The sequence below is a fragment of the Perognathus longimembris genome, chromosome 10 (genome assembly GCF_023159225.1).
Source record: "Perognathus longimembris pacificus isolate PPM17 chromosome 10, ASM2315922v1, whole genome shotgun sequence".
In the NCBI taxonomy this organism is placed as follows: Eukaryota; Metazoa; Chordata; class Mammalia; order Rodentia; family Heteromyidae; genus Perognathus; species Perognathus longimembris.
Window position 1 is genome coordinate 27,755,572 of NC_063170.1, and position 144,179 is coordinate 27,899,750.

Below are 144,179 nucleotides of genomic sequence, written 5' to 3' on the forward strand. Positions count from 1 at the left end.
TTCTGGCATTTTTTTTTCTTTTGATGTGCAGAAGCTTCTTAATTTGAGGCAATTAATCCCATTTGTAAATTCTTTTTTTTTTGTAAATTCTTGCTTTTATTTCCTGATGAAAACCCTACTCAGAGAGTCATTGCTTGTGTATACTATCCTAAAGTGTTTTGTCTTTTTTTTCTTGTAGTACTTTCAAAGTTTTAGGCCTTACATTAAGATCTTTGATCCAGCCAGGCACTGGTGGCTTACGCCTGTAATCCTAGCTACTCAGGAGGCTGAGATCTGAGGATCAAGGTTCACAGCCATCCTGGGCAGGAAAGTCCATAATACTCTTATCTCCAATTAACCATCAGAAAACCGAAGTGGTGCTGCGGCTCAAGTGGTACAGCCCTAGCCTTCAGCTTTGATCCAAAGCCAGGCACTGGTGACTCACATCTGTAATCCCAGCTACTCAGGAGATTGATATATGAGGATCATGGTTTGTTTGAAGCTAGTCTGGGCAGAAAAATCCATAAGACTCTTACTCGAATAAAGTACTCTGAAAAAGCTGTAAGTTCAAGTTGTAGAGTGCTAGCTTTGAGCACAAAGAGGTTCAAGCCTCAGGACAGCTCCCTCCACCTCCCCAAAAAAGATTTTTGATCCATTTCTTTTTGATTTTTGTACAGGGTGAGAGATAGCTGTCTAGTTTTAGCCTTCTGCATATGGATATCCAATTTTACATGAACCATTTGTGGGAAAGGCTGTCTCTTCTCCAAGCTATGCTTCTGGTTCTTTTGTCAAAGATCTGTTGGTTATAACTATGTGGTTTTATTTCATTCCATTAGTATACCTGTCTATTTTTGTTCTGGTGTCATGTTACTTTTGTTACTATGACTCTGTAATACAATTTAAAGTCAATAAGTTTGAGAGAAAAAATGCTAATAGAGGCAGAGAAGAATTTGTGAGGAAGATGGAAAGAAGTTGTAAAGTTTGTGCCCACTCTGTATTTGACTGCTAGAGCAGGCAGGATCTCTCTGGCTTGTTAGTCTGTTGCAATACATTGAGCCATGCTTCTGGCTCTGTTTTTTGCTGGCTATTTTTAGGATAAAATCTGCTTCCCACCTGGGTGAGAGCGTCTTGCCTCTCAGCTAATTCAACATGGGAATGGAAGAGGAAACATATCTTCTCATTAAGAAGAAGGTCTTAGAGTGGAGAGGAGGGGTACAGTGGGTCCCTGGTCACACTCTCTCATAAATGTGGAAGGCTGTTTGGTGAAACCAGATGTGAGGGATGAAGCAAGGAAGCAGGTCTGGGGGTGATGGGGGCTGTGTGTTTTCTACTTCAGATGTCCCCATTTCTCAGTCACTTTTCCCTATCTCTCTGCTAGAGTGAAAGTGTCTCAAGGCCAGGAGCTCAGGCCTCCAGACTATCATCAGGATGGTGGGTGAAGGTCCTTACCTCATCTCGGATCTGGACCGGAGAGGCCAGAGGAGATCCTTTGCAGACAGATATGACCCCAGCCTGAAGACCATGATTCCAGTGCGACCCTATGCAAGGTGAGTCAGGAGGACGAAGTGGGGAACTGAGGGCAGGACTTACAGGGATACTTTCCAGCCCATGAGCAAAGTGAGCACGGTCTCTGCTTCTTATGTGCTGTCCCAGATGTTTGTCCTCGAGTCCCAGGTTCTGCCTGTGGCTGCTGGGGGTCAGGAAAATAACCCCAGCACCCATCCTCCACAGACTGGCATCCAACCCAGTGGATGACGCAGGCTTGCTCTCCTTTGCTACATATTCCTGGCTCACACCGGTGATGCAGAGAAGCTACAAGCACACGCTCACTGTGGACACCCTGCCCCCACTGTCACCCTATGACTCATCTGACACCAATGCCAAAAGGTAGCGGGCTTCCCGTGGGTTACTTGGAGAGGTAAGCCCGCGGGGTGTTAGTGATTCACAGTGGTTGCTACCCGAGTGTCAGTGGGGCTAATTGCCTTCTCAGTTCCACTCTGGGGAGGCGAGGTCTGGGAGGAGATGGTGGAGAGAGGGCCCGGGCCTGAGGCGTGGGCCTAGTCACCTTGTTTGTAAGAGCATTACTTGCTTTGCTTAGTGACTGTGGACCCCCACCTGAACTGCTGCATGCAGCTCTAGGTGTCTTTTCTTGTTCTATTTAAGAATGGTTACTGCTGGGCAGTGGTGACTCAGGTCTGAAATCCTAGCTACTTAAAATCTAAGGAGTATAGTTAGCAAAAAGCCACAAGTGGGGCTGTGGCTTATGTGGTAGAGTTCCAACCTTGAGTAAAAAAGCCAAAACAAGAATGAGCAATCCTGAGTTCAAGCCCTCAGTGCCACACACACACACACACACACACACACACACACACACACACACACACACACACACAGAATGGTTACTGGACTTCTGTACTACACAATGTATTTAGGTTGAACCAAATGAAAGTGACCATGTTTGTCAATTTTAATTAGTTAAAATGCAAATGTCATTGGTTCTATCGGATCCACATCTGTCATAATAATATCAAAGCAACAGAATTTGAACAGTGAAAGTATTTGTACCATATTTCTGTTCTTCTTACCCAGAGTTAGACTGTTAACACATTGATGCAGTCTTGTTTGGAATTTTCCTACTTTGGTTAAATACACCCAGCCCTGCTGTCTTTTGTGGGAAAGGCTCCCTTTTCTGCCTACCTGTACTTTTCACATTTAAAGACAAAAAGTGGAGCCCACTCTACAGTTGTCAATCACTTCGCTCTTTTCAGTTAAATCTTATAAAGACTTGTCCATGTCTGCACAAAGATATCAACTCCTTCCATTCTAATAGCAGCACTAAGCACTGTGCTATTGATGATCCAGGATGTCTAAACAAGGGGCAAGTTCTCAAAGCCCCTGTGTTCATTTCTCTTGGAGGTTGCCCTACCTTGGCCACATGGGGTAAGTTCATGGAACAGCCTAAAGTTAAATACTGAAGGGCTGGGAGTAATAGTTATAGCTTTCCAATTACTTCTGGATCCTATAGAACATAGAATCAAAATTATTTAGCATCTTCTTAGGTGATAAAATAGAGATTCTAGACTCTGCTTTTTTTCCCTTTAAATTATTAACTAGGGATTTTAGAATCTCTAAAGAAATCACAGCTAGTGTCAGTGCTATGATCTATAGTCTGGAGAGAGTTGCCAGAAAACATGAAGAGTCAGGGGCTGGAGCAGCACCTGGGAGTACCAGATCTTCCTTCTAACTCTGGCGATTAGTATCCATCTCTTCTCTTTCAGCTACCCAACACAAACTTATGTCCTCTTCTCTCTCTTGTTATCCTCTGTTCCTAGGTGATCCCACCCACTCCAAGGACTTACACAGCAAACATGTGCTGCTCAATGGCCTGCCATTTCCAGTCTAGTCTCTCTTTCACATTCTGAATCTGTGTGCCCTGCAACATCTGGAGAGGAACACCTGGATGCCTCACATATATTTATGGCTAGAGCTGCTCTGTGTGTGCATGTGCTGGGGATCAAACCCAGGGCCTCGGCATGCTAGGCAAACACTGAGAATTGCAGTCTCTGCCTAACAATCCTATCCTTTCTCTCTCCTCTGTCTCTGCAAGTTCCATTTGCATAGTTGATCAAGCCAAAATACTTGAATTCCTCCAATTCCTCCTCCTCCTTCTTTCCATTGGCAAGTCATGGTTCCTGTCAACCTGTATTTGAAACCTTATCTGCCACTGCTACCTCTCACCTGGAGGCTGACAATCTCTCACTCTTGCCCCTTGTCCTCTCAAAACCTACCATGCTCCCAAGGCAATGTGAAATGTTCTTGTCCTTGTCATATGGGCTTAAAAACCCATAGTGGCTTTCTTCGTACTCAGAATGAAATCCTTCTTCCTAAGGCCCTAAAGGGCCCTTAAGATTTTGCTCAGCCTGGTCTTTTAATGTCTTTTCATATCCTCTTTGCACACACAATGTTCCTTTTAGATTTTTTAAATGGAACTTCTTTCTTTTTTTTTTTTTTTGGAAGTCTGGCACTCTATCACATGAGCCACACCTTCCAGCTTTTTACTGGTTAGTTGGAGTTAAGACTCTTAGATTTGTCTGCCTGTGCTGGCTTTGAGCCCTGATCCTCATATCTTAGCCTCCTGAGTAGCTAGAATTTCAGGCATAAGCCAGCAGCCCCTGGTATGGACAACCTTTTATGGAAAAGATCTGTTAGAGCTGATGTTAAGGCTAATAGGCAGAGGAAAGAAAGGCCTGGAAAGAGTCTCAGCACCATATATTCAGATTCTTACCAGCTTGTGCCTTGGCAATGCTGCCTCAGCTCCTGGACAGGGACTGTGTCATATACTTTTGCAAGCTTCAAACAGTAGGTCTACTCCTTGTTCCCTTCCCTTTCTTTTGCTTCAGATTCCGAGTCCTTTGGGATGAGGAGGTAGAAAAAGTGGGTGCTGAGAAGGCCTCTCTGGGCCGAGTGGCCTGGAAATTCCAGAGGACCCGTGTGCTGATGGATGTCATAGCTAATATCCTCTGCATCGTCATGGCAGCCCTCGGGCCTGTGAGTAGGGATGGCCCCCTCTCCTGCCTTTCTCTAGCTCCCCAGCTGTGCAGTGTGCCATTCTTTACTTTCTCTACGAGCTATTGGGTTTAGTGCATTGTCATTATATTTGTGCTCCTGGGGGTGTAAGTGTGGGTGAATTTCCATAAAATGAATCCTTGTCAGGCACAGCAGCAGCTACTGAAATTAATTAAAAAGTTGGTCTCAGTAAAGTAGCTTGCTGACATTATTCAAGGCCTCTTACGCCCACTTTCCCTTCAGTGGCCCTCTTATCTCTGTGTTGTGCTATTTTACAGACGGTTCTCATTCACCAAATCCTCAAGTACACGGAGAGTACCTCTGGGAGAGTCTGGGTTGGCATCAGCCTATGCCTGGCTCTTTTTGCCACTGAGTTTACCAAGGTCCTCTTTTGGGCCCTTGCCTGGGCCATAAATTACCGCACAGCCATCCGGTTGAAGGTGGCCCTTTCCACTCTGGTTTTTGAAAACCTGGTGTCCTTCAAGACATTGACACACATCTCTGCTGGAGAGGTAAGCTGGGACAGAAGGAATTCCATGTTGGAAACTCAATCCTGATGTTCTCAATATGTGAGGTGTATTTCCTGGGAGTAGTACCTGCCTTCTTTGCTTGTCTACATCCTGTCCATCCTGCCCCATCTCTGCCAAGTGAGGTAGGTGGCGGGGACTTAAAATAAGAAAGACATTCAGAGACCTGGAGACTTTGGAACTGCTTCCTGATGCTGGCTGGAATGGAGCTCAGGGATGATTTAATCCCAATCCCTTTGTCAGTGCAGACAGTGGGGCAGCACAGAACACACTATAAAACCGACTGACTATATAAAACCAACTGACTAGCTGGGCATGGTGGCACTTGCCTGCAATCCTGGCATTTAGAAGGCTGAGGAAGAAGGATGATAAGTTTGGGGCTAGCCTGGGCTACATTGTGCAACCATGTTTATTTGTTTTTTAAAGTTGATTGATGAATCCAATAATTCCAGCTGCCAATTGTGCTTCAGAACTGGCATTTTCTGTGCCCATAGTCCCTAGCAATAAAATCCTTGTCACTTAAGAGGGTTTCCTAATTAAGGGAACCCCAGGTGGTGTGAGGCAAGAAAAAGGACTTGTTTTTCTCTGGTAGTTTCTCTTTCATGTGTTCAAAGTATCCTGTATCAATTGTGATTGGTTTCTGCCTATGCCAGAGAGCCCCAGATAACAGTGGGATTAAACCATGGATTAAGGATGGATTTCTTTTCATTCTACTTAACAGGAGGCTGGAGGTGGATACACAGGGCTGGTGGGGGGCTTTGAGGTCCTCCTCTTTCTTTGTCACTGTCCTAGCATATGGCTCTCCTACAGGCTCAAGATGGGTGCTAGAGATTCCAACCATGTTTCAAAGAGTAAGTAGGAAGAAATAGAGAAAAGCAAAAGAGATCTGTCTTCTACATCGAACTGACTCCTTTTAAGAATGTCTTCCTTCATCCCCTTCCATATTCTGGCCACACTCCTTCCACAGTGGCAGCTAGGAGATGGAGTCTTTTAGTTGCAGAGTTGTGTAAATACAAAAGAGCAGGATTGACAAAGCATATTCCTAGATAGACTTATTACTTTAAGTCTTCCTTCTTTGGGATTCTTAGTCCTAAGTAACTGGTCTCCCTCAAGCCATGCTGGAGTGCGATACTTACTATGTAGGGGCTGGGGGCATAGCTAGCTTAGGTGGCAAAGAACCTGCTAAGTTAAGTGCAAGGCCCTAAGTTCAAACCCTAGTACCACTACCACCCAAAACAAACAAAACAAAACAAACTCACTTTGGTCCCTTGATTGACCCTTCCTCTCAGTCATTTGGAAAACCTCTGGTTGAGGAAATGTCTGAGTAATTCCTCTCACTGGAACCTGTGTGCTTTCTTTCCAGGTGCTCAACGTACTATCAAGTGATAGCTATTCCTTGTTTGAAGCTGCTTTATTTTGTCCCTTGCCAGCCACCATTCCCATCCTAATGGTCGTTTGTGCAGTGTATGCCTTTTTCATTCTGGGGCCCACAGCTTTCATTGGGATATCAGTATATCTCATATTCATCCCAATCCAGGTAAGGACAGCCTTGTCTGTTTGTATTGAATAGGATGGAAGGCTGCCCTCATAGAGTGTGTACCTGGCATTTACAAGTGTGCTTCCTTCTGCCAGCACAGTGTGTGTGTGTGTGTGTGTGTGTGTGTGTGTGTGTGTGTGTGTGTGTGTGTGTAGGGGGGGGGATTAGAGCTGGAACTCAGGGATAGCTTTTTCACTCAAGGCTGGCATTCTACTACTTGAGCCATAGTGCCACTCATGGATTTTTGTAGTTTGGAGATAAGACACTTTTGGGTTTGTCTGCTCAGGCTGGTTTTGATCCATGATCCTCAGATCTCAGCCTTCTCAGTAGCTGCCATTGTTTTATTTTGTTTTTAGAACTTGAACACTCTAGGGAGAGAGGCATGCTTCCTCAGTTAGCTGAAGTTCCAGATACCTCCTCGCATCCTGGCTCTTTGTCATATCACCTGCCTGATTACCAGCAGGTTCCCTCAGGCCGAGGGCACGCTCACCTGATGACCTCAGTCAACTTCCTTTAGAGCTTTTCCTGGCACTTACACTCTAATTCCTGGATTTTTAGGCCAGCTGCAACTCAGCAGTTCTCTCTGAACACAGTGTTTGTACCTTGATTTCAGATGTTTATGGCTAAACTCAATTCAACTTTCCGAAGATCAGCAATTTCTGTGACAGACAAGCGAGTTCAGACAATGAATGAGTTTCTAACCTGCATCAAACTGATTAAAATGTACGCTTGGGAGAAATCATTTACAAACACCATTCAAGGTAGGAGGAGAAGCTGCTTAGAGAATCACTTCTCTGTAGAACATGCTTTTGTGAGAGGCCCTTAGGGTTCCAGGAAGAAGTGCTGCCAAGGGAGCTGTTGGGGTCCCTTTAGGTTGTTCTGTAAGTCAAAGGTTCTTTCAAGGATAGTGGAGAGTTTATAACAGACCCAGGCATCTGATGTCCCCCAAAGTGAGGAATATATGGCTTGTCTTCACTGGACGTGCTAGTGCTGGCTGGTTGCCTTTTACAAAATGAATCTGCTAACACATTCGAGCAGTAAAGGAGCAATCTCAAGCTATTTCTTTGACTTAGGGAAGGCCTTTCCTCCTTCCTTGTCTGTCTGTATCTATCTCTCTGTCACTCTCTGTCTTTGTTTCTCTCTCTCTCTCTTTCAAACACACACACACACACACACACTTCTTTCTTGCCTGCAATGGCTTAATAGTGTTTGACCCACTGTCTATTCCTTGGGAGGTTTACAAGTATGTACATGAAGTTTTAAAAAGATGATATGAAAACTGTCACAATGAAATGGAAATCCAAATCTTTATTGCAGAAACATTGCCATGATTACTGGCATGGGTCCAGGTTGACGGATTACTGATCTGAATCACAGGTTATAGTTGACTCTGGATTTACAATTACATGTTTGCACCAGCATGTAATTGGGAATGAAACTATGAGTCTATACTTCAGTAAGTGGCCTTAGAAAGCTTACTAGTGCTGTGCATGGTGGTGTACTTTCTGGCATCTCAGCCCTCAGGTGGCGGAGGTAGGAGGATCATGAGTTTGAGGCCAGCCTGAGCTACATAGTGAGACCTTGTCCCCCAAACAGAAAAAGAAAGATACCTTTCTAAGCTTGCTGAAGGAAATGACCTGGCTGGCACACCAAAAGTCCCAGAGGACTTTCTTAAGGATTCAGAAACACTTCTGCACATTGTAAACATACTTCATTACAATTTAACTTAATGTACTTCAAGTTGACTTAATTCATATCAACCAACTCCATGTAACTCCAATCAGTTTAAATCATTAAGTATATGCCAAATTCTTCTGTGCAAGACCATGGGAGCTGTGATTAGAACAAATTTTATGCTTTTAAGATAAAAGGAAGATAATTAAGTTAAAAAAAGAGGCCTAGGTGTCTTTTCTCCAGCTCCAGACTGCAGCCAGAATCTACCTGCCACTCTCTGTTCCATGCATACCCCAACCGAAGCCTATCTCCTCTCATGGATTACTCAAGAATCAACATACTCATTTCCCCCCTCTTCTTTATAATTCATTATTTAAAACAAAGTTGAAGATAGATCAACAAAAGATACCTCAGAAAAGGAGTCTCCTTGAAGTCTGGCTGTCTGTCCTTTATATCCCACATCATCTGCTCACTTCTGTCATTCCCTGTCTTTGCCTGGCTCCTGGAGGCCTCTGGACTTATGGGTAGAGGGACCTTGGAAGCCATGCACTTGAGTCTGTGCTGAGTTTGTGCCCAGGGACTTCTGAATTTTACCATTTCAATGTCACTACAGGAGCCATTAACCATCCTTTGGAGAAGGACCAGGAGCTGGTAATACATTTCCTAATACTAATGCTTGATATGCAAAGTAAAACCACATCTGAACTGTTTTCTATTTCACAGATATAAGAAAGAGGGAAAGAAAAATCCTGGAAAAAGCTGGCTATGTCCAAAGTGGAAACTCGGCCCTGGCCCCCATTGTATCCACCATTGCCATTGTGTCCACTTTCACCTGCCACGTTCTCCTGAAGCGCAAGCTCACCGCCCCTGTGGTAAGGCTCAGTTCCAGACATGGCTGTGTTGGCACCCTGTCCCCAGCTGGGCCCAGGGGGACATCTGAACTTCCCACCTCTGTCCACTCTGGTATCAGAACTCCCAGCCAAACAGTGCCAGAACCAGCCCAACTTTAAATTAGTCCTTGGAATGACATGGAGTGCGGGAGAACCTACCCACGATTCTTCCTGGGGCCATGGTTGAGTCCAAGTGGCACTGAGTACTGGACTACTATTTTACATTTACAGAAGAACAATGAAATTAACAGACTATTTGGCTCTTTTTTATGTATACTGTATACTACAAGCCAGAGAGTTTGAAGTCATTCTTTTAGTTCCCACTGAGGGAATTGGAGATCAAAGAGGCATGAATGGGGTCAGAATTCTCCCCTTCCCATATTGAGAGCCATGTTTGCTTTGTTTAAATCCCAACTTGTGGGCCATGACTGGTGGCAAATCATTGATCATGTGTGATGTTGGTTTAATATCTGCAATGTCAGTGTAGTTGTGAGGAAGCAAGAATTGTTTCAGGAAAAGCACATGGGCATCCTGGCCTTTAACTGCTGTGTCAGCGGTCTTTCCCAGGCCAGGAAAAGGAATAATGGGAGTTCAGGGGGGACTTGGGAGGAATGTGCAAAGTAGGATGCTTTTACAAGGAATCTGAGACAAAGAAATGATGAACTGAAGCAAATGGACATTGACTTCAATAAATAAAGTAAAACCTCAGCTAAGATATTAAACTAAATGTCTTCAGGACAAATAGCTGAAGTAAAGTCAACAAAGGAGGGAGGGAGAAAGAGAGAGACAGAGAGAGACAGAGAGAAAGAGACAGAGATACACACAGACAGAGAGACAGAGAGACAGAGAGAGACAGAGGCAGGCAGGCAGGCAGAGACAGACAGACAAACAGACAGACAGAGACAGAGAGAAGCACTAAACTCCGTCTTTCAGTCCCCCAGATCACAAGTATCAAGAGAAGGAGACAATATCTAAGAAAGTGGGGTGCTTTCATTGAGCCATCCCCAGTAAAAATTTTAGTTCTGTTACTTTTGTGTGTGTGTGTGTGTGTGTGTGTGTGTGTGTGTGTGTGTGTGTCTTTTTCGGGTTCTCCAGCATGTCATAATTTCTGACTAGGCTACACTCATATACCCTAGGACTGTGACCCCCAGCTCTGAATACAAAGCTCCATGAGTGACAGTGACATACTATAGGCTGAATGGAATACTGCCCAATTATTGGTAATATTTTTCTTTTGAACAATAGCACATTAGACACATCAAGTTGAGCCCAAATTAAGTGCATGTACTTAATATTTTCCAACATAATACTTCAGAAAAAAGCTACCCCCAAACCCAGTCCCTTGACCACAAAGCTCTTCTTTGGATTCAGAATTGCACACAGCAGTGTGGCATTGGCCCCAGGGAGTTTGGTTATGTCAGGTAGTCTGGGTACTCGGTCCACCAAGGCCTGGGCTTCCTGAGCCAAAGGTGGTCATTTGGGACACAAGAGAGCTCAGTTTTCTTTTTTTTTTTTTTTTTTTTTTTGCCAGTCCTGGGCCTTGGACTCAGGGCCTGAGCACTGTCCCTGGCTTCTTCCCGCTCAAGGCTAGCACTCTGCCACTTGAGCCACAGCGCCGCTTCTGGCCGTTTTCTGTATATGTGGTGCTGGGGAATCGAACCTAGGGCCTCGTGTATCCGAGGCAGGCACTCTTGCCACTAGGCTATATCCCCAGCCCCGAGAGCTCAGTTTTCTTCAGGGATGTATTCAGGCTCAGATAATATAGGAGGATCCTTCAGTATCCTTTGGGTGAGTGTGTCGGTAATGGTGTATGAACTGAGGGCCAAGGCAGTGACCTTTAGCTTTTTCTCTCAACGTTGGGGAAAAAAAGCTTGAGCGAGCATTTTCCATTATTGGAGATGAGAGTCTCACAGACTTTCCTTCCTGGCCTGGCTTTGAATTACGATCCTTAGATCTCAGCCTCTTGAGTAGTAGCTAGAATTAGAGGCATGATTTACTAGAGCCCAATTTACCATCACCTTAATAAAGTATCTAGAATTAATGAAAGCCTGAGATCCTGTCCTGGAGATCTGTTCAACAGGAGGCAAGGCCGCTCAGCTGAAGGAAGCTGTGTGACTGATTTCTTAGATGAGAGAGGAAAGAAGCTGCTAGCCATGAGTTGGATGCCTGAGGAGATGGAGTCTGATGTGAGGTCATCTGCCAAAGGGGAACCAGAACAAGGAAAGTAGAGTGCTCGCCTCATATACATGAAGTCCCCTGCCTTTGATTCCTCAGCACCACATAAACAGAAGAAGCTGGAAGTGGCACTGTGGCTCAAGTGGTAGATGACTAGCCTTGAGCAAAAAGAAGCCAAGGATAGTGCTCAGGCCCTGAGTTAAAGCCCCAGGACAGGCAGAAAAAAAAAAGCAAAATAGATTAAGATGCCACTGTTGTGAATTTGCCAACCAATGGTTTCTGAGCCATGAAATGAAAGCATGTTCCTCTGTGAATTCCAACTGTGCCTCTGTTTCTTATGTCACAGAATGGTTTAGCGGGGAAGCTGCTCACCATGCTAACCCCTCACATTGCTCTTTTGTCCTTCAGGCATTTAGTGTGATTGCCATGTTTAATGTAATGAAGTTTTCGATTGCAATTTTGCCTTTCTCGGTCAAAGCAGCGGCCGAAGCCAGAGTCTCTCTAAAGAGAATGAAGGTATAACTAACATTGGGTGAGTAGGGAAGAGAGATCTTGTTGTGGGTGGGAAAATGCCCAGAAATAGGGGTGCTGTACCAATCCAGTGGAGGGTTGGGTCATTTGTGGGGCTGACATTGGGACAAGGATGTCTGTTGAGAGTTGGAACAGTAAGTGTGTACCAAGACAGAATAGTGAGAGCTTTGCAGGCAGCCTGCTGTGTCTCTCTGGCCAATGAATCTTTTGTTTTTATTTTTATCTTCAAATGGTTGCACAGGGGGTTAAATTATCTCCATTTACATACATAGTTTATCTTTTGTAGCTATACTAGGGCTTGATCTCAGGGCCTGAAGTTCTCACTTGAGGTTTTCCACTCAAATTTGAGACTCTACCACTTGAGCCACACCTCCAATTCTGGCGTTTTACTGATTAACTGGAGATAAAAATTAGTCTGATTTGTCTGTCCAGGCTAGCTTTGAACCTTGATCCTCAGATCTCAGCCTCCTGAGTAGTTAAGATTACAGGCACGAGATCAGATATACCTTCTATCATCCTCTCCCCTTGCCCTTTCCTCCATCAGTCATATCAAGTTTGCAACTTCATTTTCACTCACGCACATCTGAGCATTATGACTGTATTCTTGTACCATTCCATTTTCCATTTCTTCTGGATTATCATTTTGTCAAAGTGGCTGTTAATTGTTCCAAGTGTTTATATCTTGGAGTTTCAAGGCATATACTATACTTCAGTCTGCTTGATTGTGAATATATGCATACGATACACTGTGTGTTTACAGGAAAGAGTCTATTTTAGGTCTAAGATTCACATATGAGAAGAACCAGGAACCCTTTGTATTTGGGGACCTGCCAACCCATGAATCCAGCTGTGGCGGTACCCCTCTTCACCTCCTGGTAACCCGTGTCATCAATTTTAACAGGCACTGTTTATAAGATTGGATTGGAAAGTGCTCTGTTATCACTTTTGGAACCAAACACATCAATACTGTCACATTCATTGTATATGTTGTGATTGCAGAAAAAAAATAGAAATGGCTCTCAGATTATAAGAAGGATATTTTTTTCTTTAATTCTGCTCTCTCCTGACTGCTGCCACCTCTATTCAGAGCCTCCGTCATTTTGCATCTGAACTATCACAGTGACTTACACACCAGTCCTCCTTTACTAACACTGCTGTACTCAAATCCACATTGCATTCAGCCCACAGAGAACTCTTAGAATATTGCTCTGGCCACTAATACTCACCAGCTCCAAATCCTGAACCCTTGTCCTCTTCTCTTCCTGTAGACTGAACACATTGATTGAACTCATTGATTTCTGCAATTTAGTAATCTTGAATCACTTTTTTTTTTTTTTTTACTGCCCTCACCCATACTCCCAAGTCCTGTGTTATGCAAGGCTTTTTGTCTGCCTGTGATGTGCCCTCTGCTTAAATGTTGTCAACCTCTCACCCCTCCCTCATCTTTGCTTGTATAGCAACTGTACTCATCCACCTCAGGCAACAACTGCATGAACCAAGCTAGGGAGTCAGGATTCCCTTCTCTGGCAGTCACTGAGCCACAATGTATGGACACAATGGGTCCTTGTCACATTCACTGAAACATTCTGAGCAGGTTCCAGCTCCTTCCAGACCCACCTCTTCAGGGACGGGAGTTATTTTGTGCTGCAATTTTGTGCTTCAATGCCCGCATCCCAGGGTGGAAGAGCTTCTGAGTTATCCTGGATGTCCTAGTTAGCATTGTCAAGATTTTGATGTGGATTCATTGGAAGATAGATTGAGGGATCTGTTTTTTTTTTAAAAATTAAATTTAATTATTTAATTTAAATATTGTCAAGGTGATATACAGAGGGGTTACAGTTACATACGTAAGGTCGTGAGTACATTTTGTGTCAAACTTATTACCCCCTCCCTTATTTTCCCCACTTTCCTTCCCCTCCAAGTTGTACAGTTAATTTCCAACATATTGTCTTGTGAGTATCTCTGTTGCATTGGTTCACCCGTTATCCTTTGTCTCATCATTTTGATGTTACCCTTCTCTAATTCTGATAAACATATATGCAATACCCAGAGTAGCAAAATCAAATAAAGGGCTGAAAATATGGCCTACTGGTAAAGTGCTCACTTCGTATACATGAAGACCTGGGTTCGATTCCTCAGCACCACATATAAAAAAAGTCGGAAGTGGCGCTGTGGCTCAAGTAGTAGAGTGCTAGCCTTGAGCAAAAAGAAAGCCAGGGACAGTGGTCAGGCCCTGAGTTCAAGCCCCAGGACTGGCAAAAAAAAACCCCAAAATAAAACAAAATCAAATAAAGTAATTACAGGGGATAAAACATAGGAAAGAGAAAAGAAATAATTTCATATAGTACATTAAAAATAACAACAATAAAAAACCTCATGTTTCTTTATCTTGGAATTTATTTTGCTTAGCATCATCTTATATGATCATATGTACATAGCTATTGAGCTATTCTGATCCTCTGCTAGGACTATCCTACATATATTAATTATTACAAATGAGGGAAACCATGGAATCTATGTTTTTATTTTGGGGAGGGGGGTCTGGCTCATTTCACTTAGCATAATTTTTTTCCAAGTCTTTTCATTTCCTTACAAATGGGAGATATCATTCTTGCTGATGGGAACATAGAACTCTATTGTGTATATACTACATCTTCTTGATCCGTTCATCTACTGAGGGGTATCTGGGTTGGTTCTAGATTTTAGCTATGGCAAATAATACTGCAATGAACATGGTTGTGCTGGTAACTTTAGTATGACCTTGTTTGTAGACATTTGGGTAAATGCCCAGAAGTGGGGTTGCTGGGTCATAGGGGAGCTCTATGTTTAGGCTCTTGAAGAACCTCCATACTGCTTTCCAGAATGGTTGAACAAGTTTATACTCCCACCGACAGTATAATAGCATTCCCTTTTGGCCACATCCCTGCCAACATCTGTTGTTATTAGATTTCTTGATAATGGCCATTCTAACTGTGGTGAGGTGGAATCTCAATGTTGTTTTGATTTGCATTTTTTATGGCCAGTGGTGTTGAGCATTTTTTCATGTGCCTCTTGGCCATTCTCATTTCTTTCCTCTTCAGAGAAGACTCTCTTTAAGTCTCTAGCCCACTTACTAATGGGGCAGTTGTTTCTTTGAGAATTTGTTTTGGGGGAACTTAACTTTTTGAGTTCCTATGTATATTTTAGATAGGAGGTCCTTGTCTGTTGTATGGCTAGTGAAGATCTTCTCCCAATCTGCGGGCTTTCTATGTATCTTGCCAGCTATATCCTTTGCCATGCAGAAACTCTGCAGTTCGATGCATTCCCATTTTTCCAACCTTCCTTTGATTGCTGTGTTTCTGGGTCTTTATTAGGAAAGTTTCGACCTGTGCCAAGGAGCCCAAGTATTTCTCTTATTCCTTCCTGCAATGTTTTCAGAGTATCTGCTTTTACCTCGAGGTCTTTGATCCATTTGGAATTGATCCTGGTGCAGGGTGATAAATAAGGATCTAGCTTTTGTTTTCTACATGTCTTTATCCAATTGTGCCAGCAGTATTTGTTGAAGAGGCTGTCTTTCTTCCATCCTATTTTTTTGTCTCCCTTATCAAAGATTAGGTGGTCATAGGTCTGTGGGTTCATTTCTGGGTCTTTGATTCTATTTCATTGGTCCTCTGGCCTGTTCTTGTGCTAGTACCAAGCTTTTAAAAAATTATTATTACTATAGTTTTGTAACAGTTTGAACTTTGTTATTGATATTCTTCCAGCACTGCTCTTCCTGCTAAGGATTTTTTTTTTTAATATTTGGGGTCTTTATTATTCCACATGAAATTTTGTATTGCTTCTCTTATTTTATTAAAGAATGATTTGGGGATATTGATGAATATTGCATTGAGTTTGTAGATAGCCTTTGGAAGTATTGCCATTTTCACAATGTTAATCTTCCCAATCCAGGAGTATGGGAGGTTTTTCAACTTCCTTAGTTCTGTCTTAATTTCCCTTTTCAGGTTTTTAAAATTTTCATAATAGAGGTAGTATGGGGGGATTCTTGAAAGTGGATGATGTCTGCCTGTTTAATTTTGTGTCTTTAATCTTAGAAAATTCTCATAGCTAAAAGCCCCCCATCTTACATCACTCAACCAGAAGATCCAGACATTATGTTGTTTTTGGCAAATGCCACTTTGACATGGGAACAAGAAGCCTGCCTGAAAGATGATCCAAAGAAAATGAAAAACCGGAAAAAGCAATTGTTCAAGAAACAGAGGCCAGACATATACAGTGAGCCGAGTCCATCTGCCCAGGAAGTTGCTAGCACAGAGGAGCAAAGTGGCAGCCCCAAATCAGTTCTGCACAACATAAACTTTGTGGTGAGAAAGGTGGGTGTAGTTGTTAGCTTCATAGGACTGTAATAAAATACCTGAGACAACTTATAAAGAGAATACCTTTGTTTTGACACAGTTCTGAAAATGGTAGTCCAGAGGGTTTCTCCATAACAAAAACATCTACTGAGAGTTGCACAGTATGGTGGGAGGTGTGTAGTAGAGAAGGTCACTTAGTCTGTGTGCTAGGAAGCAGAGAAAGAAGAGATCGTGGTCCATAAGGACTCATAAGAGCTTGCTTCCTGAAAGTCATCTTTACTTCCCAATGGATCCCTGAGGATCTAACAACACAGGGATATTCATCATCTAAACTATAGTGGTGGTTGTGGATATGAAGGCATGGCCTCTATGTTTCTCCTTGTACTATATAGTCATGGCCTTCTTATGTCTCATAAAATTTAGTTTGAGCTGGATGGAAGCCACAGTGGACTGTCTGTAACCAGGTTCTCTTTCTCTCTCTACTCAATTTGAAAATTATGTATGTGAACCTTGGAAGTGTTTACCTCAAACTTTGAGAACACAATTCCATATTAGTACTGCTTTTCCAATGACATCCTTGCAAGGAGTTTGTTTAATTTTTTTTTATCTTTATTGATAAGGTGATGAGCAGGGGGTTACAGTTATATAAGTGAAATAATGCTTGTATTTGTTTTTAAAGTGTTACTCACTCCCTCATTTTCTCCTGCTTACCCCTCCTTACTTCCCTCCTTGCCCCCCAAGTTGTAAGGGTGATATCTAATCTAGTTTCAAATGAGTGCCATTGTTGCATTTGTTCATCTTTGACCTGCTGTTTCTGTGATTTCCTTTCCCTTCCCCAGGTTGAATAATCTTATATACAAGACACAAGGTACAAAAAATTAAGAGAGATTAAAGAAAAATAAAAATAGAAATAAAAGAAATGGGGCTGGGAATATGACCTAGTGGCAAGAGTGCTTGCCTCCTATACATGAAGCCCTGGGTTCGATTCCTCAGCACCACATATATTGAAAATGGCCAGAAGTGGTGCTATGGTTCAAGTGGCAGAGTGCTAGCCTTGAGCAAAAAGAAGCCAGGGACAGTGTTCAGGCCCTGAGTCCAAGGCCCAGGACTGGCAAAAAAAAAAAAAAAGAAAGAAAGAAAGAAAGAAAGAAAGAAAAACACTTAAACACTTAAAGGACATAATTAGCACTTCTTCTTTCCATATCTTGGAGTTCATGTTGATATACTTTATTATATCTGATCCTATGTACTAAGCAATTGGGTTGTTGAGATCCTGTGTTAAGAATATCATAGACATAGTCTAGTTTTTTTTTTTTCAAATTTTTATTATCAAACTGATGTACAGAGAGGTTACAGTTTCATACATTAGGCATTGGATACATTACTTGTACTGTTTGTTACCTCCTCCTTCATACGCCCCCTTCCTCCTCCCCCTTTCCCTTTCCCCCCATGAGGTGTTCAGTTCACTTACACCAAACAGCTATGCAAGTATTGCTTTTGTAGTTGTTTGTCTTTTTTTACCCTGTGTCTCTCAATTTTGGTATTCCCTTTCAATTTCCTAGTTCTAATACCAGTATACATAGTCTAGTTTTTACAAATGAGGGAAACCATGCAAACAACTTTTCTTTGGGTTTGGCTTACTGCACTTAATATAATTTTTTCCAGGTCTTTCCATTTCCTTACAAATGGAGCAATATTATTCTTTCTGATGGAAGCATAGAACTCCATTATGCATTATATACCACATCTTGTTGATCCATTCATCTACTGAGAGGCATCTGGGTTGATTCCATATCTTAGGTGTAGTAAATAATGCTGCAGTGAACATAGTTGTGCTGGTAACTTTAGCATGGCTTTGTTTGTGGTCATTTGGGTAAATGCCCAGAAGTGGGGTTGCTGGGTCATAGGGGAGCTCTATGTTTAGGCTCTTGAAGAACCTCCATACTGCTTCCCAGAGTGGTTGAACAAGTTTACACTCCCACCAACAGTATAATAGCATTCCCTTTTGGCCACATCCCTGCCAGCATCTGTTGTTATTAGATTTCTTGATAATGGCCATTCTAACTGTGGTGAGGTGGAATCTCAATGTTGTTTTGATTTGCATTTTTTATGGCCAGTGATGTTGAGCATTTCTTCATGTGCCTCTTGGCCATTCTCATTTCCTCTTCAGAGAAGTCTCTCTTTAAGTCTTTAGCCCACTTACTAATGGGGCAGTTGTTTGAGGATTTGTTGTTTTTTTGCGGCGGGGCGGGGGAGGGGGGGCTTAAGTTCTTGAGTTCCTATGTATACTTTAGATAGGAGGTCCTTGTCTGTTGTATGGCTAGTGAAGATCTTCTCCCAATCTGTGGGCTTTCTATTTATCTTGTAAGCTATGTTCTTTGCCATGCAGAAAATCTGCAGCTTTATGCAATCCCATTTATCCAGCCTTTCTTTGATTGTTGTGTTTTTGGGTCTTTATGAGAAAAGTTTCGACCTGTGCCAAGGAGCCCAAGTGTTTCTCCTATTCCTTCTTGTAATGTTTTCAGGGTATCTGCTTTTACCTCAAAGTCTTTGATCCATTTGGAATTGATTCTGGTGCAGGGTGATATATAAGTAGTTTTAGTTTTCTGCATGTCTTTATCCAATTGTGCCAGCACTATTTGTTGAAGAGGCTCTTTCTTCCATCCTATTTTTTTGTCTCTCTTATTAAAGATTAGGTGGTCATAGGTCTGTGGTCTTTGATTCTATTTCATTGGTCCTCTGGCCTGTTTTTGTGCCAGTACCAACCTTTTTTTTTTTTTTTTTTTTTTTCAATACTATGGCTTTGTGGTGGGGTTTGAACTTTGGTATTGATATTCCTGCAGCACTGCCCTTCCTGCTAAGGATTGTTTGTGCCATCTGGAGTCTTTTATTATTCCACATGAATTTTTGTATTGCTTCTTCTATTTCATTAAAGAATAATTTTGGGATATTGATGGGTATTGCATTGAGTTTGTATTGAGCCTTTGGCAGCATTGCTGTTTTCATGATTGATCCTCCTGATTCAGGAGCATGGGAGGTTTTTCCATTTCCTTAGATCTGCTTCAGTTTCCTTTTTGAAATTTTTGAAGTATTCATTGTAGAGGTCCTTCACTTCTTTGGTTAAGTGGGTTCCTACGTATTTTTTTTTTTTTAGGCTATTGCAAAAGGAGTTGTTTTCTTAATTTCAGCTTTTTCCTTCTCATTGTTGCCATATAGAAAAGCTACCTATGTTTGTGGATTAATTTTGTACCCTGCTACTTTGCTGAAGTTTTATATCAGCTCAAGTAACTTGGGAGTGGAGTCTCTCAACACAGGACCACGTCATCTGCAAAGAGGGAGAGTTTTATTTCTTCTTTCCCTATTTGGATTCCCTTTGTGTTTTCCTCTTGTAAGGCTCTAGCTAGGAATTCTAGTACTATATTGAAGAGGAGTGGAGAGAGTGGACATCCTTGTTATGTTCTTGATTTTAGAATAAATGGCTTTAACTTTTTACCATTAAGTATAACATTTTTCTTTTTCTTAATTTTAATTATTTTCAATTACACAAAGTGTTTTCTATTTACATGTCCGTTTATGTGTATATTGCATCTTTTATAACTTTATTGTAAAGGTGATGTATAGAGAGAGGTTACAGTTACATGAGTCAAGTAATGAGGAATGCATTTCCTTTTTAACAGTGCCACCCTCTCCCTCATTCTCTCCCAGGTTTTTCCCTCCCAACGTCTCTTACCCCAAAATTGTATAATCCATTTCCAATATCTAATGTCTAATGGGTTTCACTGCTGAATTGGTTCACCCTTTGTCCCATCATTTCTGTGCTTCCCGTTTCCCTCACCAAATCAGGTAAACTTATATACAAGACAAAGGTACAGAAATCTAAAACTGTGACAGAAGGGAATAAGCCAAAGAAAAAAGGAAAGAAGAAGAAAAAAGAATTGAAAACAGTATAATTAAAAAAACCCTCTTCCATTTCCTGGAGTTCATTTTAATAAGCATCACTGAGCCCTTCTGATCATCTCCTAAGAATACCCTCCTTTGTTCTCACTGTGTGAATGTTTAGATTGCTATTTAATTAATCATGTCTGGGTGTAATTATTTGTCTTTTACTATCCATAAGTTTACTTGTAGATACGATGAATCTTAATTAGTGTTACTCTTTCCATCATTCTCCTTCACCTTCCATCCTGTCTCATCCATCTCCTAAAGTTTTCTAGTTTTATTTCCATGTGTATACATTGTATTTTCCCACCAGGTCTCTCTCCACTTGTCCATTTCCCTCCCCTTAGCTCTTCTTCAAATGAAGCATGTTTCAGCTTTTGGATAATCATTTTGTTAAAATATCTGTAAATTGTTCAAAAGTGTTACATGATGGAAATCCACCTGCAGATACTATCATCATATTTAGTCAGTTTGATTGTCTATGTTTGCATATGGCACATTATGTGTTTTCATGTATGTTTGTGTTTTAAGTTTAATATCCACATGTAACAGAAAACACACTTTGTCTGATTGAGTCTAACTCACTTCATTCAACATGCTGTTTTCCAAGTCTATTTTTTTCCCTGAAAATGACATATTAAACTTTCTGATAGATGAGTAAAATTTCATTATACATATATCACATTTTCTTGAGCCATTTGCTGTTGGAGGGCACCTGAGCTATTTCCATAATTTGGCTATTATGAATAGTGCTATAAAAAACATGAGTATGCAAGTGCCTTTACTGTATCTTGTCTTGGTATCTTTTGGATAAATGCTCGAGTGATATCTCTGGATAGTAGGGTTATTCTAGTTTTAATGTTTTCAGGAATCACCCTACCAACTTCTGTAGTGGTTGAGCTAACTTACATTTCTACCCACAATTCATTGGTCTTCCTTTTCTCCTACATCCTTGTCAGCATTTGTTTTTCATATTCTTGATGGCCATTCTGGTTGGACTGAGGTGGAATCTCAATGGTGTTTTAATTTACCAGGGATGCTGAATCTTTCTTTATGTAGTTATTGGCCATTTGTACTTCTCTTGAGAAGTTTCTACTTAGCTCCTTTGCTTGTTTTATTAATCGCGTTATTGATTCTTTGGAGGTCTAGTGTTTTAGAACTCTCTGTGTTTTATAAGTAGACCCTTATCAGACATATAGCTGGCAAAGATTTGCTCTCATTCTTTAGGGCATCTTTTACACTTAGTAAATTTATCTTTCACTGTACAGAAGGATTTTAGCTTGATGGAACCCCATTTGTCATTGGCCAACATTGGGCCCATCTTTCCTTCATTATTACAAAACAGATTTTTGAGCACTGGACATCTCCTCAGCAGTGCTCCCAAGGTGGCAACAGTGATTTTTGCTGTAGTGCTCAGCACTAATGATGTTCCTAGTGTTGTAATCTCCCATCTTGTTGACTAACTCTTTTCCTGTGCAAATACTGCAATAGGAAAGAGGCTTATTGTCATGCAATAGTTTACCATGGGGATTGGTCCCTCTGGCAGCTAACAAGGCTGCCTGCCATGTAACAAGGCTGCCTGCTATGTATTCATTGGGAATGATGTCTGATATTCAGTGGGCGGAGTGAAGTCACGCTAAGTTCTGCTGAAAGAAGCCACTTTGCCTTCTTCCTGCATCCCAGTGCATCTGGTGTGCAGTGTCTGATTGCTTCAACCATGCCTGCTCAGATGGTCCCAGAAAACTGCTATCATCTGAAGAAACTTCTGTATATCCCTTCAGTTGTTTTAATCCAAATGCAGTTCTCAGAATGTTGTAATGTCTGGATTTGCTCATCAAGGCCAAGGTCAGCACGTTGTAAATAAAGTACGTGGAAGATTTGTAGTTGAAGCCATGCAGTCACATGAATGAGTAGTCCTTTGCCACCGGATAGACTTCTGTTGTAGTTTCTGACATTTAGCAGCTCCGTGGCTTTGTGTATCCTGCCTAAGCTCTTAATATCTGTTTCTTGATCTCTTCTGTGAAAAAAAAATTTTTTTTTTGGCCAGTCCTGGGCCGTGAACTCAGGGCCTGAGCACTGTCCCTGGCTTCTTTTTGCTCAAGGCTAGCACTCTGCCACTTGAGCCACAGCGCCACTTCTGGCCATTTTCTGTATATGTGGTGCTGAGTAATCGAACCCAGGGCCTCATGTATACGAGGCAAGCACTCTTGCCACTAGGCCATATTCCCAGCCCCTCTTCTGTGACTTTTGTAATAATTGTGCTTATTTCAGAAAATGCTTGTGATAAATTATGATAAACCGATAGTTAACTTCAACTGCTATTAGCAATTGTTACACTTTTTCTAGTAATTATCCAGATTAAGCATTGCCCTTAGATATCTTAAATTCAGGTCTTACATGTTTTTCCCAATGCAGCTCCATCATTCCTTTAGACATTGTCCTCCAGGATGTCAGGGGGTGTTATTCAGAGATATGCCTAGAACCTGGCCAGAAGTTCCCAGTAATATCTGCTGAGTGAATAAATGAACTATCAGAATCCTGGAGAATACAAGCCTTGAGGGTTTTCTGCTGGAGACATGACAAGGCTGGATAGGACTCAAGGAGTTTTAAGGAAATGTATTTTTTTTTCTGTTTATATGATACTGAGGAATTGAACCCAGAGCTTTGTGCATGCTTGGCAAAGCACTCTACCACTAAGCCACATTCCCAGACCCAGGAAATGTATTTTTATTACCACATATTAACTATACAAAGGTATTTAACTGTGATGTTTCTGTATATGTATACAATGTACTTTGATCAAATTCAACCTTGTATTACATTTTCTTATCTCTTCCTTCCCCTTTTAAAACAATTTCTATTTTTTTTGTGACAATACTGGGTCATTTGCTCTTGCTTGGCTTTTTCAGTTAAAGCTGACACTCTAGCATTTGAGGCTACACTTCTACTTCCAGCTTCTTACTAGTTAACTGGAGATAAGAGTCTCAGATTTATCAGCTTGAGCTGACTTTGAACTTTTTTTTTTTTTTTTTTTTTTTGGCCAGTCCTGGGCCTTGGACTCAGGGCCTGAGCACTGTCCCTGGCTTCTTCCCGCTCAAGGCTAGCACTCTGCCACTTGAGCCACAGCGCCACTTCTGGCCGTTTTCTGTATATGTGGTGCTGGGGAATCGAACCTAGGGCCTCGTGCATCCGAGGCAGGCACTCTTGCCACTAGGCTATATCCCCAGCCCTGACTTTGAACTTTGATCCTCAGATCTCTGCTTCCTGAGTAGCTAGGATTACCTGTGTGAGCCATCATCATCTGGTGGGCCTCATTATTCTGTTTTCATACATGTGTATGGAAGGTGATGATCACTTCTGGCCCAGCTCAGGATTGAAAAAAGCTATACCTGTTTCCATGTTGGGCATCTCTGCTCTAAGCAATTGCAGGGAGCAGGCTTACAAGAGAATGTTCTCCAGTGGTCCACATGCAATATGTGTTCAAACACAGCAGTAGAAACATGCTCGCCTCAATCTCCACATGGGCTGTTCTTCTTCCTGTAGAGGTCTACCTGCTCCCTCCCTCAGTCTCCTTCATGTCTTACTTAAATGTCACCTATAGCAAATGCTGTCTGTGGCTCTTGTGCCTTGGTGTGCTCTGGCCATTTTCCAACAGAAGAGTGCATTTGTGCCTGAGAGTTCCTGTCCCTACTCCCAGAGTGCTAAGATTTTGGCAGACAAGGAAACAGGCCTCAGGCAATAACTTCTGGGCTATTTATATAAAGCTGTGCTCAGTTTCTAAGAGCTTCCTTATGCCATGGAGCTTTATTTGCCTCCTGTGAGAGCTGACTTCAAAGTCTACATTTACGGCTACTTTTCCTTTTCTGTACCACTTCCTCTCTTGTTTGGGATGTGTTCATTATCCTGAAAACAGAATAATGCATTCTTATACACCCTGAGCCAGCATTTGTTCTTGGCAGGACTTAGCTTTCTCAGGGGGTTTTCTGTGTCCCCGCCTCACCACACTTACTCCAGGTTTTGCCTGCTTCTCTTGCTTCTTGTCTGCCTTCCCCAGGGCAGATGAAGAACTCACCTGCATTCCTTGCTCTTGTGTCACCATTGATGTTCAGCTTACTACCTGGCACCTACCAGGTGCTCAGTAATGACTTGATGATGAATGAACTGATCTGCAGCTGTAGTGAAATCCAGAGCCCAACATGTTTAAATAGAATAGCTTCCCAGTGTTTTTAAGTTGAGTTGCGATGGTGGAGGAATTAATATAAAGACTCTTGAAAAGGTCATCTGTGTTCCTGTAGACTCTCTCACCTTTTTGCCTCCTGTTCGACTTGCTTTCCTGGAGTCTGGACACAGGACAAGCCTAAGTCCAGAGCCTGTTTCTCCCCAGACCAGCACAAGGCTGTTTTACATCAGTGCCTGTACACAGTTTTTAGAAGGCCTCTGGGCACTCTGCTGTGCTGTGCAAAGGGGAACATTTAATTAAGATTTATGTCCTGGCATCTTCCCTGGTTGTGTGCATTGGAGTGGGGGAAGAGGCGGCAGCTGCCACCTCACAGGGCGTGCCGGAGCATTTGTCCCCATTGAGAACTTAGGAGTGTGACTGAGTCTTTTGTGTACTTCTCTGGCAGGGGAAGGTCCTGGGAATCTGTGGGAATGTCGGAAGTGGGAAGAGCTCCCTCATCTCAGCTCTCCTAGGACAGGTAAGCAGTGAGTGAGTTCTGCAAGGTGGCATATAAATATGACAATGAAGTAGCTCCCTTCCTGCCTGGCTTTGGGATTTGAGGGCCCTGCGGAAGAGTGGACAGGCGGTGTGTTTGGACACCTTTGGGCACCGCGCACATGTTTGGTAGACAATTGAGAGGTTCATGCATTTGGCAGCTCCATGCCCATTGGCTAGACAAGGGCCACTCACCCTTTCATACACCTTAGGGTTTGCACCCTGAGGCCATGTGTGAAATGGGGATTCCTTCTGCCTGGATTCCTTAAGTAAGGAGAAATGTGAAACTCATTGTTTCCCCATGACTTGGGCTGTTCTGATTTAGCAAAGTTAGCAGGGCAATGTGGTGAAGAACAAAGGAACCTGGGTCTCATGGTGATTTTCTATGTATTTTCCCTAGTTTGTCTCCATGTCCCTAGTACCCACCTCAGTGTCTACCCAGAGCAGTTGTTTCACTGCACCTGATCCAGGGGAGGGTAGGTGGTTCAGTGAACTGGGTTTTGTCTCTTCTCTGCTCCCTCTATCTGGAGGGGACCTCTAGCACTAGGGGGCATGGTGAGGCCATTTACTATGCTCATGTTGTCATAGTTTCTAAGTTGTATTTAAATTAATGAGAAATTTTCTGGGGAAAATATTATGTTCTCTTCCATTTTACTATTCCTAAAGAGAAGAACAAGTGGTTGGGATTGTCTCTAGCAAAAGAATGTGGGGTATCTGAAGAAGTAAGCTTCAGTAGAACCCCACTGCAATGGTGTGTGTGTGTGTGTGTGTGTGTGTGTGTGTGTGTGTGTTACTCCAATGTGAGTGACTTCTTGGGCCTCCTTTGACTGTAGAGGTGTGGGTGGGAGGAGGGGCTGGACTGGGTCAAGTGCACCCCTGAGATTTATTGTGTGCACCTCTAAGTTGATGCTGGGGCTGCCAGATGTGTTCCAGGTGACCCAGCTCAATTCTCTACCTAAGAACATGGACCCTCGGGACATCATAAGAAACAATGTGTACTGGGCTTAGATATCTCCAGTGTTCATCTGGAAGACAGGATGGCATAATGTAGTTGTGCTGCTGAATCAAGGCTGCCCCTGCAGGCAGGACACACTCCACACTGCACAGGCTTCACCCTGAATGGAGGCCGCCCCTGCAAGCAGGACACACTCTGTACTCTGCACAGGCCTTGCCCTGAATGGAGGCTGCCCCTGCAAGCAGGACACACTCCACACTGCACAGGCTGAGCCCGGAGTGGAGGCTGCCCCTGCAGGCAGGACACACTCTGCACTCTGCACAGGCCATGCCCTGCTCCCAGTGACCTGGGAAGGGAGGTTTGAACCCAGCCAATGCGCCTGGAGGAAAGGAGTGTCTCACAATTAGTGTCTCCAGGATGTCTCACTGTAATTGCACGGGGATAAAATGTGCAACAGCAAGCCCGTGGCTGAAGCTCTTGAAGGGCAGGAGAACCCCAACTATTTGTTCCCTGATGTTTACTTCCTAACCCATCTGAGGTGATTGACCTTGAGAGCTTCAGTTGGGCTTTGCAGTGTGTGCATATGACACCTTTCTGAGCCTCTGGTACCTTTGTAACCAATACCCACGGAATAAGTGGTTGGCAGGGGACCACAGGCACTGCCAAGGGGCCTTAAGTACGGCATCTGAGCCCTTTTCTGGGGGGTATTGCTGTTCCAGATGCAGTTACAGAGAGGAGTTGTGGCGGTCAATGGATCTCTGGCTTATGTTTCACAGCAAGCATGGATCTTTCATGGAAATGTGAGAGAAAACATATTATTTGGAGAAAAGTACAATCACCAAAGGTAACACTAACTCTTAAAATCATGAGGCACGCTGGTATTTGGCATGTCCCACCACAGATGCTGATGCCATTGGTAATGATTGCTAAGTCGATTTCTCTAATGAGCTCCGATGAAGCATTGGCACTGGCATCTCTCTTCCTGACCGGAGAATTCAGGTTCACCTTCTGCAGACTTGAGGCCACACACTGAGAGGAGGATGCAACCAATGCTCCCTCCCCAGAGCCCAGAACCATATGTTATGCGGTTCTCTGTCACAGGGCTTATGTTGTCTGATTGGGGGAAAAAATGAACCTGGCAATTTTTGCTTTAGGCTGAGTAACCAAAACTTTGCTTGAAATCATGAGCAGCAGGCCTGCAATTAATCACCCCTGACATTGTTACTTCACATCAGCATTATCGGGATGTCTTGTGGTTAGTGTCCTCAAAATGATCAAATGCAATCAAAGCAAAGTTCCAGTTATAATTATCTGATATGCTGTGAGCCATTTATCTCGAAGCTATGGAAATAGTGGCTTCCTAGGGTTTATGGTCAAGTTTGATGTGTTTTCTCGGGCATCCTCTCCTTTGAGGATGAAGCCACTTGTTTAGGAAGGATCTGGGATTCAAGTCCATTTTGTGGATGGGGAAACTGGAGCACACAGAGCTGAGCTGACTGGCTCAAGGTCAATGATATTAAATGGTTGACTCAGGCCCTCCCCAAGTACCACAGTGCTCACAGTAAAAAGAGACGGTTGGTCTTAGGGTTCTAGCCACAGTTTGAACTTTCTAATTTTACTGTCTGAATCCACACACTCGGCCCTTCCTGGCTGGCATTAACCAACATGTGCATGCCCAGTAGGAGGTCTGTTAGCTCACCTCCTCTTTTCCTGGCTGTGACATCCCATCACCAAGGGGTGATGGCAAGATCACTATGGCCCTAGCCAAACTTCTCTGCTCATCCTTTCAAGGCCCTTGTGCCTGTACCTTCCCCATGTCCGCCCATAGAAGCAGGATGGAAGGACAGTTTCTGAATTTGTCAGAGAGGAAGTTCAGAGGGCGAGTGTTTGCCCAATGCCTGCAATGTGCAGGGCACTGTGGGGACGCAGAGATGGTCCAGTGAATCTTTGTTGCCTAGATGCTCAAGTCCAGAATGGGCCGTAGAAGAGAAACAGAAGTGGCAGTGTCTCAAGGAAGGACATGCCCAGTGACAGGCGACTGTGGCAGACTGTTCAGAGGCAGCAGCTGTCATGAGAAGCTGGGGCATCAGGGAAGAGAGATGGCATCCCTCTTGAAGGGCCTTTAAGGATGAACACGGTTCATATGTACAACATCCACAGAACTTTGGCTCCCAGGGTAGAAAATCACAGCTCTCAGAGCTGTAGGAAGTAGGAGCAGGAGGAAAGTTAAAATGGGGTGCTGAGAGGGTGAGGATGTACAGAGCAGTCTGAGTCTTGTAGTCAAAGACTGGCTCCTGTGATAGAGAATGTGAAGTGCACCTGACACTGCAATCATGGTTTGTGGGTTTCCCCCTCCATTCTCACAGATCAGTGAGTGGAGAGTGAAGATCAGGGAAATGCTGTTACTCATCCAAGGATGCCCAGGTGGATTTAAACCCATATTCTGATTCCAAAGCATCTGGTCTTAACCAACCATGTTGTCATGTGAGCATCGTGCTCAGGGCCACACTTGAGTTCTGTTCTTGCCAGGTACCCGTGTGTCAACTGAAGCATCCTTGCAGCGCCTGCCTGCTTTCTCTGTCTCTCCTCATTGGCCCCACATAGTCCATATTGTGAGGCCTGCTTTTGGTCATACATTGAGGAAAGAGGATGAGTATGATGATAATGATGATATTATCCATCAATCAATCACCAACCAACCAACTCCTGTAGAATGGGATATAAATTTAGAGCCTAGTTGTGGGGTCTGATAGCTGCTTGTATGGGGCACAAACCTGAAAGCCTGTAGGCACAGCCAGCTATTGATAAGAGATGCCAGTACCTGTGGTGACTGTGGTGCCCTGGGGACAATGCCATTCATGGTGAGGCTGAGTGGGGTTGAGATGAAAAGAAACCAAAAGGAGAGGAATATGAGCCTATCTCTCACCATAGGGCCTGTACATTCCACCAACTACTGACTTTTCTAGATTATTGGGTGCCAGAATCTCCAAGGGGGTAGGCTTTTTCCTGGGGCTGAATAAGGTCAGGCCCAATGGGCTAAGGTACTTGGCTGTGCAGAGCCAATTGGCCTCCTATGTCACACTTTTCAAAGTCTGAGCTTCAGGACTTGAGAGTGGATGATGCTGAGAACATACAGAGATGAGGGACCCAGTAGCTAGGGCCTACCCTCTTTTAGTCTCTGTTCCCATTAGGCAGCCTGCTCTGCCGAACTATCCTCAGTTGGCCTGATGGGGAAGAGCCTATTTTTAACAACGTGGTAGAAGGAATGGGTAGACAGGGGCTTTCTAGAGCAGAAGGGCTCAGTTAGCATCTATGGTCACCCCAAGCCTATGCTGCTAGGCTCCACCCCTTTATCTTCACAAGAACTGTCCCCTTGACTTTAGCCCACGTGATCAACTTATGCCCTGGCTCAAGAACCTGTGACAGCAGTTGGAAGCCCTTTCAGGGTTGATTTGTACTGATGCCATTTTCAAGAACCTGCGAGAGGAGAGGTGAACATTGAGTGGCCTCTGTGTCAGGTCAAGGAGAGATCCCAGAGGTCAAGTGTCATTGCCTTTGGGACTTCAAAGGCAGGGGAACTTGCCAGAAATCCTGAGTCTCATACCTACTGGTTCCTGTGACCTTGCCTCAGAGATGACAGTGAGGCCTTCATGGGCAATCCAGGGTGGCCGTGCTGGGCCACCTCCATGCTGTCTTCTGACCTCTGTGCCCACAGGTATCAGCACACAGTCCGTGTCTGTGGCCTCCAGAAGGATCTCAGCAACCTCCCTTATGGAGACCTGACTGAGGTGAGCAGAACTGGGACCCAAGCTCACCCCAGCTGCCACATTGCCTGCTTGCTTAACCACTCCTGGCCCATATGTGAATTCCTTGAAGTCTGAAAGACCAGGAGAAAGCAGGCCACATGCAGATGCTACCCATCTTCAATTCTCCATCTGGCTCTACTCTAGTGAACATTACAATGGCTGTCCACCCAACCCTTTGGCATTTGGTTCGGTGTGAACACATCCAGGGACCACAGCCAGTCTTCTTATTGTCCCAGAAGAGGTTCTGGGGGGAAAAAGGCTTCCACACTTCAAGGGCAATCTTTGCTCTCTAGAGCTGGGGTACAGGATGCTACATGAAGCTGAGTCTCAGGACCCTTTCTTACCTCAGCACAGGAGTGTGGAGTCATCTCCAAACCTTGCCCTCAAGTGCGTGTTCCTGTGTCCTGGCTGAGCATGCTCACGTAGGTGGCCTAGGAGAGTCCTTGTGACATCCTCCTCTCTCCCCAGACTGTGTGGGCCCCATGTACAGCCTTCTCCACTTCCCCAAGAAGCTTGAGAGAAGCTCAGAAAGCCAAATTCTCTGAAGAAATGATCATTTCCAAGCACACGCTATTTCTCTACTAGTGCCCTCAGTTTGCCTGTCAGGGGAGCAGCCAGCCTTCCTGGTCATCAGCCCTGGCCTTCCTTCCATCTGTGCCTCTACCTCCCCTTACCTGCCTGCTAAATTGTTTACCTACCTCCCAGTTTCTTCATCTCTTCTCACCCTCTATGCTCCACCCCAAGCTCCCCTCTTTGGGGAGAACTTTCCCAAGCCCACAGTGGGAGCAATTTACCTCACAGTACTCCAGTATGTACTTCTGGATTGGCACTCAGTGAATTCTTCTTGGTGCTGTTTCTGTGTTCCAACCCCCTGCCACAGTGTGACCTCCAAATCAATGCCTAGGTAGGGTGCCTTGCATATCCATTCTCATTTTCTCTGCCCCAAGCACCCAGTGAACATCTGAGCAGCTGACCATGGTGAGTTCACCTTGGGCTCCATAGGAGAGAATCCTCCTATTGATAAGGATTTACTGAGCATCTATTGTGTGCCCTTCCTGGTGCTGGGCTTAGGCATGTGACAGTGAGCAGGCAGGGGAGTGTGCCTTGTCTCTTCACAGAGCGGCTACCTGCTGAAGGAGAACTGGCCTTGTCCAGCAGCTCCCAGCCGTCTCCTGTTCACTCATCTCTCAGAGCTTCTGTGCAAACAATTTCCTTTGGTGTTACTGGTCAAGATATAGTCCTTTTCTATAGCTAGGATGGGGTGTTATGAGGCAGGCACCCCACACTCAGTGTTAGGGAGAGCTGCTCCCTTTGGGGCACTGGGCACTGAGCTTTCTGGGAAGGTACTGGAAGGGGAGCTTTTCCACTCCCCTGTGTGCTTGGATGAGGATATGCTCGTGTGTGTCTTTGTCCTGAATCTTGAGAAGCTTCAGGAACTTGTGTTTTTTAAGAACTGCAGAGTGGCATGTGGCCATTATTCCTGACAGTGCCATTATTCCTGTCCACAGATCGGGGAGCGGGGTCTCAACCTCTCTGGGGGGCAGAGGCAGAGGATCAGCCTGGCCCGTGCTGTCTACTCCGACCGTCAGCTCTACCTGCTGGATGATCCCCTGTCAGCTGTGGATGCCCACGTGGGGAAGCATGTCTTTGAGGAGTGCATTAAGAAGACACTCAAGGGGAAGACGGTTGTCCTTGTGACCCATCAGCTGCAGGTGACTGGGGCCTGCAGGACCCATGGGGTCTAGGGATGGGGTGTTCTGTTTAAGCCTGGCTTTCCTCTCCAGCCTGCCCTCACCTGAATAAGGTGCAGAGGCCACAGAGGATGTGGGAGACATTGAGAAGACCCCACAACCCTCTTGGCACCCAGACATGGAGGCCTGCTCCTCTCTTTGTGTGACCCCCATGGCTCTGCTTTTAGGTGCACTGAGGCCATTGCCTTTGGGTTTATTGAGGACAAGACCTTTTCTTCACCAGGGGGTTGCTTGTCCAGGAGCAACTGACTGTGGCCTGTGGGTGGACATGAGGCATTCCTGAGCGCTGGGCCATTGTGGTGAGAAGGTGGGGAGATAGATGAAGAATCAATGTACACCCCACCCTTCCTCCAACAAGGGCGGAGGCCAGGGGCAGCTTGACTGGGAGTGAAGGGGGATGGTGGACCTTTGAATAAAGTGTTCCTATGTTCCAATCTTCATCTCCAGGGGAAAGGGGCTGGAGGTCAGGATTTAGGGCTAAGACTGATGTTTAGGGGGGGCTTCCCTTTGCCTGGCACCTGCTCTCTGTGGGGAGAGTAGTCTCTTTCAGTCTTAGAAACAGGAATTTTGCTGTGCTGAGTTACTTTGAGAATTTGATAGGATGGGGACAGTCCTTGCTGTATCCATCCTATATGAGGGTCCCACATGTCTGGTGGGAATTAAGGACCTTTCTTCACATGTTATCTTCCTCTTTTCTTCTCAGGGTGAGTGTCTAGAGATGTACAGCATACGTGTGTAGAAGGCTCTCCAGCAGGAGAGATAGCATGGGGGAGTGGCCTGCACTAGGAGCTGGCCCATGGCGGGGTGGGGGTGGGAGCCCAGTCCCCTCCCTCCTGCAGGAACATGTTGTACAAAGACCTTGGTCTAAGGAAGGGATAGGTGTCAGAGGAGTGGTGGGATATCAGGAGATGTCACAGAACCAGTATTTGAAGATATTCTGAGGGGCACCCAGGAGAGGGTGGAGGTTCTCAAAGACCCAGGAAATGATGGCTTTCCCATAACAGTGACCTTTGCCCAAGGCTAGAATTCTGGCCCGAGGAGATGCTCCCAGCAGTCTAAATTTTGCCTGTGTGTGGGCTGCCAGGTTTCCTGGGAGTAAGATCACCCCCCCCCCCAATCCCCGCCAAACAGAAGCAATACACAAGACTGGGTCAGGGTGAAAGGGGGGGTGGGTTTCTTTATGGTCTCCCATATGGTGGCTGGCAACAGGCTCTGGCCCAGCCAAGGTGCTAAACATGCTAACCACAGCACTGGCCCACAAATGTTTTAATGTTTGCTCTCTGGAGATAAACCGTATAAGACAGCTGTTCTGAGGGATACTGGGACTCTGGAGGAGGATTCCTCATGTTTGACAAATGGAGGTCAGAGCCATTCCCCCAGGAATCCTTATATGAGAGAAAACCATAGCATCAGCCCTAGTCCATGTTTGAAACTAACTAGCAGTGTGACCCTAGGCAAGTAAGTGCTCACTGCATTTCCCCTAGCCTAGATCTTTGGAATGTGTTTCCCCAAGGTCATATTTTAGCTCAGCCTTTCACATACAGCACTGGGAAATGCTAATGGCCACCAGGTGGTGCCAGAATCCTGGCCCAGCCATCCCTGTCCATAGTCTGGGAGGAGGGGAAAGAGCCTCAGAACGGAAGCCCAGGGCCTTTTCCAGAACGTGTCTTCCTCTTTTATTCCAGAGGCTCCTGAGTGGCTGGGCTGGACAATCACTCTTCCATTTACTTGAGGAAATAAATTAAATGAGGCTAGTCACTGCTGAAAACTAACTTAGGTTTGATTCCTGAGAGGATGCCCAATAGCTGGAGTGCACTGGGGCCTCTGGTCTAGGAGAAGGCTTCTCCAGAAGCTTTTACTAAAATGTATGCCCTGGCTCAGGGAGAAAAGCGTGTTGGACAGTAACGGTTTTGATGGTGGAAAATCAGCTGGTAATGAACCTGCCTGCCTTCTTGAAATACTGGACTGGGGCAGGTTGAAAGACACAGATGAGATCAAACTTTGAAAAAGGTATAAAACACTGTGCAAAGGGGGTGCCTTCTGGGAAAAAGATTTTGGCAAAAAAATATCTCAAGTGGACATTAAGAGCCAGACTGTTCCTGATTGGGCTATCTGGAGAAACGGATAGACACTGGACTGACTGAGGTAGGCATAGAGGCCAGAGCTGTCCAGGCAGTCAGAGCTGCTATAATTTGACCTTTTGGGCAACTCATCTCCACCCCCACAAGTGTATCATGATCAGATACAGTCACCTCTTTCAGGCTTCAAGTCAAGAGCATCCAAGGTTGATTTGATCCTGATTGGGCCCTGCATCCCCTATGACAAAGGCTTCTTTATGTTTAACCATCTTCACCTCACAGAATCTTGTCCTATATTAAGAGGGGGCTTCTTCCCCTTGGATGGCTTCATCTTACAGAAAGAGCTTTGTCTTCCAAAAGGAAGCCTTTCTTAGTAGAGCTTTGATAATAGGAGTGATGTGGAAATGAAGGGAGTTCAAATTAGAAAAGCAGAGGTGCCTTGGGCAAGATGGGGTATATTTATATTGTTGTAGCCATATTTCTTACTACTACTACTACTGCTACTGTTACTACTAGTAGTACTAGTACTGTATTGGGGCTTGATCTCAGGGCATTTTACTCTCTTTTGGCTTTTTTGTTTAAAGGTGGCACTCTACCACTTGAGCTACACTTCCATTTCTGGACTTTTGTTGGTTAATAGGAGGCAAGAGTCTCATGGACTGCCTGGGATGGCTTTAAAACCTCAATTCTCAGAGCTCAGCTTCCTGAGTAGCTAGGATTACAGGCATGAGACACTGGTATCTGGTGGGAGCCCCCCCCCCCCCAAGTTGTCTCATACCATTAAGGCTAATTGATATACACTTACACCTGGGAGTGTAGCCTGTGTATATGGTCTGTTTCCCTTGGGTTCAGTGGGGATGGACAAGACTTGTAATGAAGTAATGGAGGAAGACCATGGCTGAGGTCATCTTTCTTCACTCTGCTACATCTCGGGTACAGTGAATGTGAATTTCATTTTCCAAACCTCCACTAATAATCAAGTTAGAAGGGAGGATCATTTAGGGAACAGAAAGGCATTGTGCTTCATTGACAGGTGAAGACTGACTTTTGTGTCTATTAGCTCTCAACTGGTGTTCTTGTGGGTGAGGAGAAGGATCTGGCAATGTTTGGGAGACAGTGTTGCTTGTCACATCTGGGAAAACATGCTCCTGGCTTTCTACCAGTTAGTAGACACCAGAGAGACTATTACATAGCCTTCAATGCACAGGACAGTCACTCATGAGAAGGAATTATTTGGCCACTAATGTCAACAGTGTCAAGATGGAGAACCCTGTTCTGGGTGAGCCCAGGACACTGTGGTGCGAATCTGGCTTTGGGCATGGTTCTCGCTAACAAAGAAGTTCAGAGTATGTTATTTACTCTCTCTATAGTTCTTAGAGTACTGTGATGAAGTCATTTTGTTAGAAGATGGAGAGATCTGTGAGAAGGGGACCCACAAGGAGTTGATGGAGGAGAGAGGGAATTATGCGAAACTGATTTACAACCTCCGAGGGTTGCAGTTCCAGGTAACAGCTTCGCTACCTTGGCAGGGGTAGAATAGGGATGGGATGGAGGTGGGGGGTGGTGGTGATGGGAGCCTTTCCTTGTAATTTCTTGGGAAAAATGATGGCATTTTGTTTTCAGAAGGAATTTTAAGCTCTTTTATTTTTGGTGCCAGTACTGAGACTGAACTCACCCAGGCTTGGGTGCTGCCCCTGAGATTTTCCACTCAAGGCTGGTATTCTACTGCTTGAGCCACAGTTATACTTTTTGCTGGTTAATTTTGCTTGTTAATTGGAAGTAAGAGTCAAACCATGACCCTCAGACCTCAGCCTCTTGAGTAGTTAGGAATACAGATGTGAGCCATTGACATTTAGCTTTATGAATTTCACTTTATCTCCAGGATCCTGAGCACATTTACAACACAGCCATGGTAGAAGCCCGGAAGGAGAGCTCTGCCCGGAAAGATGAAGATGCTGGTATAGTCAGACTAATAATCCCACTCTGCCTACTGCCCTTGATCATGAATGGACATAGACTTCTATTTCTCATCTTAGTTTCAGCTCCAGGAGATGAGAAAGTTGATGGAAAAGAACATGAAACTGAATCAGAGCTTGCAGACATGAAAGGTATTTACAATGCTTTCCATTGGTCATAGAACCATAGAGATACGATGGGCAGCTAGGGGTGGGAAAGAAGTATGAGCACAGTGACTGTCATTCTGGGAAGCTAAAGTTGGCTGGTAGCATGACCCTGTAATGGTGAATCTTCATTGTTGATTCAATTGGATTAAGAGAGGCCTATGTCAGGAAAGCACACTTGCGAGCATATATGAAGGGTTTTCAGAAAGGGTTGACCAAGGAGGAAGCCCTACCCCTGGATGTGGGCAGCACTGCTTCATAGACTGGGGGCCCAGAGGTGAAAGAGGAGGAAGCTTGCTAGTGTGGGCATGCTCCTTCTCCCTGCTTCCTGGATGCAGTGAGGTGAGCTGCTCTGCTATGCAACTTATGGACTGAAACCGAGCTGAAGAGCATCCTTCTCCCTTGAGTTGTTCTCACAGGTATTATTAACCCCAACATTAACAGGTCTGTCAGAGCCTCAGTCTAATTTTTAGCTCCATCATGGACTAGTTTTGTGACCTTGAGCAAGTTGCCTCACCAATCAGAACCTTAGTTTCTCAATCATAAAATGAAGACATGACAGAGCAACCTCCTGGATCCCTGCACACTACAGGGCCTGTCCTCAGGGATCTTCAGTAGTTATTAGCTGGGAAGCTCAAAGCAACACATGGGAACTAAGCAGAGAAGAAAACAAGCACAAGAAGTGTGGAAAGGAAGGGATCCAGGTGAAAGAAGGTGATGAATTCTTTCAACAACTTAGTTCTCAATATTGTACTAGTGCTGGGCACTAAACTAGGCCAGGGTAAAATGCCTGTGTCTGCAGGATCTTGGCATCTAGATGGTGTCCTGTGCAAATGGAAAGCTGTGGGAAACTGTGGTAAGAGGGGAATGAGATGGGAGTAATAAGCCAGTCATAGGGGCTTCACTGTATAGGAATTTTCCAAGGACAGTGTGGTGTGAAGAGAGGAGAGGGTGGGGGGCTCCAGGTTGAAAGCACAGGAATTTCCAGAAAGGCAAGGAGTTGAGATGAGCCTGGTGAGGGCCAATATGCTGAGGTCACCTCTCTTCCTCTCTCAGCCTGCTGCCTTCCATCCCTCTGTCTATTCCCATCCCTAAGGACTGACTCTACCTTTTGATAGGCTAGATACTGATAGGATGTGGTCACATTTTATCAAAATACTCATACAAAGTGAGGTTTTTTTGTTTGTATTTAGACTTCTGATCCCCATTAATGAGTAGTTGGAAAAAATCCTCAAAACTTAATACATTCTGGTCACACGTGGTTTCAAATATATATAATCCAGTGCTCAGGAAGCTGAGGCAGTACGATAGAAACTTTGAAGCAAGCCTGGGCTACATAGTAAGACCCTATCTCAAAATCCAAGATAAAGAGAAGAAAAAAATCTCAGTACAGTTCATCAAATTTAAAATGTCATGTATTCTTTTTGACTCAGTAATTTCATGTAACACTTAGGGAAAAATATCTTTCTACCAATTAAATGATATCACCTACCTTGGAATGGAAAGAACATCCAGATTTGGGGAATGTTAAAATATGAAGGGAAAAACGTCCTTGAATTGATTAAATTTGGCACCACTCATTTGCTGTGACATATGCCTGCACGTTTGGAGAGACAAACTTATTTTTACTACTCCGAAGTCTTCCTGGACTGAATGGAAGTACTCGAGCTCTGAAACATGCCTGGGAAAACTTTTCCCTTCCCTTTGACACAGCCACAAAAAGTCCATGCAGCAGTGGGTCCAGTAGGACATCCCGGACTTCCTTCTGGCATGCACTCTGGGAAGACGGGAACAGTTCCCCAACTCATGCTGGAGAAGACCATGTGGGTGCCCTTGTTACCGTAGGGCATGTACTTGGACTCCCAGCTGCCACCTCTGTACCCCTTGGCCTGGGGCTTTCTCTAGTAGACACAGGTCAAAATGGGAAACTCCCCAAATATTAGCCTTCCCCAGTGGCCAAGAGGAGCTGAGATAGGAAAATCATCCCTTAACATGCATGGGAAGAAGCTCTCAGGCTAGGTCTCCACAGACTGAGAGAATCAGCTGGGCTCCAGTTGTACACTGGGCTTGCTGGTTTAGTGATAGTCCTCTTCCTGTTGCTTTCCCTCCTCTACTTCCCAATCAACTATAGTTATCCCTCAGCCTCAGGGGTTTGGTCCCAGAACTCCCTGGGGATTTTTAGTTCCTCCGGTGCTCAGGACTTTCACTTTTATGAAGTGGTGTAGTATTTTCTATCACTGATGCACACCTACTTGTATACTTTCTGTCATCTCTATTTGATTTCTTTTTTAAATATAGATTCCTTTAATTTTTTATTAAAATTTTATTATTTTTAAGTAGTTACACAAAGAAGTCTCAATTCAACATGTTTGTGAGTACAATGCATCTTGATTTAGTGTCTCCCCATCTCTCCTAACCCTACCCATACCCTCAATTTACCTGGCTCCATTTTCACATATGAACTAACAAGAAAAAAGTCTGTATGTTTATATAGAGGCCATGCTTTGCAAATGTTTTCAATCCAAGATTGGCTGAGTCTGCAGATGAATAACCTATGAACACTAAGTAGTCTTCTTCTGAGAGAGAGATTAAGATGGCTCGTCCATCTCTATGGCCAAGCACATAGTAGGAGCTTAATAAATACTTCTCAGAAGACTGGAAGCTGCCTCCTCAGGGTATAATAAGAATCAAATCAAATCAGATAGTTTAAGCCTGGAAGGTTGAAAGCCCTGGGCAAGTGGAAGGAGGTGAGGAGAGGTGTGTAGAGGGGGGTATTGGGGGCACCTTGTCCACAGGGCCGTGGGCTTATGTTGGTCTCCACAGCTCCTGAGCACCAGCTCATCCAGTCTGAGTCCCCCCAGGAAGGAATCGTGACCTGGAGGACATATCACGCATACATTAAGGCTTCTGGAGGTTTAGTATAAACCATCAAGTTTCTTGGTTTGCTTTGCATTAGAAAATCTGTTCTTAACCTGTTGGGTTCACATTTTTATGATTGCTTTAACAATTACTCTCTTTTTCTAGTGCTGTTTATCAGAGCTTTGTTTTTCCCCCTTTAAAAACTCAAGTGGGATAATACAGCCTTTTAAATGGGATCATTCTTTAATCTCCATTAAAGCCTCCTGGCTTGGTTTTATTGGAGCTGAGTGGGCCGTGATAGCTCCTCCACATGGCTCACACTCTGATGGCTAAGTACAGCAGTTGCCAGCTCAGCCCTGTCCTCCATACGAGGTGCCTGTCTCTCTCCAACAAGACGGGATTTTTACTGGTTTGGTTTTTTTTTTAGAGAATATGGAGCCACCTCTGTTGAAGTGTCCATTGGAGAGCTTTTCTGCTATGTCAGACAATGTGAACCCATTTTCTAAGCAGGTGGAATACATGTCCTTATTAGGGCACAGGGGGCCAACATCCAGCCGGCTTTAGTTAGCTGTGATGTCTGTTCCTAGGGTGGAAGCCCCTTTCCTGTAGGCTTTGGGGTTCTCAGACTCCAAGGGTTGAACTCTGGGAGGTAGTCTGAGCCATCCCCAGGCATCCGTAACCACCATGGACCTTCCCTTTCCGCTTGCAGGGTATCTCCTCTCTTTCGTTGTGGTGTCCCTCTTCTTCCTGATGATGGGCAGCTCTGCCTTCAGTGCCTGGTGGCTGGGTCTTTGGTTAGACAAGGGCTCACAGGTGAGTTGCCCTTTAGCAATACTAAGTCTCTATGTCAGAGCACAGAGGAATGGAGGCCTGGTTGTGTCCGGCAGTATGTGATGAGCTCATTGTCTCCCTTTGATTCTTCTCATGAAGAGGAGGTCAATCACTTATGCTGCATGATTTAAATGTCTCTGGCCCCCTGCACTTTTTGTTTTCTCTGAAGCAGGGCATCTGGATGCTCACCTGCCATCCACAGATTTCCCCCCCACCACATACTGGGGTTTGAACTCAGGGCCTCATGCTCACTCGGTTTGCTCACTCCACTGGTGTTCTACCACTTGAGACATGCCTCCAGCCCAGCATTTTGCTGCCTGGCTGGCTTTGAATTGAGATCTTCCAGGTCTTAGCCTCCTGAATAGCTAGGATTACAGATGTGAGACATTGCTGCCTGACTCCATCTACATATCTTAAATCATCAGCTAAAAAAAACAATGCAGTGAAGTGCAGCACAAGGGGGTCAGCAAGTACAGGGCATTTAGCTCTGCAGCCTCAGTCCTGTTTGTCCCCATCAGGGGCAGAATAGGGCTGGGAAAGCCTAACTCAGATTGGTTTCTTTCTTCCTGTCATTTGTCATGAACATTGGCAAATGCCTGAAGGTTCTACACTGTTTAATCTCCCAGATCACCACCCCTGAAGGAATGGGACATGGAAAACGCAGCCCCTGTCCATGAAAATGTACAGATCCACTGGGACCATTCCTTTTACCTCCCAAGGCTTCCACCTCAGCCAGAGCCCTCAGGGCAGGACTGATGAGTTTACTTCCCCGGAGCTTGCTGTAATCTCTCCCAGCTGCTGGCCAATGATTTCAAAGCTTTTTCTGGAGCCCTGAGGGAATGCTGTGGGGGTTCCTGCCCATTCTCCAAGAATACATTTTGGTACAATTTTGTTGCTATGACAACCAAACTGAGGATATATAAAGGAGGCTTGGGGAAGGGAGAGGCTGCTGGGCGCAGCTTTCTGAGGTCATTCCCCAAGGAAGAGGCTACTACGTGGCATGTTCTGAGTAGTTGTCTCTGGATTCTCATTCAGTCTGAAGAACCCTCTTCTTGGAAAATTCCAGTAGGGGGCTTCTCCAGCAAGCCACTGAATATGCTGTAATGGTGGCAGAGCCACATCTTTGTCTCCATTGCCTGACACAGTGGGTGCCACCTACACTCCAGGGAAGGGTCTTTGAGGAGCTGAGCCTTTTTTCTGTGAACCCTCCGGGGTGGATTTGCCTTTGCAAATGCTAATCTATCTGCCACCTCTGGTTTATATTTCCTCTATTACTGTAATCAGCAGAATGGCATTTAGAAGAAAGATGTTTGTTTACTCCCCAAAGGCCCACTTGACTTTTAGCACACAGCCTTGAGAAAAATGAAACTGCCATTTTTCTCAGAAGGAAGAAAGATGGTCTCTCCCCAGAAATGCCAGCAAAGTTGTGACTTCTCCCTGGGCATGATGAAGCCACAACGTCTTCAAAACATTCAAAAATCCTCTGTATTCACTAGATTCTCTCTTCCCAACCAGGGACCCCAGGGTACTGTGTACCAGCACCCTCACAGTTGGCCCCTGGAAAGGACAGGGAGGAGCTATAGAGCTGGCCCATCCTGCAGAAAAGCCCATCCATCCATCCTCCCCCATCTCACTGAGGGATGGATGCTGCAGGACACTGGTCCCTAATATCCTGTCTTGCATAAGGGTGGCTCAGCCAGTCTCTTGGAGTTCAGATTCCCTGTGTGCTTCTTGATTTTCTACACTCAGCATCACTACTTTTCTCCTGAGGCGCAGGTGGCTTCTGGAATAGCTGCCCCATACTTGTTTGTTTTTATTTTCCCCATTGACTATTCTGTGCTTCTAAATCAGGTTTCCCTGGAAAGGAATTATGCAAAGTTCAGAGGATCTCCGAGGGAGCTGGTTTGATGTTTATCAACCTGACTGATCCTTTACAAACATGCACGTGTTCTTAGTTCCTATTCTTTGGAATATTCTCTTTCTTCAGACAGTTTCTCCTGATGTCAGATCCTAAGACTTATCTTGTTTTACTCCAAAGATCATGTGTGGGCCCCATGGCAATAGGAGCACATGTGAGGTTGGTGCGATCATGGCAGGCACGGGGCATCACATGTACCAGCGAGTGTATGCAGCAAGCATGGTATCTGTGGTGGTGTTTGGCATCATCAAGGGTATCACCTTCACCAAGACGGCTCTGAAGGCATCCTCCTCACTGCATGACAGAGTGTTCCACAAGGTAACTCTAGGGGGCGCTGCAGGCTCATCTCATTGTCCAATCAGCAGGGCTTCTGGTGCCAGACACTGTGCTGGGCCTTGGGGACAAAAGAGTGTCTTGGAATCTCTCAGATGGAAAGGACAATTGTGGGGAATGGCAAGGCTACAATTATGGAGCCTTAGGCTAGTCTAGGGATGCTGCCATGAAACAAAGATGTGCAGGCCAAGAAAGAAAGGATCTTTGCTCTAAGGGGCCTGATGAGGCAGGCTGCTCAGAAGTACTTGTGGCCCCAACTGCCTTCCATTGCTATAGCTATCAGCCATTGGCTTCCAGGGCCCTCATCAAAGTGTACAAAGAGCTTCACTCTTTGGGGGTTCAGAGAAAAAGTAGAACTTAGGTTTCATTGCCTTGGAATACAGGAGCAACCCCTTCCCTTTACCTCAGGTTACCTCCTAGATCTGGAAAGGAAGCCTGACCTGCAGGAAATCCCCTTCAGAGACAATCTCCCCCATGAGCCTACAAGAGTTGAGGAGACTCCAGGCTCAATTCCTTCCCTTCCCTTCCCTTGCTCCCTTCCTCCCTCTCCCTTTTTTTTCTTTTCTTCTTTTCTTTCTGCCAGTACTGGGGTTTTAATTGAGGGCCAGGGTGCTGTCCCTTATGTTTTTCACTCAAAGGTGGTGTTCTACCACTTGAGCCTCAGCTCCAATTCTGACTTTTTGGTGATTAATTGGGCATAAAAGTCTCATGGACTTTCTCCTACCTGGACTGGTTTCAAACCATACCCTTTATGTCTCAGTTTCCAGAGTAGCTAGGATTACAGGCATGAACCACCAGTACTTGGCTATCCTGTCTCTTTAGATTGCCTGGTGCACTGGGCTATGTTATATTCTTGAAAACATAGGCAAGACTGTTGAGGCTTACTAAACACATAGCTGGCCTCCATTTGACTCTTTGCTTTCATCCACAGATCTTAAAGAGCCCAATGAGCTTCTTTGACACCACACCTACTGGCAGGCTAATGAACCGCTTTTCCAAAGATATGGACGAGCTGGATGTCAGGCTGCCGTTTCACGCGGAGAACTTTCTGCAGCAGTTTTTTATGGTGGTGTTTATTCTGGTGATATTGGCTGCTGTGTTTCCTGTTGTCCTTTTGGTCCTGGTTATCCTTGCTATAGTCTTCTCCCTTCTCTTACGGTAATCCTGTACACTGTTCTAAAAGGAGAAATTAACCACATATACATGCAGGCACATTCATGTGTGTGCACACTTACATGTGCACAGTTAATATGTATAATGGGCAGGAATCAGGTGATACTGAACACTTTTGCTGTAGAGCCTATTGATTTTTTTGTACATACTAAATTCTAGGCACTATGCTAAGAATAACCTGCATTTTTGCCCCAGAGAAACCCTGAGAGATGGATATTATTGAGAGGTGAAATCACTGGCCTCAGGCCACAGAACTAGTAACAGAGGTTGCTGACTTTCTGCTGGTTGTTTTTTCTTTTCTTTTGCACTGGAGCTTAAACTCAGAGCTTGTCCCTGAACTTGACCTCAGCTCTGTCTCTGAGCTTTTTGCTCAAAGTGAGTGCTCTACCATTTGAACTACAGCTCCACTTTGGCTTTTTGGTAGTTAACTGGAGAGGAGAGCCTCACAAACTTTCCTGCCCAGGTTGACTTCCAACTGCAATTGGCTTCACTGATATAGTCTTTTATTTTTTCTTCTTTATTGTCAAAGTGAAGTGCTGATATAGTCTTAATAGTCTTAATCATTGAGTTCTGCTATTCTTGTCCTGTTGAAGAAGGAGGAGCTTCCATTCTACATGACATTTAGTTGATGAAGCTAGAGAAAGCCTGCTTGATTGAGGGGGTCTTGCAAAGGCAGTTCACTCCCCTCTGGAGGAAGTAGGAGGGTTTCCTGCTTCCCAGGTTACCCAACTCTTACATCCCCTTCATACATGGCAGGAAGTGAGAGTTCTCAGCAGGTAGCATGGGGGCTTTAGGTAAAGGCAAAGGGTTACAAATCAGAGCTCCAGCTCTGCCACCCAGCTTGCTGGAGGGCATTGGGACAATAAGATAATGACTGCAGATCCTAATTTGTCATCACTAAGATATAAGCCTCACTGTTTCAGAGGGTATGGTGAGGGGATCAAACAGGACTAGATGATCCATTTTTTGAAAACTTGAATACCATGTTATGGAAACTCAAGAGCTAGGTGAGAGCTGACAGGACCAGATATAGGTAGCAGCAGTGGGAACAGAAGAGAGTGATAGGTTCCTGGCCATCTACAAGGTGGAGTCATAATTGGTGGGCGTTTGGCAGCTGGGGCAATGGGAGGAGCTGGGGATGTCTCCAGGTCTCAAGGTGGGAACCAAGGTACAGAGAGATACAGATGGTATGAGAGGATGATTTAAATAGGAGAATGGAGCCCGTTGATGATGGCAATATGGTAGGGATGCAGAGGGGTTGGAGAGCTGGGTTTGGTACCAGTAAGGCATCCGATGTAGCCATGGGAACAGTGCCTAGCTTGGGAGTCAGGAGAGCTGGGTTCTCATGGCAGTACTTGGGTGACTTTGAGGAAGGACATTTGGCTTCAGTTTTCAAACCCAACTTTATTGTAACTAACAAGAAAAATAATTTCTGAAAGACCTTTACAAAGAGAAGGCACATGGAGGATTACAGTGTGTCAGGCATTTGTTTGAATCTGGTTTTTTTTTTTTTAACGCTGTTCATTGATTTAGTGAAAGCTTTTATTTTTCTGCCCTGCACACTGGCTTTTTCCTATAAAGATAGGAAAAGCCAGATTTGGCTGTAACTGAATTATCCAAATCTTTCCAACTAATATACTTAAGCTCTGAGATAATAAGGTCTCTCTCTGTCTTCCCTCACTCTTTTGGGTTAGTTTTAGCCTAGAATCTGGAAGTGACATTAGATTGTCTTCTGGTAGCTAATGTGCCTGTTGAGACCACTGGACTCATGCTTATCAGGGATCCTGGGGCTTCCACATGGGAGGAGCCCATCTTGGGGGAATTTTGTTATGTTTTTATGCCAGTCCTGGGGCTTCAACTCAGGGTCTAGGTGATGTCTCTGAACTTTTTTTGTTTTCTTTTGCTCAAGGCTAGCACTTTACCACTTGAGCCACAGCTCCACTTCTGGCTTTTTTTTTGTGGCTAATTAGAGATAAGAGTCTCAGACTTTCCTGCCTGTCTGGCTTTGAACTGCAATAATCAGATTTCAGTTTTCTGAGTAGCTAGGATTATAGGTGTGATCCACTGATGCAAGGCTGAGGGGTTGGTTTTAAAGTCAGATCCTGGGGCTAATATGATATTTGCTCAAAATTACCTTTGAAAATAAAGGCCTTGCTGGCATTGGTGGCTCATGCCACCAATCAGGAGGCTGCGATCTGAGAATCTGTTCAAAACCTCTTATCTCAAATTAATCACGAAAAAGCAGAAGTGGAGCTGTGGCTCAAGTAGTAAAGTGATGATTTTGAGAGGGATAGAACCCAGGTCCTGAGTTCAAGCAGAAAGGGAAGGAAAGAGGGAAAGAAGGAAGGAGGGAAAGAAGGAAGGAAGGAAAGAAGGAAAGAAGGAAGGAAAGAAGGAAGAAAAGAAGGAAGGAAGGACTGGAGGGAAGGAAAAAGCAAAGAAGGAAGAAGGAAGGAAGGAAAAGAAGGAAAGAAGTAAGGAAGAAAAGAAAAGAAGGAAGGAATGATCTTTAGAAGGCTACAAGTTGACAAACAGGATTCCCTTTTGATTAGTATAAGTCTCTCTTTCCATGGTTGGGCAGCAAAAAGTATTAACACATACTCAGGAGCTGCTTTGTACAAGAGTTACTGATCTTCAAAGACTACAAATGCTACAGCATTTCTGTTATAAGCAACACCGGACGGAGTCTGAGAGCAGATTACCTGTGTCTACTTCTCAACCATAAGATGGGCAATCCATCCTGAGGAGGAGTGACACAGCCATACACTCCCCCTTAGATGACACCATCTTGGAGTTACCTATGGGGGAGTGGTCAGAGCTCTGTGTGGAGGGTGAATTTGCTGATATCTTACTCTAGTCCTCTTAACCCTCTGTGTCCCTTGCAGGATTTTCCACCGAGGAGTCCAGGAGCTGAAGCAGGTGGAGAACATCAGCCGGTCACCCTGGTTCTCCCACATCACCTCTTCCATGCAGGGCCTTGGGGTCATTCATGCCTACAACAAAACGGAGGACTGCATCAACAAGTGAGTCCCAGGCTGGTCTCTGCTCCAGGCTCTCCCTGACTCATGATGGCCCTGAGTGGGAGGTCTTGGCTTCTCTGGCTCTGAGTAGAGAGTTTGGGCTGCTGGGGTAGACCACAAGCTAAGGACTAGCAGGACTGGGTACAGCATGCTAAGACACTTGGCTCTATTCCCAGTATCTAGAGCCTTCGGGGATGCAAAATAGTAGAGAGTGCTCACTCAGTGATTGCATCAGTGACTTAATATGTTCTGTTTTTCACTACAAAAGAGAAAATTGTGCTCAATTCAGAAAAATAGGAGAGAATACAGAATGAAGAAAAATACTTACTCAGGCCTCAACTCTTAACACTGTTCATGTTTTCATACACATGTTGAATTCCTAAATCAATAATCTGGAATCTTACTGGGAGCTGGTAGCTCATACCTGTAATCCTAGTTACTTGAGAGACAGATCTGAGGATTGAGTTTCGAAGCCAGCTAGAGCAGGCAGGTTTCTGAGACTCTTTATCTCCAATTAATACTAAAAAGCCAGAAGTGGAGCTTGGGCTCAAGTGGTAGAACACTGATCTTTAAAAGTGAAAAAAACTAAAGGACAATGCCTAGGCCCTTAGTTCAAGCTCAGTACTGGAGTGGGTGAGTGTGCATATATGCACACATGCATACATGTACACACACACACACATAATCTGAAATCTGAATGACTCAAAAATCTAAAACTTTTTTACATGACGCCTAAGTGGACAACTACACATGATCTCATATGATGGGAGTCTAAACACATGAACAAATAATAATATACTGTATAAAAATCATCTACAGCATGTGTGGATATGGCATAGATGAGACATTATAGAACTTTGTGTTTAGACATGGACCTCATTCTCAAATGTCTCATTCTACATATGTAAAACTTCGACAGTCTGAAAATATATAAAATCTGAAACATTTGTGGTCTCAAGCAATCAGATAAGTCATGTTCAACCTATGTTTCTTTCCAACTTTTCCTGTTTTCTGGTTCATAAGACTTTCTTTTTTTTAAGGATTTATAATATTTTTTATTTTTGAAAATATTTACTTGTTATTTTAATTTTACTTTCATCTTTAATTGTACAAAGGAGTTGCCATTCAACAAAGTAGTATATGAATAAGATGAATCTCAATCAATATCATTTTACTTTAATCATTTTCCCCATCATCTCTTCCTTCAATTTTCTTAATTTTGTAGAATATGCATTGAATTTTATGACTGCATTCTTCTCCCCTCTTTATTTATTTTCCCCTCCTATCGACAACTCTCTTTTGAGTTTCCTGGTGAAGATTATTTATTTTTTATTTTTTTATTTTTGCCAGTCCTGGGGCTTGAACTCAGGGCCTGAGCACTGTCCCTGGCTTCTTTTTGCTCAAGGCTAGCACTCTACCACTTGAGCCATAGTGCCACTTCTGGCTTTTTCTATATATATGGTGCTGAGGAATCAAACTGGGGCTTCATGTATATGAGGCAAGCACTTTACCACTAGGCCATATTCCCAGCCCCTGATTTGCTTCTTTTAAAATAATTTTTTACATAATTTCCCTGGAAATGATGTAGTTTTTTCTGATGAGTAAAATTACATTGAAAAATTCTACATTAAAAAAATGGATCCAGTAGGGCACTTTTTAAAACAACTTGGCTATGGTAAATAGTGTAGTTATAATGAATGTCCTTACCGTATCATGACTTGTAATATTCTGGAAAAATGCTCAAGAGTATTATTGCTGGACTTCTATGTTTATTGCTGTACTTCTATGTTTAGCTTTTTGAGGAATGTCCAAACTTGCTTCCATAATGTTTATACTAGAAAACAGTAGTTTACACTAGTAAGCGACATGAGTTTACATTCCCACTAACAATGTAATGGGGCTGTTCACTGCCAACTTTCTGTTGATGTCTTCTTCTTGTACATCCAGGGATCTTAACACAAAAACTGTGTTACAATTTGTGTTTACAATCCAGTTACAGTCTGATGAGGGTCTCTGGAGCAAGGAAAGAGAACTCTCCAAATTCAGGCAGTCTCATTCCATTTGGGGCTTTTCCATCCCAAAGGATAATGAGAGAGAGGTGGAGAAAGAAATATAATGAACTCCTTGGGAAATTCATACTCATGGCTCAACTCCAGCCGTGAAAAGACACACATCATTTCTGTATGCTCACTGGCCAGACTTTAGAAACATAAACTCACCCAACTACATGAACACTGGAGAATAATGTAGTCCAGCTTTGTCTAAAGGAGAGAATGAAAATGGAGCTCGATGCACCTATGGCAAGTCTCTGCCACATCTACTTGCATTTCATTTCATTTTATTTTTGTTGTGATGGTACTGGGGCTTGAACCCTGGACCTTATGCTTTTGCTTGGCTTTTTCCCCACTCAAGGTTGGCACTCTACCACCTGAGCTATAGTTCCATGTCCAGTTTTTTGCTGGTTAACTAAAGATGAGTCTCATGGTTTTTGCTGCCCAGACTGTCTAAGGACCGCAATTTTAAGATCTCAGCCTCTTGAATAGCTAGGATTATAGGACCAGCCACCTGATAAATAGAGCAGTGCTGTTCTACTTTTTAAATGAGCTTGCATTAGTTATACAGAGGAGGGTTTCATCATTACATTTCTACACATGTTTACAGTATGTTCTGATCAATTGTGCTCACACTATCATTCTGCCTTTTGTGTTCTTTCTTTTTTGTTTCTTTTTCTTTTTTTTTTTCTGCCAGTCCTAGGCCTTGGACTCAGGGCCTGAGCACTGTCTCTGGCTTCTTTTTGCCCAAGGCTAGCACCCTGCCACTTGAGCCACAGTGTCACTTCTGGCCGTTTTCTATATATGTGGTGTTGGGGAATTGAACCCAGGGTTTCATGTATATGAGGCAAGCACTCTTGCCACTAGGCCATATTCCCAGCCCCTCTTTTCTGTTTCTTCCTTACTTAAAAAGCTAATCCAGCTGGACACCTGTGGCTTACACCTGTTAACCTATCTACTCACGAGGCTGAGATCTGAGGATTATGGTTTGAAGGGAGCTGGGGCAGAAATCAGTCTGTGTGACTCTTATCTCCAATTAACCACAAAAAGCTGAAAGTAGAGCTGTGGTTCAAGTGGTAGAATGCTAGCTTTGAGCACAAAAGCTCAGGGATAGTGCCCAGGCCCAGAGTTCAAGCCCCAGGACCAGCAAAGAAAAAAAAAAAGCTAATCCAGTGGCTCATATCTGCAAAGCTAGCTATGAAGGAGGCTGAGATCTGAGGATCTTTGTTTGAAGCCTACACAATCAGTAAAGTCCATGGTACTCTTATTGTCAATTAGCTACTGAAAAAGCTAGATGGGGAGCTGTGCCTCAAATGGTAGAGCACTACCCTTGGTGGGGGGGAATGCTCAGGGACAGCACCCAGTCTCTGATTTCAAGCCCCAGGACTGACACCACAAAAAATAAATAAAAATAAAAAAGCTAATATAGCCAGGCATTGGTGGCTCATGTCTGTAATCCTAGCTTTTCAGGAGTCTGAGATCTGAGGATCACAGTTCAAAGCCAGTGTGGGCAAGAAAGTCCATGAGACTCTTATCGTCATATACTTACCAAAAATCTGGAAGTGGAGCTGTGGCTTAAGTGGCAAAGTGCTAGCCTAGTAAAAAAGCTCAGAAACAGTGCCCAAACCCTGAGTTCAAGTCCTAGAACCAGCACACACACACACACACACACACACACACACACACACACACACACACACACACACACACACACACAGTAGCCTACACTGGGAGTGGTGGCGCATACTTGTAATCTTAGTATTGTGGAGGCTGAGGCAGAAGAATAATGAGTTTGAGGCCAATGCGGGGGCTACATAGTAAACTCTGTCTCAAAGAAAGAAAAAGGAAGGAAGGAAGAAAGAAAGGAAGGGAAAGAAGGAAAGAAAGAACGAAGGAAAGAAGGAAAGAGAGAGAGAGGGTGGGAGAGAGAGAGAGCGCTAACATACACATCAGTATTTGTTTTAATTCTTTCTCACCAACTTCCTACTTTGCCAGCCAGCATCTCAAGGTAGACTTGCCCTCACACTTGTCTTTGGATCAACAGCTAGTCCTGTTACCAATCTGACCCGATGTCAAAGTGTTGGTTTTGTTTGTTTGTTTATTGTTTTAGCAGACAGCAAGTAAGAAAGTGACAAGAAAGCCACAAAAGGAGAGTAGATCCTCTGGAGGGTGGGTTTCATAGCATAGGTCTCCTCCCACATCTCCTCCCTTGGGCTTTGTGGTCATTGCTTGCTGGCTTGTACAGGCACCACCATTGATTGAGCAGGCATCCAGGACCTTATAGAGCTTGACTCTTGATGCTATGTATGAAGACTCCCAAGGGCCCTGTGCCATGCCAGGATGCTTCCGATGCCCTGATTTTTATTTTCTTTTTTTGGTCAGTCATGGGGCTGGAACTTGGCCTGGGCCTTGAGCTCTTCAGCTCAAGGCTAGAGCTCTACCACTTGAGCCACAGCTCTACTTCTGGTTTTCTTATGGTTAATCAGAGTAAGAGTCTCACTGACTTTTCTTCCTGGGCTGGCTTTGAACTGCAATCCTCAGATCTCAGCTTCCTGAGTAGCTAGGATTACAGGTATGAGCCACTGGCACCCAGCCTCCATGTCCTGATTTTGAGTGAAAACAAACAGATCCAAGCCTTGTCTTCCTGAAGCTTCTCTTCCAAGGTGTCTAAGTGAATACTAGAAGAAGTTGAATCCTGTGTGACTTTAGGGTCTCATGGCATGTATTGCATTTGGCACCAAACAGCAATCCCAAGGTGCTTTAATACTTGGAAGAATATTTTGACTAAGTGGGAAAAAGAAGTCCGAGTAGCAAGGAGGAGGCGTGGCAGAGCCCAAGATAGCTGTTTCGAGGCACTTCCAGCAGATTCCCTGGAGGCTCAGAGGCCAGCTGGAGCAGCCAAGCTGGAGGACACTCGTGGCTGGGTAGTGGGGGAACTGTGGCTCTTTAGGGGTTGCACTTAGGCTTTCATTTTCTTCCTGACAGTCCTCCCAAGTGTTCTCATGATGCTTTTCACATTAGGCTGGCGTTCTCAGTAGCTATTGGAAACAGATGTCTCTTGTGGTTCATTCAGTTTAGTTAACATTTGAGTCTTGGGTAAATTCAAGTCACAGCTCTCTTTCCTCCCAGAAGCCTGGCATACCATCAGGAAGTACCTGCCAATCTTTTATTTTAAACTTCCTTTATCTCTGAAGCTGGTTTAGGAGCCTTTGAGAGGAGAAAGACCCTTTATTAGGTGACTGCCCACTTCTGGGCTGCTCTCTCCTTTCTGTTGCTCCTTCCTGGTCACCCAGCTCACTGCACAGATGTGGAGTGGGCAGGGTGGAGGCCCTAACAGGACTTGATACCAAGCAGCTCTGCTAGGTTTTGCTTTTGGGTTTTGCCAGATTTTTCTGGTTTTTCCAGGCATCTCTGCCTGTAGTTCCCTACTGTGTTCCCCAGAGTAGAGGCCTCTTTGCTTCAGAGGAGAAGACTTCCAACCTTGCTACAGCCCAGATGTGCTCCCAGGTCTCCACATTGGGAACTGGCAGGAGGATCCCTCAGGAAGGAGACCCTCTAGGAGTGGGTCTTGCCCTGTTCTCTGGATGTGCCACCTGTCACCCTGCCCTGTGTTCTTTCTCCTTCAGCAGCCCGCTTCCTGAAGTCAGGGGATTTGTGGCAGGGCAGCAGACATTAGCCTTTTCTCCTTTGAAAGACTCAGCATTCTAAGCAATAACCTTGAACCTTGCTTCTCTGAGGAGGAGTGTGGGAACAGGTAGACTCACTTTCTTTTCTGCTGTCATAAATATTAATGCTCACCAAAGGTGACCTCATCCTCCACAACCCACTTTCCTGTTTGTTTGTTTGTTTTTTCTGTTAGTCCTGGGGCTTGAACGCAAGGGCCAAGTGCTGTCTCTGAGCTTGTTTTTCCTCAAGGATGGCATTCTACCACTGGAGCTAATCTTCTGGCATTTTGGTGATTCATTGGAGTTAAGAGTCTCATGGACTTTCTTGCCCAGACTGGCTTGAACTGAGATCCTTTGATGTAAGGTCCTGAGTAGCTAAGATTACAGGCATGAGCCAGTACCCAGATCCACCCTTAAAAATCTTCTGTAGAAACAGTTTCCTTACCTTTTGTAGCATTGGGGATTGAACTCGGGGCTTTGAATTTGCTAGGCAGGCCTTCTACCACTTGAGCCATGTTCTCAGTCACCTCTACTCTATTTACTGATCAAGGGGCCAGTTGAAGATTCCATAGGCCTCTGGAGAGAGGCTGTGGAATCTTTGTTGCCAGTTGACGGAGAGAGAGAAAGAGCCCACTTAGCTCTCAAATGCCACATAGGACTTCTCAAAATCTGTACAAATAAATTGTCATATAGAAGCAGGATACATACTTTCCTAAGAGTTACCATTCAGAGGGCATTCTCCAAATGAATGCTTCCCTTAACTTCCCTAGTTGCTCTAACTCTAAGTCTATGAAGCCCTACTCTACATGACCTCTTGTTATGTCTGGTATTTCCCCATTTAGGTTTAAGATGCTGAATGATGAAAATTCCAGCCACCTCCTCTACTTCAACTGTGCTCTCAGGTGGTTTGCTCTGAGGATGGATGTGCTCATGAACATCGTCACCTTCATTGTGTCCTTGTTGGTGACTCTGAGTTTCTCCTCTATCAGTGCTTCATCTAAAGGCTTGTCGTTATCTTACATCATACAGGTAATACCTGGCACAAGGTTGGCTTGCTCTGAAAAAATGCTGGCATATCTATATCAGGGAGGGTCAACAGAACAGCACAACAGTGCAGTTCAAAGTGTTTAAATAAGAATGGGAATTAAGATTTTCAGTAGTTGTGGGTTACAGGCATAAATCATGGCTCTTGGCTTTGTCCTTCTGTGTAGTGGCCAATAATCTCTGAGGCTTATGCAGGGAGGAAACACTCCTGATCATAGTCACTGAACCAAACAGCGTAAGCTTCACTCTTTTTAAAAAAAATTCTGGTTTTGTAGTTTGAACTTGGGGGCCTGGTGAACGTTTAGTGTTCCTGGTCATGGTTGTCACTCTACACTTGAGTCACACTTCGCAGATGCAGCCTAGCGCACTTTTATGCCTAGGCTGGCTTAGAATCACTCTTCTCTGACCTCAGCCTCTTGAGTGGCTAGTGTTATGAGTCTGAGACAGTGGCATGCACCTGGCTTGCTTTTGGTTTTTGAATAATACAATAAGGGGTTGACATTTACTGTGCCCCAGGTTCTGCTCTTTATCTAAATGGATCCATTTACTCACCAGCAACAACCTTGTGACGCTGCCCGAAGTTCCATTTTGCACATGTGAAAACTGTCACAGGAAGATTTGTCCAAGCTTACCCTTCTGTGATTTGAACCTAGAGCTGGGTGAATCTTGTCCTGCGATATACCCTTCACCTCTTTGGAAAATTTACAAATATTATTCTTATCCTTGGAACTCTGAAATTACTGGACAAGCTGTCTGAGTGTGGCTCTTTTTAATGTAGCCTGCTGGATGATTCCTTTGTATGAAAGTCAGCCCCCCACCCCCGCTTTTTTCTTGCATATGGAGTTTGTTGTATCAGTGTTCAATGTTTCTTTTATCTCAGTTTCTATTTTCTTATCTTTTGTCTTTATTCTGAGAGTTTTTCTTAGCTCTGTCTCTAGCCACTCTTGAATTTTAAGTTTGGCAATCATATAGTCACATATTTAATTTCCATAAGCTCATACTCCTCCATCTTTTTGTTTTGTTTTGTTTTTGTGCCAGTACTGGGGTTTGAACTCAGGGCCTGGGCACTGTCCCTTAGCTATTTTGCTCAAGACTGGTGCTCCACTGCTTTGAGCCACAGCTCCACTTCTGGATTTTGGTGTTTAATTGGAGATAAGAGCCTAGTGGATTTTCCTGCCTGGGCTGGCTTTGAACCTTGATGCTAAGATCTGAGTCTATTGAGTAGGATTACAACCATGAGCTAACAGTGCCAAGAGAGAGAGAGAGAGAGAGAGAGAGAGAGAGAGAGAGAGAGAGAGAGAGAGAGAGAAAGTATGTGTGGAGAGAGAGATTGAGAGAGAGAGAGAGAAAGAGAGAGAGAGAGAATGTTCTGGGGTAAACTCAACCTCAACGCTTGGGCTCTGTCCCTCAGTTTTTTTGCTCAAAGTTAGGGCTCTACCCCTTGAACCACAGGTCCATTTCTGGCTTTTGGGTAGTTAACTGGAGATGAGCTTTTAATGGACTTTCCTGTCCAGTCTAACTTTGAACAGTGATTCTCAGATCTCAGCCAATTGAGCAGTTATGATCACAGGAATGAACCACAGGCAAAAAATCACTTTCATGTTACATCAGTTAACATTTCCAAATGTTTTTCAAAAGAACAATTTACTAGTTAATTCAATGAATTATAACAGTCATTAAATATTAAACATGTTGAAAAATTATACCAAAGGAAAAGGAATATACTGACATCTTAATCCTTACATATTAACCTCTTGTATTGCTAAGGTAGAGAATGCTTCAGAAAGCAGTGATCAGTATAGTCTCATAAGACTAGTAAATAAATGTGACCTGAAAGTATTGCTTCTACTTCTTAATGGTAAAACATTTGATTGGAAGCCAGTAAAGTAAAACTTTAAAAAGTCAAATAAGGCAAATAGAAAATTATTTCTGTTCAAGAGAATAAAGCAGAATGGACAAAAATGCCCTCCATCTGTAATATAAAAATGTCAACAACCACAGGGTACGAAACACACACACACACACACACACACACACACACACACACACACACACGCACACACACACATCCTAGTTCTGGGGCTTGAATTTAGGGCCTGGATGCTATACTTGACCTTTTTTGTGCTCAAGGCTAGTGCTCTCCCACTTGAACCACAGCACTACTTCCAGTGTTTTCTGAATAATTTATTGGATATGAGAGTCTCATGGACTTCCTTGCTTAAGCTGGCTTCCAACCACAGTCCTCAGACCTCAGCCTCTTGAGTGTGAATCACTTTTATTTATTTTTTTTTCAAATTTTTATTATCAAACTGATGTACAGAGAGGTTACAGTTTCATACGTTAGGCATTGGATACATTTCTTGTACTGTTTGTTACCTTGTCCCTCATGCCCCCCACCCTCCTGTGAATCACTTTTAATAGGTAAAATAGTTTTTAAAAAGTTCTCTGAAGGTATTAATGCAAGTTGTCTGCCCTAAATCCTCCAGGGCCTTCTTGTTACATTTGTTGTATCCAGGTTGCCCTTTCTTTCTGTGTATCTAGTTCTTACTGTGTCACTGGAGTTGCTTGTCAGACACTTCCTCTGCTTGTAGGAAGGGAAGGCTGGTTTGGATTTTCTGGGTTTCATCTGCTTTTGGATATGCCTTGCCTTGTCTGCCCAGATAAGAGACTTTTCAAGCCATAAGTGAGATGAGCACTGGGGTCTCTTTACAGACTGGCTTCACTTTGGGGAAAGCAATAAACAAACTGGCATAGTAATGCTGGAATTAAAAGGAATTTTTGTTTAGGATATTGTGCTTGGAGATCTACTTGTTCCCAGGTAGTTAACTTAGTTTCTTTCTTTCTTTCTTTCTTTTTTTGATATAGGCAAATGATTTTTTGAGAAGATACCAGTGCATAGGTAACGAAAGCAAAAAGACAAATGCAATTATATGAAACTAAAAACATTCTTATACAGCAAAGAAAATAATAGAGTAAATCCACAATTTACAGAGTGAGAAAAATATCTGTAATCAGACAAATCATGGGTATCCAGAATATAGAAGGAAATTAAAAATCTCCACAACAAAAACCATCAATTAGAAACAGGCAAATTATAGGAATAAATGTTTCCCAATGAGAAGAAAGAAACACCAAAAGACACAAAGAAAAACAAAGAGGAAAAAAGTTCAGCACTTTTACTTTAACTCCATTTCTTAAGAAAATGTGTATGTGTGTGTACGTACATATGTACGTATTCACTCCTGTGCCTAGGGAAAAAGTGTTTATTTCTGGTTGAGAGACAGAAAGGGATGGAATAAACTTGCCCACTAGGAGTAGTTGTCTATAGACTGACTATGGATTGCCCAGCCTCTTTATGGACCCCTCTCCTGCTCCTAGATTTTCTCCAGGCTCTGCAAAGCTGAAGTCCATCTGAACTCCTGTAGCATTTCCTGCTTCAATTTATCAAAGTCTGTCAACCTCACCATCTCCCAGAATTCCATAACTCTTCCATCTGGTCATAACTCTTCCTGACACCCTTGATTGTCAAAGATCAATTCTTTCTGAAATCTTCTGTTATTTTTTAAATGATACTTTTGTCAGAAGGAGGAAAAAAAACACATTTTCAGTACTCTATCTGAGGTAAGAAAAAGGAATCTTCTTTGGGTGGCTGGTTTTCCTCATGGATTAATGTCACCATTTGTTGTCTAGTAAAATACCAGATGACTTTGAATGGTTTCCCTTAATTGGTCCAAGAAAAACAGCTTTCCCCAATGACAGTCATGCTTTCCCACTATAGATAATGTCAGCTTTCCATGAGATTGCTGTCCAGCACTCCTGTCAAGTCGAAGCAGGGTTTTACACTCATGAGGCCTGAGGGAGCATTTATTTTCCAGCTGGCTTTGTGACTTTTTTGACATTAGCCCCATTTGGAAAACACAGAATCAAATGATAGTGCATCATTTGAGACTATTTGGGTAAGAATCAGGCACTTAGCACCACAGGACAGAAACTGAGTACAGAGCACCATCACTTTAGTGTAGAATAAGTACTTGCTGGGGCCAGTGCTGAGCCCACCCATATGCAGATTCTGGGCCTGGATGTATATACCCTGGACCTGTTGGAGCGGTTACTCACTTATCGAATAGAACATGTAGGTACTGGATGCTGGCAGCTCATGCCTGTAATCCTAACTTCTCAGGAAGCTGAGATATGAGGATTGAGGTTTGAAGCTAGCCCAGGCAGGAAAGGCTGTGAGATTCTTATCTCCAATTAACCAGCAGAAAGCCAAAAGTGGAGGTGTGGCTCAAGAGATAGAGGACCAGCCTTGAGCAAATACACTAAAGAACATCACCCAAACCCTGAATTTAAGCCCTAGGAATGACACAGAAAACAAACCAGAACACAAAGATATCCAATTCTAGTTCCAGGCTCATGTTCTCAGTCACCAGAGGCTGCTAAGCAGCAGGCTGAAACAGGAGCTGTGCTGGCTCTGCAGAGGGGGCTCTGCAGAGAACTCTCTGACATGCCTTGTGGAAAGCTTTCAGAAGCTTTTAAGTTACATGAAGACACTAAAGTGGGGGTGTGATTCATGGGGGCTGGGAGAAGCAGTATTGCATCCAACAATCAGAAGAGGCCTCTGCAGGGAGGGGAATTCCAGGCTGAGACCCCCCCAAATGATAAAGAATCATCCCTCCAAGGAAGAAAGGGTAAATAATTATTATTATTTTGATGATACTGGGTCTTGAACTCAGGGTCTGGGCACTCTCCATTAGCTCTTTCAATGAAGGCCAGCACTCTACCACTTGAGCCACAACTCTACTTCCAGCTTTTTGGTAGTTAATTAGAGTTGAGTATTCATGGACTCTCCTGTCTGGACTTTGAATCATAGTTCTCCGATCTCAAGATGCTGATTAGCTAGGATTATAGGTATGAGCCCCTGGCTCCCAGTTGGGAGAAAAGGTTCTTGATACAGAGGGGACAAGCAGGGGTTTGGGGTAAATCTGAGCTTGGAGTAGTTAAAGGTCTGAGAAATCCATGTTTCTTGTGGCTGGGGATAGAATGCATGGAGTCTAAGTCAGGGGCAGGATACTGCCTGTTTAAAGGCATATTAGGGCTGCATAGTCCTTTTTAAATAAGCTGTCCTGGGTATATTAGGATGGTTAGCAGTCTCCCTGGCCTGTATCCATGAGATAACCTATATTGTCATCTCTGAAGATGTCTATAGATATTGCCAAATGCCATTGCTGTAAGGGCAGTGGGAAGCTGCGGGCCAATGTTAAGGTGGAGGTGGAGAGGGAGGCCTGCTGAGAGGAGCACACTGTTGTCAGCTGTGAGCTGCTCCATGACCCACTTCACCCACCACAAGAACCCATGGCCTCCTGTGTGGGGAGCTACTTGCTGCTTTCTTAGGTGGAGTTTGCCTGCATGGTAGAAGAAAGAATATTCACAAAAGCCTCAGCTCACACTGTCTTCCCAACCACTCCCTTCAAGACGCACCTTAGCCACACTCCCCTAGTGTCCTGTCTGAGCATGCCTGAAGTTTCCTTGTGTCATCCTGCCAGTCCATTAGAATAGAACCCTTACAACTCTATGGGTTCAACCTCAGCAAAACAGCATTCAAACTGGGCACCAGTGGCTCATGCCTGTAATTGTAGCAACTCTGGAGACTGAGATCTAAGGACCACAGTTTGAAGCCAGCCTCGGAAGAAAAGTCTGTGAGGTAGTTATCTCCAGTTAACCAGCAAAAGGCTAGAAGTAGAGGTGTGGCTCAAATGGTAGCGTGCCAGGCAAGTGCGAGCAAAAAGCCCTTATTTCAAGCCCCAATCCTGGCACAAAACCAGACCAAAACAAAACCACCCAGTACCTGGTGAACACCCCCCCCCCCCCCCCCGCGGCCCAGGAAGAATATAGTGAGCAAGACAGTACTCTCTTTAGTCCATAGAGGATGATGCTGGGCATCCCTCCCCCCTTCCAGCATAGGCCAGTTGGCCCTCAAGGTCATTCCATGACCAAGACTGGCTGGAGGTGTGGGGGAGGGGCTCTTACACCCAGGAACAGCCCTAGCAACACTCGAGGAGGGAGTGACTGGATTCAATCAACTGTGGCTTGTTAAAACAGGAAAATCTATTGCTTCTGTATTGAGCACATGGACTTTTGTTCTGGTAGTTATTCTCTAAGCACTGTGCAAAAACTATTTGCTTACTGTTCACATATACATAATCTGTATGCATATATGGCTTATATACATAATTACATATGCATATATATGCAAGGAGTTGCCATTGAGCATCTGAGGGTTTGGGTTATGTGTTGGTATTGTATGTTATATATCTAGTGTCCTGGTTCCAGAGGCTCTGTTGCCCTGGCATGGAAAACTCTGGGATTTGCTCCAGTGGCCTCCCAGAGCACCCCAAAGAGACAGAATCTCAGCTGCCTGACACAAACTCTCCTGAGCTCACCCTGAGTTGGCCGCTTCTCTTCTCTCATGTCTTCTGTCCTTTCTGGGTTGCCTCCTGTGTTAGTTTGGAGAGGCTGTGGTTCAAATTCCCACCTCAGATCCTCCAGACCCCACCCTTCTGAGTAGCTGGCATGACAGGCTTGAGCTAGGAACACCTGGTGTCCCCTCTGTGTTTTTTGTTAAAGCACCTATCCTTGAACAAGAGCCCATGCAGGTCATCCAAGATAACCTCATGATCCTAAAGTCATGCACAAAGATAATTTTTTCCCAATGAGGTAACACTCCCATGCACCGGGTTTCAGTGTGAACATACTCGTACTGCAGGGCAGGGACTTTATCCAACCTGCCCTCATGTCTGAATGCCACTCAAACTTTGGGGCTGGCTTCTGGAAGATTTGAGCCTAAAATTGGTCACTTAACAAGATGCCTCCCCCAATTTGAGTCTTCATTTTTTCTCATGTCTAATCAAACAGGTGGCCTTATGGCTTTGTGGTCTCTTGTAATGGTTGGGGTTTGAGTCACTTCTCAGCTGTGGGTGAGGTAAAGAAAGCAGAGCAGGAGGTGGTTGGGGTGTAGGACCCAACTAGGGAGTAGCCAGATGATCCTCAGTAGTTGAGTCTCAAAGGAAAAATCTACTTGACAGCCATGGGCACAAAGAGGGGGTGGTTAAGTAGTTTGGTGGTAGGCTGATCCTCATCAGCTGAAGAGATAAGGAGCATGGAAGTATCCTTTGTTCCCAAATACAAAGGAAATATTTAACCCAATGGGAGCATCTTCCATTCAAGTGCCTGGTGGGGATGGCTAGCAGGGGCAGGTGGGCAGCAGAGCCAGGAGGATCGCTCTCTAACCTGGCCTGTCCCCCACTCCCCACAGCTGAGTGGACTGCTCCAGGTGTGTGTGCGCACAGGAACGGAGACGCAGGCCAAGTTCACCTCTGTGGAACAGTTAAGGGAGTATATTTTGGTAAGAAATGAGTTTATGAGAGATGAAAATCTTGGAAAGGGATCTTTAAAAAAGAATAAATTAAAAAATGACAAAATCTGACCATCCCTCCTCTTAAAACCTATATTTGTAATAATTTTAAATTCTTATGCTTGCCACTCAAGATACTAGAGTTTGAACTCAGTGCTTTACACTTATTAGAAATGTGCTCTGCTATGCTGGGCACCTGTGGCTCTTGCCTGTAATCCTACTCAGGAAACTGAGATCTGAGGATTGCTCTTTGAAGCCAGCCCAGGCAGAAAAGTCTGTTGAGACTCATCTCCAATTAATCAGCAAAAATCCAGAAGAGGAGTTCTGGCTCAAGGGGTAGAGTAAAAAAAAAAAGCCAATTTCAAGCTCCACGCTTGCGCGCACGCGTGCGAGCATGCACACACACACACACACACACACACACACACACACACTCTTAAGCCATGCCTCTAGCCTCATCTAAAATTCTTGAAGTTAATTTGAAGTTCTTTTTTTCCTAAAGACTTAAAGTCCCTTACCTATGGTTTCTGTAGCAAAAATAAAATAAAATAAAATAAATTGGGGCCTTATTTTATTTTATACAGAGTAGTATTTGATCAAAGTTGTAAATTGGTAAATAAAAACAAGGCAGCTTTTCCTTGAAAGTGTTTCTGTTTAACTTAGAAATGCTGTTATTGTTTCAAAACCCAGCCATCACTTCTAAGGGCCTTTGGCTAGTGTTTAGCCTCACTTACCTACTTAATTAAACACTAAAACATTTTAAATGGCACTATACATTTTAGTACATTCAATTTCCTTTTTAAGTACCTCAATGATCTCATTTAACAAACAAAACTTCTTGAGTTTATATAAATCTAACAAATTAAACTTATAAATATAGTGAGCTTTAAGGTCTCCTGATGATTCCACCATAGTATATAATCAGTAAGCATTTAACTTAAAATCATGTTTGAATCAATTATTCAATTATACGTTTTAAAGAATCATAAGCCTAAATTCTAAAATATTATAAATACTTGAAGTACCAAAGTGGGCAGATTCTGCACATTAAAACTATTGCTGTTATAGCATTGCTTCTCTTAAATATTTTGATTCTTAATTTTAAATCTTCTAATGGTTACAATCACTCTGAGTGTAATTACTTTCTCAGCTAATTGAAGTAGGTTATAGCCCTGATATTTGGGCTGGTCAGTTATTGGATGGGCCTCATGAGACTTCTATTTCTAGCTGTTAATAGGAATTCAGAAGGTAACAATGTTGCCAGGTTGCTCTTAGATTTTGGGTTCCTTCCTTCCCTCCTTGTCTTCCTTTCCTCCCTCCCTCCCTCCTCCCCTCCCTCCCTCCCTTCCTCCCCTCCCTCCCTCCCTTCCTCCCCACCCTCCCTCCCTCCTCCCCTCCCTCCCTCCCTTCCTCCCCACCCTCCCTCCCTCCCTCCCCACCCTTCCCTCCCTCCCTCCCTTCCCTCCCTCCCTCCCTCCCTCCCTCCCTCCCTCCCTCCCTCCCTTCCTTCCTTCCTTCCTTCCTTCCTTCCTTCCTTCCTTCCTTCCTTCCTTCCTTCCTTTCATCCTGGTACTGGGGCTTGAATTTAGGACAGCACTCTCATTTGGCTTTTTTTTGCTCAGGGCTGCTTTTTTTTTTTTTTTCCATCACTTCCTGTGCTGTACTCATTAATCGAAGATAAGAGTCTCCTGGACTTTTTTTTTCATGGTTGGCTTCAAATTATGATTCTCAGATCTCTGTCTCCTGAGTATCTAGAATTACAGGTGGTAGATTTTTATTTATTTGTTTATTTCTGCTTGTGTATGTGCTAGTCCTAGAGCTTAAACTCAGGGCTTGGGGGCTGTACCTGAGCTTTTGTGCTCAAGGCTAAAGCACTTGAACCACCACAACTCCACTTTTGGCTTTTTGGTCTTTAATTGGAGATAAGAGTCTCATGGACTTTCCTTCCTGGATTGGTTTCAAATCATGATCCACTGATCTCATCCCCCTGAGTAGCTAGCATTATAAGCACTAGCCACTGACATCTAGCTTCCTGCAAGATTTTTAATTTCTTGAAGATGCCTTTCCCATTGATTTACCATTGAACTGACATCTTGCATTCTTGTCATCTTTCTACATTTAGTACCTTGACAACTAGATATTGAAATAATATAGTATTGGAATCTGCAGATATCAAGCCTCTGGATTTGTCACACAACTCTAGGTCACATTGCTGACACTTGCCTGCCCAGTAGGCTGTCCCTTGTTGAATCCAGTCACCATTCTGTGTTAACTAAGCTCTACCACTTGACTTTCTTTTTTTTTTTTTGGCCAGTCCTGGGCCTTGGACTCAGGGCCTGAGCACTGTCCCTGGCTTCTTCCCGCTCAAGGCTAGCACTCTGCCACTTGAGCCACAGCGCCGCTTCTGGCCGTTTTCTGTATATGTGGTGCTGGGGAATCGAACCTAGGGCCTCGTGTATCCGAGGCAGGCACTCTTGCCACTAGGCTATATCCACAGCCCTCTACCACTTGACTTTCTATTCCTCAGACTGTCAAAGCTCATTTTGGCCTCAGCCCCCTTTTGTACTAGCTTTCTTCACTGTCTGGAAGGATCTGACTCAAACACTCTGTCACCAGCAGCTTCTCAGCAGTTGCCATCTTGGTCCCTATGTCACATCACCAATAGATGTCTTCCTTAATTCTCAAGTACTTTGATTATACTTGTCCTGTCCACCACATGAGCCACATTCCATATCCTATTAATGGGCCATGTTGTCATTTTTCCTTTTTCATCACTGGACATTCCATTGAAATGTGAGTTTTTTGGTTGTAGGGATTTTTGGTCTAGTTGACCACCATGAACCCAAATCTTGAGACCTGTGTGAGTACATGAGTACATAAATAGAAAGCAATCATATTAAAGGACAACCAAGTAGCTATTATTCCAGCATTTGTTATTCTACCTTTCAGACCTGTGTTCCTGAACGTACTCATCCCCTCAGAGAGGGGTCCTGTCCCAAAGACTGGCCAAGCCGAGGAGAGATAACGTTCAAAGACTACCACATGAGATACAGAGCTAACACTCCCTTGGTTCTCAATGGGTTGAATTTGAGCATCCAGAGTGGACAGACTGTTGGGATCGTTGGGAGAACAGGTTCTGGTAAGGAGAGATCTGCTTTTGTTTCTTTCAGGTTCTTTTCTTTTTTTGGCCAGTCCTAGGCCTTGGACTCGTCCTGAGCACTGTCCCTGGCTTCCTTTTGCTCAAGGCTAGCACTCTGCCACTTGAGCCACAGCGCCACTTCTGGCCATTTTCTGTATATGTGGTGCTGGAGAATTGAACCCAGGGCTTCCTGCCACTAGGCCATATCCCCAGCCCTTTCAGGTTATTTTCTTTGCATTTCCTCTGAGTGTGTTAGTTAAGCCATGCCAGAGAGCTGTGTGTGTGTGTGTGTGTGTGTGTGTGTGTGTGTGTGTGTGTGTGTGTGACTGTTATTCTCAATTTTCTTTACTGTAAATTAGGATTTCAGGATGAGTGGTGTTGGAAGCAAACACAGACTAGCATTTGAATTCATTCATGAGTCATTCTGGCAAAATGATGCCTAGAGGACAAGCTGTGGGCTAAAGAGCCCTGCAGAGATAGGCAAGTAAACTGTGTTAGGGCCTCCCAGTGCCCTGCCTGCACCATCATCACACAGCCAGTGTCAGTATTAAATGTTCCTTTCACTAGCTGCCTGGATTATGAGGGAAGACAAAGTGATGTTTTGATTTGTTGTTCTTGTTTTCGTGGTTCCCAGGAAAGTCATCCCTGGGAATGGCCTTGTTCCGTCTGGTGGAGCCAGCCAGTGGCACCATCTCCATTGATGAGGTGGATATCTGCACTGTGGGTCTGGAGGAGCTCCGAAGCAAGTTGACCATGATCCCCCAGGACCCTATCCTGTTTGTAGGTACAGTAAGGTAGCTGTTTTTTGATCATCGTGCCTTCCTATTATGTGAATCATGAAGCAAGGCCAATCAGGATCTTTGTGGAGTCCCCATAGTGTAGCAGGCCTGGGCAGGCCTAGGTCAGGGAAGCCACATTCACAGGAGCTTCAAGGCCCTAAGGAACACTGCTGGTAGCTGCTTTTGCATACAGCTTTGTGGGGAGCCAGGATCAGGTCCTTACCCTTACTGGCATTTCAGAAACTGCATTGTTAATAGGCAAGATGCTTTCATATGGGCAGGAAGCAGATATCCAAGTAGTCTTGGACAGCCCTACTTCATGCATGAACTTGATAATGGCCACTCTTAAAAGTACTTTAGAGTGCACAGTAGAATAAATGGTCCCCTAACAATGTAGATATTTCTTGGGAAATGTATGCATTCATGCACATACAAAAAGAGCAGAATTGCAACTTTTATATTCCAGTTAGTACAAACAGATTGCCAATGAAACAAACCTGGAACAAATAAAGTGATCTGTACCAATCAATCAACTGGGACTCAATAATTCTGGCATTAGAAGTAGGGAGGGAGGGGGTAGTAAGAAAAACTAATGTACGGTTTTAAAAACAACAACAACAGTGTCCTGTCCACATTCCCAGCTTCCTGAGTAGAAAAAAAAAATCCATGTGCCACTGTTCCACACAGAAACTCAGCTCCTCAACTGATTCCTTCCCTCTGACTCTCGGGTCTCTCTCTGTCTCTCTGGTCTCTTTGTCTTTCTCTCTCTCACATACACCATTATCTACAAATCTTTAAGGGTTGCAACTTCTACAGGCTCAAGATCTGATGGGGAAGCCAGGTGCCAGTGGCTCATACCTGTCATCCCAGCCACTTAGGAGGCTGAGATCTGAGGATCACTGTTCAAAGCTAGCTTGGGCACGAAAGTTCATGAGACTCTTAACTCCAGTTAACCCCTAGAAAACTGGAAGTGGCACTGTAGCTCAAGCTAGCCTGAGTTAAAGAGCTCAGGAACAGCACCCAGGTCCAAAGTTCAAGTGCCAAGACTGACAGAAAAAAAAGATCTGATGTGGAACCAAAGGCTGGGTTGAGGACTATGGCTTCTCAGATGCTCCAGAGAGAGGAACATTTCCTCCCAGTGAACCCCAGACAAAGTAGGAGTACTATGTTCACTGTACTCAGCTAATTGTTTGAGTTATGTCTTGAAATATTAATTTTCCTCCTGTCTGTGATATGCTCCACCCTCTTCAAGGTGCCAGGAGCCACAGATGTGCCTCTGGCTTCTGAAAACCCAGAGAACAAAGTCCCAGCTGGTATGCTTGCCTTCCCTATGTCTCTTTGCCAAGGATCTGTATAAGGTCAAACCTCCTTTGCTACACATGGATGTAAAGAAGTCCAAGGTGTCTTCTGAGAGCTTACCTGCCTCTGTGCTCTGTGCCCTTGATCATAGCTGGGCTGAGCACTGCACACTTCAACTCCTCTTCTCTCCTATGAGCTGCAGGCGAGAGGCCCTTGCCTTGCTTTTCTGTTCCCAGAGGCCACCTGTGTGTGCAGCCCACTGCCCTCCCCAGGTGTCCTGTCTCTTCCCCCTATTCTCATCTTCAGAATACTCCCTTGTGTTCTCATCCCCAGGAAATCCAGCTCCTTCTTTCCTTCATTGCAGGTTCAACCTGGATCCCTTTGGGAGTCACAGCGATGAAGTGCTCTGGCAGGTTCTGGAAAGAACATTCATGAGAGACACAGTAGGTCTCTATGGCTCCATAAAACGACACCATGTCCCAGCACTGGTGCACCACATACCTCACCTGCTTTAAGTTTGACAAGCACATGCCAGGTTTATTTGTGGGTTCCACCTCAGTCAGAAGAATACAATCTTTGCTTCCTCTTTTTTTACTAAGGAAAGCCCAAGTGCTGTTTAACTAAACAGATCTAGTCAAGAGCTCCATATGCATTATTTTTTTGCTTCTTACTGCAGCCCTCTGAACCCTCACTTTAGACATGCTGAAATTAAACCTCAGGGGAGTATCTGATATACTGAGATCAGTACTTAGCAGAACGGAGACTTGAAGCCAGTGCCATAGGATTCTCAAGTGAGAGAATGTCCTACAACTCCACAGAGGAACCACGGGAAGATGAGCAGATGTGGCATGCTCTGAGAATGGCATGTATGGCTGGCAGGAGGCCATCCATGACCTGGGGTCCTGTTGTGGAGGAGCCACAATCTCAGTTGTGGTCAAAGTGGGCACACTACCTTTACAGCCCCACAGTGCCAAGAAAAACATCACTAGATGCCACTTGAGCTGGTTGCCCCGGACTGTTGAGATCCTGTGTTGTCCCCCTCAGAAAGCCTTATCTGCTTTTTCTATTTTGTCCAGGAAAATGGAGACTCAGACAGCCATTTCTCCTTGTTTATGTTCTTTGGAGTCATACATGCATTATTTGTATTCTTTTGGTGAATTGTCTACAGGGGTTATATGAGTCATACTGTGATGTTAAATTATTAACATCCGCCTACTCCCTGGGCACTGCCTGTGCCTGTTTGCAATATTGAAATGGTAGTTGTTTTGCACGTTCTTTCTTGCAGTAAAATAAAGCAAGCCGATGAATGCAAGAGAAGGGGGTAATCAATATAGATGGTGCAGGACAATTTTATGGATCATCAGCATAAATGTGGCATTTTCTGTTTTCTAGATAATGAAACTCCCAGAAAAATTACAAGCAGAAGTCACAGAAAGTGGGGAAAACTTCTCAGTGGGGGAACGTCAGCTACTTTGTATGGCCCGAGCACTTCTCCGTAATTCAAAAGTAAGGAAACAGCATGGAAAATGGATTGGTCAAATTTTGGGCATTTCCCGCAGAGCCACTCAATCTAGGAGGTAGGGCCATCCCATGTTTGTCTTTCAGCAAAGACAGAGCAATTGAGGCATTTAAATACTAATCTGTTTTTCTTAAAATAAAGTTGTAAAAGGTAAAAAAGAGGTAAAAATTGAAAAATAGTCACAGCAATATTGGCTTCCTCCCAGGGCAATGCCCCAGGTCTTGCTTAGGTATTCTCTGTGTTCCTTCATAGTTTGAGTTTGAAAAATCTGCCTTTCAACTTTTCCTCTTTGCTCCTGAATAATTCTGAGTCCTCAGCCACAGGGCTCAGAACATTCAAGAAGGCCATCAGAATGTTAACATAGAAGATTGGTAAAATGTATACATATTCCTCCTCCTCCTCCTCCTCCTCCTCCTCCTCCTCCTCCTCCTCCTCCTCCTCCTTCCTCTCCTCCTCGTCCTCCTCGTCCTCGTCCTCGTCCTCGTCCTCGTCCTCCTCCTCCTCCTCCTCCTTCCTCATCCTGGGGCTTCAACTCAGGGCCTGAGCACTGTCCCTGAGCTTTTATGCTCAAGGCTAGCATTCTACCACTTGAGTCACAGCTTCACTTCTGGCCTTTTGATGATTAGTTGGAGATAAGAGTCTCACAGACTTTCCTGTCCAGGCTGGCTTTGAACCACATTCCTCAAATTTCATTCTCCCGAATAGGAGGATTATAGATGTGAGCCACCAGGGCCTGACTATACATATTTTTCTCAGTGACTAAGCTTATCTTCTCTCTTCAGGAAGAAGAGAATATGATTATTTTAGAAATACCACCCTCTTAAGAAATACTACTGGCAGGGGAAAGGGAGCTTGGCTGTACTTGGTATTTGCTGTCATTCTATTGACCGTTACATGATTGTATGTTTGGGTTTCATGCTTACAATAAGGTGTAGGTAATTATTTTTATATGTGAGGGAACAAAGCCTCAGGGAGATTGAATAACTTGGCCAAGACAAGCAGAGTCAGGAGCTGAGGTCAAGCTCTCTGACTTGTAAAATCAAATCTGCCTTTGTTAGGTACAATAATGCTCCTCCCCACCCTCTGAAATAGGTGCTCAAGCAAAGATACCCAAAACCTGTGACCATAGTCTCTCTCGAGGCAAAGGAGGCTTTGCAGATGTGATTGAATCCAGGATCTTAAGGTGGGGAGGTGATCTTGCATCTAGTGGGCTTTGGGTTTTCACATGTGTCTCTATGAGAAGCATGTAGGAGAGTTAGAGAAAGGAGACGTGGTATGAGGTGGGGGGGTACGGCCAAGGAAAGCAGCTACCTCTGGAAGCAGGAAAATGCAGAAGGCAGGCAGTGCTGATAGTATCCTGACTTGAGGACTTTTAAGATGTCAATTTGTGCTGTTTTGTCTCTAAGTTCCTGGTAATTTGTTACCTTTGTAGCAGCAAATTTATATATATGTTTCTGCTATACTCCATGCTAGCTCCTGTTAGTACCCAAGGGAAAGCCTATGTAATAGTTGTTCTTAGTGTTTAGTGTTAAAATAAACCACTGAAAAAGAGAAACAAAGAACCTCATCAGTGGCTCATGCCTATAATTCTAGCTACTCAGGAGGCTGAGATCTGAGGATTGTGGTTCAAAACCAGCCTGGACATAAAGTCTATGAGACTCTTATCTTCAATGAAGTGCCCAAAAAAGCTAGAAATGGAACCATGGCTCAAGTGGTAGAGTGCTACTCTTGAACAACAAAGCTCAGAGACAGCACCCACATCCTGAGTTCAAGCCTCAGGACCAATATAAAAAAAACAAAAACAAAAACAAAAAAATCCACCCTCATTTATCCAGTAAGTCCTTCTGAAGAAGATGAACATGGTGTGATTTGGCTTTTATTTCACTGTTCTTTTTATAACTGTTAGCTTTTCCTTCCCCTTCCCTTTTCTCCCCTTCTATCCCCTCTCCCATCCCCTCCCTTCCCCTTCCCTCCTCTCTCCTCTCCTTTCCTCTCCTCTCATCCTTTTCCTTCTTCCCTTCCTCCCTTGTCCCCTCTCCTTCCTTTTTAATAAAATAGATCTGAAACTATATGTTTCCCTCTTTGCACAGTATTGGCTTAATGTGACATTCCTTCCTTCCTTGATAGATCATTCTTCTTGATGAAGCCACTGCCTCCATGGACTCCAAGACAGACACTCTTGTTCAGAGCACCATCAAAGATGCCTTCAAAGGCTGCACGGTGTTGACCATTGCCCACCGCCTGAACACGGTTCTCAACTGTGACATTGTCTTGGTCATGGAAAATGGCAAGGTCTGTTTGGCCTCACCTCCTCTGAGGCTTGGGCTTTGCAGTGGGAGGATCGTCTGAAATGTCATTTTTTCCCTCTGACTTCCAGGTGATTGAGTTTGACAAGCCTGAAGTCCTTGCGGAGAAGCCAGATTCAGCATTTGCAATGCTACTAGCAGCAGAAGTTGGGTTGTAAAGGTCCAGGTAGCTGACTTAAGAGAAAGATGAGGAGGAGGGTGAGGAGGAGGAGAAGGAGGAGGATGTGTAGGAGGAGGAGGAGGAGGAGTTTGCTCTCATCTCAGCAAGCAGCCCTGGTCACAGCCTCCCACCTATGGAGCATGGGCTGCATGGGGGAGATGCTCCTTACCTCACCTGGCAGGCTTGGGGTTGGTTCTGAGTGGTGAACAGAAGCAGATGAAGCTACTGAATTAAAAGAAAAACTGCCATTCACCTCCTAAAACCCCAGGGTCCCTCACACATCCCTACTAATGCCATCCTCATGCCTAAGAATGGAAATGCAACTTCCTGTTAAAAACCAGTCAAAACCATCAGAACAGGGCAACACCCATGGCTGGGTTCACAGGGCTTTCCTTGTCTGTCATCAGAGGGAAAGAGTGAAGTTTTCTCCCTGTTTAACTTCATTCGCATCTGTCTTGATATGTGACAAACTATAACTTCACACATCCGTAGCATGAGAGATTGATTATAGTGTTTGGCAAAAAAAAGTAAAAGTAAAAAAAATCATATTGTACGTTCCAATTGATCTGTTAAAATAACCAGGAAAACAAAATGTTGGCGTTTCTCTATAAATGACATTTTTATATCTTCTTTATTGGTCATTAAAATGCAATAGTAAATTAAGCTACCCTGAAATGTTGTCTTGCAATTATTTTTACTGAAAATATTCTGATTTTTGTACTAAGTCTTGCCATAGACTCTGCTTTCTTTTTCCTTTGACTCTGTAATAAACCTGCACAATGGCTCACCAAATAAAAGGCTTTCTTTCCAACCTTGAGGTTTGCTTTGAGGGCTGCAGCAAAAACATATTCCCAGCAGCCTCAGGAGCGAGCGCCTGCTACTTACGATAACATTAGCAGAGGAAATAAGATTGTTGTGCTCTGCTGCCATATTTGCCAAGGGACACACCCACAGTCTGGCCAGTTCTCCTGCTTTGGTATTGAAAGCTGCTGTGGTGTTCCTGTGAGGACTGTATTTTGGTGGGTTTGGAAGGCCCTGCTGGTATTTCAGAGAGGAGTGAAGAAGTTGTGGTATTTCTGTGGGCGTTGATGGCCCTCATAGTATTCCTGAGAAGATGAAGGCCCTGGTGGAGTTTCTGAGAGGACTAAAGGCCTGGGGGTGTTCCTGTGAGGGATGAAGGCCCTGGAGGGGCTCCTGTGAGGACCGCAGGCCCCAGCGGGTTCCTGTGAGGACTGTGGGTGCTTGTGGAGCTCCTGTGAGGATGGGAAATCTGAAGGCCCTGGTGGAGTTTCTGTGAGGACTGAAGGCTCTTATGGGGTTCTGGAAAGACTGAAGGCCCCAGGAGTGTTCCTGTGAACCTTGAAAGCCCTGTGATGTTCCTGTGAAGCCTGTGTGCTTTCTTACAACCCAGGCTGAAGCCTTAAGTGTAGTACAGAGCAGTGTGGTCAGCAGAGCTTTCCCTTTTTCTGAGTTTTGGTTACCCACTTGACCTATCCTTGCAGACTTGGAGAAAGGCAGTGCCTGGCATATGGGAACATTCCAGAAATACTGTGGCATGCACAATGGCAACAAGGGGTAAGCACAAATACAAGCAAGGAGTCTGGTGAGTTCTCTCCCGAGCATACCTGTATGTTAGGGCTCAATCTGGAGATGATAAGATTTCTAGGAGAAAGCTAACAGTCAGCACCTCAAGGGCTGGCCCTGTGGGGTTTACCTTCAACCACTCACTCTGCAGCTCACTTCTGGCTAGACAACTGGCAAGTATGCCCTGGACCGGGGGCAGGCCAGTGCTGCTTCTCTAGGTGGAACTCCAAGTCTGGTGAGTTAAAACCCTGGTTCATGAAGCTCAGCATGGGCTCTGCCATTAGCAGGGCGGAGCTCGCAGGACATGGCTGGAAAGACCTTGAGTGAAAGGATTCCTTTTATGGGCAGAGTCATGTTGAGTGTGAAGTCCCCACAAAGCCACATTGCATATCTTCATGTGAGTAGTATCGTTAGCTTCCATAGGGCACTTAGACAGGTTGAGAGAAGTCAGCTCCTTGATGGATGTCCAGTGACTCCCCTAACATTGCAACATGACCTGACAGGCCCCCTCCCCCACACAGGCCCCAGGAATCCATGCCAGCATTGATTGTGGTGAGAGGAACACTTAGTTTTCTACCAACTCTGCACCAAGCAGACAATCAGCCTGTGACTTCAATGAGGCTTGTCCTCAGGTAACAGGGGAGGCTACAGAGATCTTGGTTGCTCGTTCAGACTCCTCAAGGCATGAGTCATCTCCTGCAGCTCCTTTTCTGCCCACACTCTCCTTGGTTGTACTGGCAGAAAAGAATACTGATATTGATCTTGTCATCTGCTGAGCCCTTGTGGTGTGCCAGACACGGTGATAAGCACTTTTTTCGTGAATCATTTCTTTGAATCCTCACTTTACCTCAAGAGTTGGTAGTTGATGTTCCCTGAAGTTAGGAACTTGGCTATAGCACTAAGGGAAGGCCAGGCATTATGTCCAGTGTGATTTCAGTATTCCGGTCCATAGCCCTCAACTGTAGATCACCTCCTGCCTATTCCCCTTGACCTCTTGCAAGGACAGTGATAATTTTCAGCATTACAGCTGGGGAAGAGAAAATTCTGGAAGGGTGGCTTTGGGAGTGTGGAATATGGGGCTATGAGGTAATGTAATAAAATCTCCTGACCCTCACCACTTATTGCCACTGCAGAATTTACCAGGGAGAAGCACAGAAGAGAATAATGGCCATCAAGCCAGGGTTCTCAGAAAATAGGTTTAGTTTGCTGTGGTGGGTGCTTGTTATGGTATAAAGATTTGTGTCACATGTTGAAACCCAATTGCCAGTGCAGCAGCTTTAGGAGGTGGGGCCTGTGGGGCCACGAACCCTGTCAATGAAGTTGGAAGGAGTTTGTTCTCCACTCTTACCATAGATGAGGCCATCTGGAAGCAAAGAGGCCAGCCCAGCTACCATCTCTCAGCCTTCAAAACTGGGAGCAATATATATCTGTAATAAATAAATTACCCAGTCTTGGGTAAGTTGCTATAACAGCTCAGATAGACTAAATGGTATTAATGTTATAGTACTGGTAGGAAACCAAGCAATGAGAAAAATAACTTGAGCAAGGCTATCCCACTAGTGAGATTTGAACCCTGGTATGCTGACCTAAAAATGGTGCTCTTCCATTCCATGTAATGTGGCTAACACCCTGAGATTCTCCAGATGAGATAACAGTGATCAGGATTGTGAATTCTGTTTTGGTTAGGTTAGCTTCAGTTATGCTGCAGTAACAAATGAGCCTCAATCTTGGTGTTTACTTCTTGATCATGTCTATTACAGGCAGCCATTCTGTGCTCCTTATCATCTTCAAGCCAGGCTGACAGATCCATCTGTCAGGAGCATTGCCAGGCTTGAGGCAGAGGGCAGACAGACATGGCAATCAGAAGTGATAGGTGGCACTGTCACTCATATTTCCTGAGCAAAACGAATCACAGAACTACTCCTGAATTCAGCACTGTATGAAAGGAGAACTTCAGGGAAGAGAGCTCAAGGCACAGGAGCCAAGGTGTTCTTGAGGAAGCTGTATGATCCTCCTTTTTGAAGGTGCAGCAAATATTTTGAACATTATTCACAAACTGTTACAGCTCAGTCTGGGGTCTTGGTTCTGCTACCAAATGGCTGTGTGGTCCTTGAAAATTAGCTTGCCTTTTCTGAGCCTCTATTCCCTCATCAGCAAAATTTAGTTTGAACTAAGCCTTCTTAGTCTTGACTTTCAATTTAGGAGAAGCAAAGAGGGAGAGAGAAAGGGAGAGAGACAGGGAGAGATCTGAGAGCTGTTTCTAGAACTTAGACAGTGATTTAAATGTTTAGAGGGATTAAGGGCCCCCTTGGTGTAATTAAATGTTTTCTTAAATGTTCACTTTGTAAAGTAAATTGAACAAAGTGTAGCCAGGTTCCCAATTCTTCCCTTAGCATCTACTTTGATGCTCATTAGGAAACAAAGTCTTTGAAGTTTTATTCTTATTTATGTCTATGCCCTAGCTTTGCTTTGGGGTGATCCTATGCTCAGGGTATGAATTAGAGTCTCCTGAGTATCGTTTGTTACAGGTCAGAGGAGAACAGAGGGAGACACTTACACCAGTGTTATAAGTCAAACCACCTGTGGTATATTTCATACCTGGCCCTGACCTGTATTTGAGAAGAACTGATCTCCAGTGGGGAGCAGATGCAACCCACATAAAGCTTTATTGGGATGTGTCCAGGCTTCTTTGGTGACACATTCATTACCTGTGACAGCTTTCACATTCTTTTTTTTTTTTTTTTGGCCAGTACTGGGCCTTAGACTCAGGGCCTGAGCACTGTCCCTGGCTTCTTTTTGCTCAAGGCTAGCACTCTGCCACTTGAGCCACAGCGCCATTTTTGGCCGTTTTCTGTATATGTGGTGCTGGGGAATTGAACTCAGGGCCTCATGTACACGAGGGAAGCACTCTTGCCACTAGGCCATATCCCCAGCCCCGCTTTCACATTCTAATGGCAGAGTTGAGTGACAAAATAACCTCAAAGCCAAAAAATGTTTACCATCCTGACCCTTTTGTGCTGGATTTGAACTGAGGCCTACTAGGGTTTGAACTCAAAGCAAGCCCTTGCTTAGCTCTTTCACTTAAGGCTGACACTCTGCCACTTGAGCCACATTTCCACTTTAGGCTTTTTGCTGGTTACTTGGAGATGAGTCTCACAGACTTTTCCTGCCTAGGCTGGCTTTGACACTTGATCCTCAGAACTTGAGTAGGTTTATAGCTGTGAGCCACTGGTACCTGGTTCCATCCTGGACCTTCCAGAATAAGCTTGCTGACTCCTAGTTTCTGGGACTGGCACATGTCTGATTCATGTGAAAGGGAAATGTGTTAGTTTGGGGCTGGGATGTCGAAGACATTCCTTTCCTTACCTGGTCTACATGTGGTGTCTGACACCATGGCAACCAGCTTGGAACTATGGGGGAGAGGTCACATACACAGAATGCTGGTCTTTGCTTGTGAAACTGGGCTGCTGATGACCAAGCCCACAGTCATTCCTGCCTTTTTATAAGAAAACACTGTGGCTTAAGTCAGTCCCAGTTAGGCTTGGGGTTAGTTACCTATAGACAAAAGCATCTTAATGATGCAGAAGACTCAGCCTGTTGTTCCCCTGGGCAGTAGCTCATCTTGACCTGAGAGGAAGAGAAGCACAGCCCCAGCCTCCTCTTCCTCCAACTAGATGTGGCTCAAGCAAGCTTCACTTCACATCCAGTTCACCACCCCCTACCTTCTGGCCCTCTCCTTTCTCCTGCCCTCCCTTCTAGCCCTCCCTTCTCTCCTGCCCCGCCCCCCCCCCCCCCCCCCCCACTTTCTGGCCCTCCTCTCTCTCCTGCCCCAGGTCAGAAGGAGCTAGCACTCACAGGTTTTATTCTTGCTATTCAAGTCAACAAATCAAATTGGCTCAGAATTGTTGGGAAAAATGTGAGCTGTTCTTTGCTAAGAGCTGGAATAGCTTTGGCCAGCACAGCATGATTTAAAATGAATTGAAAAATGCAGGAGGTCAATGTGGGGTTAGATGAATGATCAAAGAATTCGCTTTTCTTTTGGCCCTGTGTTGCAGGTCATCTCTGGATAAGGCTAAATTGAGTACTAAACTCTTCAAATAAACGCTGATTTCCACGAGAAGCTCAGCCTGATTTCATGATGTGTGGTGTTCTTGGCTCTGCTGAACATGTTGCTTGGAGGGAGGGGGTGGGGAATATTAAAGGGCCAGATCACATCAGCTTCTAATGTTTTAGTTTACAACATGGCTGAACTGGGTTGGTCTTGACCTTCAGGGTCAAATGGAGACTCTGGGCCTGCTTTATCTGGCAAAAAAGAAACCTAAGGTTTGTTTATGGTAGTTGTTTTATACTATCTCAAGTGTGTGTGTGTGTGTGCCCATGTGTGCGCATATACACACAGACATACACACGTATGTAATTCTAACTACTGAGGAAGCTGAGATCTGAAGATCAGGATTTAAAGTCAAACTGGGCAGAAAAGTCCATGAGACTATCATCTTTAACTAGCAAAAAGCCAGAAGTGAAGCTGTGGCTTAAGTGGTAGAGCACCGGCCTTGAACCAAAAAGCTGTGAGAGCACAGGCCCTGAGTTCTAGTCCTAGTATTGGCACACGCACAACACACACACACACACACACACACACACACACACACACACACATCATTATAATCACATATATTTACATATATCCTTAAAATTGCCAATTAAGTGTATTGTTCAGTAGCACTAAGGTTTATACTGTGAAACCCCACCTTCTTTTACAGGCTTTCTGATTTTCCAAATTCAAACTCTGTCCCTGTCAAACTCCCTAGGTATCTCACCCACCCTCAGCCCTTGGGGCTGTGGGTTCAATGTTGCCACCAAAACTCAAGTTGAAGTTTCAGACCTACTGTGAAGGATTCCAAGGTAGGACCTTGGAGAGACAATTAGGTCTCCAGGTCTGAGTGGATTAGTTAGTTCATCTGTGCATCAGAATGATGGACCCATGGCTTTTCTTAGAATGAGTCTTTTGTAAAGTCACTTTGACTCTGCCACTGGTGTGCACCCCACTGCAGAGTCCTCTTCAGTAAGATGTGGCCCTTAAGTAATGTGGCCCCTTGATCTGGACCCAGAACTGTGAACTTAATGAAACAATCATTCTGTGGTTATTCATTATCATTTGGTTATGACAACAGAAGGAAGATTATGACACCTGCAGAGTTCTATTCTACCTTCTATATTTGAGGATGCCAGGTATCTCACGTAAGTGGCAGGATCTGTCCTATGTGTCAGCTTGCTTATGTCTTCAAGATTCATTCATGTTTCATTCCTTATAAGGCCACCCTTGCAAGTGGTATAATGACTAGCAGTGTGGAACATTTGCTTATGTGTCTCCGTTTCTTTTACTTTTATTCATTTATTTATTTTGGGGGACAGAGTCTTGATTATGGACTGGGTCAGCCTCAAATGTTCAATCTTCCTGCCTCAGCCTCCAGAATGCTGACATTACAAGGATTACAAGCCACACCTGGCTTATCCCTTGCATTTCTTTCAAAAAGTTTGTTTGTTTTTGCATTTGCTATTTTTTATTGTAAAGGTGATAAACAGAGCAGTTAACATTACATACGTCAGGTAAGAGTACATTTCTTTTTGAACATCCCCTCCCTCATTTTCTCCCATCAAAAAGAAGTTTAGTATAGCATTCTTGAATGAATAGTCTCACTGAATCAGTATGGTCAAAAACTCAGGAACTGCAGTTCTGAGCCATGAACTAAACTAAGTACCTGGTAGACATAACATTAAGTCTTTAAAATAATTCATGAGGTAGAAGGATGCTTCCTGTTTGCTCTGATTGTTGTGCATCTTCCAGGACTACCGAGGTGGTAGGTAGAGGAAACTAGCTTTGCTCCAGAGCTGCTGCTTTTAATTTAATCTCCTCACTTTTCACATTAGAAAATGGTGTGAAGTCCTAAAAACTCCATGTTAATTCAAAGATTTGGATCTCAATTTCCAATTTACATGTCCATAGTGCCTCTCTGTATCAAACTTTTCTAAAGGGCCAAATGGTAAAGGATATAAGAATAGTATACAAAAATAAAAATAAAAATAAAAATAAAGGGGGCTGGGGATATGGCCTAGTGGCAAGAGTGCTTGCCTCGTATACATGAGGCACTGGGTTTGATTCCTCAGCACCACATATACAGAAAATGGCCAGAAGTGGCGCTGTGGCTCAAGTGGCAGAGTGCTAGCCTTGAGCAAAAGAAAGCCAGGGACAGTGCTCAGGCCCTGAGTCCAAGCCCCAGGACTGGCCAAAAAAAATAAAAAATAAATAAAAAATAAAATAAAAATAAAGTAGTTGTTCCCTCCAGGAAGCCTATAATGTACTGAAGAGATAATGTAAAGGTATTAAAAAGTGTAAAAAAAATAAATAAAAAGTGTAAATAAAATTTCAGAGGGTAAGGTGTAAAATTAGGTAGTAAGCTCATTTGCCTTTCCTTTATTTCACTGAGCTAGTATTCATTTAATATTTTGCCAGACCATTGACTTTCATTTTTTGCTTTTATTCTGGGACTTGAACTCAGGGCCTGGATACTGTTGTTGAGCATTTTTGCTTAAAGCTAGCACTCTACCACTTGAGCCACAGTTTCTTTGCTGGCTTTTTAGTGTGCACTTGAAGTGTGCACCAACTTTATTGCCTGGGCTGGCTTTGAACTGCAATCTTCATCAGATCTCAGCCTCCTGAAGCCAGGATGGCCTGGTGAGTCACCTCTCTGCAGGTAGCCACTGAGAAGGCTGCTCCAGGCTCTGAGCATGAAGCCTAAGATGAAGTGGTGATCCAAAATATTGAAGATGCCGGGGATGTGGAGCACGCACTGGGAAAGCCACAGGCAGCAAATGGAGCCAGCCTAAGATGGAGACAGGTGGGAAGCAAACACCAAGGCCCATGCCCTGTGACACATGACAACACTATGTGTCCCGGATTGTCTGGGTTTCAGTCTGACTTTGGTCGCATTCATCCTTTGTAGTCCCTCATTCCTCCCCTTTGAAAAAGAAATGTGTACTCTGTGCTATTGTATATTGGAAGGACATATCTTTCTCTTTGATTTTACAAAGGCTTCCAGCTGAGAGTTTGCTTCTCAGAGGTGACTTTGATTTTAGACTTTGAAACCCTGTTGTTATTGTTAAGATGTTGAGGATTCTGGAAGATGGACTCAATGCATTTTGCATTATGAATAGACATGAACCTTTGGAAACCATAAACAAATGTCATGGTCTGAATGCAAAACATCTCCTATTGGCTCATGTTTTGAAAGATTAGCCCCTTGATGAAGGTGCTATTTAAGAAGGTTCTAGAAATTTTTGAAAATGGAGACTTGCAGGAAGAAGTAGATTACTAGGAATACTACCTTGGGTCCTCACTCTACTCTCACCTTGGCATCCTCCACACCTTGAGCTCAAACCAATCTTTCCTCCCTTCAGTTGTTTCTATCAGGTATAGTGCCACAGCAATAAGAAAAGTAACTAATATATTTTCTTTGAAAAAATTAAAAATCAAGAAGGGATAGATCTGAGAGTAGAGCTCAGTGACAGAGCATTTGTAAATAATGTTCAATCCTCAGCATCCCCCACCCCACCTGCACACACAGCAGAGGGATGAATGAAGATTGGAAAATATGAGGAGTCTGGAAATATCCAATGTCCATCCATGCTGAACAAGGAGGCCATGAAGGCAAGGAGGATTGGAAAGAGATTAACTATCCAAGCAAGACCTCAGAGAGAAGATGAGCCTGGTTAAGGAAGACAGCCATGATAGCCTGACACAGGCTAAGGAGCATTTGGAAAATTGCCAGGCACTTCACTGTTTGCAAACACAACTGGTGACCACCAATGGCCTGGGTGTGACTGGTGACAAGAGAATCATTTGTTGTAGACATAATTAGGATAAGCACTTGGGAGGAGCCCATTAGCAAGAAGAGGAGTCTGGCCAAGGAAAAGCCCAATCTTTCTGCATTAGAGCCAATTTGGCTCCCTGGGAGAGAAATGGTGTCGGTTCTATGACATCACCACCTGGGCCCAGATACTAAAGGTTAACATTATCAGGGAGATGCCAGGGTCACACTTCACTTGCCACTTGCATGAAGCCCTTATAGGCAGTAAGCTCATTCCTGGGCACGGGATGGGAAAGGCAGGAAAACCAAGTCATCTATTTAAATCATTTAACTCTTTGCTTCTGTAACTGGTAAATTTGCCTAGCAGGATCATCAAGGAAATAATAGGGCCCATTCTGGGCCAAGAGCACATTTGGATTAGCAATCAAGTGGGTTCTTTGCTAAGTGGTCATAATGGCTCTATAACCTTTCTCATATTCCCTAGTTTTCTCTGATGTGAGGGATTAGAGCCAAGTGTCCTCATTCTAAAAAGCAATGTGTTAATATCTGGAATGCTGAATTAGAGGGTTTGGAAGTGAAGCATAGAGGAAAAGGGATGGGCTTTCATAGTCTAGTAAACACTGTCTGTGGTCCTCTGCCCAGGGGCTGCAGTGACAATGTATTTCTGGGGGTTTCTTCTTCCCAGAGCCATTGTGGCCTACTGGGGCCCGAGTGCAGTAATGTTTAGAAGTTTTTATTCCTTTCAGGCAGCTCTGAGCAGAGGTTCAGCTTTGCAGTCAGTCTCTTTAGAATTTTGCTGAAATTGTCCCCTTTGTAGATGTTTGTTCCCTCTCCCTCTCCCTTCCCCTCCTCCCCTTCCCCTCCCTGTTCCCCTTCCTCTTCCCCTTCCTTTCCTTTCCTTGTTGCACTTCCTTGATAAATCAGAAACATATCCTCATCTCTGGGAAATCTGACCCACCACTGTAGGGCCAGAGTGAGGGATCAAAGAAATTTAAGTTTTCATTCAAACTCATGTTTCCCACATCTCCAACAACTTAGGGACCATCACTCACTCTGTTCTCAACTTAGTACCTAGGAGGTTTAGGTATAGCCTAGAGTGGGCTGGGGTCCAGAACAGACCAGTAAGAATGTTACATCTCTGTGGGAGACTGCTATTGACAACCTGACCCAACCAGAACAGACCAGTAAGAATGTTACATCTCCGTGGGAGGCGTGGTACTGACAACCTGAAGGAATCTGGGCTAATCAAAGTTGACCCTGGGCTTTGGCTAGCAAACAGTTCCTATTTGTTCATATGCTTGTCAGAATTATTATTTATTATTATTATTATATACCCAAGATAATTTATAATAAGAAAAGGTTTATTTTGGCTTATTGTTTGGGAGGTTCCAGTCCCTGATCGGTTGGCACTGTCACTTTGAACTTGTGGCAAGGCAGTACACAATGTCAGGAACACAAATCTGGGCAAAATTGCTCACATTGTGGCAAGGAAATAATGGAAGTAGAGACCAGGATTCCATAAGCTCCTTCAAAGGCTCCTCCAGTAACTTAAAGACCTGCAAAGCTATGCTGTGTTATGACCTGAATGGGGTTAAGGATCCTTACCATGTGGCCCAGCCACAGCTTATTGACATAGGCTGGGAATGAAATGCTGTTTCAGGCCTAAGCCCCTTCTGTAAGTCTGTCTCTGAATATTGTTTAGGCCGGGCCTACACTGTTCCCCCACACCCTGAGCCTTGAAACCCACAAACAAAGCAACACTGACTTAGTGCTTGCCATTGCTAGTCACTAGTAGCTCTAGTAGTACTTGCTGTTATTGTCTTCATTTTGGTGATGAGGTCATTGAGTGCTGTCATCTGAGTTAGGTTTGGAGGCGATTACTTTTTTCTCACATATGGGACTTGTACTTTTTTTTTTTTTTTTTTTTTTGCCAGTCCTGGGCCTTGGACTCAGGGCCTGAGCACTGTCCCTGGCTTCTTTTTGCTCAAGGCTAGCACTCTGCCACTTGAGCCACAGCGCCACTTCTGGCCATTTTCTATATACGTTGTGCTGGGGAATCAAACCCAGGCCTTCATGTATACAAGGCGAGCACTCTTGCCACTAGGCCATATTCCCAGCCCAACTTGTACTGTTATAGTTTGACTATCAGATGTCCTTTTCAGGCTCATGTGGTAAATGCTTGGTCTCCAGCTGGTGGTGTTATTTTGGAAAAATCTGAAATCTAGTAGTTGGGGCCTAGTTGAAGGAAGTCAGTCATTAGGGATATCTTTGAAGGTTTGACCTGTTTTCTGCTCCCTTTCTCTTTCTGCTTGCTGGAAACTATGGGGTGACAGACTTTATTCCTTTATGCCTTCACACCCAGGCCTCTTACAAAGGCACTCCTGTTGCCTTTGCTTTACTGTGACAAAACATCTTATATAAACAAATCAAGGAAGAAAAGAGTTACTTTGCTCCCAGTTTTAGAGGTCAGTCCATAGGTGTTTGGGGGGCCCAATGTGAGGCAGATACATCTTTATTGGGTTGAGAGCATCATGGCTCCATATATTCTGATGGAATGAACTGCCTTATAGGCACTCATCACCATTCAAACTGATGCCTGAAAAAGAATTTTGACACCAGTAAGCTAGCTTAAGATTTAATCATCTGAATTCAGTAAGCATTTACTGAAAAGCTACTAAGTTCCAGGCATTGTTCTATCTTGGGGCTGCTGAGGTAAACAAGATTCATGGTTTTCCCATCCATCTGAGAGGCAGATTTGTGGGTACATAAAAATAATGCAGTATGCAGCATTGTATGTGGAAACCAGACAGTTTAATCTCAGCCATTTTAAGGTTGTGTGGGAAGATCCTTCGGACACCACATCCTTTAAGCTAGACTTGGGGGAAGTGTACAGAGTTGCTAGGTAAGGAAGGCTCTGTGTGCATTCAGGACAGAGAATTGAAGCAAATCAGAACATGTCTGTGCCTTCTGTCATGCATTCACTTCCTGTAGGCCTTTCACCTTTGGCATTGTCCTTCCTGAAGGCCTCTCCCCTTCCTACTGTGGTGCATCCAAAACCTTACCTGAGGGATCCACCCAGTAACACCCCATTTGTGTCATTCTCCCATGGCTTGCCTTTCTTCCCTCTTCATGGTGAGTCTGGAACTATATTTCAGCAACATATCAACACATATTAGGTAGTAAAAACATTTGTGGGAAAAAAAAAGCCTGGCTGGGAATGTGGCCTAGTGGTAGAGTGCTTGCCTAGCATGCTTGAAGCCCTGGGTTCGATTCCTCGGCACCGCCTAAGCAGAAAAAACCTGGAAAAATGAGTGATCTAACCTAAATCACTGGAGCCTTCATCACAGACCCAAAGAATTCTTGGTTTAATGTGGCTCTAGTTCCTTGGCATAAGGAGGGGGGAGATAAGGAGGGAAAGGGCTACAAAAGGCAGGAATTCAGGGACCTCAAGAAAGGGCGTTCCAACTGGGAAAATCACGGAGCCAGGAAAGGCCTGACCTTTAAAGATACAGGAGGAATGTCAATTCTGAGCGTTAAGGTCATAGAGGTCCTGTGAGCTATTGACTTTGTGAAATCATTAGTGGATTGGCTGTTGACCAGAAAATAACATCTCTCTTCCCTATCATTTCTAATTTGTACGAGAGCCTTTCTGGCTTTTTGTAATGTCTGTGAACACATTTCAGAGACTCAATGGCAATTTCAAAGTGTCAGAGTTCCTATTGACGTTTGTCTCACGTTGAGACCTAAAGCAGGTCTGGAGTTTGGAAATTAACAGATGCTTGATGCCCCCTTGCCACATATCAGATACTTGGCTTGGAGAAGGAAGGACGCTGGGAAAGACACAGAACGGTGACAACGTACAGGCGAAGTAGATGCACTGTATACTTTGAAGTGGCGCCACAAAGGAAGGCAAGGGTACAGAGGAAGCTCAGCTAACATTAAGTTGCAGGGTGACCCCAAACTGGAGCGGGGTAGAACTGGTGCTCATATTAGAGGCTCAGGATAGTGACATCAAGGATCAATATCAATGGAAGCCAACTTCCATCCTCAAGCCCAAAGAGGAAGTACAGGGACAAACCTTTGATAATTATTTTTAATTGTTATTATAAAGGTGATGTATGAAGGAGTTACAGTTATATAAGTAAGGTAATAAGAGCGTTTTCTTTCTTTTTTTTTTTGTCCTTTTTGGTACTGAGGATAGAACCCAGGGTGTTGTACTTGCTAGGCAAGCGCTTTGCCACTGAGCTACATCCCAGCTCAGAGCATTTCTTTTTGGACAATGTCACCTTCCCTTGCTCTCTCCTAGTTTTTCCCCTCCTGTCCCCACCCACAAGTTGTATTTTCAACATAGCATCTAGTGAGTATCACTGCTGCAGGCAATCACCTCCTTTGAGAATTATTAGAAAGGAAGAGTTAGAAAAGACTGCATAGAATTGGCAGAGAGACCAAGAATGGCTGAAGCGAGGTAATGTAAGACAGTGTGAATTCGGCTGGAGGTTCCAAAGACCATTTGTATTGCCATTGTTTATACTCTCTGTGGACATGGATTTGTTTAAATGTCCAGAGTTCAGATAAACATCTGTGTAAGTTTTTAAGCCAGACCTAAAGAAATCCCAAGACGAGGCTAAGAGAATCCAGTCCAGCCATGGAAAACCATCTCTAAGCAAGCACCCCTGTCCTTGACTGGCATTTTTCAAACACAAAGAAGCCCAAAATAGACACCAGACATTCATAGTACAGATCTGTTCTTATCCTCGTTCACTTTCCTCAGTTGGGCAGCACTGTGATATTATTTATTTTTCCAACTTACTGGAAAAAACTTTATCTTCCAAGCCCTACTCCCCTGGAGTCTGTCTCTGTCTCTCTATCTCTGTCTCTTTCTGTGTCTCTCTCCCCTCTTTTTTATTTCTACATTCTAAGACTAAAAAGATGGTCTGGTAAGTGACTGTCTTAGAGGGGCAGAAGCAGATCCAGTCTGGATGCTCATTAGTAGATAAGAAATTAGGAAAGAATGGAAACCTTCATTCGTTAAACACTTTGCCCCATTAAATATAAAACAGAGCACCAAACAGAGTTGAATCAAAGGTCTGGTGGATCCCCAATCACCTGTGTTGTAGACCCAGTGGGAATTTGTTGAGTATGCCATAGACAACCACAGAGATTTCCTAGGTAAACTCTATGGAGGTGTTTCAGAAAGAACATTTCCTGTCTTTCTAGAGGCAAGGTAAAATCTTCCAGTGCATGCTGAAGTTTAGAGGGTGACTCAGTGCAGCTCTGTGATAATCAGACTCCAGGTATAGGTTTAGCTCAGTGTTGCATGGTTAATTTTCAACATCTCCAACCAACTTTATTTGAATAAAGTTTGTGCTTTGATGGCAGGGGACATGGTAGGTTTTTTTTTTTCTATGAGAAAATATGGTCATATTATAATAATACTGTGCCACTTGAATTCTTCCCGGGCCTGGAATCAACCCAGCTCTAGCCAAGTTGTTGAGAAAAAGTCCCCAACCATCTTCCAATCATCTTGGATGTTGAGTGCTTAGTCCTGAGGGGTCTCTGTGTCTTGGTCTCACAGCCTTGGGGGATTGGTATCATTTCCTTACTGGTAGAGGCAGAGCAAGAGGATCAATTCACCCAGAGGCAGCATATATATGTATATATAATGTAATATATAAACATATGTGTATTATATAGTATGTAAAGTATATAATATGTATTACACATACTGTATACACACAGAGTATGTATTGTGAATTCACTAGGAATTATCCTAATCCACACACCATACTTGCAGTATAAGAACTAGACTTTAAAACAGGCCCATAACAGTAGATGAACTAGTTACATGCTTGCATCAGCCACATCCTGAAAAAATGGGTCATTGAAAGGACATTGCCCTCACATATCCTAACTCCTGGTATTTGTAAGTGGTAGAATATACCCCAGCCAATATTTTTTCCTGCTTCACACCCTTATCATCCATCCTATCCTTGGTTTCTTCCTTCTCAAGAGTTCTGCAACAAGTCTGTATCTGGCCTAGGCACTAGAACAATGCTTCTCAAAGAATGATCTCTGGAACCCTAGTACCACAAGGTGGACCAAGAAACAGATTCCTCAGTAAATAAGTCTAGGAAAGGTCTGAGATTATATAGCCCCTATTTTGGAGAGTTATAGTAATAAATTGGCTCTGTCTTGTTTTTGTTTTTTTAATAACTTATTGTCAAAGTGATGTACAGAGGGGTTACAGTTTCATATGTAAGGCAGTGGGTACATTTCTTTTTTTTTTTTTTTTTTTGGCCAGTCCTGGGCCTTGGACTCAGGGCCTGAGCACCGTCCCTGGCTTCTTCCTGCTCAAGGCTAGCACTCCGCCACTTGAGCCACAGCGCCGCTTCTGGCCGTTTTCTGTATATGTGGTGCTGGGGAATTGAACCTAGGGCCTCGTGTATCCGAGGCAGGCACTCTTGCCACTAGGCTATATCCCCAGCCCCGTGGGTACATTTCTTGTACAATTTGTTACCTCCTCCCTCATTTCCCCCCTCCCCCTCCCCCTTCGGCTGTGTCTTGAGTTCTCCAAAGGCATTTACAAAACTATTGCTTCCTTAAGAGATGGGGAGTGAGGTGGGGAAGGAAAAGCAGCCAACTTTCGTGATTGATAGAACCACTTCCCACTGTGAACTGAAGCTTAGTTTTGAAGATGAGCTTCTGAGGCCAATTGAAGCATGGGCCCATGTCAACCCACCCAGAAGGAAATCTGGAGGACTTAGGCAGTTGCATACCAACTGCTCTGTGGTTGAGGGCTCCTCCTAGAGAATGATTCTTTTTTTTTTTTTTTTTTTTTTGGCCAGTCCTGGGCCTTGGACTCAGGGCCTGAGCACTGTCCCTGGCTTCTTTTTGCTCAAGGCTAGCACTCTGCCACTTGAGCCACAGCGCCACTTCTGGCCGTTTTCTGTATATGTGGTGCTGGGGAATCGAACCCAGGGCCTCATGTATACGAGGCAAGCTCTCTTGCCACTAGGCCATATCCCCAGCCCTAGAGAATGATTCTTCTTTGACACTTCCTGCTTGTTTTAGGAGGGCAGAGTGAGCTCCATTGCCAGAAAAAATCCTTGGGTAAAGAAATGCAGGTACTGATGGAACTGAGGCAGAAGTCAGGGATATGGGTAGACACTGGCCACAGTGCCAAAGCTGGAAACCCACAGCTTCAAAACCCATTTGTCCACCGGTCTACAAAGTCTTTGCTTTTTCAGAGAATATGAATCCATGTACTGTGAGAGCTATTTGATCAAGCTGATTCTAATACTTAGCAGGTGGGCATATTAAATCAAAAGCTGACTTGGTGGTGTGAAGAACTGGAGATTTTCAGCCAGGAGTATAGGAGATTAAGAAGATACAAGAATTAGAGAGTCTATGAAGTGTTGTCAGGCAGGGTTGGAGGCCAGCCTTGGGCTTGGACCTGGAAGCCAGTGAATAACTCAGCCAGTGTGTGTGTGTGTGTGTGTGTGTGTGTGTGTGAGAGAGAGAGAGAGAGAGAGAGAGAGAGAGAGAGAGAGAGAGAGAGAGGGAGAGAGCGAGTGAGCGAGAGAGCACAAGCTGTAATAACTGGGTCAGACACAGCGAGATGGAGGGACAGTGAGCTTTCCAGTGCTAGAGGCATTTTAGCAGGGTCTGGGGTTTTCTGGGTGAATGGATGGGAAGGGATCATATCTGATAGTCTGAGATTATCTGGTTTGAGAATCACAGTTGGATTTTGGAGACCAGGAAGACGGGGAAAGCAAGAGTTTATCCTCCCCACTCTCCTCATATACTTGGCATTTCCATCACTAGCTGTGTTCAGCTCCTTACAAGCCTCTGCTGTGATTTAGTCTGTACTTGAGGACAGTCTTCTCAGACAGAAGGTGGAAGACTCACTGAAGGTCATAGAGTGCATGTTTTATTAGCTCATTGGCAGAGGGAAACTTGACTTTTCACAGAAATGTGCAAGAGAAGAGAAAAGGCAAAGCTTATGACTTTGCCTGGTATAGCAAAGACCCCCTCCTTCTACCATCAAGTTTAAAGTTCCTTAAGAGCCCAGCATCAGTGGCTCACATCTGTAATCATAGCTAGTCAGGAGGCTATCTGACAACCAAGGTTCAAATTCAAAGCAAATCCAGGCAGTAAAGTCCATGACTCCTATCTCCAAAAATCTGGAAGTAGAGCTGTGGCTCAAGTGGTAAAGCATTAGTCTTGAGGAAAAAAAAAAAAACAAAACCCAAACCTCAAGGCCCTGGGTTTAAGCCCCAGGACAAAAAAACAGTTCCATAACAAATTCAGTCATGGAAGTGAAGTTCTGGTTAAGTGGTAGACACCAAGCATGAATGTAAAAGCTAAGGGAGCTCTTAGGCCCTGAGGTCAAGCTCTAGTACCACTATAAAAAAGAAAGAAGGAAAGAAAAAAAGAAAGAAAGAAAGAAAGAAAGAGAGAAAGAAAGAAAGAGAGAGGAAGGAAGGGACAGAGGGAGGGAGGGAGGGGGAGGGAGAGAGAAAGAAGGAAAGAAAGAAAGAAAGACAGAAAGAAAGAAAGAAAGAAAGAAAGAAAGAAAGAAAGAAAGAAAGAAAAGAAGGAAAAGCCTCACTCTGCAATGATGTTCCTGACTCTGCCTCCAGCCTCCAGAGAGTTAAGAAGGCAGGAAATTTTTCAGAAGCTTAACTCAGAAAATTGTGCTTTTCTGTTGATAAGAAATAATAGTTGTCTTTTGTTCCCAGAGTCAGAAAAATGGATTAGCCCATTGGGAATTTGCAGACTTGGTTTAAATTAATCTCCCAAAGATGTGCTGAGAATGTGAAGAAGTTGAAACAAAATAAAATCCAGATTAACACCATAAAAATGGAAATACTTGCCAAAAATATTTCAAGAAAACGAGGAAATCGAATCCTCTTAGTCCAAGTATCTCTTTCCTCTTGTGCTGTTCCCACAGACAGAACATCCCAGGGCACCAGAGTGGCTTTATCTCAGTTTACTCAGGACCCAACACTTGCACAGGAGAATGTCCTTCCCTGTTGAAACTCTCCACAGAGACAGCATTTCGTCCTGGCTCAGGGGACACACTTGTATTTGGGAAGAAGCTGTGAGCTGCCTGTCTTCCAGCAGGTCCATTCCTTGCATTCTCTGTTTCACTTAGCACCACAGGAAACTACATTTCCCAGCCTTGCTTGCTCTTGGGTGGGATGAGGCAAGGAGAATTCAGGATTGCTTTCTGTATCTCTTGCTTACCATGGTCTCTGGAAGAGGCTGTGTCTCTTCCATGGCCTTAGCTGTCACTGGTTCTTTCCAGCAGCCTTTGCCATACTTAAGCTCCTGGCTGGGGTTGGTGCCTTTTGACTCCTAGTCCTCAGGTGACAATGACTTCTTGTGGTTGCTACTTCTGCTGTCCTCATCAACTTCTGCATGGCTTTCTGACTCTTGCATTACTGGAGGCAGCCATTCTCTATGTTAGCTGCTTTGTTTTGGGAGACCTGAAGTGGTTTCTGCTTTCCTGACTGCATCTGTTAACATAGTACAGTAGGGTAGGCACAAGATCCATCCTATCCTCAGTGGTCCATGCAGTGTGAAGCCAGAAAGCCAGTTCCCCAGAATGCATGTATGGACAGCAGCCAGGCTGCCATGAAGAAAGATCTGGGTTAACCACAGGAACCATAGAGGACCCTCAGTACCATAGCTCCCACAATTGTCTTAGCACATCCTAGATTCTTGCCATCACTTACTATTGTTATTGTATTGTATAAACAGGGAACCAAAACCTGAAGGTGAAATCTGTTGCCCCAGGTTGCTGTAGGGTTTGGCGGAGAGCATTTGGCCCAAGGCTTGTGCTCCTGCCCCCAGCACCACTCTGATCCTTGGTTCCATTCTTCCCTAAGTCTCTCAGAAGTAAGCATTGCTCAAGCCATTCTGTTCTGATCAGCTCAGACCTGCCCCGGACTCTTCTGACTTTAAATGGAAATTGGGCTAATGAAAAAATATGCTCGATTTTCACATCCCAAATCCTATTTTGTCATCTAACCACGTTAAGTCCTGAATCAGCTTTGCTATAAAGTGGCATAAACAGCTCCCAGGTAGTGAATGCTGGGCTGTAACTGAGGAGCCTGAGCAGCTGGTGCACCTCTATATCATAGCTTGGGCCTGACCTGGCCCTGAAGCTTCCTGGAATAACTGTAGAACATGTCAGTATGAAGCCTGAACAAAATGCAGTCTAAAATAATCAAGGTATCCAGAGAGACTTAATATGACCAGAGGTCAGTTAAAGTTAGGATGCTTTAGCCATTGTTTGTAAGATGCTTCACTGCCTTGTTTGATAATTGTTCTGTGTACTGGAATATCAGCAGATAAATATTTGAAGTGCCAGGTGCTCCACCAGGAAATCAAGGCCCTGACAAGTTACTGCCCCAATAAGGAATGTATACATAGCAGGAGGGGACTGGCGCCAAAAGTCCCTTGGAGCACCCCCTGCCCCCCCTCCCCCAACAGTCCCGAGGGCTATAACAGGTGAAGGCTGACCCCAGATATCTTTTGCAAACGTTGACTGTCTTGTTCTTTTTTTTTTTTTTTTTTTTTGGCCAGTCCTGGGGCTTGGACTCTGGGCCTGAGCACTGTCCCTGGCTTCTTTTTTGCTCAAGGCTAGCACTCTGCCACTTGAGCCACAGCGCCCCCTCTGGCCATTTTCTGTATATGTGATGCTGGGGAATCGAACCCAGGGCCTCATGTATATGAGGCAGGCACTCTTGCCACTAGGCCATATCCCCAGCCCGACTGTCTTGTTCTTAAGTGACAATGCCCCAGCTAATCAGGAATAGATAACATATTAAAGGTTATCCGATTACATGTCTTTTTAACTGGGAATCCCCTAGACTTGTTTACTATAAAAGCCCAGTGTGGAATCTGTGCTTGGGGCCTTCATCCATCTTGGCTGTGTCCTTGTGGGCATAGGTCCGAGCTCAAGCTTGCTAATAAATGACTCTTTGCTTTTGCATCGTCATCAGCTTTTCGGTGGTCTTTGGGAGGGTCTCGAATTCTGGGCATTTCATAACTACACTTACTTGGAGAAAGGTGCTCCCTCTAGCCTCTTTTTTCCTATTTGTACAAATACTCTGAGGGCACTTGCTGGGCACTGAGAGAATTAAAGGTGGGTCCACTCACAACAGAACAAAGCTTGCAACCCTGTGAGGGACAGGACCTCATTAGTAATCTCTCTATACAACTGGGGACCTCCACTGGCATAAACACACTTTCTTCCAAGAAAGTTTTAGGCCATAGACTAAAAGCCAGTGTCCCTCCTCATTTATTCCCTGGGAGCCAGGCCTCATTAAGGAAAGAACTTAGTTGTGTCCAAAAGTTTCTCAGAATGACAAATGAACTAAGCTTTTTATAGATGGTGGCCTTGGGAATGAGGAAGAACTGGGTTAGTCCCAGTGAGTCTGCTCCACTGATGCAGGGAGTCTGACGTCTTGCCAAGAGCCCTCTATGGAGTGACTGCAAGGCATAAGTTACCTATTAGGGAAGAAAAGAATTTGCAAAGTTCGAACTGGGCTGAGCTGGTTTCTTATTGGGGAGCTGTTGTCAGCAATGCAAGGGGAATTCTTTTTAGGCTCATATCATCATGGCCATCATGGCTGTGATCATCAAACATAATATCTTCTGCTGTACACAATATTTATTTATTCTGCCTGGCTAAGTACCTGGTAATGCTAGCCAAATAATTTGGAGTAATTGATAATGAAATTTGGCCCACATCTGGACGAAAGTCAATCTGAAATCAAGTTTTTAGATCTTAAGCCCAAAGACCAGGAGCCTTATGGTGTCCTGTCACTAACATTTATATGTCAAATAAAGAGACGGGAAGAATGAATTTCCATTCAGGAGGTAAAGACATTTGCCTTGGGTTAAATGGTATGGGAGGGAAGGGATAAGAAAGGTATGCATTGTCCTAGGTTACAGGCAGCCTATAGCTTTTGGCTATTCTCTTTAAAATGACAAGAAGAAGGCATTGCCACTCTGAGGGGCAGCTTGTCTTTTGTTACAAGAAGCTTGCTTATCAGAGAATTCTGTTATTCCTGGAGCCAAAGGTGATTATAAAGTGACTACATCAGGAAATGGTTCAAGTCAAAGAGCACAAATGCAAAGTGTGTGTGTGTGTGTGTGTGTGTGTGTGTGTGTGTGTGTGTGTGTGAGAGAGAGAGAGAGAGAGAGTATTAAGCTTTTAGTTAATTTTATGTTTTCTCTTATAAGTCAACCAAACATCTATCAACTATTTTCTGGGCATTTTATGATGTGCTAACCTACCAGCTCCCAAGCCTGGATGCACATTAAAGTCATCTAAAGAGATTTAAAATATAGAAATTCCTGGGCTTTACCTCAGAACAATTATAGCCAAATCTCTTATCATGGGACCTGGCATTTGTCCTTTTTAGAAAGTTCCACTAAGGATGCTAATAGGCAGCTATGGCTGAGAAGAGCTATTATAAGAAATGTGCTAGAAAGTATGGAAAGATTAAAATGTCTCATTCCTGACCTCTACTTACTTACTGCCCAGTTAGGGAAGTCAGATGTAATTAAACAGTGTTTATGTTGAACAGTGAAATAGGACAATACAAGATGATAATTCAAGGTAGATGGGTAGCTAACACTGGTAATCCTCACTATTCCTGAGGCTGAAATCTGAGGATTGTGGTTTGAAGCCAGCCAGGATGGGAATATCCCTAAGACCCTTAACTACAATTAACTAGCAAAAAGTGAAACTGTGGCTCAAGTGGTAGAGCCCCAGCTTTGAGTGGAAAAAGCCAAGCACTAGTGGGAGGCCCTGAGTTCAAGCCCCAGTACTAGTGCTCATGTGCACATGCATGCATGCGAGTGCACACACACACACACACACACACACACACACACACACAAGATAACAGTTCATATCAGATAGTGTTGTCTCAAAGAAACATGTACCTGACAGAGAAGGGTGTCCCCAAATGAGTGCACGGGACAAGAAGGGTCAGAAACAGGGAGCTGAGAGCATTGAGAAGTGCTTGAAGAAAGAACTGGAAATTGTGAAGGAACCTAAAAGAGAGCCTGAGAGTAGCTGAGTCACTCCAGGCAGAACTGTTCTCAATATGTCCAAGAAAGCAGAGAAAATCTGCTCTTTTCTGGAAGTAGTGGATATATAGAAAATGCATTAAACATTGTCTTCAGTAAAAGAGAAGATAAGAATGGTAAGATGTGAGGATACACTTGTTTTCTGGACTGTAGTCATTTTCACATGTACATGCATGTTAAAATGTCATGTCAGACATCTTAAACTCTATAAGGCAAGTCATGGGCTAGTTGAAAATAGCCCAGCGGACATTGGTGTCTCTTGCTTGTAATCCTATCCACTCAGGAGACTGAGATTTGAGAAAAATGTGAAGCCAACCTGGGCAGAAAAATGTGTGAAACTCTGATCTCCATGTAACCTGCACAAAGCCAAGAGCGGTGCTATTCCTCAAGTGGTAGAGTGCCAGCCTTGAACAGAAAATCGAGTGAGATCACAAGAAAAGAATGGTGTAGCTAAGCTGCTTGGCTTGCATTTTGTAGAAGGAACTGTTGGTTTCTGAGCAGATATGTGACAAGATGCAGAAATCTTTTTATGTTTGTTCAAGATACATGGGTTGTAGTACAAATGGAGGAAGGGGAGACCTGGGGAAGAAGATACTGAGCTACCTCAGGAAGAAGAGCTGGGGCAGGGGGTAAAACCATGGCTGTTCAGAGAGAGAGGCTCAGGAAGAGGAGGCTGTGGACCTAATGACGAGAAGGATATTGGAATTCCAGGTTTGAGTGATGGGGTTATTAACCTAATAAGAAAGGCACCTCACCTGGTGTGCTAGAGGGGAGCCTTTGAGACAGCCAGCCTAGGTTAATAAGTTAGTCACTAATCAAGTTACATGGACTCGGATTGTCAGTTGTCCGAATGATGAGAAAATGCAGTAACTGACTGGCATGAGAATTGGGAAACAAGAATCATGTACCCAGGGCCTGGTACAGGGTAGGCTCCATTGGTATGATTACTTATTTATTTATTTAATGCCTACACTGGGGCTTGAACTCAGGGCCTGGGTGGCCTTTTCTCTCAAAATTAGTGCTTGACTTGAGCCATACCTCCATCTCTGGCTTTTTGCTAGTTAATTGGAGATGAGTCTCCTGTACTTTCTTGTCTGAGCTGACTTGAACTGCAATCCTAAGATCTCAGCCTCCAGAGTAGCTAGGATTACAGATGTGAGCCAACAGCACCTGGCTAGCATGACTGTTTTTAGTGTTATGAAGCAAAAGGTATTTGGAGGGATAGAGGCAAGGCAGTACTGAGCTTTGTTTTCTTTTTTGTTTGTGCCAGTCCTGGGGTTTGAACTCTGTGCTTATGTGCTGTCCTTGAGCTTTGTGAACCAAAGCTCCACCTGTACGTGCAGTTGTTTATGTTGTCTGTGGCTGCTTTTGAGCTATAGCCACTGAAGGTGTAGTTACTGCAGATACCATACGCTGCAAAGCCTAAAATATTTATTGTCTGGGACTTTATGAAAAAAGATTGCCAAAGTCCAAGCAAGCAAGGATGTTCATGGAGCATATCCAGTGTTGTAGCTCCAGTGCTGGTAGGTGGTGGGAACTTAGAAACTAGAAAGGAGGGGCGGCAGGGACTCATTTGGTATAAAACTGGATGTGGCGTACATTAGCACATGAGCACACAAAAGAACTGGCTTAGCTGAGTACCAGTGACTCATGACTGCAACCCTAGCTAACCAGGAGGCTGAGATCTGAGGATTACAGCCCAGGCAGAAAAATCCCCGACTCTTAGCTCCAACTGGCCAGCAAAAAGCCAGAAGTGGAGCTGTGGCTCAGTAGCAGGGCAACAGCCTTGAGCAAAAATGTGAAGGGACAGTGTCAAAGTCCTGAGTTCAAGCCCTGGTACACGCGTGTGTGCATACACACACACACACGCACTGGCTAGGGGGATTTGATGAAGGACTGAAGTGGGGAGCAAACAAGAAGGAGCTGGGGGAGAAGAAAGTGCTGGTGAACTTCCCCAAAGCCACATCAGAGGTGTAGCCTGCTGGAGGATGTGCTATGTTTCCAGTTCAGGGGAGCAAATAGCTAGCAGGCAGGGTGGATGGGAAGTGTGTATCTGCTCATTCCATACAGCCACACTGACAGGTGTGGAAAGGGCCCGCCATGACGAGAGAAGGCTCAGTTCTTCAAATGTGTGGATCCCTCAGGACTTTGGCTTGGAAGTTAACCTGGGTGCTAGTTCATTCTTCCTGACATCTATCCTTCAAATGGTTCAAAAGCATGTCATACAAAACCCAGGGGTTCCTTTATCTACTAACTCACAAATCCTTCCAACATCCAGAGCTTTGGGCTTTCCCAGTGGGTTCAACATGATAATAAGCCCTGCTCAGAGTGTGTATGACTTGATTCTTTCTTTAGGCCTTCAAAGTCCTCCTCTGATAACTTTCAAAGAATATATTAATTGATGCTCAAATTTTCCAGCTAAATTTCAGTTGTATGTGAATCAATTTATATATTTGCAGAGCCAATTGAAGGTACAACCAAGAGTTACCGTTTTATATTACTTCTTTTTCCAAAGGAATTATTTACATGGTAACTATTCCCATGTAAGTCTGGAGTGAGCTAAGTTGCTATGGTTTTTTTTTTTTTTTTTTTGGCCAGTATTGAGGCTTGGACTCAAGGCCTGAGCACTGTCCCTGGCTTCTTTTTTTGCTCAAGGCCAGTATTCTGGCACTTGAGCCACAGCGTCACTTCTGGCTGTTTTCTGTATATATGCTGCTGGGGAATTGAACCCAGGGCTTCATGTATATGAGGCAAGCACTCTTGCCACTAGGCCATATCCCCAGCTGTTGCTGTGGTTTGAATGTCCCATGAAACTGAATGTTGGAATCTTATCCCCATTGTGGGGAAGTAGGAGGTGAGGCTGTCTCTTACACGTTATAGTAGGAGGGTTTCCAGTTCCAGATTAGCCTGAGTGGCATAGTGAGACTTGTCTCAAAAAGAAGGAGAGGAGAAGAAAGAGGAGGAACCTCTGTGAGTTAGATGGTTCTGCCTTCATAAACAGACCAATCCATTCATGGATTAGAATGTTAACAAGCTTTCTCAGAGTGGGTCTGTTATAAAAGCCAGTTTGACTCTGTCTCTTGTATGAATCCCTCTTGCCACGTGATTCCCTCTGCTACCTCAGTACTCTGCAGAGTCCTCACCAGCAAAAAAGGCCTCACCAGATACAGCCTCTCCATCTATAAGAGGCAACTTAAAAGATGCTTTTGCTGAGCCCCGAGAATTAACTAAAAGCCTGCACCTTGCATCTGTGCCCTTTGATCTGAGCTATTCTCTGCTGCAGTCACTTTACAATCACCTTGGGCTCCAGAAAGAATAGGATTCATCCATAAGTACCTTGTGATGAAACGTAAACTGCCCTCAAACAGGCAACAGAAAACAGCTAAACCTTGACAATAAAAATTAAAAAAAAAGAAAACAGCTAAAATTCAGGAAACCACCTCCTAGGCAACTTGTTTCTGTTCTGCTCCAGTGATACAGCAATAATTTCATCAAAAGCCCTCCAAGGATAACATCAATGGATGTATCTATGACTTGACTGTCAGTTATGCATACCCTTCTCATTCTCCTAATTCTCCCTATTTAACCTAAAGCCAATGTTTGTACCCCTGAAGATGGTGGAAAGTATATGGAAGTGCTGTTTTCCCAGGGCTGCCATGTAATAAACCTCCTTACTCTGCCCTTCACCATGCCTATTTATTAGGCATGTGGGGGCAAGTGGTTGAATCTAATGTTGGGACTCCTAGACTTTAAGCCTGAGGTCTAAATATCCAGTTTTACAACCAGGGATTTCTCATCCTCTACAATGGTATGAAACTTTCTTTTCTTTATAAATTATTTAGTCTCAGGTTATTTTGTCATAACAGAATGAACTAAGAAAGAGGTTAGTGAGGAAAGCACCCTGCACATCTCAGTACTCACAGGTAGGTGTTCACAAGTTCCTTTCCCTCCCTCCCTCATCCTGTGAGGAGCCTGCTGGTTCTGGTCCCCCTTGTCCCCCAGTATTTTTGTTTTAGTTTTATCTGTCATAGGGCTTGAACTCAGGGTCTGGCCACTGTCTCTGAACTTTTCTGCTCAAGGCTAGCATTCTACCATTTTTGAACCATAGCTCCACTTAGTTTTCTGGTGGTTAACTGGAGATAAGAGTCTCACAGACTTTCTTGCCTGGGTTGACTTTGAACTGCTATCCTCAAAATTCAGCCTCTAGAGTAGTGAGGATTACAGATGCCAGCCACCAGTGCTAGGTTCTGGATGCCTTTTAATTATGAGAGGGAGACTGTGGAGAGATTGCCTATTTGGGTCCTTTTTAGGGAATGCAAGTTTGACATCAATTCATTACCTGGGTTTACATGTCTGGAAACTCTTGGAATGCAGTTTCCAGTAAGTTTTTTCTTAAGTTTTAAGACAAGTTGCTTCAGCTGTCAGTTAGATGAGGCATTCCTGAGGAAGAGAGAAGCTTGCTGCTGCTGAACAAAGGTCTGTCTCCAGGACATTGTCTGATTTGATCACCTTGGCTGGTGGCAGCTGCTTGTGGGCCTGTGCAGACAGAACCAAAGATCTGAGCTCCTGGTGAGGCCTGGCATCCACCCTTATTCAACAGCGGATTCTTCTAGATAATGCCTTCAATCCTAGCTACCCAGGAATATAAGATCTGCGGATCTTGGTTCAAAGCCAGCCCAGGCAAGAAAGTCCATGAGGCTTTTTTTTTTTTTTTTGCCAGACATGGGGCTTGAACTCAGGGCTTGGGCACTGTCCCTGAACTTCTTTAGCGCACTACCACTCACCACAATGCTACTTCTGGCTTTTTCTGTTTATGTGATACTGAGGAATCAAACCCAGGGCTTCATGCATGCCATGCAAGCACTTTATCACTGAGTCACATTCCCAGCCCAATAGTTAAAATTTTTTTTTTATAGGTCATGAGGCTTAAGCTCAGGGCCTGGGTGCTATCTCTGAGCTCTTTTGCTCCAGGTTAGTGCTCTACCACTTTGAGCCACAGAGCCACTTCTGTCCAGGAGACTCTTAACTGCAATTAACTACCAAAAAAGAAAAAAAAAACCCACAAAACAGGCCAGAAGTGGAGCTGTGGTGCAAGTGGTAGAGTGTTAGCCTTGAGCAAAAAAGCTTAGGGATAGCTCCCAGGCCCTGAGTTCAAACCCCAGGACCAGCAAACAAACAAACAAACCAGCTGAGTCTGAGCTGGGCTCCAGTTTCCCGGGTACAGTGGACCAGTGGCTCTTTGCTTCGAGCCTCTCCCTCCCCTAACTACTCTGCACCCTCACCCCAGCACCCAGATGTCTCCCACACTTCCACATCTTACGCTATTAGTACCAGCACACTTGTATATTGAAAAATCATATCCTATGAAAGAAAACCTAGGTCAATGGAGTGAGTGGAGAGAACATTTTGGGCTCCTACACTTTCAGAACAAATTTTTTTTTAATTTAATCTAAAATTTATTTATTTTTTCTTATTTATTGTCAAAGTGATGTACAGAGAGGTTACAGGTTATGTTAGGCCTTGGGTACATTTCTTGTACTGTTTGTTACTTCCTCCCTCAGAATAAATTCTGAGACCCTTCTCTCCTCTTGATCCTTCCACGGTCCTACGCGCTCAGCTTGCTGCCACTAGGGGGTGCTGTGGCCAGGGACTTGGAAGAGCAGAGATGTTTACCAAGAGGGAAAAAGAAAAAGAGACAAAGCAACGATTATTTCAGTTCATGACTAATTTCGTGATTTCAGAGGGTTTGGGTGGTGAGCTTGGCCCCTGCCCTCATTTTTGCAAGAATGAGATTTGTTTCCCACACAATGGCCCTACCAGAATGGTTCCATCAGAAAGCCCCCTCCGTCTGACCTGCAGCCCTGACGTCCACAGGTACAGGCTTCTGTGGCTGATAAAAGCCAGCACCAAGCTTCTTCTCTGAGAGGGGACGTGGGGGGAGAGAGCTTCCTTCTGGGCAGCTCTTTCAGCTGCATTCTCAATGACAATTTTCAGGTAATAAAGGTAGAGAACAAAATCGAATAGAGAAGCAAGATGTGATCTGATCAGTGCAGTCCCCAAACTCGAATTCTGTCAGGCTAAGAGTTAAACAAGGAATGATTATTGCTGTAATTGCACCTTAGCATTGATGGAGCACCTCCCATGTGCAGAATTTGTTGCTCAATCTCAATAGTATCTAAGCCATTTGAAAGAACAGGGTTAGAAATGTGGGTGAAGGACTAGAAATGTTGAGGAGCTTTTCAAAGCAGGGCTCACAGGAGCAAGGGATAGGAGAAGCTTGCAAATTGGAGCTATTTCATTTACCAGGAAATAGAATTGGTGAATGAAAGGGCAGGGCGCAATGTTTTCTTTATTGCCTGTGTCTCAAAAAACATGAGAGCTGGGAAAAAAAAAAAGAATCTCTGCTGAAGTACGATTTCTTCCATGTTGCTGAAAGGTCAGAGTGGCATTGTTATTCTTTATTATGTTTGTCATTCTTATCTTGTACATTTGGGGGGGGGGTGTGAGCAATTGACCACAAAGAACACGCATCATTGCTTATCAATTTAGCCCTTTTCAATTGAGCAAAGCAAAGCAAAGCAAAACAAACCCCAAAACTCCATTCTTCACTGATTGAAAATAGACCAGAAACCAGCAGCATTTAATAACAGGCTCCTCATACTATAGTATTTTAGCTGGACTTGGGCCCTTTGGGGACAAGGAAAGGAGAGTTGTGCAAGGGCAGAATCTAGGCAGGATGGAGAACAGACTGTACTAGGGTTAAGGGGATGACCTGGGCAGCTCCCTACACCACCTCATGCCATCCTCTGGGTAGAGGAGTTGACCTGGGCAGCTCCCTAGACCTCCTCATGCCGTCCTCTGGGTAGGGGGTAAGAGAAATGGCCTGGGCAGCTCCCTAGTTCTCCTCATGCTGTCCTCTGGGTAGGGGAGATGACCTGGGCAGCTCCCTAGACCACCTCATGCTGTCCTCTGGGTAGGGGGTAGGGGAGATGACCTGGGTAGTTCCCTAAACCTCCTCATGCCATCTTCTGGGTAGGGGGTAGGGGGATGACATGGGCAGCTCCCTAGACCCCCTCATGCCGTCTTCTGGGTAGGGGGTAGGGGGATGACATTGGAAGCTCCTTAGACCTCCTCATACCATTCTTCTAGATAAGGGAGATGACCTGGGCAGCTCGCTAGACCTTCTCATGCCATTCTTCTGGATAAGGGAGATAACCTGGGCAGCTCCCTAGACCACCTCATGCTGTCCTCTGGGTAGGGGGTAGGAGAAATGACCCGGGTCGTCCCCTAAACCTCCTCAGGCCATCCTCTGGTTAGAGGAGATGACCTGGGCAGCTCCCTAGACGTCCTCATGCATCCTCTGGGTAGGCTCTGGTATCTGTCTTGGCCCTTCAGGATTCTTGGACAGAGTCAAAGTTAGGACCTATGTGCAAAGAGGATGGTAGTAAGCTGGGAATTACTCTGATGCCTTTGCAGGCAGGAAACTTCTTTTTCTCTTTCCTCCCCATTGCATAAGCCCTGTTTGTCATCTGCACAGAGTATGTGTTTGACCATGATGATGCTTCCTCCTCTCTCCCTTTCCTTGCAGCCATTCCCCAGAGCTGTTAGTTCAATAGTCCCTGGGAAGAAGGGCTGGAAAGGGTGTGTGCTTAGTTCATGAGGCCACAGGCTGCAAGACTGGCCCTTGAGCTCTCCAGAGCCAGGTTGGGGGAACAAGATCGGGTGAATGTGAGCATCTGAATGGAAAGCTGGTCACCAGAGACAGGAGCTTATACAGAAGCCATGGGCATGTGAAAGTCCTCATTTTACTGGGAGTAGCAGCAACACACACTGTCTTATGGGTTCTGAGTTTTGTGTTTTCTGTTGTAAAGTATTTGACAGGTTGAAAATGCATCAAACTGAGCAGATTTGTAGTGAAATGCAGTCCACATATGCTGAATATTTTAGTAGACTCATAGCCACTAGGAATGCTTTTCTGCTAGTGTGAAAATACAAAGACACATACCTCCTCTTCCTTTTATCATGGTTCCCAGAACAGAGATCTCTGGGTTTACATAAATACAAAGATAAATTTGTATGTCTGGAAATCACACCCTGCCAGATTTCTCATTTTTGTCTGTTTGGGGAAGGCTCCGCACTGAAGTGACCTAAGTTGGCTGCTGACTCTGAAGTCTTACAGGATTTTCATGGATGTCTATCCTGCCCAAAATGGTGATCCAAGAACTCAGCATCAATCTTACCCAGAAACCCATTGGCTAGAATCTCAGCTCCACCTCAGACCTGGTGGTCCACTTTGAGTATGTCCCTTCCAAGGCAGGTGTTAAAAATTTAATCCCTATTGCAACAACATTAGCAGAGAGGGATGGCATTTTAAGGCAGATGATGGATTAATACTGATTATAAAGAGCTAGAGGGTCATATGTGTATATACAGACTTTTTTTTTTTTTTTTTTGGCCAGTCCTGGGCCTTGGACTCAGGGCCTGAGCACTGTCCCTGGCTTCTTCCCGCTCAAGGCTAGCACTCTGTCACTTGAGCCACAGCGCCGCTTCTGGCCGTTTTCTGTATATGTGGTGCTGGGGAATCGAACCTAGGGCCTCGTGTATCCGAGGCAGGCACTCTTGCCACTAGGCTATATCCCCAGCCCCTATACAGACATTTTGATGCAAGTATGGTATATGCAGGGGAAGATTCCAATGATGTAACTACTTTGACTTTAGAGTTTAATGAAATGAATACCAGGAAGCTGGAGCATGTGTTGTCAGGGAGTGGGGTAGGGGCAAGATCAAAGGGGGCAGGGGAAGATGCAGAGAAGAAAGGTTGGCAAATGTAGCCCCTAATATTCAAAGTACACATGTGAAAATGGAACCAGGTAAATTGAGGGCATGGGTAGGCTGGGAGAGATGGAGAGGAAGGATGAAAGAGGAGATGGTGGTAGAGATGCTTTGTACTCACACACTGACATATCAAATTGAAACCCTTTTGTGCAATTACTTAAATTTTAAAAATAATGAAAAAAACCAAAAAGGCTCTTCCTTTCTCTTTCTTGCACACGTGATGCCATCTCCCATGTTATATCACAAAAAGAAGACCCTTACCAGATGTCCCTTCTCGTCCTCTAGAAAGAAACTACTTTCCTTTATAAGTTTCTCAGCCTGCAGTATTTTATTACAGTAACATTAACTGGACAAAAACAATCAGTCAGAACCTGCCTCCTAGCAAAGCTACTGTGTGATTTCTGTCTTTTTTATTGTCAGGGTGATGTACAGAGGGGTTACAGTTACATTGTAAAGCAGTGAGTACATTTCTTGTCAAACTTGTTACCTCCTCCCTCATTTTTCCCCTACCTTCCCACTTCCCCAACCCACCCTCCCAAGTTGTACAGTTTGTTTACAACATATTTTCTTTTCTTTTTTTTTTTTTTTGGCCAGTCCTGGGCCTTGGACTCAGGGCCTAAGCACTGTCCCTGGCTTCTTCCCGCTCAAGGCTAGCACTCTGCCACTTGAGCCACAGCGCCGCTTCTGGCCGTTTTCTGTATATGTGGTGCTGGGGAATCGAACCTAGGGCCTCGTGTATCCGAGGCAGGCACTCTTGCCACTAGGCTATATCCCCAGCCCTACAACATATTTTCTTGTTAGTATTTCTGTTGCATTTACTTGCCTTTTATCCTTTGTCTCACCATTTTGATGTTCCCTTTCCCTTCCCTGATTTAGACAACATATATACACTACCCAGGGTACCAAAAGTGACAACAGGAGTTAAACCATAGGGAAGATAAACAAAAGAAAAAATTTTACCTAGTGAATTAAAATAACAACAATGATAAACTGCTTATTTACATAACCATGTGATTTCTAAGTATGGATATTAAGGGAAACTAGCTTCTCTCAAGCTCTGACAGAGACCTCCCCAGTTCTTTTTTTTTTTTTTTGGCCAGTCCTGGGCCTTGGACTCAGGGCCTGAGCACTGTCCCTGGCTTCTTCCCGCTCAAGGCTAGCACTCTGCCACTTGAGCCACAGCGCCGCTTCTGGCCGTTTTCTGTATATGTGGTGCTGGGGAATCGAACCTAGGGCCTCGTGTATCCGAGGCAGGCACTCTTGCCACTAGGCTATATCCCCAGCCTCCTCCCCAGTTCTTGAAAGCTTTCCTGCATCTTAGATATTACTCAGCTCTCTGAAGTGGCATGTAAGTCAGCCCTCACTTCTCTATCCAAACCAACAAATATTTAGGCAGTATCCGCTTTGAGCAAAGCCTTGGAGGCTAAGGAGGGACCTATGTGAAGACAGCAGCTCCGTGTTCCATTGCTGCCCCTCCTACTGGCATCCAGCAAACCTGGCTAGTCCTTGATATGATTTCTAGACCCCTTTGTTCATACCTCCTTCAGTTCATACAAGTTGTCAAAGTAACTCTTGCACTATCAATCTCATTCAAAAAATATTTCTTGAATCTCTCTTAAAATCTGGCACTTAAGCAAGTCCATATATTTCTTTTCTTTTTGTCAGTCGGGGGCTTGAACCAGGGCCTGGGCATTGTCCCTGAGCTCTTTTTGCTAAAGGCTAGTGATCTACTACTTTGAGCCACTGCACCACTTCCAGGTTTCTTGTGGTTAATTGGAGATAAGAATCTCATGAACTTTCCTTCCCTGGAAGGCTTTGAATCCTCAGATCTCAGCCTCCTGGGTAGCTAAGATTACAAGCATGAGCCACCAGCACCCAGCAAGTCCTTATGTTTCTAAAGTAACCTGAATAATGAATAGGATGTGTCTTACTTCTGTGATTGGGTTGAATTGTCTAGGTTAAGTCTTTCCCTATAACCAAGCAGCTGTGCAGTCTGGTGTATGGGTAGATCGACTTTACTTCTTGGGCATCTTCAGCATGAAATGCAGTAGATAGAACTAAGATCCCTTTTGTTTTGTATTTTCTTCCTGCTCCCTGGCTGTATGGGCCCCTCTTGCCTTCTTTCCACCATATCTACTAAGCTCCCAGTGTCAAGTGCATCCTGGCATTGACCATAGCAAATACAGCATTGGCTTTGCCTCTGCCTTTGCTGTGGTCTCCCTCTCCACTCTGTCTGCAAGCAGCCTTCTAGGGAAGGAAGGAATGGAGAAGGTAGAGCATTTTGTTTTCTGTCATAGTTTCTTTTTTGATACTAATTTCCACAAGGAGCAACTGTTCTCCTTTTCTTGTGTAACAAGAGGAGGAAAAAGAGAGGGGCAGAAACTCCAGAAGCAACCATGCTTTGCCTCCCAGGGGAGAGGCTGAAGGCACAGGAGGACAGAACAGAGCCAGGAGGAAGTGAGCCAGGTGTGATTTATAGAGGCTGCATGCCAGGCTGCTCCAGTGAGTGCTGGCTTGGGAAACAAGCGTTGCCAGAAGATGGAAAAGGTCTCACAGACTTTCATGCCCAGGTTGGTTTTGTGCATGGTCCTTAGATATCAGACTTCTGAGTAGCTAGAATTACAGACCTGAGTCCCTGCATCTGGCTCCTTTAGCTTTTTTGTTCAAGGCTGGTACTCTGTCACTTGAGTCACAGCTCCTCTTCCAGGTTTGTGGTGGTTAATTGGAGAGAAGAGTCTCACCGACTTTCCTGCCTGGGCTGGCTTCAAACCACTGATCATCAGGTTTTAGCCTTCTGAGTGGCTAGGATTATAGGCATGAGCCAATGGTACCTGATTCCTTGGCTATCTCTTTAGGACCCAGTAACTAAGAATGAGTTTGAAGCTTTTAAAGATTACAAATCTTGCCAAAGCTTTTGCAACCTTAGGAATCTAGTCTATGAGTGAAAGAAAGTAAGTTTGACCTTTTTTATACAAATGGAGATTTAGGAGATAAGTACAAAAGGTGGAGCTGTTCTGTCTCAAGTGTGGATGCCATGGCCACTGCCACCTTTGCCACTGCTGTGATGAATGGCCTCTACCCTTTGACACCTTTACCACTGCCATGATGAATGGCCTCTACCCTTTGACACCTTTGATTGAAGCAGCTTGTCGAGATACAAGATGAATATGGCCACTCACAGTTGCAATCCTAGCACTTGGGAGGCTCCATATAACCCCTTGCCCACTAAGAAGACCAAGATTCAAAGTGGAGGGACAGAGTACTCTTCCTTCTTCAGGTGACTTGGGATGGGTTTGAGCTCCCTTTGTCTCTATAATAAAAAGTAGTCATCTAATTTACCTTGCATTCAGACTACTCCAGTGAGGAGAAGAAGGAGGTAATTTCCCAGGAGAAGAGGAGCAAGCTGTTATGAAAGGGATGGATGCTAAGTGGGCAAAGGCAATGGGTACTTAATGAGTAGTTAGCCACAGATTCCGTCTTGCAAAAGGCAACCAGAAGAAAAACTGAGCACAAATTGTCTCAACTTCCCTAGCCTTATATCCGTTGCCTTTTTCTGCACTGTCTTCTGAATAGACCTGACAGAACACATAGAAACGGCCCCTGGATTCGCCTGTGCCATCAGCCTGCCACCCCAGTGTTGTGGTGTCATCTGTGGGCCAGTGCTGTCTGCCCTGCAGAGTGGCTGTGAGGCCTGCGTGGGGGGAGCAGGTGCCAGCATTCTTGAAAAGCCAAGCACGCCTGCAAGTGAGGGATATTCAGCTTGCTCTGAATGGGCCAGCTGTGCTAGATCACCAGCTCCACGTCTCCTCCCTCCTCACAGTTCCTGTTCATTTGTTCTTGCTCTAATTTGTGTAGTTCATTTTACCCTGCATTATTCTTCAGACCCTCTGAGGGTTTGGTGGCAGATTTCCTCCTCAGTTTCCCAGCAGGCTAGCCTTTGTTCACATCTTGGCCTCTGAAATTTCATTGAAACATTTTTCCTCCTTCAGGTACAACAGATCTAAGAGCTGGGACAAGTATGGGGTCGGCTTTCTGCTGGGTAGCCTTTCCTCACCACCCACCAAGAGTTAGGGGACTTGCAGAGGACCTTTCTCCCTTCCTTCCTTCCTTCCATCTTTATCTACTCCTTCCCTTCCTCCTCCCCTCTCCTCTCCTCCTCCTCTTCCATATTGTCAGCATCTCAGGCTGGTACAAAACCATCAGCATGTCAATCTATGCTCAGCACCTGCATGAAACACAACTTTCTAACCTCTCATATTCCAAAAACACGTCAGTCAGCTGTGGCAATAGCAAAAAGAGACTCTCAATAGGCAAGCATCCTGGGTAAACAACCCTGAGTATCCCTAAAGAGAAAACCCCACAACAACATACCATCAAAAGAAAAGTCAAAACAGGGAAGGAAGATGGAGGAGCCACCAAAGGACCGGTTCTGGAGTTACATAAATAAAAACCAGGATTCAAAGAATTGGAAAGTGTAATTACAATTCATTTAATTGTAAATACAATTCTGTGTGTGTGTGTGTGTGTGTGTGTGTGTGTGAGAGAGAGAGAGAGAGAGAGAGATGGGGCTCGAACTCAAGGCCAGAGCACTGTCCCTGAGCTCTTTTGCTCAAGGCTAGCTTTCTACCACTTTGATCCACAGCTCCACTTTTGGTTTTCTGGTGATTTTTCGAGTCTCACAGACTTTCTTGTCCAGGCTGGCAAATCTCAGCCTCCTGAGTCGCTAGGATTACAGGTATGAGCCACTAGCATCCAGCTCAATTTATTCATTTTTGCCAGCAAAAATTGTTTGCAAAAGTCATAGCCTTGAAAAAATTAAAAACATAAACATTAACAAAATGAGGGAGGGCAGAGTGCTCATTTACATATCTTCCTTAGAAATGGAGTATGTAAATATTGTAAATTGACACAGATAGCTAAAAGTATCTCCAACCTTTTCAAAGTTAATTATCATTTTGAACTAAGAAGGATCTTTAAAAAATTAATACCTCTATAGTACAGAAACTTTTACTTGAAATTTATAAATTATTTCATTAAATTCAAGTGAAATTCAACTTATTTTTAAAGTAGTATGTATAACATCTATTTCATAAAATATAACCTAGTAGGTTTTCATCTGGTCTTCTATCTGTATTTATAAAGACAATGAAGAGATGTCTCAGGGATATTCATGTGGCTATCAGTGACATCTACTTCTGAGAGTTGGTTTGGAGTCAATTCTTTGCTTTTTTCTTTGTAGATTTGACTTCATCTAAATTCTTGTGGTGAACCCAAACTATTAAAAATACAAATATTACTCTTTAAAAAAGCAGCCAATGGCTCATGCCTTATAATCCTAACTACTCTGGAGGCTGGGTTTTAGAATTGAGGCTCAAAGCCATCTGGGGCAGACAAATCTGAGAGAATCTTTATCCTCATCTAAGCCAGAGTGGAGGTATGGTTCAAGTGGAAAAGTACCATCCTTTAGTGAAAATGCTACGCAAGAAAGAGTGCCAGGCCTTGAGTCTAAATCCCAATATTGGCACACAAATACAACATACAAACAATCTCTTTCTGTCTTTCTCTCTCTCCCTCTTTCTCTTGTGTGGGTAAATATGTGCGCGCGCACCAAAAAGCAGTGTAAAGACTAGGACCCTAGATTAATTGAAAAATCTGTTGTAGGAACAAACCATTTAACATGGATTCTTGTGGTAAATACATGATTATTCACATGTACCCGGATTGAATATATCCATAAATCCTTCTAATTTATAATGCAGACACATTTCTTAAGCTTAAAGACTTTCCACTGGAAATTTCTCCATATGTTAGTGTATGGAGATGTCACTATTCAGGCACAACATCCAGGCTTTTTTAGCTCATGATGGGGTACAGAGCTGATGATAAGCTTGGGGCAGAGGATGAAGAATGAACCCTTGGTGTTAAAAGCAAACGAATTTATTATGATCAGTTCTACCAGAGTGAAGCAAGAAGACAATACACAATAAATTAATGGTGTGAAGGAAGGACTCACTCTGGAGTGACAGCAAGCTTACCACTGTGATGTCAGGCCATGTTTTAATGCCTCAGTCACTGCCAGTCAGGGCTTGATGTAGTGACAAGCTCATACTTTAAGATACTCTCTTGTTTGAATTCTTTTTCCTTGTGTGGCTTTTTTCTTTTTTTTCTTTTTCCTTTTTCTTTTTTTTTTTTTGCTTTCACTACAGGACCAGTGAGCTAAGAGCGAATGTGTTGTTGAAAAAGGCGAGACCTGTGGAAATCCAAATGGTGACCTGACTCTTTTCAGCATCCCCAGTCCCTATTATGAAAAAGCACTGGGGAAAACGGATAATGCAGTGTCCTCTGTTAGAACAGGCAGCTTTAAATTATAATTGATCTAGGCTAATTACATTTTTACAAATTTATGCCAAACTCATTCTGACCTAAGCCCAGACATTAACAGCACACAGAACTGATGGTTAGCCAGGGACTTAAATTGATGTGAAAAAGCAAGGAACAAATGACCCGTGTGTCCTGTTCGTTCTACAGAGAGCACAGGGAAGATCTCTGAATTGCTTTGCTGTAAAAAATCAAGGGATATATGCACATATTCACCCATGGAAAATACATGATGTTATTTTGTGTGTATTTTAATACAAAATTATCATACTGCATATATGTGTATATGTCTTGTCAGAAAATACTTTTTTTTTATTCAAGAAGACTTTCTGGAGTCACAGTTTTATATGTATTTGCATACAAAAAGTTCCAAAAATCTCCTCTCATAACAACAGTGGCTTTAAGGATAAGGGAGAGGACCCAAGCTAGGCATGGAGAATAGAGATTTGGTAAAGGGACGTGTGTAATATTCTAAACTTAAAAAAAAATCTTTCCTTCCTCCCTTCCCTCCCTCCATCTAGTACTGGTACTTGGCTTTGTGCTCGTGGTTGGCTTTCTCACTCAAGGCTAGCACTCTGCAACTTGTACACACTTCTGCTAACACGCTATCTACACATTCCTCTTTTTTTTTTTCTCGTTAGCTTCAGATAAGAGTCTTTCAAATTTGTGTGCCCATGTTGGCTTTAAACCTCAATCCTTAGAGGGCAGCCTCCTGAGTAGCTAGGAATAAGGCATGAGCCACTTTTGCTTTTCAAAGAAATATAATGATACCTTTATAACAGGATTTTTTATTTTGTCAATTTGGGGCATGGGCACTGTTCCTGAACTCTTCAGCTCAAGGCTAGTGCTCTACCACTTAAGCCATAGCTCCACTCATGGTTTTCTGGTAGTTAATTTGAGATAAGAGTCTCACAGATTTTCCTGCCCAGGCTGGCTTTGAACTGAGATCCTCAGATCTCAGCCTCCTGAGTAGCTAAGATTACAGGTTTGTGCCACCAGCATTTGGCTTGGGAATTATTTAAGTTTTACAAATAGTAGTCTCTAAAATGGATTTCTACATAGTAACTACACTTTGGGATGCTGCTGATTCCATATGGTCACTGAGATGAATGAAAATGTCAGAGAGAATTTTTGTTTTAGTCGATGTTTTTACTCAGATAAATGTTATTTGAAGCCAGGAAGAGCAAGAAATATACTCATGAATAGTACTCAGTAGTCATTCAACAAAAAGTTGAATGAATGAGATGGATAGATGGATGGATGGATGGATGGGTAGGGGGTGGATGAATAGATGGGTACATGCATGGAGAGTGGATGGATAAATAGAACTATTAAATCATTTGTTAACTATTTGTTAATCATTTGTTAACTATTAATCATTTGTTAAAGATGACATTGGGAACAATTTATATATACTCCAAAAAAATTAAAATGATCCCCATCCTCACTCTTGGTCAAGAACTTGATTTGAAAAAGGCGTATTTCTTGCCTTAAAAAAATCATCAAAATGAGTGGTTGGATGAGATCTTAGTCTAATTCTAAGTTGAAACTGAGATTCTGTAGAGATGCACCTAGGGAAAAATAAACTGTTTTCTTCTCTTCCAAAGAAATGAGGGGAAAACATACCAACAAGCAGTGAAATCATTTAGAAATGTAGCAGGGTAATTACACAAGTCATGGGGAGAACAATGGTGCCCAGAGGGCCAGCAAAGCAGTCAGGAAAACTGAGTCTGCTACATAAATGTGGGTTGTTATTCCAAAAGGGACAGTCGAAGGAGACAGTCACGGACTTCCACATTTTCTGCCACCGAAATGCAATAATGGAACCAATAATCTTGTGCAAAGAAGCCAGACTCATCTTCTCTTGGGTGTTCAGTAGAATGGGATAAGAAGAGCCATATTTGAGCTGCACACTGTCCATTCCTGAATGGACACCTTCTCTACCTCTCCCTCCATTTCAACTTCCCAATGCAGTATCGCTCTCCTCTCCTCGCCTAGCCTCGCCTTCCCTCCCCTCCCCTCCCCTCCCTTCCCCTCCCCTCCCTTCCCCTCCCCTCCCTTCCCCTCCCCTCCCTTCCCCTCCCCTCCCCTCTTTTCCTCTCTCCTCCCTACCCCTCTTCTCTCCACAGGGACACTTTATATTTTTGCAGTTTCAGATGTGCAGAAAAGTAAAGACAGAATGAGGAATATGAAACTTTTATCTTATCTCTTTACTACCAGCTCACCCCATCTCAGCCCCTTGGGGAGAAGCCTCTTTTCTCTGAATTCTAGGAGGCTTTCAGCAAGAATCTGACCAGAAAATGCTCTTGGTTTATGCAACAATGAATCTCTGGGGCCATAGTTTTAAAAGCTCAGCTGTCTGTGCTGCCCGGGAGCTTTTCGCTTTCCTGGGAGCTGGTAGACATTGTCACAAAGGATCGGCTAGAAACTAAAAGCAAGTGACAAGTGAGTTTACCCATTACATGCAGCCATCAGAGGAGGGCAGACGAGGGCTCTGGGTGGAAAGAAGAAAGCGAAACAAAGTTGCCCCCACCCCCTATGCCCACCCCACCCTGAGGCTGGCTGTGACTGACTTTGGAAGTGCCATATATGCATTTCTGCTTAAAACACAGGTTGTCAAATTTGTTTTTCTGCGCCTTGAGAAATTCTGTCATACGCCATAAGCCATGCTGTCAAGAAAACTCTGTTTTTAACTGCCAGATTTGCCTGGGCTCTTTCTTCTTTAGAGCATTAACCTTCTTTGGTAGCTGGCCAACGAGAAGGAGGAATTAGATGTCTAGCTGATCCTAAGGATCTGGTGTACTCCCTGGTGATCCGCTAACATGCCACATAAGCTGAGGCTGAAATGCTGGCAGAGGGCCAGGCAAGTAACAGATGAGCAAAGCTGGCCTGAGGGAGACTTTAGCAAAGTAGATGGCTCTTGTCCCACTTAAGGGGAATGGGGACCAGGTTCTCAGCTCCCCAGACTTTTGACCTGTAGGCCCAGTGTTGCTAGGTCCATGAATGTTTATTTGCTTTAGGACTAACAATTATTTGTAAAGTTCTCTGAGCTTTACATTTCTATGGGAAGCCTGTTCCACTTTCAGTAAGCATCCCAGGGCTATCCCCCTTCTTTTAGGAAATTGTTTCATTTTTCTTACTCTATGATTCTAAAATGTGACTTATCTCTTCCTTCACAATAAACATATCCAAAGATAGGCACTTAACTCAGGTAGAGGCAATCCTAGTATCCATCCTCCTAACTATAGTCATTGGTCTAGGGCCTAAGCATGGGACCTGAGTTGGCCAATCAACATCCATGCCAATTTCTTTTCTTTTTCTTTTTTTTATTTTATTAATTGAACATAAAATTTTTTACAAGGTGTTGTGCAAAGAGGGTGCAGTTACATAGTAGGGCAGTGTGTACATTTCTTGTGATATCTTACAACCTGTTTTTCTATCCCTTGTCTAGATCAGGTAGACATATATGCAATATACAATGTATCAAGAACATACACAGTATTTACAGACTTGGTCTCTACTGTCTCTCCGTCTCCCTTTGTTAACAGTCATATATCAGGGAGATCATGCCCCTTTGTTTTCTATGTTCTAGGCTTGTCTCACTCAACATTATTTGTTCGAGTTCTGACCATTTCCCTGTGAATAACAATATTTCACCATTCCTAATCGCTATGTAGTATTCCATTGTGTATAAGTACCATATTTTTTGGATCCATTCCTCTGTGGAGGGGCATCTGGGTTGTTTCCATATTTTGGCTATTGTGAATTGTGCCACGATAAACATGGAAGTACAAATGTCTTTTTGATATCTTGGGTTTTGCTGTTTAGGATAGATGCCTAGGAGTGGTATGGCTGGGTCATAGGGTAGGTCTATATTGAGCTTTTTGAGAAACCTCCATACTGTTCTCCAAAGTGGTTGTACTAATTTGCACTCCCACCAACAATGGAGAAGGGTTCCTCTTTCCCTGCACCCCCTCCAGCATTTGTTGTTGCCTGAGTTCAGAGTATAGGCCATTCTAACTGGGGTGAGATGATATCTCAGGGTTGTTTTTATTTGCATTTCCTTTACTAGCAGGGATGTTGAGCATTTCCTCATGTGTTTCTTTGCCATTTTTATATCTTCTCTTGTGAAGTCTCTCTTTAGCTCTTTTGCCCATTTCCTAATAGGTTTATTGGGCTTGGAGGGGCTTAGTTTTTTGAGTTCTCTGTAGATGACTGATATCAGGCCTTTGTCTGTTGCTGTGCTGGTAAATATCCTTTCCCATATCGTTGGCTGTCTTTCTATTTTGGTGGCTATGACCTTAGCTGTGCAGAAACTTTTTAATTTGTAGTAGTCCCATTTGTCGAGTCTTTCCCCTATTTGTTGTGCCCCTGGGACTCTATTCAGGAAGTTCTTTCCTGTGCCTATAAGTTCTAGTGTCTTTCCTACTCTGTCCTTCAGTAGTTTCAAGGATTCAGGTCTGATATTGAGGTCCTTGATCCATTTTGAGTTGATCTTGGTGCATGGTGATAGGCTTGGGTCTACTTTGAGTTTTCTGCATATGGCTGCCCAGTTCTCCCAGCACCAGTATTTGAAGAGGCTATGTTTATTCCATTGTATGTCTTTAGCTCCTTTGTCGAATATCAGTTGGCTGTAAGAGTGCGGTTTTATTTCTGGGTCTTCAATTCTAATCCATTGGTCTTCTGATCTGTTTTTATACCAATACCATGCTGTTTTTGTTATGATGGCCTTGTAGTAGAGCTTGAAGTCTCGTATTGTGATACCTCCTGCATTGCTTTTTTTGCCTAGAATTGCTTTGGCTATTCTAGGTTTTTTGCTGTTCCATATGAATTTATGGATTGGTTTCTCTATTTCAGTGAAGAATGTGGCTGGGATTTTGATAGTTATTGCATTGAATTTGTATAACAATTTGGGCAATATGGCCATTTTCACTATATTGATTCTGCCTACCCATGAGCATAGGAGGTCTTTCCATCTCCTTGTGTCTTCTTTGATTTCCCTTATTAGATTTTTGTAGTTTTCATTGAATAGGTCCATCACGTCCTTGGTTGAGTTGATCCCTAGGTACTTTATTCTTTTGTTGGCTACTGTAAATGGAATTGTTTCCATAATTTCCTTTTCCGTTTGTCTATTGCTGGTGTACAGAAAAGCTGCTGACTTTTGTGGGTTGATTTTGTATCCTGCTACTTTGCCAAATTGGTTTTTTAGGTGTAGGAGTTTGGGGACTGAGTTTTTTGGGTCCTTCAGATATAAGATCATGTCGTCTGCGAATAGGGATAACTTGATTTCTTCCTTGCCGATGTGGATCCCTTTGATGTCCTCCTCTTGCCTTATTGCTATGGCTAGGGATTCCAGCACTATGTTGAACAGAAGTGGGGAGAGTGGGCATCCTGTCTTGTTCCTGAGTTTAGGGGGAATGATTTAAGTTTCTCTCCATTTAATATGATATTAGCAGTTGGTCTGTTGTATATGGCTTTTATTGTTTTGAGGAATGTTCCATCTATTCCTGTTCTCTCCAAAGCTTTTAATAGGTATGGATGTTGTATTTTGTCAAAGTTTTTTTGGGCATCGACTGAGATAACAATGTAATTCTTAATTTTAGATATGTTTATGTGGTGAATTACGTTGATTGATTTAGGGATGTTGAACCATCCTTGTGACTGAGGGATGAAGCCTACTTGGTCATGATGTATGATATTCTTGATCAGTTTCTGGATCCTGTTAGCTAATATTTTATTGAGGAGCTTTGCGTCTGTGTTCATTAGTGATATTGGTCTGTAGTTCTCTTTTTTTGTTGGATCTTTGCCTGGTTTGGGAATGAGTATGATATTAGCTTCGTAGAATGAGTTTGGGATTTCTCCCTCTGTTTCTATTTCGCGGAAGAGTTTGAGGAGTATTGGAATTAGCTCCTCACTAAAGGTTTTGTAGAATTCGTTGGTGAATCCATCTGGGCCTGGGCTTTTCTTAGTAGGGAGGTTGTTGATTACCTCCTGTATCTCACTGTAAGTTATTGGTTTATTTAGTTGATTTACTTCTTCTTGGTTCAGTTTGGGCAGTTTGTACTTCTGTAAGAATTGATCCATTTCTGTAAAATTATTGTTTTTTTGCTGAGTATAGGTTTTGGAAATAGCTCCTTATGATTGTTTGAATATCGTGTGTACTTGTTGTAATTTTTCCAGTGGAGTCCCTGATTTTACGTATATGAGTCTCTTCTCTTCTTTTTTTTGTAAGTCTTGCAAGGGGTCTGTCAATTTTGTTTATTTTCTCAAAGAACCAGCTTTTAGTCTTATTTATTTGTTGCATGGTCTTTCTATTTTCAATCAGATTTATCTCTTCTTTAATCTTTGTGATCTCTCCCCTCCTAGTCATTTTAGATTCTGTCATTTCCTGTTTCTCCAGTTGTTTTAGTTTCATCGTGATGGTATTCACCTGCTCTGCTTCCATTCTTTTAATGTAGGTGCTGAGTGCAATGATCTTGCCCCTCAGTACTGCCTTAGCTGTGTCCCATAGGTTTCTTTGTGATGTGTTTTCTTTGTCATTGTGGCTTATGAATTCGTTGATTTCATCTTTAATTTGGTCTGTGGCCCAAGTGTTGGATAGCAGCGTGGGGTTTAGCCTCCAGGAGTGTGTATAGGCTCTGTGGTATCCTTTGTTGTTTGTTGTTGAGGGTTACCTTTAATCCACTGTGATCAGATATAATACATGGAATGACGTCAATACTTTTGTATTTGCTGAGGTTCTTTGTGTGGGCTATGACGTGGTCTATTTTGGAATATGATCCATGGGCTGCTGAATAGAAGGTGTATTGGGTCTCTGTAGGGTGAAAGGTTCTATATAGGTCTGTTAGATCCATTTGGGAAATGGTGTTATTTAGGTCCTCAGGTAAGGGTACTAATCCTCTGGGTGTTGGATCTGTCTCTAGGAGAGAGAGGAGTATTAAAGTCACCCACTATGATTGTGTTTGCGTCTATCTTGCTCTGTAATTCTGTGAGAATTTGCTTGACATATGTCGGGCCTCTTTTATTCGGTGAGTATACATTTATCACCGTGATTTCTTGATTCTGGATTTTTCCTTGTATTAATATGTAGTGTCCTTCTTTGTCTTTTTCAGTGGACTTTAAAGAGAAGTCCAGCTTGTCTGAGATCAGAATGGCTACACCTGCCATTTTGGTGGGTGCATTTGCTTGGTAGATATTGCTCCATCCTTTCATTTGAAGTCAGTTTTTGTCCCTTGCTGTAAGGTGGGTCTCTTGTAGACAGCAGATGTCAACTTTTTGTTTGCGAATCCATTCTGCCAGTCTGCTCCTCTTTATCGGGGAGTTTAAACCATTTATATTTAAAGAGATCAAGGATAAGGGTGTTTTTTCTCTTTCCATTTTCTTGTTGGGCTGCTTTTCCTCTTTTTTTTTTTTTTTCTTCTCTTTAGTGAGCTGGTCTTTCTGCTGGACTTTGGCTATTGAAGTTTCTTTCTGATTCTGTATGTGTGTCTTTTACAATCTCTGTTGGGTGGGCTTCCCCTCTTAATATTCGCTGTAGGGCTGGTTTTTTATTCACATACTCCTTTAGCTCCTCTTTGGTGTGGAAAGATCTGGTTCTCCCTTCGAATGTGAACTCCAATTTCGCTGGATATTTGATCCGAGGTTGTAAATTGTTATTCTGAGTACTTGGATGGTGTTCTTCCACTCACTTCGAGCTTGGTAAGTTTGTGTGGATAAGTTGGATGTTATTCGAATCCTCTTCCCATTGAAAAAAGTTTCCTTCTTCGCTTTGGCTGAATTCAGAATTTGCTCTTTAATCTTGAGGTCTGTAGTCTTGAATATTATGTGCCTTGGGGTGGCTTTCCTGGGGTCTGGCCTGCCAGGTGTCCTATAGGCTTCGCTTACCTGGATGGGGTCCCCTGTGAGATTGGGGAAGTTTTCTGCAATAACTTTATTGAGAACATGATTAAGCCCTCTGTTCTGGTATTCGGCTCCTTCTTCTATTCCAATTATGCGCAGATTATATCTCTTGTCTTTGTCCATTAGTTCCTGGATTAGTCTTCCCTGAAGCTTCACCTTTTCTTGGAGTGTGGTCACTTTCTGGTTGTTGTCAGCTGCTTCATCGTCCAGGCGAGAGATTCTGGATTCTATATGGTCCACTCTTTGTGTTATGGTTTCAATTGCGGAGTTTATGGATGTCAGAGAGCTATATGGTTGTCATATCAGCTCTGATTGTGGAAATTTCTTCCTTTAAAGAGTTGTATTTTGAATCTATTTTTTCATGCATTTCAATTCTCAGGATGTGGAGATTTTCTTTAAAGGCGGCTTGCATTGTATCCATTTTTGCTTCCATTTCTTTCTTGGCTTCCTGGGTGTCCTTCCAGATTTCCACTCTAAACTCCTGGAATTGTTTTCTGATTTCATTTCTGACGCTTTCGATCATTCCTGTTAACATGGCCTCATTTGCTTTTTTAGTCTCCATCTCCTCTTCAGTCGTGCTGCTTTTTGGAGCTGGCGAGTTGGCTTGCCCTTTGATGAACTGAGTTATGTTTCTTTGTGATTTGCACATCTGGAGATCTGTGGATAGCTTCTCAGGTTTGGTTTGTAGCTCTTTCTTCCCTCCTGTGTAGGCGTGTCTATGGCAGCAGGTGCTGCCACTGTGGCCCTGCCCACCAGTGCAGGGTACGCCTACCAGAGCGGGCGCTGTCACCGGGGGCCCCGCCCTCCTGTGCGCTGTGCGTCCACTACTACAGGCACTTCATCGGGATATGCCTCCCAGAGTGAGTCCTGGGTTATTGGGTTGTGCTTGCGCCCTCCCGCGAGTCCGTTGGGGGGGCAGTATGTGTGGGGCCCAGTGGGATTGACTGTCCGGGTGTGGCTTGGCACCCTCAGACCTCGCCTCTGCTGCGAGGGGGTGACGTGATCAGGCTCAGGTGACCCTGCTGGGCTGGTATTGTCCACCAGCGCCTGTGATTTTAGTTGTAAGAATCTTCGAGGTCCAGGCGCCTCGGGTGGGGCTTGCACAGCCGGCAGTCTCCCGGCCCCTGTTAGGAAGGGGGCGAGGCCGGTTCTGCCAGTTCAGGAACCTGTGGGGCCTTGGGGCTGCTCCGCCCTTCCCCTGCTAAACTGATTTCCCAGTGCCTGATGGGAGCTCCCCCGCCTCATTTGGGGGTTCTTTGTTCCCTCAGGGGTGGGGGAGGGGGAGGGAGGGAGATCTAGCTTCTTTGTTGGGCTTGGGTCTCTGATAGCTGGTCTCCCGTTGGGGGAGGGGATAATGGGGGACTCACTTTTGCTGCTTTGTGTGTGTGTCCCGCGCAGCCGTTGGCCCTTCAGGGGTTGGCGAAGTGTCGTGGTGGCTTCCCCGGTTCCCTCTTTCTGCCACGCTGGGTTCCCTTGTCCGAACCCGGTGTCCAATTTCTTTTCTTTCTTCCTTCCTTCTCTTCCTTTCTTCTCTTTCTTTCTTTCTTTCTTTCTTTCTTTCTTTCTTTCTTTCTTTCTTTCTTTCTTTCTTTCTTTCTTCCTTCCTTCTCTTTCTTTCTTTCTTTCTTTTTTCTTTCTTTCCTTCCTTCCTTCCTTCCTTCCTTCCTTCCTTCCTTCCTTCCTTCCTTCCTTCCTTCCTTCCTTCCTTCCTTCCATCTTTTCTTTAGTAGGTGCTAGAAAAGAAAGAGCCCTCTTCATTGTGAAATTGGGACTGTCAGCTAAGGAGTCATTGGGGCATCAATTCATGCCCTGTGGGAGAAGTCAGCCTGAGATAACTGTAGGGCAGGCCTGGCCATCAGAGGTAGAAAGAGTTTTGTGTCAGTAGCTGAAGCTAGGCTTTACTTTTAATTTTTCTTTTTCTCTTTCCTTCCTTCCTTCCTTCCTTCCTTCCTTCCTTCCTTCCTTCCTTCCTTCCTTCCTTCCTTTCTTTTGCCTTTCCTGGGGCTTGAACTCAGGGCCTAAGCACTGTCCCTAGTTTTCTTTTGCTCAAGGCTAGCACTCGACCACTTGAGCCACAGCACTATTTCCAGCTTTTTCTGTTTATGTGGTACTGAGGAATTGAACCCAGGGCTTCATGCATTCTAGGTAAGCATTAAGCCACATTCCCAGCACTGCCTTATGTATGAAACTGTAACCCCTCTGTACATCACTTTGACAGTAAAGAAATAAATAAGTTAAAATAAAATAAAAAAGAAAGTTCTGTGAACAGTTAAATTACCAGCCTCAGCTGTCTCAGAGAAAAGCCCCTGTTCTGCTATGTGCAAGAGTTGGTTTTTTTTTTTTTTTTTTTTTTTTTTTTTGCCAGTCCTGGGCCTTGGACTCAGGGCCTGAGCACTGTCCCTGGCTTCTTTTTGCTCAAGACTAGCACTCTGCCACTTGAGTCACAGTGCCACTTCTGGCCGTTTTCTGTATATGTGGTGCTGGGGAATCGAACCCAGGGCTTCATGTATACGAGGCAAGCGCTCTTGCCACTAGGCTATATCCCCAGCCCCAAGAGTTGGTTTTGAAAAAAGAAATAAGCCCCCCTCCCCACTTTGGCCTACCTATTTCAATTTGAGCTTCTGTCATTGCTAGCTCAAGAAACCTGGACAGACACCTGGATTTGAAGATTGGGTTCCATCTGACCTGACACTTGCCAATTGGTATCTTGAAGAAATTAATTAATCTCTTGGCCTCAGTTTCCTCATTTTACAGTGGGTCCAGGTATGGGCCTAACTTGTAGGGATAATGTGAGGATTAACAGTCCATACCTATAAGGGGTGAGTAAATTACAAGAGATTTTAAATACCTAAAAGAGAGTGACTGAAAACCAAAACTCATTTCTTCTCAAAGACGATTTAACACTGAAAGGTGGTTTCTCTCAGGCTCTCGCTCTGGACAAAAGAATGGCAATTCTGCATAAGAAGCTACTTCTCTTTTCTTGCCCCAGGGAGGAAGAAAAAGAGCTTTGTAAAATAAAATCCAACTGGGCACTGATGGCTCATGCTTGTAGTCCTAGCTACTCAGTCGACTGGGATCTGTGGATCATGATTCAAAGCCAGTTTGGGTAGGAAAGTCTGGAAGTGGAGCTGTGGCTCAAATTAGTGCCATCCTTGAGTTAAAAAAAACAACCCTGAGGGACAGGCCCAGAGTTCAAGTCCTAGTACAGAAAAAAAAAGAATCAAATTCATGAAGTTTAATTAAGCACATTTAAAAAAAGAAGACAAACTAGATAGGAACTGTAGAACAAGGTGGAATTCATGAATACTCTTTAGAAGGATGGAGAGTTGAAGAGACAGTGCAGGCATTGTAAGACATTTAAACACCCACCACAAAAGAAGTTACTAATGGGTGAGTGTAGGTATAATTTAATGCTTGCATTTATGAGAAAATCTGGGAAATGACAGGTCTGTAATTTTGGCTTCGGTGAGAGGAGGTAATAGAAATGCCGTTCAGACTTAGTAGAGTGCTGTGAAAGTTATTGTTTAATTAAGGATTGGAAGCAGAGATTCAAATGAGGGAAGAACTCTGCATCAAGTAGGTTCACAGGATCCCAAAAGAAATGAAGAGGGAGCAGAGCAGTGAGCTCTGAGCTCCTGTAGGAGCATCCTGGAGTCCAGCTGTGAAGGGGCCTCTGGGGCCCTGGTCAGGAAACTTTTCCAGTGAGCCAGTCACGTAGAGCTGTCAGCTCTGGTTTCAACTGAAATAGTGACATCTTGCAGGGTAGGAAGGACAAGAACACATCTGTTCTGTGTTGTAGGGACTGAACTGGAAAAGAAAGAGCTAAATTGAATGTCAGAAAGACTGTGATTCTCATAGGAGAATCAGAAGCTCATGACAAAACAGGTATTGGGGGGGGGGGGCGGTCAGAGTCAGGACCTAGTGCCACCCCTGTAGGAGATCTTCACAATGGAATGTGACAGCTACCCAGAAGGTAATGCCGGCAGTGAGAGGAAGGCAGGTGCACTTAGGGCTATTTTACACATGCCCCTACTGCCTTCATTACACCCGGTCACTGACATGGGAGGTTTCATTTCTTTCTTTTTTATTGTTATTGTAAAGGTAATGTACTGGGAGTTACAATTACATAAGTCAGATAAAGAGTACATTTCTTTTTGAATGATGTCACTTCTTCCCTTGCTTTCCCTCCTAACCCAGAACTGATTCTGGTGATCTTGGAAACTTACTTTTCCTCCCTAAACCAGAGTTCATACTATAAAAATCAAGAATAATGAGGAGTAGTAAGTCTATAAACATTCAATGTTCGATTTCAGCATTAAAATTCTGGAAAATACTCCCTTTCAGTGGTAGAGAAAATCTATGGAGTAGATTGAAGAGAAATGTGCTTGGAAGAAAGCAAAAGTTGTCATGAATGAAATGTGGACTAAGAAGAGCAGACAGATAAGTCTGAGTGTTGTGGTTCACATCTGCAATCCCACTTACTAGAGATGCAAAGGGAAGAGGATTGTGGTCTGAGGTCAGCCTCAAAGTGGGTCAAAGTGGAAGAGCCTTGAAACAAAAAGAGCTGGGGCATGACTCAAGTGGTAGAACACTTGCTTGGTACAAGGGCCTGGAAGAGGTCAGACAGAGCAAGACCACTTTTAGGATTGTTAGGTCCAGGCACGTAAAGGGCAATGTGAGCCTGAAAAAGTAAATGAAGGAGGAGCCATGGGTGCAGTGATTGCAGACAGGACATGGATCTAGAACACCCCTCTGTCCTGGGGCTTGTTCTTCAAAGCCAAAAAGAGGTTTATCTTTCCCTCCCTGCAGCTCACCGGAGTAGAATCTTGTACACAATTCTGGCCAGCCACTCTCCTGTTCAAAACCATTAGGTGCTTCTCCTGAATTCTACAAGAATCTCTAGTATAGAATTCAGTGTCCAAAATGTGATTCAATTCTAATCTCTAGAATGTAACCTAGTGTTTAGATCTTCTTCCTTCCTGCTTCTGGCCAGGGCTAGATATTTCATCCCCAGACTGTTGGGAACCTTCTCCTAACCCCTGTTCTTTCTGAAAAGTCCTTCAGCATCCCTTTTCCTGAAGGAAAATCCCTGATTTATCAAGATCTCTAGCTCCATTTCTGACCCTGGAATCATTTAATCCATCAGGCTCTGCCTGACATAATGTTAGAGGCTCCTGGTGGAAGAAGTAGACAGAAGTAATCAACTCCAAAATATGAAAATACCAAAGTCAAAGTAATACTTCTTTTTAAAACCACAAAACTATTTTTGTCAATGAAACATTCTGATTGATATGGGAACTAGAAGTATTTTTGTACGATTGCTTTGTCACGTCTCAGGAGACCTTGTTGAGTTGGTGACGGGAAGGCTCTCCATCTTCCTCCATGTTGGGATACAGGGGCCTCATCACCAATCCAACTCTGCTCCGTGTCAGAGTCTACACGGTTGCCTACTCTGCTTGACTGAGCTTCTAAAGGGCTGGACTCCTGTCTGTTCAGTAGGACAATGGACAGGTTGTTCAAATCATATTTCATAAAATGCCCAGATTTCTGGCTTTTTTTATACATCTGGATAACCCACTGTACCAAATTAGTGTAAAATTGCCTAGGTAACAAATGGTAAACCTGAATAAGTGAGGAAGTAGTCTCCTCCCCATTCCCAGGTCATTTATTTCAGCTTCCTTGTAAACTATGGGCTTTGAGCCTGGGATCCTCATGTCTCCCACCTCCTGCGTGGCTTTTCCTCTGTTCCCAGCACCTGTCTTGCAAAGTACAGGATTTAACATGGATTTGTTGACTAAATAAATGATTGTGGGGTTTGGAGCTTGATCTCTCTCCAATTCATTGTCATAGTCAGACCTTGAGTTGTGCAAAGGAAACTTTGGCCTTTTACTAATGACACTGTTTTCCTGTTTCCAGCTGGCTGAGGGTAGGAACCTAATAAGAAGCTATGTAGAGAATAATTGGGTCATTTTATTGAAAATGATCACAGCAGTAGCAAATTATATCTTCGTGATAGATCTTCAGCATTACCAATCTTTTTGGTCAAATTTGTAGGCAAATTATTGTTTTTAACTCCAAAATGATCTATCCAAGAATAGCTAATGTGTCAGATGTGATGGAAATTTATAAGAAAACATCAACTGAAAGCAAGATGAGTGTGTACCATCTAGAGCTTCTATTTGTTTAATCAAACAAAATTAGTCTTCACTCATAAATTGATTTGTAAAAGTACCCTTTAGGAGACAAGGAATTCAATGGAAAGGAACAGCACAGAATCTTCAGAACTGTTGATTAGAGATTTAAAACCTGCCATTTCAGGAAACTGACATTTAGAATTTGCTTCTGAGATTCAAACTACAAAGGTCAGGTTTGAAAAACCTGTTCAAAATCATGCTATCCACAGCCTCAGGTGTGGGATTTAAGGTGCTATTTTCAGCAAAATGGCTAGTCTATGTCAACACTGGTGAGAAAGGGACTGTCTGTCTCCCATTAGTCTGGCTTCACTTTCTGCCACAGGACCTTGTGTATTACCTTTGCATAAATATCTGTGGGCTACTTGATTAATAAGCCCAAGGGTACAAACTCTTAAATCTGGGAAAGCCACAGAAAAGTACATAGATTTATAAGGAGAGATTTGTTCTTAATAGTTTGCAGAGAAAGAAACCCCATTTCCAATGCACTGGGGAAGTTTCTAAAGTAATGCAATGGAAATGTTACCAGTTTGGTAATGAGAAATGAGATTAATATAGAGGCTGATTGCATCAAATCAAATGCAGTTGCGCAGTTTCAGAGTTCGAGTTTGACCTGTTGAATGCCCAAACTAAGAAAATAGTGAACTAGAATGCAATTAATAACTGCTATATCAACACTTCACAAATAACAAAGCTCAGGCCACATGTGGTGGTGCCTAGCTGTGCTGCCCAGCACTCAAGAGACTAACGCAGAAAGATCAAGTCTAACCCAGGCCATATTGAAAAACCCTGTCTCAAAACAACTATACAACAAAACAAAAACAAAAGAAATAAATAAAACTTGTAGCTGTCCTTCAAGCATAACTTGTACTCCCATTTCTTTTTGGTTATACTAGAGTTTGAATTAAGATCTTTATGTTTGCTAGAGAGATACTCTGCCACTTTAGGCATACCTCCAATCCTTTATTGCTCTGGAAATTTTTGAGACAAGGTCTTGCTTTTCTACTCCTATTTATGCTTCCTGCTGTAGCTGAGCTGATAAATACATGCCACGATTCTTTATTGGGATGGGTCTTTTGAACTTTTTGCTCAGACTGGCCTTGGATTTTGGTCCTCCAATCTTTACCTCCTGAGTAGCTACCAGTGTCTGGTCTGTACTTCTGTCTCTTAGCCAAATAGTCACGAAGCCAATAGCCATGGAGGCTCATATCAGTAAGGGCATGGAAGATTAGATATTTCTCACAAAGTATTTCCTCTCACCTGCTTCACTCACTCTCCATGGAAGGAGTGGCCTTCAACCCATGTGACTGGCTTTGGTCTGAGGAATGATAGCAGGCAGGATTACAGAGTTCAGAGGTGTGCTTGCATGACTAGTTTTGTCTCCTCACATTCTTACTAGCAGCATAAAAACAAGTCCTAGGTGGCATGAGGCCCTTGAATCGGGCCCAAGGCTGCATGTAGCAACTGCCTTCTAGCCATGGGGGCGCTCTCACACATGAGAATGAGCTTACATTGGGGACACTTATTACACAGCAGTAACTGACTGATACATATGCTCTGTTTGCCCAAGATCCAATAGCATGAGTATGTATCAGGTGACTTGAAGATTCTCAGCCTTTCAGCTATAAAGAAGGAGGGGGGAAATGTCCTAGAGGCACAGAAAGCCAGTGACTACACAGACTGAGAGGTAGGTATGGGTGTTGATTCAAGAATATGACAGCTAGACACTTGTCACATAGCTGTGCTCTGAAAGAGAGCTTACCTACACTGTTTTGAAAAATTTTGTCACTGAAGAACTACATGTGCTATGTGCCGGTGGCTCATATCTGTAGGGTTAGTTATTCAGGAGGCTAGAATCTGTGGGCTGTGATGGTACTTTGCCCAGGCAGCAAAGTTCAGGAGAATTCTTATCTCCAATTAACCATCAAAAAGCTCAAATGATAGAGCACTAACCTTTGGGGAGAAAAGTTAAGGAACGGTGCCCAGGTCCTGAGTTCAAGCCCAGTACTGGTACACACAGAGAGAGAGAGAGAGAGAGAGAGAGAGAGAGAGAGAGAGAGAGAGAGAGAGAGAGAGAGAGAGAGAGAGAGAGAGAGAGAGAGAGAGAGAGAAAGAAACAGAGAAACAGAGAGACAAAACAATGGACCCCAGATCTTGTGTGTGCCCCCTCTGCCTTTCCCTCAATAACTTCTTTTTCTCCATATTTTTTCTTCTACTCATCTTCCTTTTCCTCCACCTCTTCTTCCATCTCCTTCCCACTCTGGCCTCCCTTTCCACTGTGAGGCAAGAGGCAGTATAGTACAATTGAAATATACTGAATGGCTTGCACCTGGAATCATGTTGTCAGGAACAAAACCTGCAAAGGCAACTGTGAGGTGAGCCATGCACACAATCTTAAGTTCAATAAAAGGCAAAGAACAAGCATGTGATGTCAACTTCAATATTTTTTTTTCAAATTAAGTCTTTGAGCCTGGGGGCTCCTGCCTTTAATTTTAGCTATTCAGAAGGCTGAGGTCTGAGGATTGAGGTTCAAAGCCAACTGAGGCAGGAAAGTCTGTGAGACTCATCTCCAACTAACTACCCCAAAAGTTGGAAGTGGAGAAGCTGTGGCTCAAGTGGTAGAGTGCTAGCCTTGAGTCGTTGAAATCCATTGTATACTTTGCTCTCAGGGCAGGTCCATTGGACCAGCCACATTTCAATGGCTTTGTGGCCACATGTGGCCATGCCTTCCACATTGAACAGGATGGGTCCTGAGGAATAGGGGCAGTGGGCACAAATGGGCACAGGCCTGTGAAGGTGAACAAGGATGGAGACCTTCAAGAGGCTGCTCAGAGAGGCAGGTACCAGGAGAGCTTAGAAGAGGGAAATCCCTGATGCCCCAGCACACAGAACACCTCTGTTGGGCCAGGAGCCAGCTTGGCCAGGCTGATGGAGGTAGGGTACCAGAAAAAGCTGGTGTGAGGAATTCCATCTTTGGAATGGCACAAGTTATCACAGTCACAGGAGCATTGTAAAGAAGGAAAAGTAATGGTGGGTTTCATGAGCCCAAGATATGGTTTGGCCTCTGAATATTGATTTTTTTTATATTTATGCCCAAATATTTATTGAACAGCTATTGTGTGCCATGGACTGTGGAGATAGGTGGTATAAATATGGTTTGTGTCCCTTCACCATAGAAACCATATTACACAGAAGAAGGTAGGCAATAAACAATTGGGCCTGATAGTGTACACTTAGAATACCAGCTATGTAGAGGGAAAAGACAGGAAGATCTTTGTCCAGGGGCAAAAGCATAAGAACTGATCTGAAAACAAAAGCCAAAAGACTTGGTGTAGCTCAAGTGGTAGATCATTTGACTAATGAGCATAAGACAATTAGTTCAATCCCAAGTAGAGGCAAATAAACAATAAAACAATAAATAAACAAGATGGGTTTCAACAATGATAGACACAATGAGAATGAAACATAAACATAAACAAATTATGGGCAAATGGGGAAGAGAGAGAGACAGAGAGAGAAAGAGAGAGACAGATAGAGACTTAATAGTATTCTGGACTGAATCCTGAAATAGAGTAAAATTCAAATAAAGTCTTCATTTTAATTAATACTATTGCACCTATGCCAGCTTCTTAATTTTGATCATTGTACTGCAGTTGTATAAGATTTAATGTCGGGAACATTATGCCACTGGATCAATGTTAATTTGCAAACTATATTTGCAACTAGTAAGTCTACAATTATTACAGAATCAAGATGATCAGGTGCACTGGGAGCATGTTTGTAATTCTGGCATTCAGGAGATTGAGGCAGGAGGATCATGAGTCACCACCCCTCCCCAAGTTAGAAAAGTGAGTATTTCATGATAAAAATACATTGTCACAGAAGAACTGTGCATCTGGTCACATCCACAAGAGGTATCACAAAATCACTGGGATGTTTTAGTAGCATCCTCTTAATACTGCCGTGTATGAGGTTTAAAATCTGAGTGTACCACTAAGACCATGTCTGTTCTTGTCTCCAGCACACCCTTCACTATAAGGCAAGGCTACAGCTCCTCACATGCCTCCCTTTCTCTACTTCCCCTGTGAGCTAAAAGAGCTCAAGTTTAGCCTCTTTCTGGGCTTCCATGGTTCCACAGATGCCCCATGGATGCGAGATGTCCAGTGCTCACTGTGTATTGCCTGTTCTTGTACTAGAAGAGCACACTGCTAAGAGACATAGCAATAACTAGTACTTAACTCTGAGGGCTGGGCATTAATCGAAGCACTTTCTACCTGTTAACTTGCTGACTCCTGACCACAGCTGCCATAGTTTACCGCCCCCATTTTACAGATGAGAATGGTGAGGCACAGAGAGGTGAGGGCATTATCTGTGTCCCACTGCTTAGGAGTGGTCCTGTTAGTCTTGGGCCTCTCTATTACAGCTTCTGTCCCAGAAGGACCAGGGACAAGGGAGCAAGGACTGGGAGAGACAAAGTAGGCATCCTGTGAGCCAACTGGTGTTCACCTCCTTTGTCCTCAGAATCCAGGATGACCTGGAGGAAGGAACATGGTAGCAACTTCTCCGGAATCATTCTTTCCATCTGCCTCACTCCTGGGACCTGGGGACCATATATCTGCCACATGGGCTTTCCCTACCTTCTGCTTATCTCCTCCCAGACTGGCTCTTTACAGATGGTGTGTGCTCAACCGTGTACACAGTCCCTTTATTTTGTTTCCTCTGTTGGTTTTGTAGAAGTTCCAGTGATGAATGTTCATTGTAAAAACAATTCAAGTAGTACAGAAATATATGGTAGAAGAAATGAAATGCTTCCCTTCCTCTCCTGTGCCTCTATTCCCTTCCCAAAGCTCAATGCAAGCAGGCAACTTTATTTGGGGGGGAGGGGTCACAACAAATTGTCTTTATACTTCATCCAGTTTACTAATTGTCTTGGCTAGATGGTTTTGTGACAAGATGAATGACAAAAATGAAACAGTGCGTGAAATAGGCACTGTTTTTAACCAGTGTCTCTTTGGGGAAGTCTTCCTTCATTCTTGACCCCTGAGGACTCCAGTCAGCCCCAGAATGTTGTTGGAAAGAATCCACAAAGAGGCCGCCACTGATCCTGCTTTGCTGCTGAGCTAGAAGGTGGGAAGTGTGAGCCATGGTGGCCTTCTGACCCCTATATGAGGAGAAGCAGCTTGAGAAGGAGGAGTGTGTGCTGTACAGAAGGCAGAGGCATGGAGAAGGACTGTGCCTCTGAGTTCAGCTGTTCCTGAAGCTCAATGATTGGTGGACTTTCCTGTTGCTTCCAGTTTAATCTAGTTAGATGTCTATCACTGAGGAATTCCTCATTAAGTTACATGGATACAGAATGTTAAGTGTAAGTAGAATCATTGTTGCTTTGCTGGAGTGTGTGTGTGTGTGTGTGTGTGTGTGTGTGTGTGTATGTGTGTGCTGGTCCTGTGGTTTGAACCTCGGGCCTGAACACTATCCCTGAGCTTCTTTTGCTGAAGGCTAGCTTTCTACCGCTTACTTTAGCCACAGCTCTGCTGATAGTTTTTAAGTAGGGCTGTATCTATATATCTGTATTTCACTATATCTAATTTTATTTGGTGTGTGAGTGTGTGTGTGTGTGTACGTGTGTGTGCACATATGCTGATACAAGAGCTTAAACTTGAGGCCAGGGTGAGCCCCTTTAGCACTTTCATTCAATGGGGTATGATTACATACACACATTTATAGATTGTAAGAGTACATTTTCTGGGCACGGTTGTCTATACCTATATTCCCTCCTGCTTGAGAGGCTGAGACTAGGGGATCACTTGAGCCTTTGGACTTAAGACTAGCCTCTGTAGGATAGTTAGATTCTTTCTCAAAAAAGAAAAATACTGTTCACTGATTTTTGATGAACACACATCTATTCCTATCAGAACCTGGGACACAATGTCTCTGTGGAAGGTGCCTTGGACACATTCCTATTCCACCTCCCCATCTCCTGCCCAGGAGCAAACACTGTCATGATTTCTGTCATCCTAGAGTAGTTTTTCAGATTTAGAACTTCCTTTCAATGAAGTCACGTGGCATGAACTCTGTTGTGTCTGTTTGTTTCACACAGTATCAACTGCACACTTCCAAACAGTTTTAATACTTCATATGCTGGGTGTGGGAAAGAGGAGAGAACAATGAAAGGGATGACATTGATCAAGATACATTGTACTCACAAACTGACATGTTGAACTGAAACTCCTTTGTACAACTACATAATGACAACTTTAAAAAATACTCCCAAATGTACGGGACCTGGTGTTCAAGTCACATTCTTTACATCTCTGTAATAATCCTGAGGGTAAAAGGAAAGCCTGTCAAGGAATTCAGGGCAAAGGCTCCCCTCCCACAGAGGTTCTGCCTCCCTCACCAGGGCCTTCACCAGTCTGTATGCAGGCCTTAGACCTCACATCAACATGGCCGTGAGCAGCTGTACATGCAGGACCCTGGGCATCATATCATGCCTATTGCCCCTGGAAGACTTGTATGTGAACAGTGGGCCGATTGAACCCCAGAAGTGTGCACTGGAATGGACACCCAGTCAGAGGGCTAAAGGACACATGGGAAGAGCTTACATTAACCAAGTGGAGCTTCTGATTGGGTGTGGAGATTGCTATGGCCCTGAGGCTAGCCAGTGCTCTTGAGCGTCACATAGCTTTCTCCTAGGATCATCATATTAATACCTGCACAACACACTCTCAGTGGTTCCCTCCATTGGGACCCCTCCTGTCTAGAAGGAGCTCTGCTTATCTTCGTCTTCAATAAACCCTTGCCGTTTTGTTTCTCTGTGTCCATGGATTTATTCTTCAAGGCCATAGAGACAAAGAACCTGATTCTAGGTGGTATCAATCATATATTCATAGATCCGTTTTTCAGCTATAAAGGCTGAGGCCTAAAGAGGTTGAAGAACTTACTCAAAGATGCTTCAGTAGCAAGTGAGTTCGTCACAGTTGGATCTTGGCTTGAGTGTTTTACTCCAGAGTTGCGGGCCCAAGGAAGCTTGAGCTTTTGTCTTCTGCTCTGGGTAGGACATATGCTGAGGTAGGAAAAATGAGTTATTACCTTCCTCACCCACACTTAACCTTGGCTTCCCAACTTCCACTGTGTGGGGAGGGGGTGAGTAGGGGAGAGCACATGTGCACACGTGTGTGTATGGGTGTGCTGGTACATTGAACTCAGGGCCTCATCCTCTCTCTTGGATTTTTCACTCAAGGCCACACTCTACCATTTGAGCCACACTTCCACTTCCAACATTTTTGCTGGTTAATTGGAAATCAGAGTCTCTTGAATTTGCCTGACCAGGCTGGCTTTGAATGTCAATCCACACATCTTAGCCTCTTGACTAGTAAGACTTCAGGAGTAAGGCACTGGTACCTGACTTTTTAAAAATTATTCTTTTCTTTGGGGGGGGGCAGTGAGGAACAGGATCTTGATATATGGGTCTCAAAATTTCACTCCTCTTGCCTTAGTTTCCTAAGTACCATATTACAAGTGTGCACAACCATGCCTGGCTCCAATTTCTCTTCCTTGTTTTTGATACTGGAGGCTGGATTGAAAGGTCATCTTTTGTCTACTTCAGAGGAAGCTGCCTTTATCTGCCCTCCATGTAGGGGAACTTTAGGGAGGAAGAGCAGAGCTGAGCTGAGCTGTGACTGCACTGAGTTATTTATGTGGAGTGATGTAAGATTGTGATTCAATCCATAAAGAAAGTTACACTCTCAGGCCTGTCTATGGAGAGGAAGATTATCTACAGCTATAAGAAGAGTATAAGATGAAGTTAAAAACAAAAACTAAAACAACCCTATCATACAGATAACCTGCATTAAACAAAAGCATTTTTCTGTCTAAGTTGACACTTGGATTCAAAATGGAATTTTTTGAAGGATGCTTGAAGCAGTGTAGTCCAGACTCACAGATGTGCCCCAGTCCTGAGCCCATAAGAGTCAATGGACAGTGCTGGGAGGTCAGGAGGACAGACATCCCTCAGCAGGGATGAGACATGGAAGCTCCTGCAGCTGTGTGGAAAGCTCTCTGCTGGGAGGCAGAGCCCTGTCCCAGCTCCCCCACATGCCCCTTCTCATCCTTCAGCCTTGATCCCTGGATATTAGGATGGGAAAAAGAGCTCTCTGGGAAGACCATGAGGTAGCACAAGAGCAAAATACTATGGGAGAAGGGAATTTTGATATGGCTTTGAAGGACACCGAGCATGCCCTGGCTGTATTATCTTTTTATTTTAATTATAAGAATCAATCAATTAACTTTGTGCTGATAGTGAGGCTTAAACTCAAGGCCTGGGTTTGTCCCTTAGATTTTTCACTCAAGGCTGGCACTCTACCTCTTGAGCTACAGTTTAACTTCCAGGCTTTTGGGTGATTAATTGGAGATAAGAGTCTAATGGACTTTCTTTTTTTTTTTTTTTCAAATTTTTATTATCAAACTGATGTACAGAGAGGTTACAGTTTCATACGTTAGGCATTGGATACATTTCTTGTACTGTTTGTTACCTTGTCCCTCATACCCCCCTCCCTCCTCCCTCTAATGGACTTTCTTGCTCAGCCTGGCTTGGAATTGTGATCCTCAGATTTCAGCTTCCTGGAGTAGCTGGGATCACAGGCCTGAGCCACCAGTTCCTGGTTAGTTGTGGACAAGTTGCTTAACCTCTCTGTGTCATTTATAAAATAGGAATAATAAAAGTACATATAAAATTGTAAGGAATAGCTGGGTGAGTAAAATGATATACTTAGCATGGGTTCTGGTAGATAATAAGCACAAAATGTCTGTTTATTACATTGCTATTTCTTTTATTGCTGTTGTTGAGGTATTTCTGACAAGGATACTGAATGTATCCATTCACATCTTTTCTCCACCACTAACATGCTGTGTGGCCTGGAAGGAGCCTCTTCCCTTCTTTGGGTCTCCATGTTTTCCTCATTTCCAAAGGCAAAGGGTCTTTTGAGCTCAGGGACTTTTTGCCCTTAGAAGGACAGCAGCCAGGCAAGCCAGACTCCCCAGTCTTCTGCTATACCTCCTCAATGGTCCCCCACACCTGAGCCTGTTGGCAGATATCAACAATCCTGAATGTCAAAAGGAGAACTGGACTGGTTCAGAAACCCAGCTTCTCTGGATGGGAAATTCACCCATTTTCTGCCTCCCTGAAGACCATGTTCAAGTTCACTTTCCAAGTCTTTGCTAAGGCCAGGTTCTTGACCTTGGGCTGATTGTTTAACCTCTGTGACCCTGATCCTCTTTGGAAAGATAGTAACAGCTATCTCAGGTGCTGCACCATACCTAACTCAGAATAAGCATTCAACAAATGTTAGTCATTTTTATATTACTGTGATAATCATAATCATTGTGGTGATTATTGTTTCCTTCCCAGTCCTGGGTCACAGGTACAAGCAGCTCACAGCCTGGGGAAATCATCTCCTCTCTCATTGCTCCTGGAAGCTGTCATTTTGGCAGACCTCTATTTGGGCTGGTTCGCCTGTGTGCTCACGCATGCGCACTCAGCAAGTGCCCTTTGCCCAACCTGGTTCCTGAGCCTCTGGACCATGTGCCTAGTGGGATGAGGACAGAAGCATGGATCCTGCATGTGGCTGCTGGCCTAAATACAATGATTTGTGGGCCAAACAATGCTGTTTCTACAGGTTCTCTGGCAATTTCACGTGCTCAGTAAACACTGCCTGTGAGTCATGGGTTGCTAAACTCTGTGTTCAGAGCTGTATTTAAGATCATCCTTGGACAAGAGTTGGCAGTCAACCCACCTAGTATATAATTTTTGATTAGTGCATCAGAAGCTTCTAGGCTTTCAGAGGCCATAGCAGTCTTTTCTGGAGTTTGTTTTGCAACCAGCCATGGCCTAAAAGCAAACTGGATCTGGACTTTATGCAAGAAAGGGAAAATATTGTGTATGTGACAAGTTTTGAGGATAAATAGGTGTGCTATGGAATAATACCTCCTTGCATTCCTCTGCTAGAAATTCTTCTTCCCTCTGTCTAGGCTACCTTCTGTCTTTGAGCACATCTTGTGTGTGTGTGTGTGTGTGTGTGTGTGTGTGTATACTGGGGCTTGGGCTCAGAGCCTGGGTGTATCAGTGCTCTTCCACTTGAATCACAGCTCCACTTTAGGCCTTTTGCTAGTTAATTAGAGGTAAAGGTCTTACCGACTTTCTGGCTAGTTTTGAACAGCAATCTTAGTATCTCAACCTCCTGAGTAGCTAGGATTACAAGCATGAGCTACAGAGGCCCACATCTGGGCTTGACTTTATTTCTATCTCTGCTTCGTTTAGCCTTCAACTCCCAAGTTTCCACAGTCTTCTATATTCTTGAAAAGCCACCACTACCACAACAGCAATTGTAATGATGATCATGTTAATTACCATGTCGTGGACCTTTCTCTGTCAAGCCCAGGCTTAGTGCCTTGTAAACATAATTTCACTTCATGTTCAAAGCAGTCTCTGCAGGGAAAGTGCACTACAAACATTTCTACATTGTAAATAAAAAAGTAATGCTAGCATCTTATGCCTATAATCCTAGCTTCTCAGAAGTTTGAGATCCGAGGATCACAGTTCGAAGCCACGTTGGGCAAGAAAGACCATGAAACTCTTATCTCCAGTTAATCACCAAAAAACTGGAATGGCAGCTGTGGTTCAAGTGGTAGAATATCAGCCTTGAATAAAAAAAGCTAGGGGACAGTGCCCGAGACCTGAGGTTAAACCCAAGTGATGGTGTGCTTGTGCGCGCACACACGCACACACACACACACACACACACACACACACACAGAGCATAAGAAAAGTCAGATCTGTAGCAGGGAAGGAACTCAGCTAAAATTACTACAGCACTGACTGGTCATGTTGAAGCTTGAACAAGGGTTTGACTGGAATCCAAGGGTTTTAAAATTTTGTTTGTTTGTTTTTGGTTCTAGTTCTGGAGTTTAAGGGCTTAAACACTGTCCCTGAGCTTTTGTGCTCAAGGCCAGTACTCTACCACTTGAGCCACAGCTCTGCTTCTGGATTTTTGGTTGTTAATTGGAAATATGAGTCTCATGGACTTTCCTGCCCATTCTGGCTTTGAACATAATCCTCATATCTCAGGCACCTGAGTAGCGAGCATTTCAGGTGTGAGCCACTGGTGCTTGGCGAGAATCCAAGTTCTTAACTCCTATATATACTTTGTCATCTTGACAAGTCACCTGTGAAGGTGGACAGTAGTTTTCAAGCTTTGGATTCCAGCCCATGAAGTCACCCTATGGGATCATGAACATCTTTAAAAATAGTTTGCACTAGACGTTGGTGCATAATGTCAAAGTGCACTGACCACATGATAAACAGGTATTATGTCAGGACATTTTGCATCAGTTTGAGGTGTCTGTCTCTCAAGTTGAGTCACAAGCCAAAGTACTTTGAAGGCCTCTGGTCTGTGGGCCCTCCCTGGAGTTGCCATGTTGTAGGGGGGACGTAAGGGGAGCTAGGTATTCTGGGGATATGATGGTTGGCTCTAAATGGAAACTCCCCCATCTCACATTTTTTTCAAGTCCATCCATTTCCCTGCAAATGACATATTCTTCATGACATGAAGTGCAGTTCCATTATGAGTGTATATGTACATATGCACACACAAACACACACACATTATATTTTATTTTACCCTCTTGGAGAGGTGACTTTGCCTTGTTGAGATCGCATGTTCCAAGGAAAGAGAGAGAGCGATAGAGAGCACTGAGAAACCTTGACTTATTCAGCTCCTTGTACACTAGTTGAGGACCTAGTACCTCCTCACGGGGCTACCGAAGACCATACACTTGGGAAAATGCTAGCACAAACTGAGCATTCAGAAGTACTATCTTACTATTCTTAGCAAGAGTCAGAAGAGGCAACATTTATTGGGTGATTACTACATAATGCAATTTATAGCTCTGTGTGTGTGTGTGTGTGTGTGTGTACTGCCCCTGAGCTTTTTTGCTCAGTGCTAATTCGCTACCACTTGAGCCACAGCACTACTTTTGGATTTTTAGTTGTTGATTGAGGATGAGTCTCACATACTTTCCTGCTTGGACTGGCTTTTAACTGTGATCCTTACATCTCAGCTTCCCAAATAGCTAGGCATGAGCCACCAGTGCCTGGTCAATTTAGAGCTTCTAGCAAACTTAGTACCTTAATTCTACAATGACCCTGTAAGGTAGGAGCTATTATTGCCCTAATTTCAGCATAAAATAAAATTGAAATACAGGCAGATGGCTGATCCAAAGCGACACAACCAATAAGTGTAGAGACTAGAATTTGAATTCAGGAAGCTTACTTCCTGAGCTCATACTTTTGACCAGGACATTGTGTGTGTGTGTGAGTTGTGGATGTACGATGTTAGTACAAGATCACTATTAATGTTTTAACTTTTCCAGTAATAGTAGGTTGGATTCAATTGGGTTTTGTGAACTCGGAAATGAACATTCTGTTTCTTATGTTGACATTATAGATATTTGCCTGAACTATACTGATAAGCATTAAGTTATTAAATTTTCACGTCCCAGCCTGGGCAAATGAAATTCAAGTATCCCCAACAACCATTCTCTTTGGAAACAAGATGGCGTAGGGCGTGGGATGCTGCTGTGGAGATGTCTGTTGCTATGGCAGCAGCTCATGCCTTCATTCCACCCTCTCCCAAGTGCTCTGACACAGGCAATGGTTTCTATGGTAACAAGGATAGTGGAGGGTCCATGAAGAAAGGACTTGTGTGTGTTCTGACATGGGGAGAATTGTAAATGAATCCTGGGTATTTGGAGAGCTATTCTGCCATATGTCAAAGAGAAATTGTACCATCATTGCAGGAATAATATCAGTAAGATAAAAGTTCACCTTTTCTCTTTTTTTAATGGACGACTTAAGACTTCATAGCTGAGAATGAATTGCCAGGGGTATGTATAACTCAATTACTATGCAGGCAACAGACCTACAACTAGCTCTGAAACATGGCTCCAGATCTCTCAGACAAGTTTCAAAGCATGAAGGGACAGATGCTCTGTCCTATTCAAAGTTACTCAAGGCTGTGGAGGAAAACCCTTCACACTGACTATTAGCCTGCCTACTGCAGGCTGCCCGCCATGCTCCTTTTGAGATTTTGCATTTCCCACTGCCAGCCAGCTCCTGGGGGCCATGGCTAGTTGCACACTAGTATCTCGACCCATATATCAACTCTTGGTTGTTTTCATGCCTTAAAGGTAATGGAAAACATGGAAAGAAATCCAGTTTGTGTCAGCAATTATTTTAAGAGTAGACCTAACAGGAGAGATGACATGGCTGGGGTCAGGGTTGTACATCTTTTTCTGGGCCCACATATAAGCACATGACAGGATGAGTTAGCTAATGTTAATAGTTGAGCACTCACAATATGCTAGACACAATTATAGGCAATTGGTTTCTATTATCTCACTACATTCCCTAGCACCCTGCTGAGATACTATGGTATTACTCCATTATTTCCAGATGATGAAACAGGCATAGAGAGCTTGAATAGCATACTCTAAGTCACACATTTAGTAGTCTAGGATTTAAATCACACATTAGGAACCTGGACTGAAGCTGTGGCCATAGGATGAAACCAAGCTAGTATATACAAGGAAAGCTCCGCAGAAAGTGAGCTCGCTGCCAGAAAACTGAAAATGGAATGAAGGGTCCTGGGGTGAGAGAATCTGACTCAGGCCATCTTCAGAAACTAAAGGGATGTAAAGCCTACCTTCAGGCACAGCTGGTTCCAGCTACTCCAGCCTGCAGCTCAGCCCAGTTCCTTCCTTTTGTTTCATTCTGACTTTTCCGAGGTGGTAGCAAAGATAGCCTCAGACGACATCCTGCTTAGCTTAATCACAGGTAAGAAAGAGAACCTAGCCCCGTGGCCAGTCTTAGGTTGATCATGTTGATGTGACTGGTCCAGTTTGGATCACACTACCCATCTCAGATTGGCCGAGATGTGGATGATGGTATACTTTCTCTGGCCAGTCTTGGAAATAAGGGTACTCTAAACAGCGGAAGAGTGGATGAATCTGGATTGGCAAAGCCATCAGCTCACCTTAACTCTTGTACATACAGAGGAATGGTGGAGCCTAGGCACACACTACTCAAATCCTGCATCTATTGGTACATTTATTTATTTATTTATTTATTTATTTATTTATTTATTTATTTATTGTCAAAATGAGGTACAGAGAGGTTACAGCTTCATATATAAGGCTGTGAGTATATTTCTTATCAAACTTGCTACCCTCTCCCTCATTTTTCTCCCATCTCCCCTCCTCTTTAGCCCCTTCCCCAACAGTTGGACAGTTGGTTTACAGCATATTTCCTTCTAAAGCCATGTGGAGGTTCCTCAAAAGGCTAAACATAGAACTCCCCTATGACCCAGAAACACTGCTTTTGGGCATTTACCCAAAGCATTATAAACAAGAACACACTAAAGCTACTGGCACAATTTGCTATTGATAAAATAATGGAACCAACATAGATGCCCCTCAGTAGATGAATGGATCAAGAAAATGTGGTACATATACACAATGGAATGCTATGCTTCCGTCAGAATGAATGACATTGCCCCATTCGTAAGGAAATGGAAAGAATTGGGGAAAAAATCATACTAAGTGAAGTGAACCAGACCCAAAGGAATACAGAGTCCATGGTTTCCCTCAATGATAATAATTAGTACATGTCTAGGATAGTCCTAACAGAAGATCACAATAGCCCAATAGCTATGTATACATGAACACATACATGAACTCCAAGTTATGGAAATAAGTGGTTTATCATTGTTGTTATTTTCAATGTACCATGTGAAATTATGCCTTTTTATTTTGTCTTTCTTCCCCGTGGTTTTATCCCTGACATTGCTGTAACTGATTTTGGTGCCCTGGGTATTGTATATATGTTCATTGGAACTAGGGAAGGGAAGGGGAACATCAAAATGGAGAGACAAAGGGTAAAAGGCAAACCAATGTAATACAAATATTGATCCTTTTTGTTATAGAAGTTAGGATCTTTTCTGTCAACATGCTTGCTTGACATAAAGCACTGCCATTCTGAGGGTAGCACCATATACAAGATTAAGCTTCATTGTTATAAGAGTTGTTTTGTCCAGGACTGGAGACATGGCTTAAGTGGTAGATCTCCAGCTGAGTAAGAATTGTTTTTCTGACTGTTTGGCCCAATATCCTAGTTTGGCAAGGTGTCCTGGTTTTGGTTGATTTCTTGGATCAATTTTTAACCTCTTTCAAATTAGCCAATAGCATAAGACTGTGTACCTAAGTTCTGGCCAATCAGAACAAAGGACAGTAATGCATTATTACTTGCTTACTTGGCTTTCCTGTCAGTAGCACAACTTCCTGCAGAAGTAAATATTTTAAGTGAGTTCCTTTTGAGTTAGTGTCCTTATTCTGGTGTGAGATCCTATGAAATTTCCAACACTGCACTCAGTCATATGCTTTATAAGGCTCAGATATGAGCCAACATCTCCTCCCTCCATGGAGTGAGTTCAGACAGTGTGTGCTGTCCCAAGCCTGTCTCAGTCAGGCATGCTCCACTCTACATATACTAGGACACTTTCATCTTCTGATATCTCCTATCCCCCTCTCCACACACTGCCACTTCCTCATCTTCATTGTCTGAGTCTGTCATCCACTTTTTCCACATTCACTTCACTTAGGCTCTTTCATTAGAGATGCTTCAAATCTCTCATCTTCCTTCTCTGTTCAACCGTTTTCTGGCATGTTCCCACAGTTAGCAAGAGCCAAAGCCCTGCTCCCCCACTGCCTTCTGTGCTTTCCTTGTGTTCCAGACACATGGGGGCTCCTAATGGGTCTCTGATGACATTAACGTGTGTGTTTTAGAGAACTGAATGAAATTCAGGAGGAAAATGCATCCTTCTCTGGGGTTCTCACTGTGGAAGGAACACAGGAACTGTGAGGTCTGTACAACACACCTCTTTCCCCTCCTGCTACAATTCCTTTCTCCAGGCTACAAAAGCCCCCCCTTCCATGCACATTCACCTCATCCCTGTTTGATCTTTCAGTTCTTTTAAGTTCTATACAATCTTGTGATTTACATGGCTCTCAGGGCCCATCATCCTTTGTGGCCCTTGGAGTACTTACAGTGCTGGGGATTAAGACCTATGGATTTGTCTTGTGGAATCTTTGGAGGTTTTGCTGTCCACAAGGGAATTAGAGAGTTCAGAAATAAAGCTGGCTTTGAAAGTCTACATGTTATGCTCTGAATGTTTAAGCCCCTCCCATTAAGTTCATATATTCAAATCTTGTTGCCCAATGTGTGGAGATGGGACATTTGGAGGTGGCTAAGTTTTGGTAAGATGATGAGGGCAGTGCCCTCATGGTGGCATTAGTAGCTTTCTGTTTTCATGAGCACACAATGAAGAAAGAACATGTGGGCACACAGAGGGTGCCATTTGTCTATCTGTGAACCAAGAAGCAAGTCTTCACCAGACACCAAATGTCCTTGATCTTGGGGCCTTCTTAGCTTCCCAAACTGAAACCATAGGTATAGGTTTTAAACCTCAGACCCAAACTCTAGAAGTTATATCTGTCAGACCAGGCCAATAATCCCTAAATGACAAGTGAAGATACATTGTGCAGGGAAGGAAAAGGAGATTTATATCTTCAAGTGTCTTCGATGGACAGACATTTGCTTTAGGTTAAACAGGAAAATGGTCCCAAATCACAGTGTGTTCAGAAGTGGACACAGATATATCAGGTGAGCTTAGGACTGATCAAGTGGGGCCTTTTTACAGCAAGCCACTGATGCCTCATAGCCTTCGAGGTTTTCAATATGGTTGCAAAGGACAGAGTGACTCAGGGTAAAGGACATCAATACAAAATGGAGCATTCTTGAATGCCTAGCCTTATCAGATTTTATTTAATTGATAGGCCCAACAAAACCAGTTTTTGAGCACCTCTTACAGAGCTATGTGAAATGAACATCTGTTGTTTAAGTCATGTAGTCCATGGTATTTTGTGATGGCAGCTGTAACAGTATACCTCCCTCTTTCAGCCAGAACTCAGACAGGTTTTGATCAAGTCTCTTGGAGCTTGGTACCAAACTTTCACACCTTAAGCTCTTGATTTTATAAACTAGATAAGGTAATAAAGTCTTTGCCTTTACCATATGAAGTGATCCTAAGCCTTATTTACTGAACAGTTTTCATATTCCTGGAACAAAGTAGGATCACCCTTCCCCATCCCTTTTTTAAGGATGAATGGATGAGACTCAGTTTAGCCTGTGAAGTATGCGTGATCGCCTCCAGGTGGAAGATTTAAGAGTTTATGTGTGACTGATAATGTCTCTATACATTTCTTTCTCTCTGCCAAAAGAACAAGCACTAAGTGGATAACTGAATCAGGTGTTAGTGGCTCACATCTGTAAACCTAACTACTTGGGAAGCTGAGACCTGAGGATTGCAGTTAAAAGTCAGCCTGGGCAGAAAAGCCCATGAGACTCTTATCTCCATTAACCAGCAAAAATCCAGACATGAAAGTGAGGCTCAGTGATAGAGTGCTATCCTTGAATGAAAAGACGAAGCAATATTAAGAGGCCCTGAGTTCAAGCTCCAATAGCAACATATGCACTCGTACATGCGTATGCATGTGCATGTTCGTGCGCACACTCACCAACTCCTCAGATGGCCCAGTCCTTACTCTTTAGGTTCCAGCTCAAATACTACCTTCTCTGGCTTTCCTTGGCCAGATCTAGTCTTCTACACCTTCATCCTTCATGGAACTCATCAAAAATCTGTATAATTTAGTTTGCTTCCTTGCCAGAATAAAAGCTCATTGAAATTAAAGACTTCAACTTTTGCAATGAAGTTTGTTAAGTGAATAAGTGCATGGAAAAGATAGCAACCAAGAAGAACCTTTATGTGTCAATAGGACAATTAAGTTCCATTTTGGCTTCAGATGAATAGGAGGCTGGCCGAACTTATAAATCTTCTTTTTTCAAAGTCATTACTATTTTGATCTCAGATTTCAATATAATTAGAATGCAGCATGTCAATAGTCAATGAATGACCCAGTTCTTATCTTCTTAAAATCTGATCTGACCTCAAGTAGGTTTATTGCTTGTTTCATAATGTAATGGCTCTTCACTGCTACAGCTTATCTATCATATTGTTTTGTGGTGATGTAGCAGTTTAGTGAGATGAAGAGATTGTGAAATCAAAATCAATACATATTGAAAACAGATATGTGTCCTAATTTGAGGCCAGTCTGAGTGGAAAAAGTTTATAAGACATCTTCTGAATGGAAGTATAGATACAGGAGCATCTACCTGTCATTCTAGCTGGCAGGAAAGCTAACACAGGTGAATCTTGTCTTCTACCTGGCAGGAAGCAAGACCATATCTCAAAAATTACCAGCAGAAAATAGGGTGGAGGCATGCCTCAAATCACAGTACTGCCATAAAAACCTCAAACAATGCCCCTGGCAAATCCCCAAAACAAAACAAAACAAAAGTATCAGACTTAGAAATTAAAACCAAAACCAAGAACTGAAAAACCAAAGCACTTAGCTATCTGTATCCCATACCTGCTTTTAGATGCTAAGTTCCTAGAACAGGGTACATAAAGGGGAATTCTCTATCTACTTTCTCCTTTAGATGTTAAGAAGCTGTGAAGTTCCTTGAAAGACTAGAAAGACAGAAAGGATGAAAGGCAGATCTGGTAAAAGGAAGCCCTTGTTTTTGGTAGGTCTTACCCAAACTATTGTGTGATGTTTGGGGTGTATTCTCCCAGCTCAGTAGGAAGGCCACCATTTTGAGTCTAAAGCATAAGGCCACCATTCTGAGCCTTTAACTCCTATTTTCTATATGGGGAACAGGAAATATTTCATTTTTTCCCATTTCTCTCTACTTTGTCTTGTTATACTAAAATGAAGTCTCATTAAACTTCAACCTTTTGAGATTCTCTTTATTGTTCAATCCCTTTGAAATACTTTGCATGAGTGTATCTCATTTCATTTTGCATGAAAAACAGGAAGCTGAGGAAAGCCTTCTCATCCGGTTACAGTGAGTCACGGGCATATCACTGTCAGCCCCTTGAGGGCTGACAACATATGAACTTTCATTATCTGCATTTCTAAGGGTTATTGGTTTAGGAAGTGTTGGTTGAAGAACAGAACTGCCTTCTATCATCTGTAATCACTTCCCATTTGTGAGGTCAGTCACTCCTGTAAAACTGGAGTAAGGTGGCTGGGGGCCAAGATTGTGCTTTCTCCTCTTGTCTTCTTCATGTCAATCAGGTTGTACTTGTTCAATGAGTATTGATCACTTTTCTTGGCCTTTGTCAGCACTCTCCATGATTTGCTTGTCTCATGGTGTATGGAGGCAAAGAACTTGCAGACACTGCTTGTCAGCTTGCTGTTAACTCCATGAGTGGGACCTCAGGCCACAGAGGAACAAGTGTGCTGGGAATGTGGGTGAACACATACTGTTAAGATAGTGTCTTTTTATTTCTTCAAAATTTCAAAATCCTACGTGATTACACCCTTTTAACATGGACTTTGTTTCATGTCCAGGTGCATGAATTTTGAATTTGAAGTTTAAATGCCCAATAAACATTTGCCAAATGAATGGCAACGAATAGCAACTTTTGCCATGAACAGCAAAATTAAAAATTTCTGTTTCATGTGCAATATGCAATCATTATACCCAAGATAGAATCTCTTAATTTTCTAAAACTCTTCTGGAATAGCACAATAATTTTCAAGTGGAAGCTGAAACGAACTGATTGTCTCCCTTAGTTTGAGATCTTACTATGAAGCTCTAAGAAGTGCTCATAAGATGTCAGAAAAATCATGGCCATTTCTGTCATACTATAGTCACACGCTCAATGAGCACAAATGGTGTGCCACAGATGATGACCACAGGGGTCAGTCACTATCCAGAATTAATATTTTCCTCATGAGTGCCTGTGTGGTCTACACAGTACATTCTTGACTACAGGGTGCTCTCTGGTCTACTGCAATCTCTGCTCTCAGTGAGCCACTGTGGAAGAGACAACATTAAATGAACACTAGTTACAATGCTTGGTGTTCCATCTGTGGAGGTATAAGGAACAGTGGAGGTCAAGGAGGAAATGGCCAGCAGCCTGTTTACAGACAAGGGTGGCTTTGAAAGGGATGCTTACACTGAGCTTTGACTGATGGAGAAGACATTTCAGACTGTTGAGGCATGATTACAAAGCAGAGGAGTATGGACTAGGAGCAGTGCTTTTTCAGGACTAGAAGGTAGTCCTGCTGGGGATCTGCATGTCCAGGCTACTTTCAATCTGCTTTGCCACATTTTTTGGTGGGTTGCTCAGTTAAAGCACCAAATATGCTAACATTCAGCAACACGTACCCACAACACTAGTAACATTGTGTGCTTTTAAGTGTCCATGGTATCTGTTTCTGGACTTAGAACTTAATAATAAATGTGCATGCACACACATGCATGCATGCACACACACACACACACACACACACACACACACACACACACAGAGGAGCCCAGTACAGGACACTCTCAGTGCCTGAGTCAGATAGCTCCATTCTGCCTGTGTAATTAAGGGAAGTACACTTGGATTTTGTTCTAGGGAAATTCTGGGAAAATTAGGGCTGGGAGCATGACGCAAGTCATTGAGCACCTGCCAACCAAGAACAAGGTCCTGTGTTTAAACCCTAGTACCTTTCCCCTCCAAAAACCTAAAACAAACCAAACACAAGAAAAAAAAAACAAAACACCTGGGCTGGGAATATGGCCTAGTGGCAAGAGTGCTTGCCACGTATACATGAAGCCCTGGGTTCAATTCCCAGCACCACATATACAGAAAATGGCGAGAAGTGACGCTGTGGCTCAAGTGGCAGAGTGCTAACCTTGAGCAAAAAGAAGCCAGGGACAGTGCTCAGGCCCTGAGTCCAGTCCCCAGAACTGGGGAAAAAAAAGAAAATACAAAAACCAACCAAACAAAAATAAAATAGCACCTGCAACACTGTTTCAATTGAAGCTCATCAAGAGAAGGCCTGTGGGGCTGTGGGATGGAATGGAGGTCAGGAGAAGGCCCATGCAGCTGCAGGATGGAATGGAGATCAGAAGGCCTGTGCTGCTGCAGGATGGAATGGATGTCAGAAGAAAGTCCCTGTGGCTGTGGGATGGACATGGGGATGGAATGGAGATCAGGAGAAGGCCAATGTAGCTATGGGAAGTAACCATGAGGTGGTCAGAGGAAGGACTTTGAACTTAAGGCTAATGTGATCCAGACATATCTTGTCTAATTCATTTGTGAAGAACAGTTCTGAACTGTAAACAGCTTATTCCAGAGCAATCTGCCATCTTGAAAAGGAGATTCATATTTTCCCAAGGGCAGTTCTAAGTGAACCCCAGCACCTTTGAAATAAAGAAGGGAAAAAGGCCAGGGCATGATAGGGCTTATTCAGACCCAACTTGCATTGAGACGGCGAGCCAAGTGGCATCCAGCAGAAAGGCGGGCTCCAGCAGAGTGTTGGCAGCTCTGCTACTGCCCTTCCACTCAAGTTGGGATGCTCAGAAAAGGACTTTGATTCTTCTTATTTTACCATGACCACCACCACCACCACCATCATCATCATCATCATCATCATCATCATCATCATCATCATCCAGTATTGTGATCCTTAGCTTTCCTTAAAGTTCAGCAGCTCACTCTTATGGTGGTAATTTATTTTACTTCTGATTTTATTAATAGTTTCTCCTATTTGGTAAAAATCAAATTTGTTGTTGCTGCTTCCTAGAATGTTAATGAAAGCAGAGGGCCTGGCTTGTCAGGCCTTCTCACAAAAGCATGCATAGATTTAAAGCCAGAGGCTTTTGTAGAATTTTAAACGCTGTCTGCATTTATCTCAGGAAAAGAAACATATCTGTGGGCTGGTCCAGTGGCCTCTCCTTGCTGTCTCTTAAAACTCAAATGCATATTCATTATAGTATTTTTAAAAATTGGTATTATAAAGGTAGTGTACAGAGGGGTTACAGTTACATAAGTCAGCTAATGAGTACATTTCTTTTGGACAGTGCCACCCTTTCCCTCACTATCTCCCAGTTTTTCCCTCCCATACCTACCCACAGGCCCATAGTTTATTTTCAATATAGTGTCTAGTGAGTACCCCTGCTGCATTTGTTCACCCTTTGTTCCTCCATTTCTGTTCCTCCCCTTACGCTTTCAAAGATAGATAAACAAATAAGACAAAAAGAAAAGAAAATGATAATAGCAATGAAGAAAAAGACCTCTTGTTTCTATTTCCTGGAGTTTATTTTGATGGTATTTTTATTTCATAGTATTTTTATGCAAATCTTTTCCTATGTGCCTCTTTAGGGGGAGTGGACTTCCATCACTTTAAATCCAGTCTTTTGAGATGAGTTTTAGAGATGTGTATTTTTAATAGCTTATTTAGGAAAGAAAGGGATTTGTCAGTTTGTGGAAAAAATATTAAACATACAAATACATAATAATTATGAGTCTAGAGGACAATACTGTGAATTTGGTTTTGCCAGGTCTTTCAACATAATTCAGCACTCAGTTTTCTTTATTGAAATCCTGTCTTGGTTGATTGCTTTGCTCTGGCTCAGCCCTTGGTGAGCAGGAAGATGGGCTGCAGCTCTCTCTTATATTTTCCTTATCGTCCTTGTCCAGCTGATTTGTGCAAGAGTCTGCAGCTAGGAGAGAAAGTCTTGTATGAATCAGGACCAGGTTGTATCCATTACAAACCACTCCCTACAATTTCAGCTACCTAAAAGGATTTTTTAATTGAGCTATGATCAAAGCCTCTTTCTCTCACCCCGAGACCCATGTCCAGACTGACAGCCTTCCTCCCACGGATGTGCATCTGCCTAGGCAACTGTTAGTTATCTGTGCTGGTGGAAGCTGGCAGTGGCGAAGGCCTCAAATCATTTATACACAGCTTTGGAAGGAAATGAATGAGTTTAGTTTTGGTGGAGACAATTTATTTTCCAGATTACTCATTACAGCTTGACCTAAAAGAATTTGTGTTATTAAAATGAGGCCATGCATTACAGGAATGACAAATGATGGGGTCTAGATTGATGATCAGAAAAAGCGTCCAACTGAGATTAGGAAAATTTCAGGCTCAGCTATAAATCTGATGCCAAGAAACTAATGGGCAATGACCCATAACAAGGCTGACCTTTG

General features: G+C 43.7%; 1 protein-coding gene across 3 annotated transcripts; it reads left to right on the top strand.

The window, feature by feature from the left end:
• The first annotated feature begins 1,407 nt into the window (after nucleotides 1–1,407).
• On the top strand, nucleotides 1,408–69,174 carry Abcc12 (ATP binding cassette subfamily C member 12). Of its 3 annotated transcripts, XM_048354826.1 has the most exons (29): nucleotides 1,408–1,526; nucleotides 1,711–1,866; nucleotides 4,380–4,527; nucleotides 4,824–5,057; nucleotides 6,436–6,609; nucleotides 7,223–7,370; nucleotides 9,007–9,155; nucleotides 11,757–11,864; nucleotides 15,953–16,231; nucleotides 24,778–24,849; nucleotides 26,541–26,665; nucleotides 29,537–29,609; nucleotides 31,136–31,339; nucleotides 34,827–34,961; nucleotides 35,339–35,414; nucleotides 35,493–35,564; nucleotides 38,400–38,489; nucleotides 39,145–39,248; nucleotides 41,305–41,502; nucleotides 42,449–42,675; nucleotides 45,576–45,713; nucleotides 52,269–52,455; nucleotides 59,783–59,872; nucleotides 62,831–63,020; nucleotides 63,655–63,814; nucleotides 65,463–65,541; nucleotides 66,491–66,604; nucleotides 68,745–68,909; nucleotides 68,995–69,174. In XM_048354826.1, exons 1-29 carry the CDS (start codon nucleotides 1,408–1,410, stop codon nucleotides 69,079–69,081), a joined length of 4,101 nt encoding a protein of 1,366 aa, XP_048210783.1. In that variant the 3' UTR covers nucleotides 69,082–69,174. The 3 variants fall into 3 exon arrangements, with proteins under 3 accessions (XP_048210783.1, XP_048210781.1, XP_048210784.1); XM_048354824.1 differs by having other exon boundaries at nucleotides 35,339–35,564; nucleotides 52,299–52,455; XM_048354827.1 differs by lacking the exons at nucleotides 1,408–1,526; nucleotides 1,711–1,866; nucleotides 4,380–4,527; ... (10 more) ...; nucleotides 34,827–34,961; nucleotides 65,463–65,541 and having other exon boundaries at nucleotides 35,366–35,414; nucleotides 35,505–35,564; nucleotides 63,655–63,800.
• Nucleotides 69,175–144,179: the final 75,005 nt, after the last annotated feature.

What these genes read in the sequence shown, in the direction of transcription:
- Abcc12 (XM_048354824.1), top strand. Translation starts at nt 1,408, where the DNA reads ATGGTGGGTGAAGGTCCTTACCTCATCTCGGATCTGGACCGGAGAGGC. An exon ending in CACACATCTCTGCTGGAGAG is followed by an intron (nt 5,058 to 6,435) that starts GTAAGCTGGGAC and finishes CTTTCTTTCCAG; the next exon opens with GTGCTCAACGTACTATCAAG. An exon ending in CTGTTTGTAGGTACAGTAAG is followed by an intron (nt 63,815 to 65,462) that starts GTAGCTGTTTTT and finishes CCTTCATTGCAG; the next exon opens with GTTCAACCTGGATCCCTTTG.